Raw genomic sequence first — 144,179 nt, 5'->3', positions numbered from 1 at the left:
TCAAGATGCATTAAATTGCAGGAGTCCTCTTACAAACTGACCTCTAGGTGGTACAAGACCCCCTGGGTATTGCATAAAATGTGTAACTAAATCTCACCAGTTTGTTGGAGGTGTCATAAAGACCCGGGAACATATTTACATTTGTGGTGGGAGTGTGAGAAAATCTCCCCCTTCTGGGCCGAGATAGAATTTGTCCTCAACACTATTACTCAGTCCTCTATTGCCATTTCCCCTCGTGTAGTGTTCCTAAATCTGTGGCCAACATTCCCTGGGGGGGGCCCCCGGGGAGTTATGGTTACATCTCTTCGCAGCGGCCAAATCCCTAATCCCGTTGTTTTGAAAGACCGAGATTGTGCCACCAATAAGTCATTGGCTTAGGAAAGGCGCCCAACTGGCGAGAATGGAGGAGCTCTCGCATCTTGAGTACCACTCTCATGCCAAGTACCGTAAGATTTGGGCACCCTGGGTTGAATTCTGCAAAAATGGCTCCTTTCAACACCTATGGGGTGCAGACTAGGATGATGGTTATTCTAGTAGGGGACTAGTTCCTAAACCTTCACACTAGGCCTGATGTTATTGGAGGCCTCCCTCCTTGCACGTTTCTTTTCCCTCCTTTTCGATCCCCTCCCCTTCTACCCCCTCGACGTTGGTGCAAGTGGTGTGAACATAAACCAGGATGCTCATACTTTCTTATGGTTCTGTTTGTATGATATGTTCTGTTTCATTTTGATATAACTTAATGTACATGCGAGTCCTCTTATTGTGAATTCTAACAATTACTCGTTTACTATATGTACTGTGGCGCTTATGCATATTGTCATTCGCATTCTGCCTTTCTGTAAAACTTCAATAAAATGTTATTTTGCAAAAAAAAAAAAAAAAAACATCAATTCTGACAATGATTTTGATTTATTTTTTACGGCGTTCACTCTGGGCTATAAATGACCATTAGATTTTATTCTACGGGTCGGTACGATTACGGCGATACCATATGTATATAGGTTTTGTTATGTTTTGCAGCGTTCGCACAATAAAATAACTTATTTAGAAAATAAATTATTTTTTGTGTTACCATATTCTGAGAGCCGTAACTTTTTTATTTTTCAGTCAAAAAAAGGTGTGTAAGGGCTTATTTTTTGCGGGACGGGTTGTAGTTTTTATTGGTACTATTTTGGCGTACATGCGACTTTTTGATTACTTTTTATTATATATTTTGGGAGGGGTGGTGACCAAAAAATTGTGATTCTGGCATTGTTTTTCGTTTATTTTTTTTGCGGTGTTCACCGTGAGGGAAAAATAATATACTAGTTTTATAGTTGGGGTCGTTATGAACGCGGTGATACCAAATATGTGTACTTTTTTTTTACGTGTTCATTTTTTTCCTATAATAAAATACTTACTATAGGAAAAAAAACAGTTCTTGTTTATGTCACTTATAACTTTTATTTTTACACTTTTTCTAAAACATTTTTATTCTTATTTTTTTTTACTTTTTTTACTTGTCCCACTGGGGGACACTTAGACTTGCAGCTCTGATCGCTGCTGGAATACATTACACTACCTACGTAATGTAATGCATTCCAACTGTCATTGTGACGTAACAGTCACACTGACAGGAAGCCTACGACGACCACCCTCCGGCTGGTCCTCATAGGCTTCTGTACATGGCAGCCCGGAAGCCACTGTCTGGCGTCCGGTTGCCATGGGTACCATCACCAGCCCCCGTGATTTCACGTGGGGGCTGCCGATCGGCGCTAAACACCTTAATTGTGGCGATCAAAATCGAACGCCGCAATTAAGGGGTTAACTGTCAAAATCAGCGGCGATGGGCCGCTGATCGGCAACGGGGAATGCAGGGCAGACACCCTGCACAGTTAACCGCCGCTGCGGTGTAGCGCCGCGCGGCGGTTAACTGTCAAATCACAGAAGTAACTGCACGTCAAGGTGCGCAAACGTACTGCACACATCGACGTGCAGTTATGTCAAGGTGCGGGAAGGGGTTAATGTTCTGACCTCTTTTTTCATCTATATAATTCACTGTATTAATTTAGATAAATATAATTGTGCTCCCACAATATAGGAATTTCAGTAATTTCACTGAAGTGACAATAGAGTAAAAAATACCTTTTATTGTAACTCACTAAAAACAGGGGTAAATCACCACTGTGAAAAGCCCCACCGTGTGTATTAAAAAAAACGTATTAAATATTAAACACTGTTAAGTTTCATGAACATAGCACAGTGTGTTTGCAGATATGCATTTGGGATTAGTATTGGGCACAACAATAGTTTGAATCCCAGATGCACACCAGAGTCCGAGATAGACACACCGGAAGCTCCCAGTGCTGGGTATAACACAATGCTATCGTTCCCTATGCAAAAAATCCCTTAATCAAAAAGACCCTACGCGTTTCAAATACTTATCCTCAGGGGTCTGTGTCTTGGTCACTCTGGCCCGATTGCCAGCGGTATATATTTTCAGCAGCAGTCTGCTGTACATCACGGAAAGATGCTCGCATTGATGTCCGCGGCATACTTCGTAACGGGGCTATGAGTTGCTTTAAACACCTAACTCCACCCCCTGTTCTCGGCAGCGCTCCCCGAACCAGCCAATCACATGCGTCCCCCGAATTCGTGACGCCTGTCCATGTGACTCCCGGCCGTCAGCTGACAACCCGGAACCCGGGGGTGGAGTTAGGTGTTTAAAGCAACTCATAGCCCCGTTACGAAGTATGCCGCGGACATCAATGCGAGCATCCTTCCGTGATGTACAGCAGAATATCTGCTGCTGAAAATATATACCGCTGGCAATCGGGCCAGAGTGACCAAGACACAGACCCCTGAGGATAAGTATTTGAAACGCGTAGGGTCTTTTTGATTAAGGGATTTTTTGCATAGGGAACGATAGCATTGTGTTATACCCAGCACTGGGAGCTTCCGGTGTGTCTATCTCGGACTCTGGTGTGCATCTGGGATTCAAACTATTGTTGTGCCCAATACTAATGCTGATCCCAAATGCATATCTGCAAACACACTGTGCTATGTTCATGAAACTTAACAGTGTTTAATATTTAATACGTTTTTTTTAATACACACGGTGGGGCTTTTCACAGTGGTGATTTACCCCTGTTTTTAGTGAGTTACAATAAAAGGTATTTTTTACTCTATTATCACTTCAGTGAAATCTCTTTTTTCATCTATATACAAAAAAAATGTGGGTTTGCTTTGCTTTCTTTGCACTTTTTTTTTACTGCATTTTTAACCCATGTGGAGTTTAATTTAAGTCGCCTTTACTTGTTACCTTAAGGAATGAATCTTTTTATATAATTACCCAAAGTAGATTTTAAGTACTCCCATTAAGCATTTGTAATTGTTATTTGATATGGTGTGGGTGGGAGGGGATAATGGTAGATTAAGTAGACCATAGGCCCTGGGCTGTTACCCAAGCTTGGGCCCCCTTCTCCCCTGCCGCGCCTATAGTAAACACCACTTTTCTGTCCAAGCATTGACAAATGGGTGTTACCATTCCCTTTGTGTCCCTACATACTCCAATCATCACTGACAGCATCACACTGTGTAGGGACACATCCTCCTGACAATTAGTCTTGTCTATTAGTCCTGGACTACACAGACTTTTTGTGGAATACGTCAGGAGACGTGACAGCTACTCTATAAATCCAGTGACTCACAGGTGACCTCTTCTCCAATGGAAGTAGTTCTCTTTTCTTTTCTTCTCCATCTGACACAAACCGTTTGTTAGGAAAACTCTAGCTTCTGGGCGGTTCTTCTTTTGCTTTGAGCCTCTCTCTCTTCTCTGTGCTTCTGCCAATTTTCTGTGGCCTTATATTTATACCTGTCTCTTCCCACCTGTCTTTACTTGTGAATCTTTCGATTTCCTGATCAAGCTCCTGACTGCTCCTGCATTTCTGAACCTCTTGTATACTGACCTCGGCTTGTCACTCGTTAACCCTCTGCCTACCAATTTGGATTATCCGCTCCAACTGGTTTTGACCGTGGCTTGTCTGATCACCGCTACTCCATTTCTGGACTTTCAGTTAACCTACTGGCTGTCTGGTTTCCAGCTCAGGTTTGCCTGCACTGCACCTCTTTTCAAAAACTGCACTCTGCAAGGACAACCTGGGTTCTAAGCAGCAAAGTCCAACTCACCTTGCGGTCAGCTCTGGCAAACACCTTAGAGTAGCCTTAGATTCAGACCCCTAAGCAAATCCAGACCCCCAGGCCCACACATTAACTCAGACTAATAAATTCAAACCCCAGACCCTTGAATACACACAGACCCCCAGACCTTCTAATCTATTGCCGTCCCCAGACCAGACCCCATAAACAAATAGACCCCAGAAGAAGCACCCAAAATACAGACCCTAGACAAGACCCCTTAAATACTGAGCCCCAGACCTGACCCCCTAAACTAATACCCGAGGACAGACCCCAAACCTCCAAATTCAATAAAGACCCACTAAACTAATAAAGAACCCCAGACCAGACCCCCAACCCCTTGAACCAATAGAGATCCAAGACCAGACCCCCTACGCTATTAATGAACCCAGACCTGACTCTAAACTAATACAAACCCCAGACCCCTAAACCAATACAAACCCCAGAGCCCTAAATGAATACAGACCCCCACACCGCCTAAACACAAACCCCCTAAATAAACCCCCCCAAACTAATAGACCCCATACCATACCCCTAAATACATAATCTGAACACAAAACGGGTATGTATATATGGCAAGAAAAAATACCATGAAATAACGGTGTATATTATAAATATACGTTTTTATTAGAAGTAATTACACCACAAAGCAGAATTCAAAACATTTAAAAAGCATAAACATGCTACAAGAAATCTCTTGTGGGGGGTTAGCCACCCTGATAAGTAGCAAAAGAAATGCAAGCCCCCACAATACCTCCTAATCCCCTAAATATGCAATCCTAATGTAAATGCATGCAAATGTTGCATCAAACCAACATGTTACCGTGATATATAAAGAGGGGAGAAGGGGACTGAATGCCCCATGCGTATCGCCACAAATGTGGCTTCCTCATGGGTTAACTAAATACATACTCACCCTCCATCTTCAGGTGCCCACAGGCTCACCTCTTTTGTAACCTCTCCCTGATAGTGGGAGTACAGGCATGCCAGCTAAAGAAACAGAAATAAAGGGGGATTAGATGACCGGCAGAAGAGGAAGCGCAGTGCAGAGAACTGCTTGGTTTCCTGGCACCCTCAGGGGGTTGACAAAGGGAAAAGGAAAGAAACCGAACTAAAATAAAAAAGTGCAGCAGACCCGAGAAGCAGGTTGTGTCTGCCTCCTACGGACACTAGGCTAAAACGGATTAGCTCATTGTCTGTGAGGAGCATAAGCCCTGTCTGGGTAGAGCCAACACTATTTTCTACCTAGTGTCAGCATCTTAGTGGCAAGAGCTATACCCATGGTGCTATGTTCCCCAATCATATTAACGAGAAAGTTTTTTCCCCCTATTTTGTTAGAGAACATTCACCATTGACCATATAGTCCTTCTCCTCAATGTAAAATTGGCATTGTGACAAGTACAGTAGCTCTTTAGTGTGATGACAAATCAGAAGAGCATCCTAGATCTCAGCTTCCTGGATAATAAGCATGACTTAATAGAAAGGGGAAGTCCTAAAGATGAGAGTATGTAATACTAGAGAATCATAGCTATAGGTCTTTGGCTGAGGGAAAGAGCACTAGTGGGTTTTGTCAGCTGCGGGCCAACTCCAGCTGCTGCGGCAATCTCCCATCTTGGCGGGCAGTGTGTCAGCCTGTCCAGAGCCATGGAATTACCATGAATACGGGATGCTACGGTTCTCCTCTGCTCATGCTGCATGGCTTAAACTACAGGTTCAGGATCCAGCGAGTGACATCATTCCTCCTGGACCTTCAAGGTACCCAGACCTTGACTCGTGATTCTGATTACTGAATCAGACATTACCTGCATGTTACTGACCTGCATCTGTTTGCATGGTGCCACTGAAGTCTGTACTCGCTACGCTGTGCTACTCTGCTTCACCATCTCTGAGCAGCCCCCTACGCTATGCTACTCTGCTTCACCGCCTTCAAGTTGTCATCCAAGTTCCAACTACTTTAGCCGGAGACCGGCATCCAGGTATGCTCTGGATAGTCTATATGATCCAATACTTGGTTTATTATATCAGCCTTGCCATCGGTTATCCCACTTAAAAAAAATAAAACAAAGAATTGATAAGTTAGTCCTTATATTGAATGCAATCAGTTTTATTACGTGAGAAGTCATGGTTTGCACAAAGCTTTACAGGTAACTTCCTCTTCAACAGTGTCCCTGGCTGAAGCGATCGCTGAAAAAAGTGTAAAGGTGAATCCTCACTTTAAGTGATCCCTCTCTAACAGTGACCACAATGTTACTGTACAATTAGCAAGTGTCACCCCCTAGTGGTCACATATAGATCCTCCATGTTTGTAAAACAAGGCTCCTGAACTTACACAATAGGGGAGAACGATTGGCAAGTGTAAGGTACATAGCCTGTCTGACCCATTTTTCCCCCAAATGTTCCAAAAACTCCTTTATTTCTATTTTTCCATACAAACAATAAAAACAAGCATTGTACATCCAAGTTAAAGTGACATGATTAACTCCATATCCTCGCCTCCTCCTTCGAGAAGATCGTAGACGAGAAAAAAAAAAAAAAGGAGAGGAAGTAACGCATTCACCAATTCTAGACCAGTGGTTTCACAGCTTCTTGAACTTTTCATCCTAATTCCTCCTGGAATACCATATTTTCTCATACATTTTTATACACCTCAATAATCTATAAAATTAATTAACATTTAGGACCTTATTGGAGAAACAGACTCATTATTAATAGTCGAGGCAGACACAGAATCTTAATAATAGTGCCTCAGGTTTCGACTGGGCAATTAAAGCCAGTTGCAGCCCATAAAATCCCACTTACTGTGTTTGGAGTCAAGATCTATTTGCATATTTACTCCCGATCAAACTATACAAAAAATTTTCAATAGAACTCCAAGCTAGGACATTGCAATACATAAAAAAGAATGCATCCATTTGGGAACACTGTTGACAGCTATGGTCCTTTTGTCTGCCAATCTTACAAAGGAATCTGGGAGAGTAATATATCCTATGAAGGATATTAAATTGAACAAGTCTGTGATTAGCATTAACGGATACTTTGGGAATATTTTTCAGAATCCCACCCTATTCATTATCTCCAAGGTCAGGAATGTATTTTTGCTAAAGTGGGAGGCTTTTATTCCTGAGTTTAACAGTGTGTATTTTTAAAAAAACGCATTCTAATATTTCGATAGAATTCTTTTTCTCCCTTTAAACCTGGCTAACAATTGAAAAAACTTCCAGCTATCCACTATAAAAGTCTTCTTTTCTCAAGAGCTAAGATACGCATGGTGAATTTGATGGTAATAAAAACTATAATTGCGGACTGATGTGCTGTAGAGATCTATATAGCGTGCCACAAACTCTGCACTGATAGTCTCAGGATCAGTATTAAGCTGCTTTCTGCCTACATCTACCCGAAGGAGCTTTTTGTTGCCTTGATTTCTTTATATAAAATACATCTCAAGTAATCCTTAGCACAATCCCTGTCTGCAGCAATGCTGTTAAGTGTTGAAATGGAAAAATATTTCTAGGGCTTTATGAATCCTCACATTCTCTCTCAGTTGGGAAAGCCAATATGGATTAATTATGATTATTTTATAGTTAAAGAGGCTCTGTCACCAGATTTTGCAACCCCTATCTGCTATTGCAGCAGATCGGCGCTGCAATGTAGATTACAGTAACGTTTTTATTTTTAAAAAACGAGCATTTTTGGCCAAGTTATGACCATTTTCGTATTTATGCAAATGAGGCTTGCAAAAGTACAACTGGGCGTGTTGAAAAGTAAAAGTACAACTGGGCGTGTATTATGTGCGTACATCGGGGCGTGTTTACTACTTTTACTAGCTGGGCGTTGTGTATAGAAGTGTCATCCACTTCTCTTCACAACGCCCAGCTTCTGGCAGTGCAGACACAGCCGTGTTCTCCAGAGATCACGCTGTGTCGTCACTCACAGGTCCTGCATCGTGTCAGACGAGCGAGGACACATCGGCACCAGAGGCTACAGATGATTCTGCAGCAGCATCGGTGTTTGCAGGTAAATCGATGTAGCTACTTACCTGCAAATGCTGATGCTGCTGCAGAATCAACTGTAGCCTCTGGTGCCGACACGATGCAGGACCTGTGAGTGACGTCACAGATCTGCACTGCCAGAAGCTGGGCGTTCTGAAGAGAAGTGGATGATACTTCTCATCAGAACGCCCAGCTAGTAAAAGTAGTAAACACGCCCCGATGTACGCACATAATACACGCCCAGTTGTACTTTTACTTTTCAACACGCCCAGTTGTACTTTTACAAGCCTCATTTGCATAAATACGAAAATGGTCATAACTTGGGCAAAAATGCTCGTTTTTTTAAAATAAAAACGTTACTGTAATCTACATTGCAGCGCCTATCTGCTGCAATAGCAGATAGGGGTTGCAAAATCTGGTGACAGAGCCTCTTTAAAGCTGGAGTTAGAATCAGCTTTTATAATAGTTAAGAGATTATCATCGGATACTCACACTTCATATCGAACATTAAGTAAGAAATAAATAAACGATTGCAAAAGGCGAATACTATTATAGAGTCTTGTGGGATTATACCAAGAGAATATATTTTTATTTTGGTTCTAAATCCTCCAAATTTCAATCAACCCCATTTTGTCTAAAACGGTTTCCAAACGGGCCAGTCTCAAGTCAGTTTAACCCGGTCTGCTGCCTGGCTCATTGTACAATTAAAATCCCCTGTAATCAAAACTGAAACATCTCCCAGCTCAGTCAAGATTTCAAATAGGATGTTCATAACTTTTCTGAAGTACAGGGGGGGAACATATACAAAAGCTAAGACACATCTAGTCGTGTCCAATACCCCATATGAATAAAAATATATCATCCTGCAGAGTTCGCTTTACTTCTAATGTGCTTGTATTTAACCTTATGGCGAACAATGCCACTTATACCCCTTAAATATGTCGTTTGAGAAGAGTGGAAATCGTGGCTGGACCATCTTTTTTTAATTAGTCCCCTTTTCGCCCCAGTCAAACGTGTTTTTATCAAACAGAATGGCTGGAAGGTGCCTTTTTTTTTTTCCATCATCACATACCAAGAACCATAACTATCATTTTTCCGTTGACATAGCCATATCATAGCTTGTTTTTTGTGTGACGAGTTGTAGTTTTTAATTGTACCATTTAATGTACCATATATTGTAATGGGAAAATGAGCACACATTTTTGTGGGGTAGAGTGGAAAAAGAAAAAAAATTGTGATTCTTCCATTGTTTATTTGGGGTGTCGTTTTCACGTATTTCACTGTGTGGTAAAAAACAACATGTTGCCTTAATTCTGCGGGTCAATAAAATTACGGCGATACCAAATTTATATAATTGTTTTATGATGTACTACTTTTACAAATAAACTATATACATAGTTAACCTTGGTTGAACTTGATGGACATGTCTTTTTTCAACCGTACTAACTATGTAAGCTAGACAGGAGAAAAAAACCCTGCTGAATATATAGAGTCAAACCGCACTTACTAAATATAACACCAAAAGAGAAAACCTAGTGTGAGACCTAATTGGCAAAGTCAAACTTTATTAATTCATCCAAATATCATAAAAAGTTACTAAAAACAGAGACATTACAGACATACCATAGAAGGTGGGTGAGGCAGGATTAAGCAATTCAAGTGTATACAAATACTGTATAATACACAGTCGCTACAAATAGTTATTGCATTGTGGCTAAAGTGGAAGTGCATATAATCATTAGTCATTAAACCAAATTGAGGCATAGGGACATTATGTAAAGTGCTAATTTAATACATTCAAATGCATTGCAGTTATAAATATATGAGAACATGTAAAGACAGATGCAAAAAGTATGATGTATACATAAGATCCTGCATTCACCCACACCTGACGCGTGTTTCGCCAACAGCTTTGTCTGGGGGTGGTTGGTACTTCAGACCTACAGACATAACAAACAAAGAGAAGAGAAAGCTCTATCAATGAACCAGTCAGAATTCTATATCAAGAGAAAATGCTCAAAGTGGTGCCCAATACTCAACTAACAAATATTTCAAGACAAAAAATAAAAAATAAGAAGTTGTGCCTAAATCATAAGCACTCAGACTGAATCGATATTTTAGAAAAAAATATACATTATACAATTTCTACATCATTCTGCACTTAATACCCCATATTGACAAGGTGAACACAGAATGTTACTGTAACATCCGTGGTCGCTGACCACAAACTCCTTCCATCCAGTCGACGCCTTACTTTCAAGAGATGTCTGCACATACGGCCGTCCTGTTCCACAGTGACCACAAGGGAGCGCTCGCGAGCTCAGTCCATACTTAAGAAGCCAAAGTGCATGCAGGTGGGAGATTGAGCTGATTGCTCCCAGAGTACCCTGGGCTATAAGAAGGGCCCAGCCCCTTCCTCCCATGCCTGAGCATTGTTGTCATACCCAAAGTTTGTCTATGAAAATGGTCTCCTAGTGTTTTCCACTTCCCAGTGTTCCTGTACCTGTATCCTGTGCTATCCTGGTCAAGTGCCGTGCTGAGCTGTATTCCACGCCTGTTCTGCTACTCCACGCCTGACGTCTATCTGCTGCCTAGTCTCAGCCGAGCATGCCTTGCTACTGTCCAAGCAGCCACAGGTACACTATGCGAACTATAGACTGTGACCTGTGCCCTTTTGGCCAGCTGCCATACTGTCAAGGCGGTACGGCCCAGTGGGTCCACGAACCCAACGTGACATAACGCTCAGGCCATGGACCCCGCTGGTCGATGCAAGACCAAGATGACGTCACAAGAGATGTGGACGGATATGCTAGACCTCCGGTCTCGACAGGACCAACTCTTCCAGGCCTTGAACATTATCGCACGTCGGCAGGAGACGCTAGCTGTTGTTCCTCCTATACCTCCTGGCAGTGTTGATCCTCAGACTACACCTCCTGGCAGTGTTGATCCCCGTTTTTCTTTGCCACTTCCTGACCGCTATGATGGAGACGCAGGGACCGGTCATGGATTTTTTAACCAGTGCCAGATCCACTTCAGCCTGTATGCAAGGGCATTTTCGTCTGATGGCGCAAGGGTCGTTTTCATCATCTCTCTCCTCACTGGCAAGGCCCTTGTATGGGCAAATCCTATCTGGAAGAGACAAGGACCAGAGACCCGTGACTTCCAGGGGTTCCTCTGGACATTTCGCATGGTGTTTGAGGAGCCTGGACGAGTCTCGTCTGCAGCGGCTTCCTTGCTGAACCTACGCTAAGGTGACACCTCCGTGGGAGAGTACCCCATCCACTTCCGCACCCTGGCGGGAGAACTGCTGTGGAACAATGAGGCCCTGGTAGCTACATTCTGGCAGGGAAAGTCTCCTAAGATTAAGGACGAACTTGCCGCTCGAGATCTACCTTCTACCCTGGATAACCTCATCCTTCTGGCCACCCGGATTGATATAAGGATCCGAAAATGGATCCAAGAAGCTCGTCGGGAGGGAGGCCTCCCTAGTCAGGTCTACCTTGCAGCGACCTCTGCTGTCCTCTGATGCCGACCCTCCTAAGGAGTCTGTGAGGATGCACCAGTGTAAGCTTTCTACCCAGGAGAGACAACGCAGACGCACTTCGGGACGGTCTATATTGCAGGCCTCGGTGGCCATCTTATGCACCTGTGTCCCCAAAAATCCCAAAGCCTAGGGTTGGTAGGAGAGACAACCTTGGGTAAAGAGGGACTTCCATCTAAATAATCCATCCCCATGACCATAGTGTCCGGGGAGAAAACGCATCGTGTCTGCGTATCTGGACTCTGGATCCGCTGCTAATTTCATTTGTAGAGCCCTGGTGGATCGTCTCCATTTGCCCACTACCCCTCTGGAGAGGCCGTTGGTGGTTGCATCTGTGAATGGACTACCTCTGCCAGACCCAGTTATTGCGGTGACCAAGCCGCTGAGACTCCAAGTAGGAGCTCTCCACTCCGAGCTCCTCTCGTTCTTTGTCTTGTCCAAAGCCGTTAACTACGTGCTGCTGGGCCTGCCTTGGTGCAGACTACATGCCCCAGTCCTGGACTAGAACTCTGGAGAGGTTCTCCAGTGGGGCCCCGGGTAACAACTGTTGCCTGGTACAGATTCGTTCGGCTCAGCCACCTGTGTCTCAGTCATTGGCAGGATTACCTGGTCATTATGCTGCATTTTCGGACGTCTTCAGCAAGAGGGAGGCGAAGACGCTGCCCCCACACCGGGTGTATGAATGTCCTATCGAGCTGATTCCTGGTGCATCCCTTCCCCGTGGTAGGATATATCCTCTCTCCTTGCCGGAGACTCTGTCCATGTCCGTCTATGTTAAAGAGAACTTGGGAGCGGGGCTTCATACGGAAGTCTTCCTCCCCGGCAGGAGCCGGGTTCTTCTTCGTCAAGAAAAAGGATGGTTCCCTGCGTCCTTGTATCGACTACCGGGGTCTCAACCAGATCACGGTGAAAAATAAATATCCGTTGGCATTAATCTCAGAACCGTTTGATCGTAGACGTAGTGCCAAGATTTTTTCCACACTAGACCTGCGTGGGGCTTACAACCTAATCTGGATTCGCCGGGGTGACGAATGGAAGACTGCATTTAACACCCGTGACGGACACTATGAATATCTCATAATGCCCTTTGGCCTGTGTAATGCTCCCGCAGTCTTCCAGGAGTTCGTTAATGACATCTTCCATAACCTCCTCTATGTTTGTGTAGTAGTCTATCTTGATGACATCTTGATTTTTTCCTCCAGATCCTACGACTCATCAGAGACATGTGCGTCAAGTTTTGCTGCGGTTAAGGGAGAATCATCTGTACGCCAAGTTGGAGAAGTGCGTGTTTGAGAAAGATGCTCTACCCTTCCTGGGCTGCATCGTCTCGAATCGAGGTCTCGAGATGGATCCTGAATAGGTAAAGTCCGTCCTGGGATGGCCACGCCCTCAAGGCTTGAGGGCCATACAGCGCTTTCTGGGATTCGCCAATTTTTACAGATAGAAGTTTGGGATGAACTATCTCTAACCTCACCAAGAAGGGCATGAATGCCAAGGTGTGGACTCCTGAGGCAGAGTCCGCATTCAAAAGCCTGAAGAGTGCCTTCACGTCAGCCTCTATCCTCCATGATCCAGATGTTTCTCTACAATTCTCGTTGGAGGTGGACGCCTTCTCTGTAGGTGCTGGTGCACTCCTCTTCCAGAGAGGTTCCAAGGGCAAGTCAATGGTATGTGGATAATTCTCTAAGCTCTTCTCTTTCGCAGAACGCAACTACTCGATTGGGGATCGGGAGTTACTGGCCATCAAATTGGCACTGGAGGAGCAGAGACATCTACTAGAAGGCGCAGCTCATCCCATCCTAATTTTTACGGACCCCAAGAATCTCCTCTATCTCCAGACGGCCCAACGGCTAAACCCTCGTCAGGCCAGGTGGTCGCTGTTCTTTACCAGGTCCCAGTTGGGGGCTCAATTATCGCTCGGCTGACAAGAATGTGAGGGCCGATGCCTTGTCCAGATCTTTTGAGACAGAGGACACATGGAGATTCCATAGAATATTATTCACCCGTCTTGCATTGTCTCGGTGAACCCCTTGCAAGTTGGGGACATTCCTGCAGGGAGGACCTTTGTGCGCCTGGCTGACAGAAGGCGAATCCTCTGCTGGGGACACTGCTCTAGACTGGCAGGTCACGCGGGGTCCCGTAAAACCCGAGACCTGATTGCCTGTCATTTCTGGTGGCCCACGCTGCCCGAAGACATTATGGACTTTGTTTCTTCCTGCTCAGTGTGTGCACCTAACAAGGTCGCTCACTCCAGACCTGCTGGTCTGCTCCGGACATTGCCTGTGCCCGATACTCTCTGGCAGCATATAGCTATGAACTTTGTTACGGACCTGCCTCCCTCTGCGGGATGCAGTACTGTCTGTGTGGTGGTAGACCGATTTTCGAAGATGGCCCACTTCGTTCCGCTGACTGGTCCTCCGTCTGCTCCTCAACTGACCACCCTTCCCCTCCAACACATCTTCCGCATGCACGGCTTGCCACGGCATATTGTGTCTGATCGGGGGTTCAGTTCACCTGGAAGTTCCTGAGAGCCCTCTGCAGACTCCTAGGTATAAAGCGGGACTTTTCCTTGGCCTACCATCCTCAGTCCAATGGTCAGGTCGAGAGGATCAATCAGATCTTGGAGAACAACCTACGCCACTTCATCTCCAAGCAGCATGATGACTAGGTGCAGCTGCTTCCGTGGGCTGAGTTCTCATATAATAATCACACCAGCGAGTCCACAAGGAATACACCGTTTTTCATTGTCTACGGCCAACACCCACGAATTCCTCTCCCGGTGCACGATACATCCGAGGTACCAGCGGCTGACTCTGCTTTTAGAGACTTCCTGCAGACTCGATCCTCCATCCTACTGGCAGTCGGCCAAATGAAATGGAAGGCTGACATTAGGAGAAGAGAACCTCCTCAATTTCTCCCTGGCACGAAGGTCTGGCTGTCCTCTAGGAATATCCGAATAAGGGTGCCATCATACAGATTTGCTCCCAGGTTCCTTTGACCCTTCGAGATCCGACAGCAGATCAACCCTGGTCGCCTACATGCTTCGGCTGCCTCCTACCCTCAAGATCCCCAACTCCTTACATGTCTCCCTCCTGAAGCCGGTGGTTCTGAACCGCTATACCAAGACTCCTAGCATTGTAGTTGCCTCCAGCGGTCCTTCAGACACCTTTGGAGGTTAAGGAGATCCTGGACATTAAAAAAGTAAGAGGAAGAACCTTTTATATAGTAGATTGGAAGGGGTTTGGTCCAGAAGAGAGGTCCTGGGAGCCAGAAGAGAATCTCAATGCTCCTACCCTCATTAAGAGGTTTCTCTCTCGTTCTGGTCCCAAGAGGAGGGGGCGTAAGAGGGGGGATACTGTAACGTCCGTGGTCGCTGACCACGAATTCATTCCTTCCATCCAGTCAACGCCCTTCTCTCCAGAGAGGTCTGCACATACGGCCGTCCTGTTCCACAGTGACCACCAGGGTGCGCTCGCAAGCTCAGTCTAGACTTAAGAAGCCAAAGCGCACGCAGGTGTTAGATTGAGCTGATTGCTCCCAGAGCACACTGGGCTATAAGAAGGGCCCAGCCCCTTCCTCCCATGCCTGAGCATTGTTGTCATACCCAAAGTTTGTCTATGCAAATGGTCACCTAGGGTTTTCCAGTTCCCAGTACCTGTATCCTCTGCTATCCTGGTCAAGTGCCGTGCTGAGCTGTATTCCACGCCTGACGTTTACCTGCTGCCTAGTCTCAGCCGAGCCTGCCTTGCTACTGTCCGAGCTGCCACAGGTACACTATACGAACAATAGACTGTGACCTGTGCCCTTTTGGCCAGCTGCCATACTGTCAAGGCGGTACGGCCCAGTGGGTCCACGAACCCAACGTGACATAACGCTCAGGCCATGGACCCCGCTGGTCGATGCAAGACCAAGATGACGTCACAAGAGATGTGGACGAACTATAGACTGACCTGCGCCCTGTTGGCCAGCTGCCATACCGTCAAGGCGGTATGGCCCAATGGGTCCACGACCCCAACGTGACAGTTACCAACCTTTGCTAATTTATTAAAAAGGAAAAACTAAAATATTGCTTTGCTATAAGTATTCAGACCCTTTACTCAGTACTTAGCTGGAGCACCTTTGGCAGTGATAGCCTCTAGTCTTCTTGGGTATGATGCCACAAGGTTTTCACACCTGGATTTGGGGATTGTTTACCATTTTTTCTCTGCAGATCCTCAAGCTTTGTTAGATTGGATGGTGACGGTTGGTGGACAGCAATTTTAAAGGTCTATCCAGAGATGTTCAATTGAGTTCAAGTCAGGGCTCTGGCTGGGCTACTGAAGAACATTCACCTAGATGTCCCTAAGTCACTCCTGTGTTGCCTTGGCTCTGTGCTTAGGGTCATTGTCTTGTTGGAATGTGAATCTTTTGCCCAGTCTGAGGCCCAGAGCACTCTGGATCAGGTTTTCATTAAGAATATTTCTGTACTTTGCTCCATTTATCGTTCCCTCAACCCTCACTAGTCTCCCTGTCACAGGTGCTGAAAAAAAAACCCCACATGATGCTGCAACCACCATGCTTCTCCGTAGGGATGGTATTCGGCAGGTGATTAGCAGTGCCTGGTTTCCTCCAGACATGATGCTTAGAATGGAGGCTAAAAAAGATCAATCTTTGGTTTCATCAGACAACAGAATCCTGTTTCTCACAGTCAGAGACCTTTAGGTGCTTTTTTTGCAAACTCCAGGCGGGCTTTCATGTGTCTTTTACTAAGGAGAGGCTTCTATCTGGCCACTCTGCCATAAAGCCCAGATTGGTGGATGCATTGTCAGATGTGAGACCTTATATAGACAGGGGTGCGTCTTTCCAAATCATGTCCAATCGAATGAATTTACCACAGGTGGACTCCAATCAAGGTGTAGAAACGTTTCAAATATGATCTAGAGAAATGGGAAGCCCCAGAGTTTTTCATTTCTAATAAATTTGCAAAAATGTTAAAAATTCTGTTTTCACTTTGTCATTATGGGGTATTGAGTGCAACATGATGGGGAAAAACTTGTCATTTTTTATTATTTTAGCGCAAGGCCTCAACATAACATGTGAAAAAAGTGAAAGGGTCTGAAGACTTTCCGAATGCACCATACACGTATCTCTTCTCAAAAGATAAATATAGCAATTCATAGATACATACGTATCCACCGAATAATAATGATAATTCATATAGTCAAGGTATGAAGGATAGGTATTTATATAATAATTCATATAGATAACATTATACAATATATGTATATATAGGTCAGACTAAACATGTATACATCGACTAGTATTGGCTAATATCCAAATGGCTCAGGTAAATAAGAGCATATGGATCAAGATTTCTCGCAAAAGTAGCTCAAAATGTAATAGAAAAAGCAAATGGACCTCCCAATATTTGACGAAGGGAATATAATTCCCAGCCACTGACATGGTCACGCTACATAGTGGAGATAATGGTAAATTTACAATGTCACAGACAGAGATGAATTCAGGGGAGCAGCCCCAGTAGAATGACATGCAGTGGACAAAATATGGTGGCAGTCTTGTGACTGAGCAATTCGTGGTTAGGAGTAGAAGCCTCTCTCCAAATTTAGGCTAGATTGGGTCACACACGTGGGTAGATGAATATCTTCTCAGATGGGAGGGCAACGTGTTTTATGGAATGGCAGTTGCCAATTTTACTCACAAATCCCACGATCACAATGCAGGCGACATAACACAGTCATTTTGACTTTAACTATCCAAACAACCAGCAGGATAGGGAGAGATAGAGGCAGTTTAATCTTTTATCCACCACGGCTCACTGTTCCACTGTAATCCAAGATCAGGGCTCGACCATCCAAACGACATCAGCAGGGGTGTCATTGTCCAGAATTGCTTACTTTTCCACTGCGATCCAGAGTCCGGGTCCAATCACTAACAGGACATCCAGATAGAAATATAAAACATGCAGCATGGGCTATAAAATAGCAGGATTCAGCCGACATCCACCTCGTGGCTAAAGCATCCCATGTCACCAACATGTTTCATCCTGGGCGGACTTCATCAGGGTGCATATAAACCTCACAACGCTAAAAAAATTAATACGAGATTAAAGCGACCCTCTAGACCGCACAAATAATTAACTAGCGAGAGTAGAATGATTTTTAACTTACCTAGTGTCCATCCCGTTGGTTCTTCTCTCCGTTGCCTCGTTCTCAGTCCGTTATCTTCCATCCAACATGACCGCTGCTGTCTGAGACTTGCACAGGAAGCGTAGTCGGCATGTCTGAGACACGCCGCCTCCTCCTTCACTGCCCTCTGAAGTGTCATAATTAATAACCTCCTGTTGCAAAATAGTAGTGGGCACAACCTACGGAACAACCTCCCTTTTATAATGAAAAGGCAACTCCATAAAAGATATATATACACAAAAGAAGCAGAGTACAAAGCCAAGTATATATTAAAGATAACAAATATTTATTAAATACACATAAGAACAAACATATTAAAAAGTTACACAAATGGAGACTATATAAAGTAAACACAGGTAAGTAGGTTAGCCAAGTGTGTAATAGATATGTTGTAATCCTTATATGAGGAATATATGAACGGGGCAGTGTATTGTCTTATATACCGTTAGTTCCCTATGTGTAGACAATGCAATTGTGGACATAAGTGTCCAGAGGGTAAATTCTACAACAGGGAAACTATATTGTCATTGGTAAAACAGACAAACCTTACCCATCTCAGTGGTCTTGGAGGCCTGGATACCGGATGTTGAACCCCGATGCGCGTTTCGCGATGTCCGCTTCCTCAAGTGGTTCAACATCAGGCATGTGCCCCTCCCACACAAACCATAACAAAGCTCGTTCCCAGAGCGAAATCCGGCGCCATTTTCATGTGGACCGGAAGCCGCTGCCGGACAGTAAGATGACGACTTTCGGCCGTGGCTTCCGTCCATATGGTCAAGGAAGCGAAGGCGCAAGGAATAGGAGTAGAGGCGACGGCGGCAGAAGTTAATTTATGTTTGTGTATGTGATGTGTGTATTATGTTCGTGTTATACTGTCTGCTGAGCACTGTATCTAATCCTCCTACACTGTGCAGTCGCTCAGAAAATGGCAGCACACAGTGTAGGTGGTTTGAAGATTCAAACTCCTCCTTCTCCTGGCACTAGCCAGAAGAAGGGAGGGGGGATTGTGTGATGACACTAGAGAGAGCGTGTCCACCCCAAATTTGCAACATAAGTCAATGAGGTTGCTTTACCACATTGACCATGCTGCAATTTTGGGAACTACTCCCTCTAGAGGCCAGCACATGGAAATGTTATAAATTAGAATCTAATTTATAATATTTCCTGACTTCAAAAAATTAAAACAATGTGTAATCACTTAAATAATAATTGTAATAAAACAAAACAAAAAAAAAATTCTAGTGACACATTCCCTTTAATAGGAAGCAAATGTCAGCCCATGTAGTGTACAGATCACCCTTTGTGCCCCATTATTTGCTACAAGGTTAATAAAAGGCAAAATGTTGTGAGGATTAATAGGAGACACGTATCAGCTCTTAGACTTGAGCTTGACAATCTCTGTACCCAGTAGCCTGCTTTAGGTGTTAAAAGGGGCAATAACATCCTTCCTGGGGACTCAAACATTCCTGACTTGACAGAAATGTGGCCAGAGAAGGAACACGTGGAGTTTCCATCTAGCATTCCTCCGATATCCAAACGGCAAATTCAGAATATAGCTAGACACCAAAGTACGGTTCATGCAAGTTATTGCGACTCTTTCCACTGATACTCTCCATGTGGGGCTCCATGTAATGGGTGTGTGTGTGTGAGGCAACACTATTTCGCTCTCATTCATAGCGCATAAGCAATAGAATAAAGGTAACCCATGAAGATGGTAATGTCTATGCTGAAGGTGCAGTATTCAGAACAGTCAGCAGAGGGCAGTGGTAAACTGGTTAAAAGCGCTGGAATAGCAGAGAAGACATGAAGAGGAAGTTGTGTGCACCAGTAATGGCAGGAATACGGTACTGGTGCGGTCAGAGCCAATCTGGCAGTAAGGAGAGTAGGAACTTGCTGCAGAGAGCAAAAGAAAACAGACACAGTCGAGAGTGTGTCGAGGGGATTGCGCTAAGTAGCAACCGACATAAGAATACACAAAAGGAAGCCCGAGTCATTCTGCTATAGCACGCTCCAACACGCTAAGCCACACTTGTTAGAGTGGAACATGTCCCCCCACCCTGTAGCAAAAGGTTCTTTACTGATCCCCAATCCCTTGTGGTTTCCAGAAACCAAATCAGGCATCGCTTGACATCCAGATAGAGTTTTGGGTATACTCACAAAATGAAGGGAGCGTTATTTCTTGGTTTTGTTAACGCTAGAGACAACTTTTGGAGAAAAGGGAAGAGACTTCATTATCACTTTGTCTTTAAGGATAAAGTTATAATGAAGGTATGTCGAGAATGCCCGGAGCTCAATCACCCTCCTGGCAGTAGGGATGGCCAAAAGGAAGGTCAGCTGAGCATCTTTATAGTAATTGAGTCAATTGATTCAAAAGGGGGCTCCGCTAGTCCAACATCGAGAAAAGAACTAAGGGAAGAGATCTAGACCTCTATAGTTTTGGGGCTAAGGTTGCATTCTAACCCCGCCTGAAGAAAGTCAGACAAGAGAACTATTTAGCTTCCCTAAGAGATCTAGTTGGACTCCTGCAAACTTAACAAAAGTGTCCCGGACCCTCTTCTAGATGTCAGAAGTCACCTGCTTTCTACTGGACAAGAGCGTATAGATGACTTAGTCAGCTAAGCGCCTCTTTTTTAAGGATTACCCCGTTGTTTCTTGGATTTCAGATGGAGTTGACTGACCTGGGGGAGAAAGTTCAGGCCCTATGATAATAGATCCCCTCTCTCTAAGAATCCAGGATTAATTCACGGATATCCTCCTCAGTGAAGCGAACCATAGTCCGGGTCAAAAAAAAAATAAAAAATTACAGCAGCTTTTTCTCTAATTTTCGTAAACACCCTGGGTATTAAAACACAGGGAGGAATGACATAAGCCTTCTCCTTACCGTGTCGATACCTAGAAGGCTGATCGTTTGGATCGAGAGAAAAAAAAATGAGTGACCTTTTTATTGGTTTTGGATGCAATGGAAGCCTCCATTGCCTGGTGATCAAACGGAGTATCTGCTCATTTAGGAACCACTTACTTAATAGGTTGCTGCTTAGGAAGTCTGCAACTTGGTTACCCCTCCCCTGGATATGGACTGCAATTATTTAGGGTAGATGAGCCTTGGTTAGTAAGATATGTGTTGATACCGTTATCAATAATGAAGCCCTTGTGCCACTCCCGGGCTGTCACAGTCCAGTCACCTGACCTCACATCAGTGACGTGAGATCAGGTGACTGGGCCACTACCGTCACAGCACGCATCGACCTCACTGACCACCGCTGCGTCATTCTCGGCTTGGCGCCCACCTCACTTACATTTAGGAGCAGGGCAGACAGAGCCAAGCATGGCGGCGGTCTGAGTGAGGCCGGTGCGTGCCGGCCTGGGACCAGTCCAGTCACCTGACATGAGGTCAGGTGACTGGACTGGTCCACTCCCGGGCCGGCACGCACTTACCTCCTCCCTCAGACCACCACTTCCTCATTCACTAGTAGTGTTTGACAGTACTTCGTTCCACTTGCCCTCCTCCTCCTCCTGAAATTGACCTAAAATTTAGAAACGTTGCTGAGGCCTAAATGTAGAAATGTAGCTCTAGTGTAGACATAAGACCTGTCCTAAACGCATGAAGGGAGGTCAGGTGACAAAGGTGTTTTCCCATCAAGGACATTTATGATCTATCCACAGGATATGTCAAATGTCCGATAGGTGCGGGTCCCAGATCTACCTCTGTGTTGTGGCTGAAGCTTGTGAATTCCAACCGCTGTTTCCGTAAGTCCAATAGAACTGAATGGTAGTTACGGAAACAGAGTAACTTGCATGTTACGCTGTTTTCCTAATTGCCCTTCACTACTATGAGAATTACAGAAATGGCGTAGCTCAGCGAGCTACGCTGTTTTCTTCTTTATCGTCGGAAATCAGCCGGAACACAGAGGTAGAACAGGGTCTAGGGGGCCCCGTTCCAGAGATAGGTGCGGGTCCCAGAGGTGGACTCCACATCTGACATTTATGACATATCCAGTGGATATGTCATAAATGTCCCTGATGGGAAAACCTCTTTAAGTAAGTCAGTAGAACTTACTGCTGCGAGCAGTAATTTTTAAAACTTACCAAAAAGTCGACCGCTCCAGACTGACCGACGCAGTAGCATCATCATCAATACCGGCTAACATCACACGCCTCACCAAAGAGAAGCAGTTCCAGTCATCACATTAGGGGTGAGTTAATTAAATGTTTGACCAAATATAGCAGGCTAATTTCTAAGTTGATAATTTTGGATGGCCTGCGAATGACATTATAAATATCCAAATGGCCTTTGGCAGGAGAAGAAAAAAAAAAAAAAAAAAAGGATTCCCCACCCCTGGTCTAGAATCTAACTGGAGCTGCTTGTAATGGAACTGGGCCCAGTTCACAGCAGGAATGCAGGATTTCATAAGGCCTAGGATTGTGATTACATACAGCAAGCGACAAACTAAAAAGTGTGTTCACACCAATAATATTCAATGGTCAAAAATAATTATACTTTATTTGAGCACAAGCTATATATCGGACACACAATAAAAAAAAACTTCTAAAAACTAACTCAAGCACAAGAGTCAAACAATATTGTGACCCTAATGTATCAACAACACAATCTATGGGAATAACCAGACAAAAGTTATAAGAATAAATGTTTAATAAACTACCCACTCTTCTCGGCTAAAATAGCATCCTTATATACATGCACGGCATGAAACAGCTACAATTAAAGTGCAAAGGAAAACAAAAAGAAAAAACAAATATACAATGTGACAAATAGATAATTAGCGTGATCTATAAAACCATAGATCTTACCCCAATTGGTTGAAAGATGATCATCCATACATGATGCAAGAAGAGGGGGAAGAAAAGTTTGTCTGGTAAGGAGAGGCGCAAGAGCGGAAGCCCCACGCGTATTGCTAAACCACAGTTCAGATTCTTTAGGAGTCATGAGGCCTAGCATTGACATGGCGTCCCAGAAAGTCGGTTACTGGATATAGGAAGAGGTCCATGACTGTCCATTAGAAGGTAGATCTTTACCAGAGAAAGAAGTGTCATCTATTTAGATGGAGCTCACAGGAGTCCCAGAAAGATATGTTTTGGAGGGGATTAGACTTGATCTTTTGTAATTCCCATTCAGCCCCTGATCATTCAGGATAGATAGGATCTGGAGATGATTTTCTAAAAGATATTCTGACTCCGCTATGATCAGGAAATCGTCAGAGGGCAGACTAGAGAGGATATCCCTGGCTCTGATGGAGGCCTTGCCAAAATCAATTTGGCGAACACCCTAGGGACTTGCGATATTTCAAATGGGAGGGATAGGTATTAAAAAGTGATAAATTGCTGTTCAGGAAGACTGCGATGCTTAAAGAGGTTAGAGTGTTTAAATTTTGCAGTAGGGTTTAAATGAATAAACGAACAGGTACTCACCCTTTAAAACACCCTCCGCTCCAGCTCTGACACGTTTTCCGCCGCTCCAGTCCTCGAAACTCCCGCAGAAGTCACCTCGTCTTGTTCATGGCAGCATCACCGCTGAGGCAAGGGATTGTCTGCAGCAGTAGCACGTGATCGCTGCCGGGGCTTCTGGGACAAGAGCGGCGGCAAATGGGGTGTGAAAGCTGGAACGTAGGGAGTTTCGAAGGGTGAGTACCTATTAGTTTATTATCTTATAACTTCATGCAAAATTTGAAAACTCCTGGATAAACCCTTTAAAAGTATTTCTAGCAGGATGGATGAATAGGGACATGATAAATAATGAGTAAATCTATAGACGCCATAAAGCAATCCCAAAACAGAAGGTTTATTGTAGATGTGAGGGTCCCTAAAAAGAAATTTGTAAGACAAAAACTTGTTTTGATGCTTAAAAGTTATTATTCAAAAGGAGTCTTTTTAACACAAAAACTACACTGAAATGTATTATGGCTACAGCCAAATGAGGTAACATACTATTTATGTACAAGGAGAATTTCTTGTTACAACTGTCCACGGCGATAAATCCATAAGGTACGGTTCATTTTGCCATGTGCAAATCTCCCTAAAAACGGTCAAAATCTGGCTGCTTTATGCTTGGTAAAGAACACAGCATTATGCCTCGTTTACACGAGCGTGATATACGTCCGTGCGACGCGCGTGCTTTTCACGTGTGTCGTACGGACCTATGTAAGTCTATGGGGGCATGCTGACAGTCCGTGAGTTTTGCTCAGCGTGAGTCCGCTGAAAAAAAATCACGACATGTCCTATATTTGTGCGCTGTTCACGCATCACGCACCCATTGAAGTCAATGGGTGCGTAAAAATCACGCAGGTCACATGGAAGCTCTTCCGTGCGAATAGCGTGATTCGCGCAACAGCTGTCAAACTCTGAATGTAAACAGAAAAGCACCACGTGCTTTTCTGTTTACAAACATCCAAACGGAGTGTCATAATGATGGCGGCTGTGCGAAAATCACGCAGCCGCACATCATATGCTGCTGACACATGGAGCTGTTAAGTGCCATTTGCGCACGCAAAACGCACGCGCTCGTGTAAACCAGGCCTTAGTATGTGAGGATAATTGGTTAACAACAAAAGAAGAAAGCATAAAAAAAAAAAGTCTATACAGAGGGCTAGCCAGTATTCAACCTCGTTGACTGCATTGACTTCCCACAGTAGTGACAAATACCTACACATTACAGATATTACACAATATAGTGCCTAAACAGTGGTGTAGGCAAAAAATGATATTGTAGTCACCATAAAAAAAAATAATTTGTTGAATCCATTGGAGGACAGCACCATTGGTATAATGCTCCTTCCACTATCCCATTCCGTGTCATCTAACAAGCACCCTTCTGTATTTGGATGTCAGATGTGACAGGAATGCGATACGCAACCTAATTAATGGTCAGCAGTCTTGGCCCAATGGTGTGGTGACTGGTGGCCTTTTTACTGGGGGACTCTATCCACTCACCAGGAGTTATTTTATATTTTCCTGATTCTATTATTTATCGATTGTCCACTTTTGCTGTATTTCCTACTTGGCAGATGTAGTGTCGCCCAGGCAGGCTATACCCTTTCCCACAGATACTGGATAATTCAGTTTGTACATAGCAGTAGAAGAAACACAAAATATGACCACGGTCCTGAGAGAAAATTCAACCAAACAGTCAGAACGACAGGTCCCGGGCCTGGAACCAAAAAATAAGAGGGGTGGAACTATGTCCCACAATGATTCAACAAGAAATAGATTTTACGGTGAGTACAAAAATCTTGTTTTCTCGTTAATGATTAGGGTACCTAATTAGCACCATGGGACATCCCTAAAAGGTCCCAGAAGGTGGGAAAAATAATGAATGTACAGACATGTGACTCTCCAAGCACACAGCTGCCTACAACGCTCTGTGACACAGACTGACATGAGCAGAAGCTAAAGAATGAATTTGGTAAAACTTAGTGTGCACAGAAGCCCAGACTTGAAAACCTGAGCAAATGGAGGTTGAAGCTGGACCGCCCAGGAGGCACGAACAAGCCCTTATAGAATGGGCAGTAACCTAAAGGGTTTTAAGAAACTTTATCCCTGGACTGACAGGTTTTCAAATTACTGGCCGGATACAACACGCAATGGTGGCCCTGGATGTATTTCCCTTCAGGAATTAAAAACACAAAAGACACGAATCGGAGCGGCAAAAAAACCCAAAAGCTATTCCTTGCAGCCAGATAGATTCACGCTGCTCTTACCAAATCAAGGACAATGTAAAAGCCTGCTGACTCAGATGAGATGGGGAGAAAAAAAAAAAAGGGAGATTGATGTTTTCATTAATATGGAAGGAAGAGACTACTATTGGTAGGAATGACGGAACAGGTCGGCAAACACCACCTTATCCTTATTAACCCCTTAAGGACGCAGCCTTGTTTTAGCCTTAAGGCTCAGAGCCCATTTTTGAAATCTGACATATTTCACTTTATGTGGTAATAACTTCAGAATGCTTAAACCTATCCAAGCGATTCTGAGATTGTTTTCTCGTGAGACATTGGGCTTTATGTTAGTGGTAAAATTTGGTCGATATATTCCGTGTTTATTTGTGAAAAATTGCAAAATGTAGAAAAAAAAATTGAATTTTTCTGAATTTAAATGCTTCTGCTTGTAAAACAGATGGTTATACCACCCAAATAGTTACTAGTTCACATTTCCCATATGTCTACTTTAGATTGGCATTGTTTTTTGAACATTTTTTTTTTCTTGGACGTTACAAGGCTTAGAACATAAACAACAATTTCTAATATTAAGAAAATTTTCGAAAGCCATTTTTTTTTATGGTACCTGTTCTGAAGTGGCTTTGAGGGGCCCATGTATTAGAAACCCCCATTTTAAAAACTAGACCCCTCAAAGTATTCAAAACAGCATTTAGAAAGTTTTTTAACCCTTTATGCATTTCACAGGAATTAACGCAAAGTGGAGGTGAAATTTGCAAATTTCATTTTTCTTGCTGAATTTCAATGTTATTCCATTTTTTTCTGTAACACAGAAGGTTTTACCAGAGAAACACTACTAAATATGTATTGTCCAGATTCTGCAGTTTTTAGAAATGTCCCACATGTGGCCCTAGTGTGCTACTGGACTAAAACACAAGCCCCAGAAGCAACTAGTGTATTTTGGGGCCTCTTTTTTTTTTTTTTTATTAGAATATATTTTAGGCAGCATGTCAGGTTTGAAGAAGTGTTGAGGTGCCAAAACAGTAGGAATCCCCAAAAAGTGACCCCATTTTGGAAACTACACCCCTCAAGGAATTCATTTGTGGTTGTGGTTACCATTTTGACCTCACAGTTTTTACACATCACGTTTTTGAATTGGGCTGTGAAAAAAGTAATTTTTCCAAATAACATGTCATTTTTCATAAAAATTTCTTATTTTCACAGGGAACAAAATACCCCATTTTGTTACCCAATTTCTCCTGAGTTCAGTAATGACCCCATTTGTTTGGGCCCATGGGAGGGCTCAGAAGGAAAGGAGCGCTATGTGTTCTTTGGAGTCCAGATTTTGCTGGATTGGTTTTCGGGTGCCATGTCGAATTTGCAGAGCCCCAGAGGATTCCAAGCAATGGAAACCCACCAGAAATGACCCCATTTTGGAAACTACACCCCTCAAGGAATTAATTTATGGGTGTTGTGACCATTTAGACCCCACAGTTTTTCTCACAGAATTTATTTGAATTGGGCTGGGAATTAAAGAAAATGAAATTTTCCCAATAAGATGTAGTTTTGGCTCAAAATGTCTTATTTTCACAAGAAATAAAATACCACATTTTGTTGCCCAATTTCTCCTGAGTTCAGCAATACCCCATTTGTGGTGATAAACTGCCGTTTGGGCCCATGGGAGGGCTCAGAAGGAAAGGACCACCATTTGGCCTACTGGGGATTTTCTGGTGCAAAGTCATGTATGCAGAAGCCCCTGAGGTACCAGTGCAGTTGAAATCCCCGAGAAGTGACCCAGTTTTAATAACTACACCCCTTAAGGCATTCATCTAGAGGTGTAGTGAGCATTTTGACTGGAGACATTCACCCCATAAACTGTAATGTGGGTTCTCCTGGGTATGGCAATCCCCTCAATGTGGCTATTATCAGCTGCCTGGGCACACAGCAGGGCTCAGAAGGGAAAGATGAGGGGGATAGGCTGTGGGGAGTGCAGCAGGGTAATTAAAACTTGGGTAAATTAATAATCAAGGGATGTATGATACATTTTAAAACACTTTCATACAGAGCCCTGGTTTTTCGGGACACGTGTCACATTGATATATTGTGTCCTTCCTTATCCCCCTTTTATAGCAGACTTTGCACCTCTTTTCACTTTTTTCCTTCTTGCCAGTTTGGGGAACTTCTCCTGGACATTGTTGCCCTGGTACGATGCGTGTGGCCTCTCTTCCAGAAGTACTGGGTGTCCCCCTTCTTGGTCCCTAAAGATTAGGTTCTTGATAACCACCTACTGAAATTCCAGGAAAGTTCCCCTCTGGCCTGTACATCGACGTAGCACGCACACATTGTACAATGCCCTCTGTATGATGTGCACGGCCAGTTTCTTATACCACACACTATTTCCGCATGGTGCTGTAGGGCTACAGGACTTGATCGGACAAGTCCACCCCTCCCATGTACCTTTTGTAGTCCAGGATGCAGTCTGGTTTGGGGGTCTCTGTACTGGTACCTCGTACAGGTACATGGGTACTGGTGTGGCCATGTATTGTCAATACAAGGACATCCATCGTCCTTGACACACAATATGTTGCAGCTAGAATGTGCCCGGCTCTCACCCCTTCTGAGTGTTTGCCCAATCAGTGTCTTAGGGAGGCCTCTCAGATTTCTTCTAGCAGTGCCGCATGCCGCAGTACTTCTGGAAGCGAGGCGGTAGAGGTGGTAACCCTGGTCCAGCAGTGGGTGCACCAAATCCCACACAATTTTTGCATTAACTCCCAGTTATGGGGCGCATTCTGCTGTCCTTCCCTTCATATATCCTAAATTTATAGGTATACCCTGATGCACTCTCGCACAGCTTATACATCTTCCAGCCATACCTTGCCCTCTTGCTCGGTACTGGCGGAATTGAAGCCTCCCTTTAAAATGTACCAAAGGACTCATCAATAGAAATACACTTCTCAGGGGTGTATGGTTGGGAAAACAGGGCACTGAAATGGTCTAATAGGGGTCTCAGTTTATACAAACCGTCAAAACTGGGGTCATCTCGGGGTGGGCACTGCCCATTATCAGTATAATGTAAGCAGCAAAACTATTGCCTCATTTATTTATTTTTTAGACTCCAGTTCTGAAGTTGCTTTGAGGAGCCTATATATTAGAAACCCCTATCAAACACCCCATTTTAGAAACTAGACCCCTCAAACTTTCTAAATGCTGTTGTGAATACTTTATTAACCCTTTAGGTGTTTCACAGGAATTTAGAGCAAAGTAGAGGTGAAATTTACATTTTTCTTTTTTTGGTCAGAAAATCCTTTTTATCCAATTTTTTTCTGTAAAACAGACGGTTCTACCAGAGAAACACAACTCAATACTTATTGTCCAGCTTCTTCAGTTTTGAGAAATATCCCACATGTGGCCCAAGTGTGATAATGAAATGAAGCACCGTCCTCCAAAGCAAAGGACCACCTAGAGGATTTTGAGGCCTCCTTTTTATTAGGCACCATGTCCGGTTTGAAGAGGACATGATGCCAAAACAGTGGAAAGCCCCCAAAAGTGACCCTATTTTGGAAACTAGACCCCTTGAGGAATACATTGTAGTTTTCTTGGGGTGCATGAGAGTTTGTGATCAGTTTTTATTCTATTTTTAAGAGGCGTGGTGACTAAAAAACAAACAGCAATTCTACTATTGTTTTTTATTCTTTTGTTTTTACAGCGTGCACCGTGCGCTATAAATGACATTCACTTTATTCTGCGGGACGATACGATAACGGCGATACCAGATGTTTATAGGTTTTTTTTATGTCTTATGGCGTTTGCACAATAAAATACTTTTTGTAAAAAATCTTTTACTTTTTGTGTTGCCTTATTCTAAGAGGCATAACTTTATTTTTCCATCAAGAAAGCCGTGCGAGGACTTGTTTTTTGCGTAACAAACTGTAGTTCGATCAGTGCTATTTTTAGGTACATGCGACTTTTTGATCTCTTTTTATTCCATATTTGGGAATTGACGTGACCAAACAATTGTGATTCTGGTATGGTTTATTATTTTTTTTATGGCGTTCAACGTGCGGAATAAATAACAATTATGTAGTTAGGACGTTACGGATGCGGCGATACCAATTATGTATAGTTTATTTATTTTTTTATTAATAATTAAGGACTGATAAGGGAAAAAGGGGGATTTTTACTTTTATCACTTTTAAAACTTTTATTTTCACACAACTTTTTTTTACTTTGTTCCAGTAGGGAACTTGAGGGCAGGAGGCCCTAATCGCTATTCTAATACACTGCACTACAGGTGTAGTGCAGTGTATTAGAGTGGTCAGCTACTCGCTGACAGCAAGCATTGTGGGTCCTGACTTTGTCAGGACCCACTAGGCTTCCGTCGATGTCATAGCCGGAGTCCATTGTTAGGACTCTGGTTGCCATAGTAGCCATCGCCGCCCGCTATCATGTAGCGGGCCGTCGATGGCTGTTTAACCCCTAAGAAGCCGCGATCGCTATTGAATGTGGCTTCTAAAGGGATAATCGGCGTGGACCTCAGCAATCGGTCCCTGCACACTGAGCTGTGACAGCCTGTCGGAAACAGCAGGTATCACAGCTCAAACACGCGCCTGCGAAAGATGGCGCCGTGTTAACTCAGGTCAGTACTATTACTGAGCTGAGTGCGAACGATGCGCTCAGCACAACGTAATAGTACTGACCTGAGCGGGAAAGGATTAATGACCAAAAATTGTGACTTGCAGGACAAAGCAACAAGTTCCGAAACCCGTGTGACGGAGGTGACAGACAGCATAAAAGCTACCTTCTAGGAATGGAGATGCAGCAAAATGTCTCTCAAAAGATTGAAAAGAAACCACCTGAAGACCCTCAAGGACCAAATTAAGATTCCAAGGCTCAATGGGATGTCTGAAACGGAGACCGCATGGAGCCAGCCCTGCAAAAAAGTCTTCACCTGAGGACGAAAAGCCAAAATTCTCTGAAAAAGATTGGACAAAGCAGAGACCTGACGTTTTCGGGAAGATAAGCCAAGTCCCAGTCCAAGGCCTGATAGCAGGAAGGACAGAACTCTAGGTGTGGAAAATTTCATAGGATGGAAATGATTGTGTTCACACCAGCGTAAATAAGCCTTCCACGTATGGTGGTACACCTTGGCCAATTGAGGTTTTATAGCCTTCAACATGTTGATCCCAGGCCCTCATAACCTCCGCTTTAACTTCCAGATCATTAAACACATCTGATGTAAAGTGGGGTGTAATGGAGGACCTTGGTAAAAAGGGTCGGATCGAGTTGGAATACGCCAAGGAGCATCGGCAAGTAGATTGACCAGATCGGCGTACCAGGCCCGGCAAGGTCAGGCCAGCGCCACCAGGGCTGCAGGATCGCCTTTTCTCGTTTCCTAAGGACTCTGGGTAAAGGAAGAAAACAGGTACTGGAGGGAGAACTCATTGCGTGGAACGATCAGGGAGTCGGCAAAGGAGGGCCACTTCTGCCTGAAGGTTCTTGATCTAGAATTCCAGGAGATGGACCCTTGCAGACCTGGTGTTGAAGTTAATTCCCAGAAACTCCATGTTTTCAGATGGTACCAGGGAGACTTTTTCCTCGATGATCCAGCCAAATCTTTTCACCGTGTCCAGGGTGAAGTGTAGACTGAAAATTGTCCTATTTGGAGGAACCTTCACCAAGAGGTCCATCGAGGTAAGACAACAGAGCCTCCCCTGGCACACGGAGAAGCACCATGAGTCGTAGGGACCTTGGCGAAGACCCAAAAGAGCCATGGCGAGATCAAAGGGGAGAGCAACAAATAAAATATTGAGAAACGAAGGAAGCAAGCACTGGTGTGTCCCTGTGATAGTGCATCGTGAATGTTCATTCAAAATCTCGGAATGTGAATGAAGCAGCCCAACCTTCAGTTACAGGATTGGACAGACTGATCAGTCCTTTTTTGGTATTGTAAAGAGATTCGTATAGAACCCCTCTGCCTGAGAACCGGTGATGATGACCTTCTGTAGTAAATCAAACAGCCTAGAAAAAAACCAGCAGCACAATCCAGTGCGCGAGGAGTCGTCGACAGAAAAAACCTTCCTGGTGGATAGTTCGAGAACTCTATCCTGTAACCTCAAAGATACTAGGGTGCAGCTCTTTATGCCAGACCGAGCAAGCCTTACTTACCCACGTGGATGCAAAGGTTGGGCGCAAAGCAGAAGCGGTCAAAAAACGCAGACTTGGCCTGGGAGTCCAACTTCATGTCAAGAGGGTCACGGAGTCTGACAGTGGAATGGTGGTGTTCTTAGAAAGCCGTGACATAGGTGGATCCACGGAAAGAGATAAAGCTGTCCTGAGAAGGAAACATGGAATTAATGCATTATAAGTAATGAACTAAAAATCTGAAGAGATTAGAAAACCGTCCAAAAGGCGACCAATCAACTATAAAGCAAATGGCAAGGAGCTGTGTCCCCCAATGGACTGGAGAAGAAAATAACTTTACGGTGAGTACTCAAAAAATCCCCTTTTCTTATTCGTCTCAATGTAGGACACAGATCGTAGGACCCCCTAAAGCTCTCCCCAGGGGTATAAACTGAAAACAAAAAGGGATGTAGGTCAGCTACTCCACAGATGCCCACAAGACCACGAAAGATCAGAAAAGCACTGTACGTAAAACTGCATTATCCAGGTAGAGGTAAATACGGGGAACAAGACAGGGACGTCAGTTCAGAAGGCCTCTGGAAAGAGGTCCCCGCTATGAGGAACACCACCTTCCAGATGAGACTGCGTAATTAGATCTCCTGTAGGGTTTAAAATGGAGCAAATAGTAGAGCCTCCAGAGCCAAGGTCCAGTCCAATATAGGAGTGGGAGACCGATAGGGAGGAGCCGCATAAGCAACCCTTTGCAGGAAAGCCCAAAGGAAAAAAAAATAAAACTAACATGAAAAAAAAAAAAAAAAGAAGACTGCCTGGTGCACAAGTAGGATCGTCTGCCTCCTACGGACATGAAGCGAAGACTCATTAGCTCATTGTCTATAGGATGGGCCAACACTGTCAAGACTCCTAGTGGCAACAGCATATATCCTCAGCCTGTGTCCCCCATTGATACGAACAAGAAACCGTAACCAGCACAGTAACAGCCATAAGGAATAGCTTAGATCCTTGTGGACACCACACAGAATTAACCATAAAGCTGTGCCAGTCACATAGCAGTGACTATTCAAGTGCGCCAAACACAACGCTTCTAAGATACACTCTTTGCAGATATCTAGATGGTAAAGAGTCGTAAAGGCAATAAAGAAAACTACCTCTAGTATAGGTGGCACAAGAGACCTTTTTCTCCCTTGTTAGAGGAGAGCTATTTTACCTAACATACAGACCCCTCTTCTCTATGGACCAATGCTGCCCTCTACTCTTCCTACAGGAACAGACATGCTACAAATCAGCAGCAAACTGAATGAAGCCATCTTTTCCTATGCCAGTTGCTGAAGTCAGCGATCAGCACTGGAGAATTCTATTTGGCAGAAGCAATAAATTGCTGATCTCTTCTATCAGATGTGAGTAGCTCTGAGAAAGCACCATTAGTCAAACGGAAATTTGTTTACCATTATATGGGGGAACAAGAAACTCCAAACAATCTGTGTCAATAACATTTAAAAGTAACATTTCACTATTACTTGAGGCCCCATGCACACGACCGTAAAAACGCCCGTAATCACGGGCCCATAGACTTCTATTGGCCACGGGTACCTCTCCGTATGCTTACGGGAAGGTGCCCGTGCCGTTGAAAAATATAGAACATGTCCTATTTCAGGCCGTAATTACGGCACGGGCAGGCCCATAGAAGTCTATGGGGCTCCCGTAATTATGGGTGACTACGTGTGTGCACCCGTAATTACGGGAGCGTTGCTAGGCGACGTTAGTGTATAGTCACTGTCCAGGGTGCTGAAAGAGTTAAACGATCGGCAGTAACTGTTTCAGCACCCTGGACAGTGACTTCCGATCACAATATAGATAAAGCTGTAAAAAAAAAAAAAAAAAAAAAAAAAAAGGACGTTCACACTTACCCAGAACTCCGCTTCTTCCTCCAGTCCGGCCTCCTGGGATGAGGTTACAGCCCATGTGACCGCTGCAGCCAATCACAGGCCAATCACTGGCTGCAGCGGTCACATGGACTGCGCGTCATCCAGGGAGGTCGGACTGGATGTCGAGAGGGACGCGTCACCAAAACAACGGCTGGGTAAGCATGAATTTCTTTAACTTTTATTACGGAAAGGGCTGTCCATTCTCTCTATCCTGCACTGATAGAGAGAAGGGCTGCCAATTACTGCAGTGTAATTTTGCAGCGAAAACGTGCCCGTAAATACGGGTGACACCGGACGTATTTACGGGCACGGGTCCATAAATACTGGTGCAATACGGGTCGAATATGTGTGACCAAGGACCCGTATTTACGCCAGTATTTACAGGTGGACAAAAATACGGTCGTGTGCATGGGGCCTTAGAGATGGTAAATAATTGGTGAGCACAGTGGTAACTTGTACTAACAAAAATGAAAGAGATCCTGGGTAGTTGGTGGGCGCAATACACAATACTAGCTAGTTGCCGTTAGGCAAAAAAGCCCTGTTTTCCAACTACCATAAAAGATTGATAATAAATAAATAAAGTAAATTCTTTAATGTGCTATATATAGCAATATGACAGACCACATGAAAATTAAAATTGTCACTGCTTGATTGCCGGGTAAACGTATGCGAGACAGCTGCCCATGCACTAGTGTAACACACCTATGAACCAACGTGACACGACCGCTATCTTAGCCGTCAGTGATTGAGGTGTGTGCTTTAGTTTAGCCAGCAAAAGCAGGAATTAAAAATTGAGGAGCCCCCCCGACATGTTTCGTTACTGCTGTAACGTCCTCATTTCCCCTGAGGACGTTACAGCAGTAACGAAACATGTCAGGGGGGCTCCTCAATTTTTAATTCCTGCTTTTGCTGGCTAAACTAAAGCACACACCTCAATCACTGACGGCTAAGATAGCGGTCGTGTCACGTTGGTTCATAGGTGTGTTACACTAGTGCATGGGCAGCTGTCTCGCATACGTTTACCCGGCAATCAAGCAGTGACAATTTTAATTTTCATGTGGTCTGTCATATTGCTATATATAGCACATTAAAGAATTTACTTTATTTATTTATTATCTATCTTTTATGGTAGTTGGAAAACAGGGCTTTTTTGCCTAACGGCAACTAGCTAGTACAGTGGTAACTTGTAGCACTGACGTCCTCGTTCCAACTAAGTTAACATCTTCATGGCGTTAGTACATTCTTCCATGTGCCTTTCCGGTTACACAATAAAAAACAATACTAGTAGATCAATTGGCCCTAGTGTGCATGTAGAATTAACCCCTTAACGACATGCCACGTATATGTACGTGGCAGCTGTTAAGGGGAAGTATGGAGCGTGACCACGGCATTTAAATAGTTAGAATCAGGGAGGGTCCCCTCAGACGTGCCAATGCCCCCCCACGTTGCGATAGCGGGGTGCCGATAGTCATCATGGCAGCCTGGTGGTTTAATGAAGGCCCCCAGGTCTGCCATCTTAGTCTCCTTTGAATCTGGCAGGGCTTCAAAGGAGTACAGATATCCTGAAATACAGTAGTATTGCAATTCGGGCTGGGCGATCAAATTAATTTGATTCATTCGCCCTCAAGGGCTCTCACGATTCTGTTTAACAGAATCGTAGAATCGATTCTTTAGTGGCGCAGTCGTGCCATGCTACAGGAGGACGCTCCGCCCCGCCACTGCCTGGTCCGCCCCATTCTGTCTCTGCTTCCCCATGGAACTACTGTTCTGTAGTGAACAAAACGATAGTGAGGAACAGCAGCTCCGTAGGGAAGCAGAGACTCCTAATACATAGCCACACCACCCTTTAGATACAGCCCCACTGTAGATAGCGCTCCCTTGCAGATCGCACCACCCTCCCTTGTACATCACACCCCAACCCCTCCTTATAGATTGTGCCACTGTAGATCGCACCCCCCTTGCAGAACGCACCGCTGTAGCTCCCACTAAGAGATGAATTCACGGCCAAAGCGTCGGCAACCTCTGTCCGGGGATTCAGCTCCTAGTGGCAGCTACAGCGGCGCGATCTACAAGTAAGGGGGGATGGTGCTGCGATCTACCTGCAAGGGTGCTATCTACAAGGGAGCGGGTGGTGCTGCAATCTACAAGATAGGGTACGCTCTACACAGGGATGAGGGTGCTATCTGCAAGAGGTCATGGCACTGTCTACATGGGCACTGTGGCATTATATCAGGGGGGGGGGTGGCACTGTATCACCAGGTCACTAAATGTGGGCACTATCTACCCTGACAAATGAAATCCATCCATTAATTTTTTTTATGGCCATGAAAGACCGACTGGAAATGGATGACAATTTGGAGACACTGACGCAAAATGGAGATGAAAAACTGACCATTGATCAGTTTTTAATGGCCATTTTTTTTCAGTCATGTGATTGTAGCCTAAATGACTGATGCCAGGAGTCCCATTCACATGCACCGTGATCGGGCCACGAAATCCAGCTGACACACGGACAGTTTTTCACGGGGCGTCTGAATCCAGCAATGTCGGAGACCGGCTGAGGTGGTGACGGGCAGAGGGGGATGTTAGTGCATGCAGCGCATCATTGATTATAGATTGTTAACCTGTTCCCTGCCGGGGAACACAGAAGTTATAATCAATTAGAGATTTACTTTTCCAATTGTATTTATGATAATATAAAGTATCTGCAGAAGTTAAAAGTTGTGAAGTTACATACAATAATTATAGCAATATATGTTCGAGTTATTTATATAAAGAAAATTTATTAAATGATCTCTTGGTATTACTGTTAAAAATAAAAAAAAATAAGAAAATCGAGATTCAAATCGAAAAATCGCCTAAAGTGTTAATTTTTGGGCAAAATTGCCCAGCCGCAGTATATCATGCAAGCGATCCAACAATCGCTGGTTCAAGTACACCAGGGAAACGAATTTAAAAAAAGTAAAACCGTTAGTTTTTTTAAATTATTAACAAAAGGGAAAAAAAAAAACACCTTTATTATTTTTTCCCTAAAGCAACGATAAAAAGTTTATATAACTGGTATCGCCGCATCCATAAAAGTCTGAACTATCACAATATAGCGTGGTTTAACGCACGCTGTGAGACACGTAAAAAAATAGAGAGCTAGAGCTATATATATATCTCTCTGTCACACAAGAAAATGGCGTCAGCACACCGCGAACACGAATGCCAACTAAGCCACTAAATATACTTACAATAGGGAGGTTATTAGCACACATTTTCATCAAATTGTGTGAGCCCACCTGCCACGACGAGAGATTATATATATATATATATATATATATATATATATATATATATTAAAAAAACACGCACATTTCTGGTCACCTTAGCACTGCAAAAAAATGGGGGAGAAAAAAAAAAAAAAAGTGATCAAAGTCACATGTACCCCAAAATGGTATCGGTAAAACAGCTTGCTCCGCAAAAAGTGATGGAAAAATAAAAAAAAAGTTATGGCTCCCAGAATATGTTTTTGTTGATACGTGGCAATCGTATCAACCTGTAGAATAAAGGTCAACACGTAGTTTTAAGCGGCTGATGGATGCCGTAAAAACAAACACACCCCCCCCTCCAAAAAAATGTTGTAATCACTGTTTTGTGCCCATTTTACCCCACAAATATATATTTTTTCAGCTTCCCAGTACATTATGCAGTACAATAAATGGTGCCATGAAAAATTACAACTTGTCCCGCAAAAAACTAGCCCTATGTCTATGAAAAAATAAAAATGTTATGACTTCTGGAATGCGGGGAGGAAAAAACGAAAATGAAAAAACCAAGATTGGCCGTGTCCTTAAGGGGTTAAATTGTGTGCAGAATGGGGACAAATTGTAGTAAATATAGGAGCAATCCCACTAAAATAAGCTGGAAAAATTAGACAATTCAGAAGTTATTACACTTTAATTTCCATATATAGAAGAAATCTATATACAATCAGTGTGCATTTAAACAGTATATAAAGTCAATCAAATTACTGGAAATCATACTGGCTGCATAGCACATTTGACATTATTGCCCATTTCTTAAAAAAGGGAAAACACATGGATTAACAATAAACATTTTGGCTGGTTTGGACAATAGAGCTGCTTGTCTGACAAGTTGCCTGGTTTTAAAACAATATGTTAAACTACTTCAGGCTGTATAAAATTTCTCAGAGAATTAAATTTTATCCATAGATTTAAATCACAACACTGACATTGTCTTACAATTTAAAAACATAATAAACCTATAAAGTGTACTATAAACTGGAACACTACATGACATACAAATGGAATTAGTGTTCCCTTTCCCCTTATTCTTTTTACATTCTGAACATTTATTCCATCAAAAGTACTAAAAAAAATAAAATATGTAATGAATATACATATATCCGTACTTTATGAGAAGGCCTGAGTTGGTGGGGAAAGGAACAGTCAAAGAAAGCCTGAGGAAGGAAGAAATGTCCATTTAATTAATTTACAATAATTTACAGCAGTTTTTGTATAAAAAAAAAATATTACAATTGATCACAAAAAAAAAAAAATGGTTATTTTACACTTTTAGGTACAGGTTTTAAATATTCAAGCATACGATGAGAAGCGGCAAGGTGGTTGCAGTGTACAATGTAAACAAATAGCTTTGGAAAGTGAACAAAGTCCTTGAGAGCATTTCCCAGACAATAAAAGACTCTCCAATTACTTGCTATGATCATAGGTCAACAACGTGGAAATTCATCGTTCAAAGATATTTTTTAATATTTTTCTTTAATAAAATTCCGTCAAAATGGGCAGTGCTGAGGTCTCCAAAATAGTAAACATCATTAAGTTCATTGAAAAAAAAAAACAACAAATAAAATAATAAAAATGCCACATTTGCAGCACAGTGCAGCATATACCTTAAATACAAAAATATTCTCTGATCTGGTGTGATACTAGACCTTGCATTCAGGAAAGTAGTAATGTCTGCACTCGGCAGATCCAGTTCATTTCTTTCAAGTCATGTAAGGCAATCACTGTGATAATTTTACGGAATATGGCTAAAGTCCAGGACCGTTGTCCTTTTGTTATGTTTTGCGGCCACTCCATAAATGTTCAGGAGTACTTTTATGATCCGAAGAACATTCAAAAGGTGATCTACGACCTAAAGGTGATTTAGAGTCATACGGAGACCTCTGGTCCAATGGAGATCTTGGCCCACTGCTAGAAGCTCTATGGTCCATCTGCCAGTCTGAATGGTACCTGTAATCCCTGGAAGATTTGTGATGGCTGTAGTCAGAACTGGATCGGTGATCTGAATGTAAACGGTGGTCAGAATGGGATCGGTGATCTGAAAGAGACCTATCCTTTAAATTTCCTTCCATGTTTGACCTATGATCTCTGCTTCTGTGGTCATCTAATTTTCTGTGTTTGCCTTCACTGTGGTACCTGAAAAAACAACACATACATTAGTCTTGCTATATCATAGATTGGCATCTAAAATATATTTAGTTTTTAAGTAAATCCAGTACCAAGTAAGTACACAAGGTAGAAAATATAAAGAACATAAGTAAATAAACCAATGTAAAATCCTTTTCTCGTCCAGTTCATTGGGGGACACAGACGTGGATATTTGCTGTGCCACTAGGAGTCTTCATACTAGGAATTGAAAATTGTGGCCCCTCCTATATACACTGAGCTAATTCAGTCTATCCGTAAGCAGTAGAAGCAGAAACAAGATAAGTAAAGGTATGTCAAAACTATAGAGGGAAATCTCTCCAACTTAAAACCATAAAAAAACCTTGAATAAACAAATGGATGGGAGCAGTGTCCCCAATGAACTGGAGAAAATGATTTTTACGGTGAATACTGAAAAAATCCAGTTTCTCGTTTGTTACATTGGGAATCCCGGACCGTGGGACGTCCTAAAGTAGTTCCTAGAAGTGGGAAGAGAAGAAAGGACACGGTCGCCTGTACCACATATGCCAGCGATACCTTCTGTCCAAGGTTAGCGTCTGCAGAAGCAAAAGGCATGCATACCTGATAGAACTTGGCAAAAGTGTACAAGGAAGACCATCTAGCTGCCTTGCACATCCCAAGAGCAGAAGATTGATTGCGCACAGCCCAGGAAGCCGCAACCACTCTGGTAGAAAAGGAAGTAACTTACCCAAACCCGGTGAGTCTCGCGAATAGACATCGGGATCCATCGAGCGATAGTCGGGGTGAACAAACAAGAAATCTGATCTCCAGAAGGAAGCAGTCACAGAAATGTCCACACCTTGTGGACTTACAACACCCAGGCTATGAAGAGAACGCTTCCTCGGATGACTGGAAGATGGACAAATGAACGGCAGAATGATGTCCTCGTTACGTTGAAAGGCCAAGACAACCTTAGACAAAAAAAGGGTGATTCAAGTTGATCCAAGTAGTCCAGAGAACATTTCAACAGGGAGAGGATCGCCCATTAAAGAGGGCGAGTGTGGAATTGTGCGAATGGAATGGCTTCGGTCGAAGCAACCATGGTTCCGAGGACCCTCCTGCAAAGGCACTAAGAGGTTGGCGAAGCCACCCGAGACAAGCAGATCCCTTCCAGAAGGACAGATAACCTTTCCTGGGGAAGGAACATCTCGCTGACTGAGTGTCGAAGGTCACGTCCAAGAATACAATCTGCTGGACTGGGAAAATACAAGTTTTGGAGCAGTTGACAAAACAACCAAACTGGTACAAGGTGTCCAGAGTGCTTGCGAGCGCAGTCACATTATCCTCTCTGGTAGGTCACTTGATCAAGTTGTCATCTACATACGGGATGGCCGACACCCCCTGGTCTGAAGGAGAGCCATTACCACAGACAGGATTTTTATGAAAACACTCGGGGCTGTCCCAATTCCAAACTGAAGAGCCACAAACTGGTAACGATGAGGAGGCACTGCAAAGCGCAGGAAGCGCTCGTGGGACTGGGAAATAGGCGTCCTTTATGTACACTGTAGAAAGAAACTTCCCTTGTTCTAAAGAAGCGATAACTAAAATCTGAGGGATTTCATGCATACCTTGACATACTCGTTGAGATGCTTGAGGTGTAGGATGGGTCGAATCAAGCCATCATTGTTGGCACGACAAAAAGTTTGGATCAAAAACCCCGAAAATTTGGGTCGAGGGCACATGAATAATGACTCCTTGAAGGAGCAGAGTCGACTGCTTTTAAAGGGGCGGCCGCCTTGGAGACAGACTGAGGAACAGTGGACTGGAAAAAATGCTTTGGAGGAAGACTGGTAAATTCGATTTTGTATCCCGATGATACAACTTCCTAAAGTCAGGCGTCCACAGTGTGGGATAGCCAAGTGTCCTTGAAGTACAGAAGTCTGTAGCCCACCGAAACTGAGTGGGGGCGCACCTTCAGGCAGAGTTAGGCCTCCCAACCACGACGGACTTCGGTCGGAGGCGACAGTAGGGGCGAGCCTTAAATGAAGGTTTGACCTTCTGGGCCTGATGGGACCGGTTGTCTGAAAGATGGAATGCTATAGAAGCTACAAAAAGGACCAAAAACGAGAACCTGCCTTCTTGACAGGGGCCATTTGTTGTCCCGTTTTCTGGGGATGGGAGTGTTCTTGCCACCAGTTGCGTCAGAGATGATTTTGTTCAGTCTGGTCCCAAAAAGACAGGAACCTGAAAAAGAAAGCTTAGCTGGGGACCTCTTGGAAGCTGTATCTGCAGACCAACATCACAGGCCGTCCTGTGGATAGCAATGATAGGGGCTAAAGCACGAGCCACCAGATGAGCTGCGTGAAGAGATGCCTTGCACAGAAACTTGGACGCATTAGAGAGGTGACGGGACAGATCAACCAATTCCTCCTGAGTTGCCCCAGAAAGGAGGCCACTAACTTCGCAGGCCCATTCAGTGGTAGCTCTGCTGACCAACGTAAAAAAAAAATAATTAGAATGTAAGGCGCAGCCAGTAGCCTCAAAGGCAGACTTGGCAAAGGACTCCATGCGGCAATCCAGAGTATCCTTAAACGAAGATGCTTACGAGTTTTGACCAGGCGGTAAAGCGGAGGGTCCACTGCTGGAGACTTATCCTACTTGGATAAAACATCTTCCTGAAGAGTAAACATAACATCTAACTGGCTAAAGTACGTAAACTTCTTGTCCGGGTGTTTCCATTCCTTGGAAACTATGCCGTCAAGCTCAGAAAAGACCTTCTGGGACCTTTTGATGTTGAAGGAAGGAAACCGAATCAGGTGAAGAAGGTGGTATTGCATCAGTAAACTGTAAAGTGTCACGGACTGCCTTAATGAGCACTTCAACAGAAGTGGACAGTTTGGAAGACTTCTTGTCATCCGATTCCAAATCGGAATCAGAAACGTTCCCCCTCTGATAAGGCCCGCTCAGGGGGGGGGGGGGCAGGAGGTACTGGAAGGTGTTAAGGCAGCAGAGGCCGGGAAAACTGAAGTTAGTCGGGTGGACCTGGCCCGTTGTAAAACTCACCCCCTCTAGGTCTTCATCCTCCATTTTCCAGATGAGTGACCAGCAATAAGCACCCTCTCAGTGAATCACTCTGATAAGGGGGGACACTCGTGGGAGAGCGCGTGAGGGGTGCTCCTTAGGCTTGTCTTGATAGGAAGGGGACAACGTTGAATTTGTAAAATTACATTGTGCACCCGCATTGGAGAGGACAATAGGTAGACTTCTTTTAACCGCATTCCCCAACTAAAATGGGAAAAAATATTTAAAAAATAGTAAAGATTCTGCTGCAGTAACTGGCGTGTCTGCCTCTTACAAACACTAAGCCAAGACTGAATTAGCTCATTGTTTGTAAATTTGTCATTGTACAGGCCGCATTTGCGGTCGGGGCTCCTTAACCCCTAAACGACATGTGACGTAGGCTATGTGGCAGCCGTTAAGGGTAAGTATGGCGCTCCATACTTAGCGGGTGACGGCTGTGTAATACATTACTTTGATTTCGCCCGTTTAATACCTTAAATGCTGCGGTCAATCGCGTCCGTGGCATTTAAATAGTTAGAATCAGTGGGCGGCCCTCTCGGACGTGCCATGGCCTCCCCACGATGTGATCGCAAGGTGCCGATGGCCGTCATGGCAGCCTGGGGGCCTAAAGAAGGCCCCCAGGTCTGCTATGTTTGTACTCCTTTGAAGCCCTGAATCTGGCAGGGCTTCAAAGGAGACTGTAATTATAGCGATATACTGCAATACATTAGTATCGCAGTATATTATGCAAGCGATCCAACGATCACTGGTTTAAGTCCCCTAGGGGGACTAATAAAAAAATAAAAAAAAGTAAAAGAAAAGTTACTTTTTTTTAAATGTTCCAAAAAAATATATTAGAAAAATGTAAAGTTAAAAAAACAACAACCTTTTACCGATTTTTCCCTAAAGCAATGTTAAAAAAAAAAAAGTCAACATAACGGGTATCGCCACGTCCGTAAAAGTCCAAACTATCACAATACAGCATTGTGTAACCGGCCCAGTTATAAAAAAAATAAATAAAACTAAAATCAATTTTATATATATATACATATATATACACATACACACATATATATACACGTACGTCTCTTTTTTCTTTGTCACCTTAGCTTTTCTTTTTTTTTTAAAAAGATCAGTCGCATGTACCCCAAAATGGTATCGGTAAAAACTATAGCATGCCACGCAAAAAAAAAAGGCCACACACAGCTCAATTGACGGAAAAATAAAAAGTTATGGCTCTTAGAATATGGTAAAACTTAAAAAAAAAAAAAAAATTTGCCATCACGGTAATCTTAACTCGTAGAATAAGGTGAATATGCAGTTTATTCCGTGTGATGGATGCCGTAAAATTTCACCCCACCAATTTTTTTCAGCTTCCCAGTACATTATGCGGTACAATAAATGGTTCCATGAAAAACTACAACTTGTCCCGCACAAAACATACCCTCATACGGCTACGTCAATGAAAAAAAAAAGTTATGGCTTTCGGAAGGCCTTGGAGGAAAAAACGAAAATACAAAAACTCAAATTGGCCATGTCCTTAAGGGGATAAAGCCAATGCACATCTTGTATGTGCACAGTCCGTGATTGCAGACAGTCCGCGGATGACACACCTCCGGCCACCCGTGTCGGAATCACGGACCGCGTACGGTCGTGTGCATGAGGCCTTAGTGGCAAGAGCATTTACCCACGGTCTGTCCCCCACAATTGAACTAACAAGAAATTATTTATTTCCCGTTGCTAATATAATATCCAACATAGTCCGCAACAATGTAGAAAGATTGCAATTATTTGCGTCAGTCCCAGTCCTCAATTGGCCTCACAATCTAATTTCCTTCTCAAACTCATGGGACAATTTCATAGGAAGCCAATTAACGATCAGTATTTTTTTTGGGAGTGGGGGTACAAACCAGTGGAAACCCACGCAGACGCATGGAGAACATACAAACTACACTCAGATGGTGTCCTTGGTCAGATTTGAACCTAGTGCTCCAAGTCAACAGTCCTAATCAACGAGCCACCATGGCAAAATAATATTTCTTCAAAACAAAACCTACTTGTGCCTCCGAATTGAAAACTTTTGGCGTCTGTGAAATTCCTGGATAGCACACCTCATTAATTGGTGACACTGAATGATTTGGTCTGAACACTGACCTGTCCTGCTTGTAATGATGATCCCAGTCTCGATTGTCTTTACCATTGCTGAAGTTGGAATATGGTCTTTTTCTGGGATCGCTCTTCTTATAAGAATCACTGTGGTGTCTGTCCTTGTGATGGTGATCATGATATTGTGACAGATGTCTGTCGGAGGAATAACTGTCTCTGCTGCTATCATCATGGTTGGTGTTATCCTTTAACCTTTCGACATCTGAAAAGAAAAAAAGTCTTGTGTACAGTCACCAGACTTCAATAACAATGACCCTATTTGTTGGGGTAGAACCTTTATCAGCAAAAATACCATTTGGGGGGGATGTCTGTACTCAGAAATTCTGAACTCAAAATGTATCATGTACCTGGGGTTTCTAAAAGTTCAATGCTATGAGAAGGAAAGAGGAATGTGTTAGGAAACTGGGAGATGCCCCAAGGATATATGACAATACAATACAGTGGTAAAAATCTCACCCACAAATATAACTAAAATAAGATATTGACAGATGTCTCATTAACTTTTTTATATTTTACCTGGATGTCGAATGATTGTGTTCATGCTGCTGCTGACATTCTGATCATTGTGCTGTTGGGAGGGGAAGGAAAAAAACAAAATCAATGAACTGACCTGAACCAGCAGCCAATAGATTCCTGTTTGGCTTCTCAATAAACACGATTATGAATAAAGTTTTAATCATGTATGATTACCTGAGATTCCTGACGCTTCTTTATGGCATGTTTGTACAGTTTGTGCAGTTTACGGGCATCAAATTCAGTAAACTTGGATACAAAAATCCACAAGTTTCTAAATAGAAATTAAATACAGGGTTACATTCAATTAAACTACAAAAAAAAAAAAACTATTAGAGAATTAAGTATTCTACACAGCTGCCATGATATAATGCATCATTCATATAGAAGAAATGCCCTGCACACTGTGGACTAGTGTATTAAGGAAAATTGGCCTATTATACCTCTTAAAGAGGATTTCCATATAGAAACTAAATGAGCGAGACAGGGAGAGAGCGAGACAGGGAGAGAGCGAGACAGGGAGAGAGCGAGACAGGGAGAGAGCGAGACAGGGAGAGAGCGAGACAGGGAGAGAGCGAGACAGGGAGAGAGCGAGACAGGGAGAGAGCGAGACAGGGCGAGAGCGAGACAGGGCGAGAGCGAGACAGGGCGAGAGCGAGACAGGGCGAGAGCGAGACAGGGCGAGAGCGAGACAGGGCGAGAGCGAGACAGGGCGAGAGCGAGACAGGGCGAGAGCGAGACAGGGCGAGAGCGAGACAGGGCGAGAGCGAGACAGGGCGAGAGCGAGACAGGGCGAGAGCGAGACAGGGCGAGAGCGAGACAGGGCGAGAGCGAGACAGGGCGAGAGCGAGACAGGGCGAGAGCGAGACAGGGCGAGAGCGAGACAGGGCGAGAGCGAGACAGGGCGAGAGCGAGACAGGGCGAGAGCGAGACAGGGCGAGAGCGAGACAGGGCGAGAGCGAGACAGGGCGAGAGCGAGACAGGGCGAGAGCGAGACAGGGCGAGAGCGAGACAGGGCGAGAGCGAGACAGGGCGAGAGCGAGACAGGGCGAGAGCGAGACAGGGCGAGAGCGAGACAGGGCGAGAGCGAGACAGGGCGAGAGCGAGACAGGGCGAGAGCGAGACAGGGCGAGAGCGAGACAGGGCGAGAGCGAGACAGGGCGAGAGCGAGACAGGGCGAGAGCGAGACAGGGCGAGAGCGAGACAGGGCGAGAGCGAGACAGGGCGAGAGCGAGACAGGGCGAGAGCGAGACAGGGCGAGAGCGAGACAGGGCGAGAGCGAGACAGGGCGAGAGCGAGACAGGGCGAGAGCGAGACAGGGCGAGAGCGAGACAGGGCGAGAGCGAGACAGGGCGAGAGCGAGACAGGGCGAGAGCGAGACAGGGCGAGAGCGAGACAGGGCGAGAGCGAGACAGGGCGAGAGCGAGACAGGGCGAGAGCGAGACAGGGCGAGAGCGAGACAGGGCGAGAGCGAGACAGGGCGAGAGCGAGACAGGGCGAGAGCGAGACAGGGCGAGAGCGAGACAGGGCGAGAGCGAGACAGGGCGAGAGCGAGACAGGGCGAGAGCGAGACAGGGCGAGAGCGAGACAGGGCGAGAGCGAGACAGGGCGAGAGCGAGACAGGGCGAGAGCGAGACAGGGCGAGAGCGAGACAGGGCGAGAGCGAGACAGGGCGAGAGCGAGACAGGGCGAGAGCGAGACAGGGCGAGAGCGAGACAGGGCGAGAGCGAGACAGGGCGAGAGCGAGACAGGGCGAGAGCGAGACAGGGCGAGAGCGAGACAGGGCGAGAGCGAGACAGGGCGAGAGCGAGACAGGGCGAGAGCGAGACAGGGCGAGAGCGAGACAGGGCGAGAGCGAGACAGGGCGAGCGAGACAGTGAGAGAAAGAGCGAGACAGTGAGAGAAAGAGCGAGACAGTGAGAGAAAGAGCGAGACAGTGAGAGAAAGAGCGAGACAGTGAGAGAAAGAGCGAGACAGTGAGAGAAAGACACAGAGGGAGACTCTCTTAACTGCTTTACACTTGGCTAGAGGACCCCCCCCCCCTCTAATAACTAGGAATTCCCTAACAAGATATATGAAAATAGGTTTTCTAAAAACAGACAACACTTTTAAAGAGGCTCTGTCAGCAGATTATAAATGCTTTATCTCCTACATAATCTAATTGGCGCTGTAATGTAGATAACAGCAGTGATTTTTATTTTGAAAAACGATCATTTTTGAGCAAGTTATGAACAATTTTGTATTTATGTAAATGAGGCTTGCAAAAGTACAACTGGGCGTGTTGAAAAGTAAAAGTACAACTGGGCGTGTATTATGTGCGTACATCGGGGCGATTTTACTTCTTTTACTAGCTGGGCGTTCTGACGAGAAGTATCATCCACTTCTCTTCAGAACGCCCAGCTTCTGGCAGATCACGCTGTGACGTCACTTCCCCAGGTCCTGCATCGTGTCAGACGAGCGAGGACACATCGGCACCAGAGGCTTCAGTTGATTCATCGGCGTTAGCGGGTAAGTCGATGTAGCTACTTACCTGCAAACGCCGATGCTGCTGCAGAATCATCTGTAGCCTCTGGTGCCGATGTGTCCTCGCTCGTCTGACACGATGCAGGACCTGTGAGTGACGACACAGCGTGATCTCTCGAGAACACGGCTGTGTCTGCACTGCCAGAAGCTGGGCGTTCTGAAGAGAAGTGGATGATACTTCTCGTCAGAACGCCCAGCTAGTAAAAGTAGTAAACACGCCCCGATGTACGCACATAATACACGCCCAGTTGTACTTTTACTTTTCAACACGCCCAGTTGTACTTTTGCAAGCCTCATTTGCATAAATACAAAAATGGTCATAACTTGGCCAAAAATGCTCGTTTTTTAAAAATAAAAACGTTACTGTAATCTACATTGCAGCGCCGATCTGCTGCAATAGCAGATAGGGGTTGCAAAATCTGGTGACAGAGCCTCTTTAATACCCAACTGGGTGTGTTTTTACTTTTGACCAAGTGGGTGTTATAAAGAAGTGTATGAGGCTGACCAATCAGTGACCAATCAGCGTCATACACTTCTCATTGTTCCAGCCCAGCATGATCCACAGCACAGTGAGATTGTGCAGTGAAAGAAGCTGGGCTGGAACAATGAGAAATGTAGGACACTGATTGGTCAGTGTCAGACACTTCTTTACAACACTCACTTGGTCAAAAGTAAAAACACGCCCAGTTGGGCATTAAGAAACTAATCTAAAATTGTTCATAACTTGCTCAAAAATGATCGTTTTTCAAAATAAAAATCACTGCTGTTATCTACATTACAGCGCCAATCAGATTATGTAGGAGATAGGGCACTTATAATCTGGGGACAGAGCCTCTTTAAGCCGGCAATAGACATGAGAGCTAACCATTAGACAAACAATGAAACGTTTTAATAACTGGGATGTCCATGATGGAAGCAGATGAAACAATAGGACTGCAAAGCTGCCTGATCCCATTTCAGTGTCAAAATCCAGGTCATGATATCTTTACCTAAACTTCTACACTAAAAATAAGGGCACATTAACATAAAATTATTTCCCTATAAATCCTTGTGTGATAACTTTAAGGGTATCTTCACACGATAACCTAAAAACGGCTGTAAAATACAGAGCGGTTTTCAAGGGAAAACAGTCTCCGATTTTCAGCTGTTTAAGCAAGAAGCGGTTTTTTTTACGGCCGTTTTTGGAGCTGTTTTTCTATTGACCCAATGAAAAATGGCTCCAAAAAAGGCTCAAGAAGTGACATGCACTTCTCTTTACGGGGTGTATTTTTACGCGACGTTTTTTCAAACAGCTGCGTAAAAAAAAAACGCTCCGTTGGAATGAAATGCCGTTGTTTTTATTGAAATTACTGGGCAGATGTCTGGAGGCGTTCAGCTTCCGTATCTTCAAACGGCTGAAAATAAGTCGTGTACCCTTACTGTAACCTAACAAATCAGAGGGATCGGTACTAGCGTTATATACCAGAATTTGGACTTCGATACCGATACTTCGTGTAGCATTGCGATTTTTGATACCAAAACGATACTTTGCCAAAACAGTGAAAGCACTTCCTTTTTCTGATGTGAGACATGCGGTTATAAATTTTGAACCTCCATGTTCATCACAGTAATAGTAATTTACCACATCATGTGCCTCAGTCATAATGGGTAACAGTAGGTTAATGTGTGAGTTACATGACTGGGTTAACTACTATTAATGTGAGGCACATGGTGGTTTAAAATTAATAACACCATGTGCCTCACAATAAAACGTGGTCCCCCATCATTTGTGTATTTTTTAAATTAAAATTCTTTTTTTCTTTTTAACTTTAATTTACAGGCATATATCTGTATGCCAGTACATTAGCCTGTGTATTGATAGTACACAGGCAGTTGTTAGGGCATACAACGGACCCTGGGCTATCTGTCCATATATGGTATGTCCCTCGATCGCGTCACAAGGATTCCCTGTGAAGCGGTCAAACGGGTTTCCCCCTGCTCATTTTCCTTTTGAACGCAACACTCAGCTTTGATCGTGGCATTCAAAGGGATAAGTGCGGAGATCAGAGGTTTCTTGGCTCTCTTACGGTAGAGCGGGACATCGACTGTGTATAACATCCATTGCCCCGATCCTCACTTGTTGTGCGATGGCCTTCAGAATGATGTGATGCGGCCAGCACTGAAAAGAAGATGGCAGGCACTGTGCAGTGCGCACGCCATGTTCTCTGTCTTCAGGACCGGTGCCGCCGCTCATTAGCGCGGCGCCTACATCACACTATGCTAGTGACTACATTCATGTGTTACAATACTAAACTGTGCGGCCGCACAGCTTAGTATCTGAATACATGAATCCATGGTATTGAACTGTATGAGGATGCACGACATCGAAATTGTATTGATATTTTGATGCATCGTGCAACATAAAAATTCTGTATCTGCCAATTAGAAAAAATAAATAAAATATATATAAAACATTACAAAAAAAACAAACATTCTACTTACTTCCTCCACTGTTTTATTAGTTCTGGGTTTGCATATTCTTTCAAGCATTCGGTTATGTGATCCCCAATTTTAATCAAGCACTGTCTAGTGTGCTCAAGCTGTTCACGCTCAGAGAGCCCTTTTTCTGGTCGATCCAGCTGTTTTAATGCAGCCTTCACTGGTCTCATTCTCTCTTTACACTGTAAGACAATCACATTTCTAGTTATAATTTAATGATATACTTTATTTCCAAAGCTACAAAACTGCCCGTAGAGAAGATGATCTACCACTTGAGAAACCGCTGCTCAATTGTCAAAGTTATATAATACTAGAACAGTATGAAGCCCAACCAAACCCTAACAGTCTTCCTGCTTAGCCAGTCAGCAACACAGAGATCATCAGAAGGGGTGAGAAAGGGTGAGATACTGCTTCTGTATTAAATTACTACAAAAACATACAGAACACCAAAGTAATAGCTTATTAGCTGAAATCATGGATGGACAAGCACTTTATTATTCAGTTAGCATATAAGCACTTTCATGTATGTCAATACAAAACAACCCAAATATAAAAGGAGTCAGAGGCAAATTTATAGGTGCATTGGCTACATTAATTATTAAAAGGTCAGTAACCAATTTTCTATGGTGAACTAGATACTCAAAAATGCAGACCATATAAAAATTAAATGACCGCTTAACAGATTGCATTGTAGTTGGCATTTGCTTAAAAGGGATTTTCCACGATTGTGGGCAAAAAAAAAATAAAAAAAAATGTCTTTTTTTTTACCTAGAAACAGCACACTGGTCTGGTATTGTAGCTCAGCCCAATTCACTTGATTTGGAACGAGTGACAATCGTAGACAGTCCATGGAGAGGTGTGGTACAAAACATGAACAGGATTTTTGAGTACTTACCGTAAAATCCTTTTTCGTCCAGTCCATTGGGGATTGGTATATGCTGTTGCCACTATTAAGCATGACTCTAAAAAGAAATCGTATCGTCCCCTCCTACAGGCACGGAGCTAGTCAGTCATTTCATAACAAAAGAGGATGGGAGTAGTGTGCGGTGATAAATACAGGCCTAAGTATCACCCGCTTCGTTAAGCATCATGCTGTCAGCCTTGCCGCTTCAACAGCCACGCCGTTAAAGGTAGTGACTGTAAATTTGGGTGGAATAGAAGCACCTAAAAGAGCAGATCCTGCCAAAGAGGTAAATGCTATGGAACACCGGCAAGTAGAGCCACCACATCAGCATACCAACAAAAGCGCAAATAGTCTGGAGCGACGAAGATAAGTGGAAAACCTTCGGCCTTGATCCTCCTGTGGAGCTTGGGAAGATGAATAGGGACACACATGTAAATCAGACTATAGCAATCGAATGGGGTCACCAGGATGACTATCGCATACGCTTCGGTATCCTAAGACCGGGAAACAAAGAAGGGAACTAGTTGAGATGCCAGCAAGTACACGTCCAGTGTCTAACATGAAACAAATTAGTTTGTACACCTCGTGATGAAGGGCCCGCTCCTCTGGGTTGGAATGCTAATAACCGAGATAATACGCGTCCCAGTTGTTGAATGTGGACTGCTGAGAGAGCAGGATTGTGAATCTCCGTCCACTCCAGAATCTTGGATGCTTCCACCAGTGCTGCTGGACTGTGTCCCGTCTTTGTGATTGAGGTAGGTGACATTGTCTATCTGGACTCTGATGCCGGCCAGGTCAGTAGTCCAGTGACTGAGACAGAGGACTACTGCCCTCCGTTCCAGAATGTTGATGGAAACACTGACTACCTGGCTGGACCAGAGACCTTGAGCTGAGATTCCAGAAGGCACATCCACATCCTCGACCACAAAGGCTGGCATCCGTGGAGAGGACCTGCCAGCAGTGAGTGGGAGAAAGAAGCAGCCCTAAGGAATCACCTGGGAGGAGAGCCACCACAGTAGAGACCGTCGAGGAAAGTAGCGCTCCAGAGATCAGTTCCACCTCTGAAGCAGGTGAGTGTGAAACTGGGCAAAGGGAATGGCCTTGATGGAAACCACCATGGTGCCCAGAATCTTCATACAAAAGCAAAGAGGCTTGGGAGTGCACAGTCACAAAGCACAGACCCCCTACTGCAGGGTGGACAGTTTCTCAGGAGTCAGGGACACCCGAGCAAAATCTGCGTTGAACATCGTTCCCCAGGAAAATAAGCATCCGACAAGGACTTGGACTAGTTAAAAATCCATCCGAAGCGAGCCCGGGGTGTGTGATTTGTAGACTGGCTAGATTGTTGTCCCCTATCTGGACCATGTCCACGTCCTGGGAGAACTAAAATCCACCAGGTTTAATAAAGCGCCATTACCACAGAAAGAATCTTTGTGAAAAAAATGCAGGGCCGTTGACAGGCCTAATGGGAGGGGCCACAAATTGGTAGTGCTGAGGGAGAACTGCAAAGCGCAGTAAGGGCAAATGGGGACTTGAGCTATGTGTCCGTGATGTTCAATGAGGCGGGGAAGTCCCCCTTTTTCCATTGAGGCAATTACGATGCCAAAAATGACAGAAATTGACATTTGAAGTTCAGGATGGGACAAACTGACATGTTCCTTTTGGCAAAGACAAAAAGATTTGAGCAAATCTTTTAATTCTTTGTTGAGGAGCTGGGACAATGACTCCTTGACTCAAGAGTGAGTCTATTGCTTGAAAGAATTGCTTGGAGTCTTGGTTGAACCTGCAGAGATCTGACCCGTTTAGGAGTCTTGGCATGGGAAGATGATGTGGATTCCCCCAAGAGGTTGGCCTGAAATGGGTACCAAGACACCCATCATTGCCCGGGAAATGTTAGAGAAGTGATCAACCAACTTGGAGAGGAAATTAGGCCATTGCGGTTTGGCTTTAGCACTAGACGAGGGCAAATCTGGGGGTGGCTGCATGGCTGGGCCACAGGGTGGGTGTCCACTGATGCTTGGCTTAAAGGCTGGCATGCATCGTAGAGGAGTAAGTTAACCACATGAGAATTTTTGATCGCATGTGGAACAAGCAATGTGAATTACATAAGGTACCTGTCGGGAGGATTCTTTTCTGCTGTCTGACATTGGCAATATACGGGTCACCACATTCATTACTGGGGAGAAAACTAGTGACTAGGAGTCCCCTCAATGTACTGCAAGAGGCAGGGCTGTAACTTACTTAAAAGGGTTTAAGAGCTGCATAAGGTTAGAGTGTTCTAGATATAGTCCCCCTACTGTAATTTACTGATTTAGTGTCTGAGAAGGGTTTAGAAATGAGGTGAACCAAAGGCAGATCCTACCAGTTTAAAGAGTGTACACAGTGATCCTAGCGCCAATAGCAGCATCTCCTTTTGTAAGACGTCCAGTGATGCCGTGTCCCCGCTTGTCTATGAGATGCAGAGAGCCATAGAAGATAATCCTCTCCCTCTACCAAGACACGAATGGCTGCTCAGTGGTCACCTGACCGTTGAGACACCTGACGGTCGCTGGCTAGGAGCAGATTGCTGAAAAATGGCAGCTCGCATAAGAAAATGGCGGCCAGGAGACGTTGGACATAGGGGACCGTGTACTCACCTAAGATACCCGGGAGAAGATCCTGTGGGAAGCTTGTAGCGGTGCTTTTATTATAAATGTTGACGGGCGCGGAAGTGCCGAGAGGGCAAGGTGCTCCAGAGGAGATGTGGCAGAAATGTACCAGGCACAAGGAGGAGCCCAGTTAGGGAGAAAGGGGGGGGGGGAATAGAGGACTGTAAAGAGGTAATACTCACCTTTCATGAAGTTCACTCCATTGCCCATAAATGCAGAAATAGCAGGGAAGTCCCTTCGGTGCACCAACTGCAGTCAGGTGGGACACTGGGGGGGGGGGATGTAAGGATGACTTTTGCTTGGTGGGTGACAGGAACTTGAGTTCTTGTCTTCAGCATGGCAACGGGACAATAGTGTGTGGAAACACTGATCACCCGCCATGCTTTGGAGAAGGTAGGGGGAAAGGGTCGCTCCTGTTTCACCGCTGTAAGAAATAAAGAAAGAAAACAAAAACAAAAAAAACACAAAGACAGCCTGCCGTACTAGCTCAGTGCCTGTGGGAGATATCAATTCTCTATTCTTAACTCCACGTCTCCTAGTGGCAACAGTATATACCCACTGTGTGTCCCCCAATGAGACCGAGAAAAATATTTTTTTCTAATCCTGAACAAACTCATTAATAATTGTGCTCCACTGAAATCGTAATGGGCGCATCATAAATATGGATAAATTAGAATTTGAGTAAAGGGGAAACAAACTTACAACGCTGAATGTCTTTTGATCAAGTTCTTCTGCTTCTTCAGAAATTGGAACTGGATCACTACTTGCAGTTATGTGTACAGGGGTTTCAGCGGAAATAATTTTTTTTGCCTTCTCTTTTTCTGGTTTCACATCATTCACCTATCCAGCAAAAAATACGTCGCAAATAGACAATGTTAATTTGTAGTGTGTTAAATAACAAATTTGAATATACCATTCACGAAGAGCAGGAAATGTGATTTACCTTTTCTTCTTTGATTTCCTTTTCTTTCTCGGGCTCTTTTGTTTTTGCTTCTTTTTTGTCCTTTTCATCTTTCTTTTCTTCACGATCTTTCCTTTCTTTCTTTACCTCTTTTTTGCTTTCCTTTATTTCCTTTTTGTCTTCAGGCTCCTTTTTTAAAGTGGCTTCTGGCTCAATCTGCTCCTCATTTTCTTTCTCTGCTTTAATTTTTTTACTGTTTGTTTTCACAGAAGCATCTTCTTCCTGCAAGAACAACACGGTAACTTTCAAGTGCATTGTATATTCAATTACATAGTGTATTTATGCAATAAACGACCTGACACTGGTTTTACTTAACATTGTACGTGACAAGAATTAAATTCTAAACTTTGGGGAGAAATCAGAAGGAACAGACCGAAAAGCAAAAACAGCAGCAACCACAAATCAACCTAAATGATTTTTTTGTGTGCGTTTTGAAGCTAGCCCGCTTACTCATCAAGAATAAGAGAGTTCTCCAAATATACACCAAAAAAATAAAATAAATACTCCCCCGGCATGTAAACACCTGTACATTGCACAGACTGTATATGTTCCGGTTGCAGCCATGTCACATACTGCATAGTTTGCAAAATAACTGCTCTAAAAGAAAGTAAAACTGGCTGTCTAGTGTCACCTACACTTGCAAGAAAAATAATGGATTTTGAATACTCGTCAGAAAATCCTTTCCTCGTCCAGTTCATTGGGAGACACAGACCGTGGATATATGCTGTTGCCACCAGGAGGCTAGACACTAACACATGACAAATTGTCCCCTTCTATAGGATATACCCTGCCTACACAAGCAGTAGAAGCAGAAACAAGGTAAGAAAGGGTATGTCAAAACAAGAGGAGAATCCCTTGAACGGACAACCAAAACAAAAAAAACAACTAGAAAACACAACGGTTGAGAGCGGTGTCCCCCAATGAACTCGATGAGAGACTGATTTTACGGAGAGTCCTTTTTTCTCGTTCGTTACTTTGGGGGAGGGGGCGTCCTAAAGCACAGGGGTGGGAACAGAACACAGGACATGTTTACCTATTTCACAAAAGCCTGCAACATCTTGCGGTCAATGGAAGCATCTGCAGAAGCAAAGGAGTACAGCTGATAGAACTTGACAAGAATTGTGAAAGGAAGACCATGTAGCAGTCTTGCCCACCTGAAGAGCGGCAGCTTGATTGCACACAGCCCAGGAAACCCCAACCACTATAGTAGTGTGGGCCGTGACCCAAAAAGAGGGTACCGCACCCCAAACCTGGTAAGCCTCGCAAATAGTCAACCGAATCCACCAAGCAAGACCCTCAAGGAGGATAATAAGGAATAAGGAAGCAGTAACAGAAATGTAAGTCTGCAAGGCGTGGACAAGATCCAGGTTGTGAAAAGAAAGTTCCCTCGGGGTGACTTGGAGACGGACAACAGAACGATGTCTACATGCAGGTGAAAGGCCAAGACGACCTTAGGCAATAAAAAAAAAAGAAAGAGGAATATGCTCCTTATTCTGATGGAGACAGGAATTGAGAGCGGCATAACAAATCTGACAGTTCAGAGTCCCTACGGACGGAAGTCACTGCCACCAGGTAAACCACCTTCCATGAGAGAAGGCAATGGGACATCTAATGCAAAAGTTTGAATGGAGAAGATTGCAGAGCCACTAAAACCAATTTGAGATCCCATGAAGGAAACGGAGGACGATAAGGACCTGCGTAACCTCCTGTAGAAAGGGCTCAACAGTGGACTTGCGGGCCACTGAACAAATTTATAGTTTTTTTACCGCTCAGACGGTTGTGGATGTAAAGTCTGAACTGTCCATCAAGGGTTTGACCTTCCCCCAGCAAGTATGCAGAAAGAACGATCCAAATTTCCACCGGTGTGTGTATCTCGCTGGTACTTGTGGTTCCACACAGAAATGCAACTGCTTGCTGTGTATATCCTCATACTTGATGTTCTAAATCTCCAGGAAGGGCGAAAAAGGAGATCGTGCACTACTTTTGGGAAACTACAAATTCCACGAGTTTATTCCATACTTACAAAAACAGATATAGATAAAAGAATAAGAGAAGCTCTTGTAACATGTCAAATAATGCAACCCGACCCTGGGTTTCACCCTTCCGGCTTCCTCTGGGGCATCAAGTACCATTATACACAGGAAGCAGCTGCATTTGTGTGTGGAACCACAAGTACCAGCGAGATACACACACCGGTGGAAATTTGGATCGTTCTTTCTGCATGCTAGCTGGGGGAAGGCCAAACCCTTGATGGACACTTCAGACTTTACATCCAAAACCGTCTGAGCGGTAAAAAAACTATCAATTTGTCTCTGTTTTTTGTGGTGTTGCGGTTATCACCTCTATTTTTACCTGCTCCGGTTGTTTATCTCCTTGTTGAGATATTTCAGTGAGTAGAGAGCGGAGTTGTATATCTGCGAGACTGAACAAGATGGAAGGTGCCGACACCTGTCCCTTTAGGACACTAAGGACCAAACGCTGACCTAGGCCACCCTGGAGAAAAGAAAAGACTACAGAAAGAAGAAAAAAAAAAAAATCTCAAAAGTAGGAAAATTGTGATCCAATAAAAGTAGGTCTTCCAGGTACGATGATAAACGCAGGCTGAGGAAGACTTCCAAGCCCTGAGCATATGGATAATGACCCTCTCCGACAAACCGCGTGCCCTCAGAAAAGCAGCCTCAATAGCCACGCCATTAAACGTAGCGACCTTAAATTCTGGTGAGAGGTCCCTGGGAGAGGAAATCGGAATGGAGAGGAAAGAGCCACAGGACGCAGTTAGCAGGGAAACTACGTCGGCGTCCCGACAATACGTAGTCTAGCGCTACCAGGATGACTGGAATCCCCCTTGGTTTGAGCCAACTGATGAAGCAGGGAACCCTGTGATTGAACCTGGATACCATAAGGTCCACATCCGGCCTGCGTCATCTGGTGCAAATCTGGTTAGAGTGAATTAACTTTTTGTCCGGGTGTTTCAACTCCTGGAAACTATGCCATCAACTCAGAATGGATGGAAAGACCTTCTGGGACCGTGAAGGTACCACATCAGTGACCTATAAATTGTCACGGACTGCCTTTATGAGCACTTCAACAGAAGTGGACAGTTTGGAAAAGTGCTTGGCATCCGGATCCAAATCAGAACATTCCCGCTCAGATAGGGCCCCCCTAGGGGAGAAGGAGACAACGGAAAGAGGGAGAAAAGTAAGGAAAGAGAGCTATGGCCGGTCCTAATTCGTTCCTGGAGTGTACGTGCGGTTCTCGATGCAAAAGACCGGTCCCAGTGTCCCCGGAGGCATCTGTCCGAATGAAGGAGATAGAGCAGGGAAGATAGGTCACACCCCTAAACCGCTAAGATTGGGCGTCGGCGGTCATGTGTAGCCAATTGGAGGGCTGAGACTGACTCCCCACATGAGGGGATGGTGAAAAGTGCACTGGAGAACTATTGTGTTTGTGGGCAGGGTATATCATGTAGGAGGGGCTATTTCTTAATTTCTTAGGCATCATGCATACGGTCGTAACACGGCTCGTGATTACGGGCACAGACGGCTGAGGAGTGTCATCCGCAGGCCTTCCGCAATCACGGACCGTGCACATACAAGATGTGCATTGACTATGTAGCCCGGACCGCAAACGCGGTCCGTAATATTACTTGTCCTATTTTTTTGCGGTACGAGTTCCTGGCCAATGCACGGACCATGGAAACGTTCCACGGTTGTGTTCATTGGCCCATAGAATAGAATGTGTCCTATACTACGGGCAATGGCAAATAGTATGCGGACCGTAATGCACGGTCGTGTGCATGAAGCCTTAGTGTCAAACCTTCTAGTTGCAACAGCATATAAACACACACAGCCTGTGTCCCACTATGTAACAAACGAGAAAATAAATAAAGTCAGTTGAAGGAGAAGGCGTTGATTTAGTGACCTTTAAGGTGTCATGGACTGGAAAGGAAAGAAGGAGAGGATCCAGCGATGTATAATAGATGTGGGGAAACTCGGTTTCCACTTTTATTAGATGTGAACAATAAATAGCGAATACAAGAAGAGTAACAAGGTGGTTAGAATGGCAAATAGGGAGAAGCCTACGCGTTTCGAGCACGATCTGTGCTCTTATTCATGGCTAATTCCTGGAATTATATACATCGTCTCCTTCTTTCCTTTGCATTGCCTGCCGTGTGCCGTCGCGGAGATCCGAATACAAGAACGTGGAGCTGGAGGTTTCCTCCTACCCTCTCTTTCCCCTCTACAATTTGTGTGTGTCACGGACTGCCCTAATAAGCACCTCAACAGATGTGGAAAGATCCCTTGTCAACTAAATGCGAATCAGAAAGCTTCCCCTCTGACAAGACCTCTCTAGGAAAAGAGGAAGCACTGTATCGTACGTCCAGTGGGGACGTGAAACCGAAGATGTCGGTGAAAGTGAATTTAGACCTGGCCCGCATTTGGGGTCTGCCAAATGAGGAAGACAAGGACGTAGAACGGGAGGATGCAAAGAAAAATTTGCCATTATGTCCATAATGAACTGAGTAATGTTCGCTAGGTTATCAACAGTGACATGTCAGAAGTTTTGATTGGTGGGGGTCTGAGCACTGAGACCCCCACCAATCGCTCAAACGAAACGGCAGAAGCGCTCAGCCACTTCGTTTCTGTTCGGCTTTTCCCGGAAAGCCGATGTATCGGAGTACTGGCTCATAGACTTTCTATTGAGCCCGTTCTACGATACATTGATTTCCGGAAAAAGCCGAACAGACATGAAGCGGCTGAGCGCTCACACGAGCGCTTCTGCTGCATTGAGCGATTGGTGGGGATCTCAGTGCTCAGACCCCACCAATCAAAACTTCTGACATGTCACTATGACATGTCAGAAGTTTGGTTAAAGGGTAACTAAACGTTTGAAATTTTATGAAAATATTCTTTATGCCATGACGGTTTTGTTAAAGTTTTTCACACTTGCTGGTGTGTATAACACACTATGCATAATTTACAATAAGAATACAGTATGATGTGACAGTAGTATCCACTAACTGAAGCTATAACACAAGATTAGTATCCATTTGTTAAACTTGCCTTATCTTCATCACCCTCCTCTTCCTCCTCCTCTGACTTTTCTGAAGTTGGAGGGGAGGATTCACTTTTGACTTCTTCAATTTTAACAGGTTTCACTGTTTTACTCTTCTTTCCTCTGGTTTTTCTCCGTTTTGCATTACCCTTAGTATAAAAAAAAATTAAAAATTAAAAAAAAAAGCTGCACTGAAAACAAACACTTTTCTAAATCCACACAACCTACGGAACCACAACCACCAAATTATATACGTTCTCATAAGATAAGAAAAACCAAAAAACAGAAAAGAAGATTTCTGATAAACCGCTTACTCCTGAAAGTCGTTGTGCTTGTTTTTTAGCAAGGTCCTTGCACAGCAGTTTAATGAGAAAGTCTGCTCTGGTCTGTAGTTGCTTAGCTTGGGGCTTTTTATCTGGATCATCAGGCAATATCTAAAACAGAATAAAAATATCAACATTAGGGCTTATTTACACGAACGTATTTGACGTCCGTGATACGCGCGTGAAAATCACGCACGTCACACGGACCTATGCAAGTCAATGGGGCCATTCAGACATACCGTGTTTTTCACGCAGCGTGTCCGCTGCGTGAAACTCACTGCATGTCGTGTACTTGAGCGTTTTTTGCACATCACGCACCCATTGAAGTCAATGGGTGCGTGAAAATCACGGAAAGCACACGGACGCACAATGATTCGCGCAACAGTTGTTAAAGAAATAAAGAAATGGAGAAAATGAAAACCACCTCCTTCATTTCATTTTGCATACGACAAAACCACGTGACATAAGGATGTCATTCGCGCAAAAATAACGCAGACACGCACCAAACACTGATGACACACGGAACTGCAACGCACGCAAAACGCACACGCTCTTGTGAATAAGGCCTAAAACTAACATCTGTTGAGCAGGTTAGTCACCAATCTGTTATATTGTTAAAAAATTTTGCCGCCACAGTGAACACCACAAATTTTACAAATATAATTATCAATACGTCACCATCTACATTGACAATATTTTGTTTCCAACATCCATGATGTGGGTTTGAACCATTTGTATATGTGTATTTTGTCAATTATTTTATCAAAGTGTAAAGAGAAAGCGTATTTCGCATAGTTTTTCCCAGCAGCGCTCAATGGCCGCGGGCAAAAAATGCGGCAAATGGCATGCAGGCAGATCAAAATCTGCCTCAAAATTCCAGACGGAATTTTGAGGCAGAATTTTCTGCCTGCAAAAAACTCAGTGTGAACAGGGCCGAAAATGTATTTAAAAATAAATAAATAAATACTAGAAATAAACATATTGTACCAGACATAAAAAAAGAATGGCAAGCAAGAACCCATAGTAAGTTTTATGGCAAACAATTGTAAACATTTGAAACCCAGATCTTAGTATTGGAAATGAGTCAACAGCAGTAAGCCAAAAATATTGAATTATCTAAAATTCCCCAATATAATTAGATTGCGACTGCTGAAAGTTAAAGTTGGGAGACTGTGGGGAAATCTAAGGTTCAGATGTGGCGCTGCAAAATTTTGTAGCGGCTTTGCAGCGGAGTTCACGCTATGCAATGCAAAGTGCGAAATCCGCAGTTAAAATCTGCGACAGAACAGAACTGACATGTGAAGTTCAAAATCTGCAGTATGTCCTGAATTCCACACAGATTTTTTTTCAGCTACATGTAGATGGGGTTCTGAAAACCATATTGACATGTAATTGTACTGTAAATTGCTGTGGACATTCAATGCGGAATCCGCACTAAAAATTTGCAGCGTTTGAATTCACCCAAATCCTGTAAAATGCCATAAATGACTGTTTATGGTTCATCACTTGACACCACCACCAATAAAAAGAAATACTGTATTTTTCAGACTATACAACATAGTTTTTAACAAGAATAAATCTCGCTAAAAAGTCACTGCGTCTTAGTCGGCTGCGCCGGGCCCCCTGACTGTTTCCTTACTTAACCCCTTCCCAACCCATGATGTGCCAGCACTTCATGTTGCGGGGAGGAAATTATGTGTGGAGCGGAGCGGGCTCACGCGCTGAGACCGCTCCATACACTGCAGATGACAGCGGTGTTTTACAGCTGACACACTGCTCTAAAGGCCAGGAGCAGCGATCGTGCAGTTCCTGGCCGTTTAACTAGTTAAATGCCGCTGACAATAGCGACCGCAGCATTGATAGGGGTTTTCCCATGAAGGACATTTATGACATATCCACAGGATGTCATAAATGTCAGATCCATACGGGTTCCACCTCTGGGACCCGCACCTATCTCTAGAACAGGGCCCCCTAAACCCCGTTCTATCTTACTCGGCTCCGCTGTTTACCAGCCACTTCCTGTTAGGCGGTCGGGAGTTACAGAAACAGCAGAGCGCTCGCTGAGCTACGCTGCTCCCGGAATTCGGTAGCTACAAAAACCGCATACCTGGTCGAATTACGGAAATAGAGTAACTCTCTGAGCTACGCCGTTTCCGTAACTCCCATAGAACTGAACGCTGCTTCTGTAACAGTTATTCACTACTATGGGGGTTACAGAAACAGCATAGCTCAGCAAGTTACGCTGTTTCCGTAACTTATCCATGTATTGCAGTGTATTGTATCTAGCGATCGCTGGTTCAAGTCTCCTAGGAGAACTAGTAAAATGTGCAAAAAAAAAAGTTAAGATAAATTTAAGAGTGTTAAAAAAAAAAAAAAAAAAAAAAAAAAAAAAAAAAGAGTTCAAAAATAAAAGAAAACTTTCACATTTTCCCCCAAGCACAATGTAAAAACTAAAAAAATGTGGTATCGCTGCGTAAAAGTCTGAACTATTACAATATAGCATTATTTGACTAGCACGGTGAACGGCGTAAAAAAAAATAAAACTTAAAACCCTAGAATCGTTGTTTTTTGGTCACCTTAGTACTAAAAAAAAGTACTAAAATATAAAAGTGATAAAAAAAAATAATAAATAAATAAATAAATCGAATGTACCAAAAAACAGTGCCAATAAAAACTTCAGCTCGTCCTGCAAAAAATAAGCCCTCAACGCTCAATTGATGAAAAAATATAAAAAAATCAGGGCTCTCAGAATGTGGTGAAACAGAACAATTTTTTTTAATGAATAGTTTTTTTCTTTGTAGAAGTAGTAAAACGTGAACGGTTTTCCTATTTTCTGTTGTCTAAGGCCTCATGCACACGACCGTATTTTTTCCCACCCGTAAATACTGGCGTAAATACGGGTCCGGTGTCACACGTATTCCACCCGTTTTGCACCAGTATTTACGAACCCGTGCTCGTAAATATGGGTCCGGTGTCACACGTATTCCACCCGTATTTACGAGCACGTTTTTGGCGGAAAATAGCACTGCACTAATCGGCAGCCCCTTCTCTCTATCAGTGCAGGATAGAGAGAAGGGACAGCCTTTTCTGTAATAAAAGTTAAAGAAATTCATACTTACCCGGCCGTTGTCTTGGTGACGCGTCCCTCTCTTCACATCCAGCCCGACATCCCTGGATGACGCGGCAGTCCATGTGACCGCTGCAGCCTGTGATTGACCTGTGATTGGCTGCAGCGGTCACATGGCCTGAAACGTCATCCAGGACGTCGGGCCGGATGTCGAGAGGGACGCGTCACCAAGGCAACGGGCGGGAGACCGGACTGGAGGAAGCAGGAAGTTGTCGGTAAGTATGAACGTCTTATTTTTTACAGGTTTATACTGATCGGTAGTCACTGTCCAGGGTGCTGAAAGAGTTACTGCCGATCAGTTAACTCTTTCAGCTCCCTGGACAGTGACTATTTACTGACGTCGCTTAGCAACGCTGCCGTAATGACGGGTGCACACATGTAGCCACCCGTCATTACGAGAGCTCCATAGACTTCTATGGACTGTCCGTGCCGTTATTACGGCCTGAAATAGGACATGTTCTATCTTTTTCAACGGCACGGGCACCTTCCCGTGAGAAAACGGGAAGGCACCCGTCGCCAATAGAAGTCTATGAGCCCGTTATTAGGGGTCGTAATTACGACCCCTAATAACGGGAGTTTTTACGGTCGTGTGCATGAGGCCTAAAACCTGGAAGCGTGTTATAGTCTGGAAAATACGGTCGTTTTTCCGCTGTCACTCTCTGTCATTGGTTCCTGCTAATAAAATAGTGTTAGGGAATTGAAGATTACAGTTCATGTGTATTTCAGCCCAAAATGAATGAAATCTATAGGGAGCAATCTGTTTCACCTTTTGCGTTAAGTTGAGGTCAGGATCCATTTTAATCATTTCCCAGCTGCCGTAACCATATTCATAGATACCAATTAAAAGGTTTGAGTCATCTTCTTTGCTCCAGTCAATATCAAAGTGTGCTGCTTTTGTGTGGCATGAAATAACGTATCTAGAAATGAGGAAGAAATAAAAAACAACTCATGAAGTAGATGGAGGGGATATCCATAAAAAATAAAGTCGAAGAACAGAACACCACATTTAAACAAAGCTTCCTGGAGATGTAAATGGACATCAAAACAGGGATCAATTCATGTGAGAAGTAAAGTCTACTCAAACGTTAATATTCAGATTCCAGTACAGGGGCTATGAGGCCCAGAGGTCTGTGCTTGAACACACATCTCATCCGCAGATCAAATATTCAGCTTTCCCTTGGCTAAACGCCAAGTATGGAAATGTAAATAAGAAAGTGTTCACCTCTGTAGACACGAGTGCATTTTATGATCACATCCAGTATGATCACTCCGGAATCGGTACATGCCACAAACACGCACACTGTGCAAAATGTCACACACCTTTTTCTATCTTCAGGATCTGAAGGAATAGACTTATGCAATGGAAGCAGCTCTTCTTCATGAGAACTGACGAGCTTTGCATTAACTTGTACTCCTGAGATACGGAACGTTGGTCCTTTCATTTTTCCTCTCCTTCCCCCTAGGATGAAAGAAAATTGAATAAAGAGCACTTTTTATTATAGCAAATCCATACCGTTTGTTGACTACAATTTGTGGAAAATGTACATTACCAGCAGAGACATCTCAATTACTTAACCCTTTCATGACCAAGGGTCATAGATGCTCTTGTTCAGGTAAAATTTTCCATTTCTGATATGCACTTCTTTAAACGATAATTTCTTTGCAACCGCTTTGAATATCACAACAATTTTTACTTTGTCTCTTACAAGACTTACGAGGCTTTCATTTTCTAGATTAATTTAATTAATTCAATGTTTTAAATTTTTATTATGAGCAAACAAGTCACTAAAAATGTGAAAAACACTTTTTTTGTAATTTTTATCTATATATATATATATATATATATATATATATATATATATATATATATAGATAGATATATAGATATATATATATATATAGATAGATATATATATATCTATCTATCTATGTACACACAGACGCACACACACACACACACACACACACACACACACACACACACGCGCACACACGCACACTGTACAGCTCTGTAACAATTAGTCTTCTTTCCTCTCCGTCACCCTGGATCGCTGTGAGGGGAGAGTGAAGAGAGCTATATACACACACACACTCGACAGTGAAAAAAATGGCAGTCAACAACGGATCACCTGTCAGTTTTTCATGGCTGTTTTGCATTAATGTGTCTTAAAACTTGAATCCATTTCCCGGTCGTCTGACATTTGCCATCCGTTTTTTTGTCCAAACCCCCTGAAAACAGCACAGTGCCGATGCAGATAGTGATGCAATACCACTGTAGACAGTGCCACATATAGTGCCAGTGCCCACATAGACAGCACCCATGTAGATAGCGCCACACTACACTGAGCTCCTGATGTCTCTGTCCATATATGGACAGGGACGTCAGGGGTGAACTCTAAAAGCGGAATCCCCTGCCAGAGCGGGGATTCTGCTCCAGGAGTAGCCCCTGGCGTCACTGTCGGCCGGGGATTCCACTCCTAGGGAGCCACTAACGTCACTGTCCAAATGGACAGTGACATCCGGGGCTCTATCTAGAAGCGGAATCCCTGGCCAGTGCAATCTGACACCGGGGAATCCGCCCTTAGAGGGAGTTCAGGTGGCGCTATCTACAGTGGGGGATGCGATGCTATCTACAGCGGGGGGTTGCTATCTGCAGGTGGGTGGCACTATCTACAGTGGGGATGGAGAGACGGCGGGGGATTCCTCGGCCAGAGCACTGGCCGGGGTTTCCAATGCTGGAGGGAGCTTAGTCGGTGCCATCTACAGAGGGTTTTGAGCTACCTACAGGGGGTCGTGAGGGGGGGGGGGGAGGTGTATTCCGGGGCTCTCAAAGCCCCGGCCGACACGACAGTGCAGCGCTGCTCACACTGAAGCAGCACTGCACTCATTAAACATGTTACAGGCTGCAGACGTCTATATACATGACAACTGCATGGGGCATCGGCAGTTGGAACGTATATTGCTGTATGGCAGTCGTGAAGGCGTTAAAAATCAGCTGACAATCACTACATGAGCTCTACTATAACATCAAAGTAAAAATAACAAAATATATGTAAATAAAAAAACTTGTGGAACAGAAGGGTTTGTTTATAGATTAGTAAACTGCATTGACTCAAGTGTCTATGTCATGACCCGTATCTTTTTACAAGCAGAAGTATTTCAGCTAATAGACATGAATTGCCGTAATTCCAATTTCCTAAATTATAAGCAAAGTTTCACACCAAAATCCTTTACTTTAAACATCTTTTGCAGTTGACACACCTGTCCTTTCATTGCCAGAAGAATCTTTTAGAGCTTTGATACAGCCATTGTGCACCAGTTCTCCAAGTCTACGAAGGTCAGTTTCGGATTTATCCACCAAATCTGCATCACGTGCTATAGCATCTAACCTAGAATATACAGAATTTTATGCAAAAATGCATATCAATTTTTTAAATTATCTAAAAAATTGTACAGTAAATTACATCGACTGATTAAAATGTATAGCACATTTCAAGTAGGAATTAATGAGTGGGTCTCAGCTGCAATACAACACACAGTCCATGGACAAGAGTGATGATGTTTCTGGAGGAGAAGGGGGACACAGACCTTTTCCTAATCTCATACAAGCCCTTTAAAGAGGCTCTGGCACCACATTATAAGTTCCCTATAATTGTACATGATGTGATCGGCGCTGTAATGTAGATTACAGCAGTGTTTTTTTTTTAGAAAAACAATCATTTTTGACGGAGTTATGACCTATATTAGCTTTATGCTAATGAGTTTCTCAATGGACAACTTGGCGTGTTTTACTATATGGCCAAGTGGGCGTTGTACAGAGGAGTGTATGATGCTGACCAATCAGCGTCATACACTTCTCTCCATTCATTTATACAGCACATAGCGATATCGCTATGTGCAGACACATAAACACACTATAACGTTACTGCAGTGTCCTGACAGGGACTATACATTACCTCCAGCCAGGACGTGATGTGTATTCAGAATCCTGACTACTTCTATGCACTTCTCTGTGATTTACAGCATAGCAGGCGTAGTCTCGCGAGATTACGCTGTAAACTGTCATTTACAGTGAGATCTCGCTCTACTGTGCTGTAGCCTCACACAGACGCTACAGAAGTGTCAGGATTATGAATACACATCCAGTCCTGGCTGCAGGTAATGTATATTCATTGTCAGGACACTGTAGTAACGTTATAGTGTGTTTATGTGGCTGCACATAGCGATATAGCTATATCGCTATGTGCTGTATAAATGAATGGGGAGAAGCGTATGACGCTGATTGATCACTGATTGGTCAGTGTCGTACACTTCTCTCCACAACGCCAAAAAGTAAAACACGCCCAGTTGTCCATTGTGAAACTCATTAGCATAAAGCTAATATAGGTCATAACTCCGTCAAAACTGATTGTTTTTCTAAATAAAAAACAGCTGTAATCTACATTACAGCGCCGATCACATCATGTACAATATAGGCCATTTATAATGTGGTGACAGAGCCTCTTTAAGATGACCACAAACATGAGATAAACCTGATAATTGTTTGACCAAGATCTATCCCCCAGACCACACCATAAACATGACTTTTCAGGTCGGTCAAATGTCAGGTATGTTTGTGCTACGATTGGAACTTATCGACGAAAAAATAGTAAACAGGTTGAAATCTAGGCTGTACATTCACAAAAAGCCCCACCTACCCAACAGCAGACTTAGAGACCCTGTCACCAGTTTACAAAATTCCTGATCACCTAACTAATCTAATAGGCTATTTGCTGCTGATAACTAGTGTGATTTGTTTTAAAAAAAACAAAAACATTATTTTAAAAGTTAATGTTCATTTTTATACATATGCTAGTTTGGCTCTAATAGCCAAATAGGAGGGTACATTTTATTTTCACCTTGGGCAGTGTATAGACAACTGTATGACGCTGTACAATCAGTGCCATACAGGTCTCCTCTTCACAGCCCAGCAGGATCTCAGCTTCAATCGCGAGACCATGCTATGTGGTCACTTCCGGCCGCAGATCCTTCACCATAGCGACTAAGCGGTACTCCAAGAAGACTGTCCCTACATCGCCTCCAGCCGTGATGGACGACTCATCCATAGCAGTGCAGCTGAAGAGGAGACCTGTATGATGCTGATTGGACAGCGTAATACAGTTGTCTTTACACCGCCCAGAGTGAAAAAATTTGCATATGTATAAAAATGAACATACCGTTTAAAGTAATTAACATTTTTTAAAAACAAATCACACTTTAGTTATCAGCAGCAGAGCGCCTATTAGATTATTTTGATCAGGAATTAATGAACATGTGACAGATCCTTTTTGAGGCGATATTACACAGCTCAATGTGGGCCGTATAAACGAGCGACGATCAACAAGACAGCTTGTTGATCGGCGCTTGTTCGCTCCTTCGTCTGGGGACGAGCACTCGTTATGCCGATAGCTGGTCCCCATACATTTTTTTTTTCATGTTGGCAGCGCATCTCCCCGTTTACACAGGGGGATGTGCTTCAAACAATAATAGTTTCAGCACTTAAAGCTATGCAATCAGCCAATGAACGAGCGTTTGCTCGTTCATCGGCTGGATCGTTGCCCTGTTTACACAGGGTAATTTTCGTGAACGAGTGTTCCCTGAACGCACGTTTGCCCGATAATTGACCGATGTAAAAGGGTCTTTAAGATAGTCTGCGGACCTCGGAGTTAACTCTGCCAACCAAAATCTCATATCTCTGGCCAGCTTTAGGGTATGTGCACACTGGGCAGATTAGCTGTGGGTTTTCAATGTCAATTTATGCTGCGGAATCGTAGTACCTTTGTTGCGGCTTTTCCCCTTCGAGTTCAATGGGGAAGTAAAAGCTGCAACAAATATCAAATGTCACGATTTTTGCAGCTGTGAAAAGCTGCAAATTCGCTGCAAAAAGATTGCAAATAAAAAAAACAAAAAACACCTTTTCTTGTTTAAATTTAATAAAAATAAAAAAAAAGTCTATACTTACTTCCCTGGAGTTGTCATAGTGACCGCTCCTTGTTGTCTCGGCTGTTCTCCGTGCTGCTGGCCTCCTGGGTTGACTTTTCTTTCCATGTGACTGCTGCAGCGTCATCACAGGAGGCCCGGCTGAACGGAGACCAGAGGGATGCGTCGTTATGGCAACGACAGTAAAGGAAAATATGGTCTTTTTTTCCTGCTCTGTCTGTAGCGGCGATTCCGGCAGAAAATCTGCACCGCAATTTGGTGCGGTCTTTCAGTCAGAATTCCCTGCGGGTTCTAGATCGGATACACTGTGTACTTTTACGCAGGGTAACCTTTGTGAAGATACCCTAAGTACCAAGGCAAAACTGGAGTCAAACTGTCACTATCCAGTTAAAGGCCCAATAAAGTTAATGGGAATAAGCCATTACCTTTCCAGAGGTCCACCAAATTTTTTGTAACTTTTAATAAACCTAAAGAAAACAAAATAGACAGAGATTAGAAAACAACTGAGCAATGCAATACTGTAATACTTTCAAGATAGAATAAAAATGATCTAAAATATTTGCCAAAACAGGAAAGGAATTTACCATGATAAACGTTCCTAGTATTATTGTTTTTTTACCATTAGCCCGTTGGTGACCGCCCCATACTGTTTTTACAGAGGCCACTAACGGGCTTTATTCCGATGCAATAGACTTTTTATGGCGATGCATCAGAATAAATAAACAGAACAGGGATCCGTTAAATCTTCCTGCTCTCAGCTGCCAGAGGTAGCTGAGGGCAACCCTGCTCTAACGGGTGAGATCTATATCAGTATCGATCTCCTCCGTTTATCCCCTCAGATGCGGCGCTCAATAGCGAGCGCTGCATTGGAGTGGTTTTGGAGAGAGGGAGGGAGCTCCCTCTCATCCCACCGGTACCCGGCGATAAGATCGCCGGGTGTCGTGTCTTTTGTCAGCTGGGGGCCTAATAAAGGCCCCCTGGTCTGCCTGTAGTGTATGCCTGCTAGGTCATGCCAGAGGCATGGCCTAGCAGATGCCTGTCCGCTTTACACGGACAGGCACTAATATACTGCAATACAGAAGTATTGAAGTGTATTATAAATGCGATCGGAGGATCGCATAGCGAAGTCCCCTAGTGGGACTAGTAAAAACTTTAAAAAAAAAAGTTTAATAAAAGGTGAAAAACAAAATTAAAAACCCACTTTTTCCCCTTACAAACTGCTTTATTATTAAAAAACAAAATAATGTAAAAAAGTTACACATATTTGGTATCAACGCATCCGTAACGATCACAACTATAAACTTATTACATCATTTAACCTGCACGGTGAACGTAGTAAAAAATCAACAATGCAAAAATGGCTGTTTTCTTTGAAGGGACAGTGTCATTATTTATAAAAATATTATGTTGACTTTAATTTTTCAGTTTTTTTTTATTGACACTTTCTTACTGTACTGTGGGCTGCCATGTTTTATTTCATCTGTGTATGTGTCTCTTAACGACACATACAAAGATGGAATACGGCAGAACAGGGCATAGGGGACAATGAACGGGAGCCGTTCATTGCTTCTGCTATCTGGCTCTGTACTGCGCATACGCAGTTCAGTCACAAAGCAGAGAAGCCGGTTTGTAGGGAGATAGCAAGTGCCATTATGAAGAACGGCAACGTGTGTCTGTCTGTCCCTCTATCTCTCAGACCCCCGCTCTCGTCTAAAATTGTTCATAACTTGGTCAAAAACGATGGTTTTTCAAAATAAAAACCACTGTTATCTACATTACAGCGCCGATCAGATTATGTAGGAGATAAGGCACTTATGTGGTGACAGAGCCTCTTTAATGTCTAAAATAGGCTGGTCGTTAAGGGGTTAAACGCTTTAGAACTAAGCCATTTTGGAGCTTCAGGATTTAGCTAGTTTTGAAATCTGGTAGTGTGTGTGCGCGTGTGTGTATGTGTGTGTGTATATATATATATTACATTTGAGGGGTTAAACAGCGAGGAACAGCACGATCACGGTTCCTGGCCGTTAGTCCTGGGTGTCAGCTGTAAAACACAGCTGACACCCGCTGAGTATGGAGCGCGCTATGAGGTACCAGGCACGTCATTTTGCAGGAAGGTGTTAATCAGGCTATTTCTCTTGAGTTCAGAAACAATGCAAAAGTGTCCATAATCTACCCTGGAAGTAAAGGGGCACCACAAGGATTATTCCTTATGTTTTGCAGGCCCACTTAGGTTTACACAGATCAAATATTAAAAGGCAATTTTTACCCTCTATAACAGGGGCACCTTATTTGTATGTCGTGCAAGAAAAAAATAAAACAAAGTACTCACGTGTGCCATGCAAATATAAAAAAGTCATAAGACAATTGGTTACCACGTATTTCGCATACATTAAAACAGAAATGTGCATGGCCCCATAGAAATAAATGTGTCAGTGTGCTATCCGTTAGAAAAACAGATAGCACACTAAAGAAAATAACTGAAGTGGACAAGAGAGTCTTAAGTCCCAGTGCACACAGTGATTTTTGGCAGATTTTGACACGGAAACATTACAGGAGTTGAAATGGACGATTGTCTTTTTCTTTATTAATGCAATCAGTCGACCATCTTATAGCCGGTTGAAATCTGCTGTCTATGACTGTCTAGATTATGACTAACATTTACACACATGCTGTATAGATAGAAGAATCATACCTGCGTATCTCGGCATCACTAAAGCCTTTAATGGTTTCCCTTGGTATGGTCCTTGGGCGACCTCGTTTCTTGGGTCGTTTTCTATCAGAGCCTGAATCACTGTCATCCGAACCAGAATATCTCCTATTCCGACTCCGTCTGCCTTCGCTTCCATTAAAGCTTGCCTAAAATTCAGACATATTTCTTAAACAAGCAAACTAGCCTACTGAACAGAAATATGAAGCACGCGAACTTACACCAAGGAGGGAGATATTATAACAAACCAAAACTAAAAAAGCAAATTGCTTTTTTAAATCAGACACTCACCTGCTTTGCACAGTTCCGCATCCTGGGAAGCAAATAAATTTCTTGAAGCTCCTTTTGTCTTTCCTCTTCCTCCATTCTTCTTCGCTGGTCTGAAGGAATAATGTCTTCCCATGATTTTGCATTTCGATCCGGTTCCACAATATTATCCTCTTCCATTGCTGTAAAGTTGGCAACCTTATAAATAAATAATGGAGTCTGTTACATGGAACAACTTGGTTTAAAAAAACAAAAAAAATCTGATGTGTAAGGGAGAGGTGTTTTATCAAGCAAGCACATTGTGATACAAACTAGCTCCAAAGTTAGAAGAGATGCCCCCATGGTCAGATACCCTTTGATGGAGCATTTGCGCCTCATTATATGGTGATAATTAAACTGGATTCATGAAAAATACCTTAAACTGTGAAAGCAATTCATCCCCCACAGTCAACGGTCCACCTTCATTTTCACGGGTCTCTGCTCTGTTCAATATTTCATCAATATCCATTTCCTTATTATAACATAAGATACTGGTTTAACATTTTAAACGGAAAAGGTTTACAATATATAATATTTGTATTTAATCGTACAAAAACCTGAGGTTCCTCTTCTTCGCCTTCTGGCTCCTTGAAAAGTTCTTCAGCGCCAAACTTTAGAATAGCAGCAAGCTCTTCTTTATTAAATGGTGTAGAGCTTAAATGGGAGAAAAAAAAAACACAAAACACTATTTGGACTCCAATAAATCATTTGTATGGTAGATAACGGAGAGGGAGCTTACAATGATTTATAGACTTCACTCCAACACGATCATACCTAGATGGTGTAGATCCAGTGTGTAGAACAGTCTTGCCAGTGGTGTCCATTCGTTGAATTACTAGGTGATCCAGCACCATCTTCTTCTTTGCTCTTTCAATAATATCTTCCTCAACAGAGTTTTTGGTGACAAGGCGATATATATTTACCTACACAAGGCAGATTTAATACGTTTGTAAGTGTATTACTCAAATGTATATACCGAGAACTTAGAGGTCCTCCGGTGTAAATAAAGCTTAATTACTACATAAATGGAAAGCTCTCCAACTTTCTACTAGGCATTGGGAGGAATTTATCAACCTCTCTACGCCAGTCGCAAAAGGGCCCGAGCCGCAGTTTACGCTGCAAATTACAACTTTTGACCTTTTTCCGCCACCCTTGCCGCTTTTGTGAGAAAGGGATGTGGCTTATCAAAAAGAAGCGGGCCACCGCAGTTTGACAAATTTATTATAATTTCCCTCGAAAATTGGCGCAATTTAAAGTGGAAATCTACACCATCTCCTAGCTTGCACGTACATGTCGTACATAGTGAGGAATCAAAATACACAGTCGCACATTTATCAAAAGTGGCATTATTATAGCCAATGTGTAAGGTAACGCTAGACTTTGACAGATTTGATATATATATATATATATATATATATATGTCATAGCATACACCACTACCATTAACTTTCACACTGGCTAACATTACTCCACTTTGAGTAGAGATGCAGAATTTTTTTCAAACTTTCCTATATAAAAAATAAAATATCGTATTTCATAAATGTATCTAAATCCAAGCAGTAAGCGGCACGCGCGCGCGCGCACGCACACACACACACACACACACACACACACACACACACACACACACACTTTTCACTCCACTTTTACTAACAGACATGAATGGTGCAAATGGTTAACAAGCACATCACAGCAGATTAGACACTATTTTGGAGTAATATGGGGAAAAAAAATATGCTGCAAACACATTGATAAATGTAGGCAATAGCAGATTAGAAAGCTGCATAACTATTTATACAGTGGTTAGGAATGATTATTCGAAAACTCCAAAACCCCTTTTATTCCTAGAAAGAGCCTAATCATAGTTTTGGGTAGCATGACTTTAATAGCCATAACCAGAAATCCTTCAAAATTTTTGGGGTTTTAGCTATCTATTTATTCTGGCTAATCAAAACCAGACTGCGAGAACACAGCTTCAGGCCCCATGCACACTACCGTAAAAAAAACCTCCATAATTGTGGACCGCAATACGGCCGCAATTACAGACCCACTCTGTTCTATTGGCTGCGGACACCTTTCTGTATCACTACGGAAGGGTGTCCATGCTGTAGAACCGTGCCGGGAATTATGGAGCATGTCCTACTTCTTTTGCGGGCCGTGCTCCCATACTTTGTATGGGAGCACAGCATGAAAATGCGGCCCGCGGGTGTTGGCGGCGACCCTGCCCGCAATCGCGGCCCGTGATTACAGACACGGCCGTGTACATGAGGCCTAACCCCTTCCTGCCGCAGCCAATTTTAATATTTTCCTCCCCGCCTTCCAAAAGCCATAACTTTTATTTTTTCATCAACATAGCCATGTGGAGGGCTTGTTTTTTGCAGGACTAGTTTTTTCACGCCACCATGATGGTCAAATGAGCAAAAAAAAAATTTTTTAATGTCATCGTTTTTTTTCACTACTGAAAACTGTATTTTACACTTTTCATTATAATAAAGTATATTGTCAGTATTACAGGCTTAGCAGAGGCAGACAGAAGGCAGTGCTGGGGGGTCTTTATTAGCCCCACCCCCGGGCTGCCATGACAACCATTGGCACCCCACGATTGCATCGCGAGGGGGGCCAATGAGCTGTCGGAGGGGGCCACCCCCCTTTTTAACGACTCAGAAGCTGCGGTCATGATGGACCGCAGCATTTAAGGGGCTAAATGGCCTGGAACAGCGCGATTGCTGTTCCTGGCCATTAGTCCTGTGTGTCAGCTGTAATACACAGCTGACACCCAGAGCGTTCGTCCCGTGTGTCAGCTGTAATACACAGCTGACACCCAGATCGTATGAAGCGGGCTGAGCGCGCAAGCCCGCTCCATGCATCACCTCCTGCACTATGACGTACCTGGCACATAATTTTGCAGGAAAGGGTTAAGGCCACATAAACACGGTAGTATCTTGAATTAGTGTTTGTAAGCCAAAACCAGGAGAAGCACCTACAAAGAGGAACACTATAATGGAAAGATTTGTACTTCTGTGTTTGGATCAACTCCTCGTTTTGGGCTTCCAAAAACTGAAGCAAAAGACTGACCAAAATACTGCCATGTGTAAGTAGCCTAAGGGTATACTGATGCATTTGTTTTCCAGACTACATCAGGAATGCTTCTATCTTGCATCAATATAGTACAGGATGTTATCAGGTGCCCTGACGTTTACACAAGAAGCAGAGGTTGTTCATTATTAGGCCACTACATACATCCTTATGATATTTATCATTATGTTTTCAATAGTTTTGCCATCACAATTATGACTATTTTTAGGTTCTCATGCCTGTTGTGTACTACATTGCACATCTCCATGGAAAATAAATTTGTGTGTTTTTGAGAATAAGTGCTTCTGCTTACTGAAAGTACTTGGCATCGCATAAGATCTTCCAATGTGGGGAAAAAAAAACGTTCAGAGTTTAAAGTTACCGGACTGAATACTGCAGTTATTGCACTTCATCCCCATGATAGCAATTCTAGTCTATGTTTAGGTGTTCAGTCTTGTCATGGGGACATTGTGTGGATCGAAGTCTCCATTCATGCCCTAGTAATAGCAGTTATGTGTATATGAGTGCACATTGACAAGTCTAAAAATGTGTACAGAAAAATAAAAATACATTACTTGTTTTTTTTGTCCTATTCGATGAGCTCTGGCTTGGGCTTGAAGGTCATTTTGTGGATTCCAGTCCGAATCAAAAATGACTACTGTATCAGCTGAAGCAAGGTTTATTCCAAGACCACCAGCACGGGTAGAGAGAAGAAAGCAAAAGTCCTGTACAAGAGGAAGAAAAACCATTTGGTCACTTGTAGTAATTCAAGCAGCATGGGACTAAAACACGGCTACATGACAAATGGGGTTGGATAGGAGTTTTCAAGCCTGCAAAAAGCTTTTTATTCTGCTGCTTTTTTTTTCCACCAAAATCAAATACATTAAAACTTCATACAGAAATATTTTTTATGATTAATTCTCACCTCCGATCCTTCTGCATTAAAATGGTCAAGTGCTTGCTTTCTTATTTCTCCTTTGATGGATCCATCTAATCTCTAAAAATAATGTCAAAGTTTCAGTAACTGCAAAATATATATGTAAAATAAACCGGTTTTCTAAACTTACATCCAAGAAACCAAGATACAAACTTACCTGAAAAGGAAACTGCCGTGCCTTTAAATACTCTGCAAGGATGTTCAGCATCCGAACCATTTGAGAAAATATCAAGACTCGGTTACCACGTTCTCTCAGACGTACTAACAACTTGTCCAGAAGAATTAGTTTACCGCTGCTCCGAATTAAGTGCTTAACAAAAAAAATTTGGACAAAGGTAAATTAGTTACAACACAATAAGATCCACAATCTCCATCCATGTCCAAACATTAACATCATCTGTTTCATATTTTATTAGCAGAACAAAGGATATTCAAACCAGCTGCTAAAAAGCCATGTTTCAGATGCGAGAGGGGGGGGGGGGGGGGGTAACAAAAAAAAACAAAAAACGATTCCTCTGCTCATACTCCTTTGCACCGCCTTACAAAGAGCCGCAACGGAGGCCTCGGGTGCAGTGTTGGTGACAAGTCATCAATACAGACCCCCAGCTTCTATGCAAAATGGCAGATGATCATCACGCCTGCTTTAATAGAACAGAAATCTGGTATAACCTTCTTATGGCTGCACCTGCAAGGCTGCCTGTCCAGCTCACAAGAAAGAGGGCCATTTAAAAACAAGTCGAGGGTTATGTTTTTGTTTTTTTTTAAACATGGTATAGAACTTTTATTATCAGTAACAATTCTTACATGTAGATAAATGTTTTCTAGTAAATAGTTTTAAATGAAGGGTTGGTATTGCGGCTCACCTGTAAGGCTTCTTGTCTGTTATAGAATTCATTATCTTCAGGTGGCTTAATGAGGTAGCAATGGTTACAACACTTTTTAAGCTCCATCATGACGTTTAAAAATCCTGAGGTACTGCCTTTCGAACCTTTGCTCAAGGCCTTGTAATTCCGTGTTAGGATCCACCTAGGGAAAGCTCAGTAATGAATATAGATCTAAAAGCTCATGTACCGTAAACAACCACACTCAGGATCATAATTACACGTATGTCAAATATGGCGTTAATGCTATAAAATGAGGGCAACCCATCATATTGTCACATGGTGGCGTAGGAGAGTCCATAAAATAAATAAATTGCACCATACTCCATCAAAAGCACTGTATTCAGTGCTTTTACGAGAAAAGGAGTACTGAGATATGGCACCCTATACACAATAGTATTGCCGGTGATACATATTGTGCACCTCATTACCGGCTGAAATTCTAGTTGCACTGTTTATAAGGTCTTTTATAATCTGTTAAGAGTTGCTTGAAAAAGCTATGGCAAATACTTACTTATAGTACTGTTTCTGCAGAGCACTCATCTCAACCCTCAAAATTTGTTCTACTTTAGCTGGTAAAGATTTTTCCACATCTTTCTTTACTCTTCTTAGAAGGAATGGCTCAAGTTCTCTGTGAAGACTGGCATAGCCATATTCTCTGCCTTTACCGTGTTCCTCTTCAAAGACTTCCCAAGAGGAGAACCTATTATAAATACATACAAAAAATATATTTTCAATTTAGTTTGCTCTATTACAGCTCTCAAAAATATGCAGAAGCTTTAAGATATAAGGTGGTCTTCTGGTTTCAGGACAAGCAGTTTTTAAAAAATATGTGCAAAGGTCGATTTTCCAGTGAAGCAGTAACTTACAAAAATATTTAAGACAACAACTTACTTCTCTGGCATAATAAAGTGAAGCAAAGACCATAATTCTTTAAGGGAATTCTGCAAAGGAGTTCCAGTGATGAGAAGACGATGATTTGACTTAAAGTCTATCAGGGTCTTGTAAAGCAGGGAATCATCGTTTTTTAGCCGATGAGCTTCATCGACTCCTACGAAAGCCCAATTCACACCACCTAGAAAAGACTGGAGGCAACAAATTGTTAATGTGTATTAAAGAGACTGTCACTAGTTTACTAATTCCCTATCTCCTAACTAATCTAATAGGCGTTGTTATGCTGATAACTACAGTGCGATTTTTCAAAAACATTTATTATTTGCAAAGTTATGAGCATTTTTCTAAATATGCTAATGTAGCTCTACTAGCCGAATAGGAGGTGACTTTCTTTTCAGTCTGGGCGGTGTTATGTTTTCTGTGTGACGCTGTCCAATCCTCATACAGCTTCTCCCCCTCCCCTGCCCAGCAACACAGCGTGATCATATAGTATACAGCTTCCATTCTCGACTGTGTATTCAACTGGTGATACCTCCTGTCGTGTCACAGCTAGAACTGCAACACTCCTGGTGGCATATTAAAGATTAGAATCTCCTCTTTCGTATACCACTAGCCGAGACCCCCCTTCCCTCTATAATGTGTCTCACACTGTGCTTAGTCAGTGGAAAAAAGGAGAGCGAAATGGCGCTACTCTAAGGTGATAACGTACTTCAAAATAATTGATATGTACAAGTGAATCTGGATTGACTGATGTTGCGCGGGATCGTCGGCACAACGCAACACACTAAGCAAGCCTCCGGAGCAGACCCACGGTGTATAGTTCCAAGGTTGGAGTTTCTGCCGTGGTCTAATAGGATGAGGAACGTAGAAAAGATAATCCTTGTATCGGGCGCTCTTGTGTGGATGGTTCAATCAGTCCACAGGACCATCGGATGGTATTAAAATCAGTTTATTTGGTGAACATGACGAAGACTCGGTGCGAGGTTGAAACGCGTTGCAGCATCTGTATTTTAACCCCTTCCCCCTGCTTGCATTCTGGTCCCTAATGTCCAAGCCATTTTTTACATTTTTCCATTGTCACATTCGAAGAGCTGTAACTTTTTTATTTTTGCGTCGGCATAGCTGTATAAGGTCTTGTTTTTTGCGGGACGACTTGCAGTTTTTATTGGTACCATTTGAGAGTAGATGCGACTTTTTGATCACTTTTTATCACTTTTTTTAAGTCAGGATTAACAGAAAACAGCAATTTTTCCATTGTTTTTTATTTTATTTTTTACGGCGTTCACAGTGCGTGTTAAATAATGTAACAGTTTTATTGTCGGGGTCGTTACGGACGCGGCGATACCAAATATGTGTAACTTTTTTGCTTTATTGTAGTTTTTTTTAATAGTAAAGCATTTTGTAAGGGGAAAAGCTGGGTTTTTCATTTTTTTTTGTTTCACTTTTTTTTTTTTATTAACTTTATTAAACTTTTTAACTTTTACTAGTCCCACTAGGGGACTTCCCTATCCTCCGATCGCTATTATAATACACTGCAATACTTTTGTATTGCAGTGTATTACTGCCTGTCCGTTTAAAACGGACAGGCATCTGCTAGGTCATGCCTGCGGCATGATCTAGCAGGCATTCGCTCCAGGCAGACCTGGGGGTCTTTATTAGACCCCCGGCTGCCATTAGAGACACAGACACTCGGCGATTTTATCGCCGGGTGTCAGTGAGATGAGAGGGAGCTCCCTCCCTCTCTCCAAAACCACTCAGATGTGGTGCTCGCTATTGCGCACCGCATCTGAAGGGTTAAACGGGTGAGATCGATACTAATATCGATCTCACCCGGCAGAGCAGGGACGCCCCCAGCCCTCAGCTACGTCTGGCAGCTGAGAGCAGGGAGATTTCACGGCTCCCTGCTCTGTTTACTTTATTCTACAGCAGCGACGTAGAATAGCGGCGCTCTAGAATAAAGCCCACTAATGACCGCCGTAAAAAGACGTATCGGCGGTCATTAAGGGGTTAAACCTTTTAACATGTTCACCAAATAAATAGATTTTAAATACCATCCGATGGTCCTGTGGACTGAACCGCCCACACAAGAGCGCCTTATACAAGGAGTATCTTTTCTACGTTCCTTGTGTCTTACACTGTGTGAAGCAGCTTCATGCTGATAGGACAGCGTCAGAGGCTGTGAGGTAGCTCCACCTCAGGAGAATCCTTGCGGTTACCTCCCACTTGTCTAGTATAGCTTCATTTGCATATTTAGAAAAAAAGCTCATAGGACGCAGCCTGTTTTGGCCTTGTGGCACAGCCTATTTTTTCAAATCTGGCATGTGTCATTTTATGTGGCAATAACTTGGGAATGCTTTTACCTATCCAAGCGATTCGGAGATTGTTTTCTCGTGACATATTGTACTTTATGATAGTGGAAAAATTTGGTCGATAAATTCAATATTTATTAGTGAAAAACACCAAAATTTAGAGAAAACGTGCAAAAATTAGCATTTTTCTAAACTTAAATGTATCTGCTTGCAAAACAGATAGTAATACCACGAAAAATAGTCACTAGTTAACATTTCCCATAGGTCTACTTTATGTTTGCATCGTTTTTTGAACGTCCCTTTATTTTTCTAGGACGTTACAAGGCTTAGAACTTTAGCAGCAATTTCTCACATTTTCAAGAAAATTTCAAAAGGCTATTTTTACAGGTACCAGTTTAGTTCTGAAGTGGTTTTGAGGGCCTTATATATTAGAATCTCCCAATAAATTACCCCATTTTAAAATCTGCACCCCTCAAAGTATTCAAAACCGCATTCAGAAAGTTTCTTAACCCTTTAGGCGTTTCACAGGAAATGAAGCAAAGTAGAGGGGAAATATACAAATTTATTTTTTTTGTCGAAATTCATTTGTAATACATTTTTTTCTGTACCACAGAAGGTTTTACCAGAGAAATGCAACTCAATATTTATTGCCCAGATACTGCAGTTTTTAGAAATATCCCACATGTGGCCCTAGTATGCTACTGGACTGAAACACAGGCCTCAGAAGCAAAGGAGCACCTACAGGATTTTGAGGTCTGTTTTTTTTATAGATATTTTAGGCACCATGTCAGCTTTGAAGAGGTCTTGTGGTGCCAAAACAGTGGAAACTCTCCAAAAGTTACCCCATTTTTCAAAACTACACTCCTCAAGGGATTTATCTAGGGCTATAGTTAGGAATTTATCTAGGGGTCTAGTTAGCATTTTGACCCCACAGGTATTTTGCTAGATTTATTGGAGTTAGGCTTTATTCAGACGAACGGGAATTACGTCCGTGCAACTCGCGTGATTTGCACAAGCGTTGCACGGACCTATATTAGTCTATGGGGCAGTGCAGACATGTCTGTGATTTTTACTCAGCGTGAGTCCGCTGAAAAAAAGTCACGACATGTCCGTTCTTTGGGCGTTTTGCGCGAACCACGCACCCATTGAAGTTAATGGGTGCGTGAAAACAACGCATGCCGCACGGAAGCACTTCCGTGCGAACTGCGTGATTCGTGCAACAGCAGTGAAAAGGATGAATGAAAACAGAAAAGCACCACGTGCTTTTCTGTTTACAAACATCCAAACGGAGTGTCATTATGATGGCGGCTGCGCGAAAAGAACGCAGCCTCGCATCATATGCTGCAGCCAGACGGAGCTGTTAAGTGGCTTTTGCGCACGTAAACCGCCGCGTTTTTGCGCGCGCAAAAACGCCACGCTCGTGTGAACCCAGCCTTAGTCTGTGAAAATGAAAATCTGAAAATGCAGCCCAACATTTGTAAAGCATCTTCTCCCGATTACGGAAATACCCCATATGTAGTAATAAACTGCTGATTGGACCCACAGCAGGGCTCAGAAGGGAAGGAGCGCCATTCCGATTCTGGAGCGCAGATTTTGCTGGATTGGTTTTCAGTGCCATGTCGCGTTTGCAACGTCCTGGAGGAACCAAAACAGTGGAAACACCCCAAAAGTGACCCCATTTTGGAAACTACACCCCTCAAGGAATTTTTCTAGGGGTAAAGTGAGCATTTATACCACACAGGTTTTTTTGCAGAATTTAGTGGACTTAGGTTGTGAAAATGAATATCAACATTTTTGTCCAATAAAATGTTTAATTTTTTCATTTTCACAAGGGATAAAGGAGAAAAAGCCGCCCAACATTTGGAACGCAATCTCTCCCGAGTATGACAATACCCCACATGTGGTAATATATTTTTTTTTTAATAGAAATTAATTAACCTTTGCAGGACTGATCCTTTTTTGCTTTTCCATTTTAGTTTTTCACTCCCCACCTTCCAAACACCATAACTTTTTTATTTTTCCATCAATAGCGCGGTGTGTGGGCTTATTTTTTCGCGGGAAGAGTTGTAGTTTCTATTGACACCATTTAAAGTACCATATAATGTAGTTGGAGACCGAAAATAAAATTCTTTGCGGGGTGAAATTGGAAAAAAACGATTCCTCCATTGTTTTTTGGGTTTCGTTTTTACCGCTTTCACCGTGCGGTAAAAACGTCAACTTAACTTTATTCTGTGGGTAAATAGGATTACGGTGATACCAAATGTATATAGTTTTTTTTATAGATTTTACTACTTTTACAAAGAAAAAACAATTTGTTAAAAAAATAATAATATTGTTTTGTATCACATTCTGAGAGCCATAACTTTTTTATTTGTTGGTCGAGTTGAGCGGCGTGAGGGCTTATTTTTTGGCGGGACGAGCTGTAATTTTTATTGGTACAGACAACTTTTTGATCACTTTTTATTACATTTTATTTAGAGCTTTGGTGACCAAAAAACAGTGATTTTGGCGGTTTAAATTATTTATTTCTTACGGCGTTCATCATGCTCTAAAAATTAGTTTTACTTTATTCTCTGGGTCGATACGATTACGGCGATACCGTGTGTATATAGTTTTTTTTTTAGGTTTTGCAGCGTTTGCACAATAAAATCACTTGTTTATAAAATACATTTTCGGTCACCAAATTCTGAGAGATAACTTTTATTTTTCAGTCAAAAAAGCTGTGTAAGGGCTTGTTTTTTGCAGGACGGGTTGTAGTTTTTATTGGTACTATTGTGGGGTACATGCAACTTTTTATTCTATATTTTGGGAGTGGTGGTGACCCAAAAAATAATGATTCTGGTATTGTTTTTCATTTATTTTTATTTTTTTGCAGCGTTCACCGTGCGGGAAAAATAACAGTTTGGGTCGTTACGAACGCGGTGATAAAATAAGTGTACTTTTTTTTTTTTTAACGTTTTCATTTTTTCCCTATAATAAAAGACTTACACCTTTGTAAAACATGTTTATAAACTTTACATTTTTTTTTTTTTTACCTTTTACATTCTTATTTTACCTGCAGCTCTGATCACTGCTAGAAGACGTTACACTACCTAGTAGTGTAATGTATTCCAACTGTCAGTGTGACGTCACAGTCACTGACAGTAAGTCTACGAGCCAGCGGCCAGAGGCTGGTCCTCATAGGCTTCCATACAGAGCAGACCCGGAGGCTGTTCGGCCTCGGGATGCCATCACAAGCATCAGCAACCCCCACAATTGCATGGGGGCTGCTAACGTGATACAAACCCCCTAAATGCGGTGATCGCAATCCAGTGCCGCATTTAACAGGTTACTTGATGAAAACAGAGGCGATGAGCCGCTGATCGGCAACAGTGGAGTGTCAGCTGTCGGGGACAGCTGACCTCCCGGTTCCCGATGCACACGGTCACCGACAGTGTGCATCGGGAACGACACAGTGACATCCCGTCACTCTGACAGGAAGTCTATCAGGAGGCTGGTCCTGATAGGCTTCCGTACAGGGCAGACACGGAGGCCATTACTCAGCCTACGGTCGCCATGCTAGCCATCTGCAAACCTCACGATTTCATTGTGAGGTCTGCCGATGTGCTAGAAACCTCTAAAACGTGGCGATTGCAATCGATCGCCGTATTTAAAGGGAATGTGTCGCTAGAATTTTATTTTTATTTTTTTCAGTTAAAGTTAGTATATAAGTGATTACACATTGTTTTCATTTTTTCACAAGTCAGGAAATATTATAAATTAAATTCAAATTTATAACATTTCCATGTGCTGGTCACTAGAGGGAGCAATTCCCAAAATTGCAGCATTGGCATGTGGTAAAGCAACCTCATTGCTTTATGCTGCAAATTTGGGGTAGACACACTCGCTCTAGTGTCCTCAGACAATCCCCCCTCCCTTATCCTGGGCTAGTGCCAGGAGAAGGAGGGTGTTGAATTTTCAAACCTCCTACACTGTGTGTCGCCATTTTCTGAGCGAATGCACAGTGTAGGAGGATTAGATACAGTGGTAATCAGACAGTATAACACAAACATACACGAACAGAATAAACACATCACATACACAAACATAACTTGCCTGCTCCTGCCGCCTCCGCTCCTACACCTTGCGTCTTCGCTGCCATGAACATATGGCCGGAAGCCGCGACTGGAAGTCATCTTACTGTCCATCCGCGGCTTCCGGTCCACATGAAAATGGCGCCAGATGTCGCTCTACCAAAGACCTTCCTTTTGGACTGTGTGGGAGCGGCATGCGCCATTCCCACACAGACGGCGTACGCTATAGTGAATGGAACGGCTCCCGTTCGCATTCTCTATGGGGATGTATGTGCCGTATTCCATCTCTGTATGTGTCGTTAATCGACACAGATGAAAAAAAAATGGCAGCCTCCATAGAGAAGTAAAAGTAAGAAAAAAAGTACAACACAAGAACACAAATAACTAAAATTGACTTTAATACCATACTAAAAGCAATATTATATATAAAAATTTTTTTTTTTCGTGACACAACCCCTTAAAGGGGTTAATTGCTGAAATCAGCCGCTGATCAGCAACAGTGGAGTGTCAGCTATCGGGAACAGCTGGCCTTCCCGATGCACACTGTCGCCGACATTGTGCATCGGGAACCGCGCAGTAACTGTACGTCCTTGTGCACTAAGACACTGGCCACTAGGACGTACAGTTGAGTCGTGGTGCGCCTAAAGCTTAAAATAATAAACGTTTTGGGACACAATTTTCACTAGCATTATCAGTGTGACCGCACCTATTAGATTAGCTAGGAGATTGGGCATTACTAAACTAGTGACAGATCCTCTTTAATACCTAATGAACAAAACATTCAAAGACGGCTTCCGATATGGCTAAAAAATTGCAGGGATATCACCCCTTTTAGCAATCAGAGAAGATGTGTGTCACATTTAGGGGGGGGGGGGGGGGGGTCTTTTTTATTCCTACTCCAGGGGTGAGAAGGTGAGCAGTTGGACATCTCATCACCCGCTGCACCTAAGCAGACCATTTGGCGACTCCATGACTCGGATGATTACCGTCATCTGGATCGCAGAGATCTCTGATTTCTCTTCAGTTCTGGTAATTATGTGAAGATATGTGCATGTAGACAGATATGTAACACGTATGAACACTGCACATCTTGTACTTTTATTTTGAGGCGGTATTGTGCGCATCAAACTCTTCTAGGAATAGACTTCGGGTATGTTCACACAGCCTATTTTTACGGCCCAAAAAACGGCCGAAAAACCGGAAGCAGAACGACTCAAAACATCTGCCCATTGATTTCAACGGGAAAACGGCGTTCTGTTCCGACGGAGCCTTTTTGCGGCTTTTTTTTAAGCGTAAAAAAACGGCCGCGAAAAAGAAGTGCAGGACACTTCTTGGGACGTTTTTGGAGCAGTTTTCCATAGACTATTGAAAAAAGCTCCAAAAACGGCCGTAACATATGCCGCGAAAATTGAGAGTGGCACAAAAACGTCTGAAAATCAGGAGCTGTTTTCCCTTGAAAACAGCTCCGTATTTTGAGATGTTTTTGACTCTGCGTGTGAACATACCCTTATAGCTACAAACATGACTTTTTATGCATTTATTTTTTTTACACAATAGTACACTTTGAAGAAAATTGCATGACGGCGCGCACGAATGTATAGTGCGGTGAGGCATTTATACAATGTGTAAGGGGTCTATTGATTTTTTTTTTTATAAATTTAGATTTTATTTGTGCAAGTCAAATGTTTGCGTCAATGCACCTAGAAATTTGCTGCCGGCACCATTGTGGTATTTTTTTCTATTGATTTTTTTTTTTGTTCTTTAACCCCTTCCCGCTTTTGGGCGTGACTGTAGGGCCAGATACACGGGCGTACAGTCAGGCCCTGTAGATAAAGCGAGCAAAGGAGCTGTGCGTGCTTTAACTTCAGCGGCTGTCAGCTGTTATACACAGCTGACATCCCGCTGCAATGGCGGTTATCACCGATCGCAGCCATTTAACCCCTTCAATGCGGCAGTCAATGGCGTCCGCCGCATTGAAGTGGTTGACAGATGGAGGGAGCTCCCTCTGTACCCCCCCGCGATGGATCGCGGGTGGCGATGGTTTCTATGGCAACCAGGAAGCCGTTGCTAGGCTTCCTGGTTGCCCAGGTACGGAAGCCTATTAGGTTCTGCCCGAGGCAGGACCTAATACGCTAACTGTCAGCTGAAGAATGACAGTTACAATACACTGCACTACATAAGTAGTGCAGTGTATTGTACCGGGGATCAGAAGACCAGATCTTCAAGTCCCCAGGTAAGTGTAAAAGAAAAAGTGAAAAAAGTAAAAAAAAAAAAAAAAGTGAAAGAAAAATAAATAAAAGTTTTAACTAATAAAAACAATAATCGCCCTGTTTCCCTGATCAACTCCTTTATTACTAGAAAAAAAATGAACATGAAAAAAAACTATACATAATAGGTATCGCCGCGTTCCGAACGGCCTGATCTATAAAAAGGTCACATTATTTTTTATCAAAAAGTTGCAAGTAATGCAAAATGGTACCAATGTAAACTACAGTTTGTCACGCATAAAACAAGCCCTCCCACAGCGATATCAACAAAAAAATAAAAAAACTTATGGCTGTCAGAAAATGGCGACACAAACATTTTTTTTTTTTTTTTTTTAGAAAAGAGTATTTTTATTGTGGGAACGTAGTGAAACGTAAAAAAAAGATATAAATTTGGTGTCGCTGTAATCGTATCGCCCCGCAGAATAAAGTTAACATGTTGTTTATACTGCATGGAGAACACTAAAAAAAAAACAAAAAAAAAGCGTGCTAGCATTGCTGTTTTTTGCTTTCCTCAGCTCCCAAAAAAATTGAATAAATAGTGATAAAATAAAAAAAGAAATAAATAATAATAAAAAAAAAAAATCACATGTACCCCAAAAAACGCGCCCTCACACAGCTCCGTCACCGGAAAAATAACACGTTATGACTCTCAAAACGCAATGATGCTAAATGACGGGCCAGACAAATTCTTTAGGTCCAGTAGAATTTCACTAAATACCCACATCGTCATTTGCTGGACCCCACAGGTGGACCCTGTAGATGCAGCGGAGATAAGGAAACTTTAGGGCCTTGTGCTGCTTATAGGGCTAGTGAAGAAGTCAAAGATTCGGCAATACTGGAGTGCAGATATTTTGTATAAAACCCAATAAACCCGGCCTGTGCATAAAGGATTGGTTCAAAGCGTAGCACACCAATCCATGGATTATTCATTCACCCCATTATTACATCATCCTATTATGACCTGTTGCACTCCGCCCAGCTTACATATGCCCTGATGTCCTCCGCCCAGCTTACATATACCCTGATGTACTCCGCCCAGCTCACATATACCCTGATGTACTCCGCACATATTACATATACCCTGATGTCCTCCGCCCAGCTCACATATAGCCTGATGTACTCCTCACAGATTACATATACCCTGATGTACTCCTCACATGTTACATATACCCTGATGTACTCCTCACAGCTTACATATGCCCTGATGTCCTCCGCCCAGCTTACATATACCCTGATGTCCTCCGCCCAGCTTACATATACCCTGATGTACTCCTCACAGCTTACATATACCCTGATGTACTCCGCACAGATTACATATACCCTGATGTACTCCTCACATGTTACATATACCCTGATGTACTCCTCACAGCTTACATATGCCCTGATGTCCTCCGCCCAGCTTACATATACCCTGATGTCCTCCGCCCAGCTTACATATACCCTGATGTACTCCTCACAGCTTACATATACCCTGATGTACTTCGCACAGCTTACATATACCCTGATGTACTCCGCACAGCTTACATATACCCTGATGTACTCCGCACAGCTTACATATACCCTGATGTACTCCGCACAGTTTACATATACCCTGATGTACTCCTCACAGCTTACATATACCATGATGTACTCCGCACATATTACATATACCCTGATGTACTCCGCACAGTTTACATATACCCTGATGTACTCCGCACAGTTTACATATACCCTGATGTACTCCGCACAGTTTACATATACCCTGATGTACTCCGCACAGTTTACATATACCCTGATGTACTCCGCCCAGCTTACATATGCCCTGATGTCCTCCGCCCAGCTTACATATGCCCGGATGTCCTCCGCCCAGCTTACATATGCCCCACATTAGAAGTTGAAATACCACTAAAACACGAAGCAAAATTTGCGCTTCAAAAGCCAAATGGTGGTCCAACTGAGCCTGGCCGTGTACCCAAACCGCAATTTATGACCACATATGGGGTATTACTGTATTCTGGAGAACCCGCTTAACAATTTATGGGATGTGTGTCTACGGTGGTACAAGCTGGGCACAACACATTGGCCACTGAAATGGCATATCTGTGGAAAACAGCAATTTTCAATCTGCTACATCTATTGTTTACTCATTTTTGCAAAACACTTGTGCGCTCAAAATGCTCACTACACCCCTAGATAAATTCTTTGAGGGATCTAGTTTCCAAAATGGGGTAATTTTTCGGGGGTACCACTGTACTGATACTATAGCTCAATGCAACATGGGGTCAAAAAACTAATCTTGTAAAATCTCCACTCCAAATACTAAATGGCGCTCCTTCCCTTTAGAGCCTTGCTGTGTGTCCAAATAGCAGTTTATGACCACATGTGGGGTATTTCCCTACTCTGAAGAGAATGCTTTACAAATGTTACGGTGCTTTTTCTCTTTTATTTGTTGAGAAAATGAAATTTTTTTAACTAATGCTACGTCTTATTGGAAAATAATGTAATTTTTCATTTTCACTGTCCATTTGTAATAAAATAATGTGTTAAGACACTTTCTAAATGCTGTTTTGAATACTTTAAAGGAACAGTGTCACGAAAAAAATTTTTTTTACATCAGTTTGATGTTAGTGTTTTATTAAAAACGTTTATATTTATTTGTGTGTTTGTGTTTTACTATTTTTTATTTTTTCACTTTTTCTTCCCTATGGGGGCTGCCATTTTTTTTTCCATTTCTGTATGTGTCGATTAACGACACATAGAGACATGGAATACGGCAGCTACAGTCCCATAGTGAATGCGAACGTGGCCCGTTCCATTCACTCTGCAGTACGCCGTCTGTGTGGGAACGGCGTATGCGCCGCTCCCACACAGTCCAAGTTGAACTGTGCGCCGTCCGGCGCCATTTTCCTGTAGACCGGAAGTCGCGGCCGGACAGTAAGATTACTACTTCCGGTCGCGGCTTCCGAACTTGTGCACATGGAGCGGCGGTAGCAGACGGAGCGGACGGACCGGAGGGAGCGGCGGCGACTGGAGCAGGTAAGTTATTTCTGTGTCTGTAAGTGTTTTACTGTGTGTTTACTAGTGTATGTAAACCTACTACACTGTGTGTTAGCTCTAAAAATGGCGACACACCGTGTAGGAGGTTTGACCGTTCAATCCCCTCGTTTCTCCCGGCACTAGCCAGGATAAAGGAGGGGGGATTCTAAGAGCTCACTAGAGCGAGTGAGTTTTCTCAAATTTTGCAGCATAAAGCAATGTTGCTTTACCACATGCAATGCTGCAATTTTGGGAATTGCTCCATCTAGTGACCAGCACTGGGAAATATTATAAATTAGAATCTAATTAATAATATTTCCTGACTCGTGAAAAAAATTAAAAAAAATTAGAACAATGTTTAATCACCTATACACTAACTGTTTAACTAAAAAAAAAATACATTTTTTTCTAGCGTCACATTCCCTTTAAGGGGTGCAGTTTTTAAAATGGGGCGATTTGTGGGGGTTCCTAATATATAAGGCTCTCAAAGCCACTTCAGAACTAAACTGGTACCTGTAAAAATAGCCTTTTGAAATTTTCTTGAAAATATGAGAAATTGCTGCTAAACTTATAAGCCTTGTAACGTCCTAGAAAAATAAAAGGATGTTCAAAAAATGATGCCAAACTAAAGTAGACATATGGGTGATGTTTACTAGTCACTATTTTGTGTGGTATCACTATCTGTCTTACAAGCAGACACATTTGAATTTAGAAAAATGCTAATTTTTGCAAATTTTCTCAAAATTTTGGTGTTTTTCACAAATAAATATTGAATTTATCAACCAAATTTTTTCACTAACAAAGTACAATATGTCACGAGAAAATCTCAGAATCGCTCGGATAGGTAAAAGAATTCTGGAGTTACCACCACATAAAGTGACACGTCAGATTTAAAAAATGAGGCTGTGTCATATGGTCCAAAAGTGGCTGCGTCCTTAAGGGGTTAAGTAGTCTTTCCCTGTTTTAGTAGAAATGTGCTTACTATGCCAACCAAATATAGTGAACAATGCTGAAAGGGGTATTCCAGTTCAAATAAATTAATGGCCTATCCTTAGTATAGGTCATCAATATCGGATCACTGGGGGTTTTGAAGGGAATGGGAGAAGACGAATACTGTGAACAACCGCTACAAGTGTTTCGGCGATTCACAGTACGAGCAGCGACCATGACCAAGAGGAAGCAGTGCTCACATGAGCACCGCATGCAGCCCTTTTCAAAACAGCTGGTCGGCGGGGGTACCGAATCTCGGACCTCCAACAGTCAGATATTGATGGCCTATCCGGAGGATAGGCCACCAATTTCTTATAACTGGAAAACACCTTTAGGATTAGAAGACTGTTTAAAGACAATAATAGGTCTCTTAATTCGGATGCATAGCACTTTAGTTAAAGGGGTTGTCCAGGATTAGAGAGACATTGATGATTTCTTCCAAAAACAATGCCACACTTGTACTGCAGCTCAGTCCCATTCACTTCAATGGAACAGAGCTGCAATACCAGATACAACCATGGACAGGGTCCCACATGCAGTAAAACGTTCTATACTCATCACGATATGAGACAAGTCCGTTCTCAAACTGTAAATGCGGTCATCGGCAAGTGAAAACATGTGAGAAAACAGCAGTTCAGGGAGCGGGTTGCAATATAGCCTGCACAGAGCCTTGACCCAGTGAACAACTATGAGACGATTATGTGAACCAGGCCTCACCACCGATCAGTGCCAAAGCGATGTAATGCTCTTGGATTTGTATGGAAGTGAATTCCCAGTTGTGTTACAAACTCTTTGAAAGACTTCCAGAAAAGTGTAGGTTATTTCAGTAGCAAACGGGAATGAATTCCACATTACGCTCAAGTGGATGTGATCTTCGGGTGTTTACATCTATTTGGTGCTGCAGTGTATTGACAGTCAGAATGCGGCAGATGGTAAGATGACATTAAAAGGTCAAACATCTGTTATGATAGCAGAACATGGACAGATGGCAATAATATACAAATAGAATTACCAAAAAAAATAAAAAATGAATCCCTCTTTCAAAATGGCTAAATGGCCATATAGTGCAAAAATACTTGGGCTAGGAATAGCTCAGCTGCTTGGTGGACTACTAGTTGCATCCAAATACTCTACACTGCGATTTTGTAATGATCATACTTTTAATCGGTTTATCTCTCAGTATCCTTTACTTAAGGGTACCAAGAAAACTGTAATCAAACCTACACAATATTGTGCCAATGTAAAGACTCAAAACAAGGCAAGAGTATGATACGTTCAGTCTGATATCAGAACAGATGCATTGTTTACCACTCTTCATATTGATGGATTATGTCAAATCTTGAAAAAGTGTAAAAACTTTTGTCAGCACATAAAACTTACTTTGTCCTTAAGGAGGATTTCATATGTAGTTAAAACAACATTGAACTTTATTCTCTTTGTTTGTAGGTGCATCCACTCGTGTGTCCGGATCTGAAACAATGAGAGCTGGTTAAGGCAATATGTAGCATTTCTCAGTGTAAATAACAGAAAAAGTCAAAACTCAGTTGAGAAGATTGTGCCTCTTCGCTCTACCGCTATGACTGTCATCTTGGCTACAGTAAGGAGTAAGCCAAGATCAGACAACACACTCCAATCTTAATAGCAGGTTCAGAAAGCAAGTTAAAGGGCTTGTCCGGGATAATAAATAAATGGTCTATTTTTTCCCCTTAAAGCGGCAGCATTTTTGTTACATCTGGTATTACAGTCTTGTTGAATTTACCTGAAGCTGTAATACCATACACAGCCCGTGGACAAGAGTGAGGCTGCTTCGAGGGGAGCAGACAAGCAAGAACCCTGAAATAACATGGTGTGTTTTGCAGCGTTTTTTTTGTCTAGGTAAACTCCCATGTCTCTCAATGGGAGTTCATCAATCTGAACCAAAAACCGCATGCTAAAAATGCAACAAAAATGCACCATGTGAACCCAGCCTTAAAAGCAATCCAATTATTTAAGTGTTTTTCAGATCTAAGTGAATTGCTTAAAAGAACGGTTCATTTATTAGTTATTATAGATTTTCTTGCATGGATTGTAGAAACAATGTGAAAATGAAGCTAAAGTTATAAAAGCCTGTTTCATGTCGATGTATAGTTCATTTTTCTTGCAAGAACTAATGTATAAAAATGAATCCACAATACAAAATATCACATGTAACTTACCATATTTCTACTGTTAATGTCCCCCAAGTATACCACAGCATTCATTAAGGGAGCCCAAATCTGAATTTCCCTTTGCCAGGAGGTTAAAGTAGACAGTGGAACCACAATGAGAAATGGTCCATAAAGCTGATGTTCATGAAACAAATAATTCAAGAAAGAAATGGTCTGAATTGTTTTTCCCAATCCCATTTCATCGGCCAGAATACAACTATTTCCTCTGGAGAAAGAAAAACAATTGAAATAGTTCTGTTAGACTGCACAAAAATTATCAACTCAGTTACTTTTTAAGGGTCATCGACTTTGTGCTTACCAAGAATTCTAATGTACAATTACAAATCAGTCAAAAGCAAAACAATGAAGAGGAAAGAGGCCATACAGCACAAGAGTGAAGCAGTTAGCGCTAAAACTTAAAGGGATATCCATCTCTAGAAGATACTAAAACACTATTTATTTTTAAACTGTATTCTTTAGATATTTGTCCATCTCACTCCTGGGTCCCCCTCTGTTTGTTACTCGCTGTCTAGTGTTACGGCCGCCACTGATATCCTGCAGCAGGGGCCGTGCAGGGGCAGAGTATTCTACGATTCCTCTATTGTAGAGGATGGCCAGGATCTCAGGAGCGCCTCTGCTGGCGCATGCCACCTCTTTGAGGCTTTATAGATGTTCATGCGAGTGACGCGATGACATCAGCACAGCTGGCCTGAACGGTCAATCAACAGGAGGAGTACCGCCCACCAGAGAAGTGAACCAGGAAGCGGCAGCCATGAGATGGAGGTAAAAGGGGAGATGGGAAAACCCTTAAAGAAGTGGTAATTTGCATCCAAGAAACATTTAAGCAAATAAGATTTCTAGAGTTCCAAAAGAACGATCAAACTAAGCAGCGGGTCTTACTTGCACCATGAGTGCGCCAGCCAGTTTAAGCCATTCAACTGATAGTCTCGTAACTCCAGGGTATCATTCCCTCCAATGTAGGACGGCTGCTTCTTCAGAGCTACAAACCTTGGCCTCAGTTTTAAGACCTACGACAAATATTAAAACAGGCATTACAATCCACCTTACAAAGCTCACGGTAAATCATAGGAATACTAAGTAGACTTAGAACATCTCTGATTTAGCCTCGTTTTCCTAAAACTATATAGAGGTCATACTAGTGATCTCATCAAAAATGCGAGAGAAAAATACTGCATTATACACTCAAAATATAGAATTTCTACATAATACATTTTCACCTAGTTATTTTATCAGTACATATGTAGCTTTATTACAGAAGTGTATTGGCCCTCATTTATTAGACTTAATTAACAAATCTCTTGTAAGAGGTAAAAAAAAAGCGCGCCTACATTGCATTCTTTTTTAGTTTGTGCTGACTAGAGAGAAGTCTGGGCAGGACTACACTTTAGAACACTTCAGGTGACGAGCTTTTATAGCTGAACAAAGTTAAAAAACAGTAATTTTTTGATTTCTGATGATATTTCATTGTTTTATCCCTAACAACTCTTATCCACCTATACATGCAAACATATATGGAAATATAGTTCTATAGTTAAGGGTAAAAAAATGCAAACATCACTTAGCTAAGTGTCTGCTCATCACAGGCAACCCAATTCAGTTTGGAGCCTGATTTTGCCAGGGAAGCCGTAGCCAGCCAGACACTACCCCTGCGGTGGCAATGTAGCATTACAGGTGGACTTTCAGATGAACAGATGTTCATGTAATACATAGAAAGATCAAGTCAGCCAAAGAAGGAGCCACTCTGGGTCATAGAGGGGGGTTCCGAGACGTTTTTTTAAGCATATTTCTGGAGGTATTTTTGTTGTTTTTTTTGCAGGCGCCATCTAATCACAGTTCTCAGATCAGCCTAATTTCTAGCTTGGAGGCAGACTGTTACAGCAGGAACTCTACCCCAATGAAAGACCAAGCAAGGCAAGTCCTGTTCCTTTAGTTAAAGAGGATCTGTCACCTTTCCGGACAGGTTTGTTTTAGGAAATAATTGTATTCTCCATTAACCCTTTTCCGCCCCATGACGAAACTGTACGCTGAGCCCGCTGCATACGCTGCAGGTGTCAGTTGTGTATCACGCCTCAGATGCTGCGATCGTGATTGACCACAGCATTTGAGGGGTTAAACAGCCAGGAACAGCACGATCTCTGTTCCTGACAGTCTCGGGCGCCAGCTGTAAAAAAACACAGCGGACACCCGCAGCGTATGGAGCACACTCAGCACGTGAGTGCGTTCCATACATTCCCCCGCACTACGATGCACCACACGTCGTTTAGCGGGAAGCGGTTAAAAATTTGTTTATTTTCTGGCCTATTAGAGAGGCACATTATTATAAAGTGTGGTGAATGTAATCTTCTTACCGGTGGCTGTATTTGAGTTATCCAGTCCCTTCTATCCCAGTTTCTCTATTCACTACTATCACAGCCTCGATGTGAGTCTTCTAGGAATGAATGGAGAATGAACGTACCTTTACCACAATTTACATAATGTGCATTTCCAACGGTCAGAAAATAAATGTTCTTGTGGGAGTTCTTTGAATAAATTAGACCTGTCAGGAGAGATAACAGATCCTCTAAGTTCTAGCTACCTCCATTAAAATTGAGCCCATTATCCTTCTGCCATATTTCTCGCTTTAGAAGGTCTAAGGCCCAATTCACACGACTAATGGTTTTGCGGCCCTAAAAAAAACACGGATTTGTAGCGGTCCATTTGTCTGCAAAAAACCTTCCGTATATTCACAGGTCCGTAACCAAAAAAAGTTGATGTTACCAGTTTGTCAAGCCACAAATCTGAACCGTAAAATTACGAGTCCTGAGACTTTGCGGCCCTGATCCCATACAGATCCGTGAACATCACGGTCGTGCGCATGGCTCCATAGAAATGGAAATTTGTGCATTACACATATTTGCGGAAAGCACAGACAGAAAACTAGTCATGTGCATGAGACCTACGTCTTGCACATTGACGGATAAGTACTAGGTGATTGCCCCGATTTTACATTCTACATTAGATGACAATCTAACAATATTCTCCATAACACTTACCTTACATTCCCTAAAAGGAATGGTCTTGGACTGATTCCTACTGAAGTATTCATCAATGCGGGCCTGAAATTTTTTACCAATAAGTGCACCATCTTCCCAACTGCACTCTGAATATGGAAGCCCCTGCCACTTGCAAAAATAATCTGGGTATCCTGCAGCAGATTTCTGATTGGAATGAGCTGAAAATAAATAAATAAAACAAATCAAAAAATACATACATAATATATATATATATATATATATATATATATAGAACTGTACTATTATTTATGCTCACAAAGTGCTTATTCAGACGGGCAGCGCAAAGACGTGAACACTGTTCGAGCGTAGAACAGACTGAACAATAAAGTCAATTGGTCAATTCACATATTAGATTTTCTGCACAGTCCAACGTGAAAAACAATCTGACAGCACACGGATGCCACCCGAGTGTGGTTCGTTTTTCACAGGTGGGTTGCTAGGAGACGCTAAAAAGAAAGCCGTAACATACGTAAGACTAATGAAAACTGATGCCATCCGAACGTAAAAAAAAAACCTGAACGTAAAGCACTTGGACAATGCTGATTCAACTCGGGTGGAAAATCCAGTTTTTTTTTTTTACTGACGGCACACTTCAAATGGACCAATTCACACTAATGTGAAAAAAAAAAAAGTCACAGCATACACCATCCGAGTCCGATTTGCGGAGGAGGCTTGCCCATTGAAGTCAATGAGGACGCTAAAAAAAAAAAACACAGGCAGCTTACAGAAACCCTCCGTATTTTACAAATCCATTAATAAGTGATGCTGAAAAAAATCAACTTTTGCTTCACGACAAAGTACTGACCGTGGCAAAAGCAGCAGCTGAACAAAGCACCGGAGAAAAAAACTGGGTGGGTGAGTAACAAAAAAATAGAATTCTTTTGAGTACTTAGCGTAAAATCATCATTGGCATGCTTGCAAAAGGCTAATTGCTAGCCGAAATGTTGCATGTTGGACTAAACAACTTACTTTTCACTAGTCTCTGTATTGCCAACCTTGCATCAGAACTCGCTAAAAATGCGTGGGTGAGTCGGACCAGGCCCACCAGGTGACGTGCACCGGAATGACTTATTCAAGTGTAAACTTGATTTTTCTTGATCACGACTAGGTACACATTTCCCAGTGAGTAAAGGAGGGCCATTACAACTGCTAGAACTTTTGCTAACACTTGTGGGGCCTGTCGCCAATACAAACTATAAGTGTCCTTAACAGATGGCTTAACCAAGCGAATGTGCACCGAAGAAAATCCCCTTGTTCCAATGATGCAATTACTGACTTCAAGGAATCCATACAGAAGAAATTAAGTCTGACATATTTGTTGAGGCATTTGAGGTCCAAAACTGGCCGGAGATTAGCTACCTTTATGGGTAACACACAAAAGTTTGAGTAGAAACCTTTTAGAGAAAAGCAGAAATTGGATCCAGCGCTGATGGCTATAAAAAGGAAACTTTTTCCAAGTTTTATTGGACGTTTTAAAAGTAGAAAACAGCAAACAGAAATGTTTCCCTGGAACGCAGTAAATCACGCCCGACGGGCTGACTTTGATGATTCATCACGTCTGTGTGGTGTACTAAGTCAGCTAAACACAAACGAAATCATTTAGGATAATATATCTAACTAAGGAATGTTACATATAACATGACACGCACTTGTACTTGCGGACCTCTGTGATTTGAAAACACGTAACATCGTAATATAGTGTTTTGGTGTGCGCTCCAGAAGATTTCCTCTCTGGAACGCAATCAACACTTCATGCTTATCCGCATATAAAGCTCCAGCCACACATGTCAGATCTTCATTACCAGCCATGAGTAAGGACGCAGGAGGCGTCTGAAACGCGTAGGCACGATTTTGGCATGATTTCCTGATCACCCCTTTTACGGAGGAAAATACCTGCTGTTTTCTACTTTTAAAACGTCCAATAAAACTTGGAAAAAGTTTCCTTTTTATATCCATCAGCGCTGGATCCAATTTCTGCTTTTCTCTCTCCACTTATACCTTGTGCCGACACGAGGATCCGAGCGTTGCAAACAGCATAGGTCTGCATTAAGGTGAGCTGGAGGATTCCTCCTATTTTTCTCTAGAAACCTTTTAAGCAGTCCTGATGAGCAACTGGTACGATCACTCCTAGAGTAAGAAGAGAGCGAACTGCGAGACAAAAAAGGTGGAAGACTTGGATGGGGTTGAAGGTGGAACCGTGGGTGGAAAATAAGCTAACTCCATTTTGTATCCTGTGGATACTACATCACATACCCATGCATTTAGTTTAGGGAAAAGCCAGACGTCCTGAAACAGAATATGTCGACCCCCCCCCCCTTCCCCAACCCAGTCTAATATGGGCGAGGAATGACTTTCAAGCAGTGATGGACTTGTTGGAGGTGGCCTTGGAGCGGAGGTTCATGGTTTAAATTACGGCTTCTTCGTCTGTTCCAGAGTATTCTGTTTCTGGTAAGTCGGCGATGGACTCAAGAAGCGCCAACTGCAGCATTATTGAGTCTTTTTTTGGGTGGGTTGAGCGGCCGGAACTTTATTGTTGCAAGTGAGAGCGCTTACTGCCTGTTGCCTCAGAGATAATCTTGTTAAGGCAGGCCCCAAAAAGGCAAGATCTTGTTTAGGTAAAATCTGTCAGGGAATTTTTGGAGGCAGCTTCCGCTAACCAGCATTGAGAGAGACTTCGGAAACCGACACGGTCTCCGAAAAACCTGTGATGGATCTGACAATGACGAAAAGAAAGTAGGAGGGACTACTGCCCGGTTAGAGGCTGCCCCCTGAGAAAAAAAGTGTTCTCAGCCAACGAGTGCCACCAGAAGGAGCACGCTTGAGAGAAGGGTCCTCCCACTGTTGAAACCACACTCCGGGCCTTGTTGAGGCCGAAGCTGGGAACTACAAAAAGGAGACTGGACTGGTTCGTGAGATCCCGCCGAGCGCCGCAAGAAGCGCAGCCGGGACGGCTGCTTGCTGTCGAAGTGCCCTGCCTGGGGAAGTGGCCAAGTGGATTGACAGGTGGCTCATGCGGCACACTAAGGACGTGGACTATGGCTACACTGGATCGAGATGGTAGATGAGAGAAGCCGCTGTAGGAGAACCGCCCATTAGAAGACTGGAAGGTTGGGGAGGGAATTTGTTGGTACATTTTTAATACTTGCTCATAGTGTTCCATAATCACCTTTTCCCATTGTAGTGTAGAATAACCAGATCCAAGAGTTCCAGCTGCATCATTTCCTTAGTGTATCTCTCATTGGGAACAGAGAAACACTGGTAGTCGCAGGTATGTCTGCTTCATACAGACGCTAAACTAAAAATGTATTAGCTCAGCACCTGCAGGAGGAATATAGCTGGTAGGAGGAGCTAACACTTTCCCTCCGTGTCCGCCTCCTAGTGGCAGCATCTATACCCTTTTACATGCGGATTTAGTGATAAACATTGACTATAGCAAAGTATATGTGCACCTGCGATTTTCAGCATTTTTTTTTTACTGCTTTTCCGCTGTGTAAACGCTGTAAAAACCGCAACAAAAATCGGTTGTGGAATTTATGCTCCTCATTGAAGTCTATGGGCCAAACACGCAGCATCTTCGCACAGAACCCGCAGCACAAATGGACATGCTGCAGAATTTAAAGACGCACTGCAAAACACTTTCTGTACAACTTTTCTGCGTTTTTTTTTTAAGAACAGCGTGGGCATGAAGTTTTCTTAATCTTATTCACTTTACGGCTATTGTAAATATGGCAGAATTTCCGCACAGAATTCCGTTGCGGAAATTACGCAGCGTTTACGCTATGTGGGAATCCAGGTTTAGGCCCCATACACACGACCGTAAAAATTATCCATAATTGCAGACCGTAATGCGGTCACATTCAGTTCTATTGGCCAGGGACACCTTACCGTGTCGCTACGGATGGGTGTCCGTGCCATATAACTGTGCTGGGAATGATAGAGTATGTCCATTTTTTCGTGTTTTACGGGCCGCGCTCCCATACTTTTTTTGGCTGCAAGGCCCGAAAATGTCGACAGCCGGCCGTCGCAAGCCATGGTTACGGGCACGGTCGGTCGTGTGCATGGGGCCTTAGAGTTTACAATCTAAGAACACGGTGTTGGTTTAAAGATAAATAAAAAACACAACTACTAGTGTAAAAATGTGAAGGTATATTGTTTATGTACAGCCTAACTTCACTTAGGCTGGATTCACGCGAGCATGTTCGGTCCGTAAAGGACAGAACGTATTTTGGCCGCAAGTCCCGGAGCGAACCCACTGCAGGGAGCCGGGCTCCTAGCATCATAGTTATGTACGATGCTAGGAGTCCCTGCCTCTCCGTGGAACTACTGTCCCGTACTGAAAACATGATTACAGTACTGGACAGTTGTCCTGCAGCGAGGCAGGGACTCCTAGCATCGTACATAACTATGATGTTAGGAGCCCGGCTCCCTGCACTGTGTTCAGTCTGGGACTTGCGGCCGAAATACGTTCCGTCCTTTACGGACCGAACATGCTCGTGTGAATCCAGCCTTAAAAAGCCAGTTTTTCTGAAAGCTTCCTGTATCATTGACAACATACTTTCTGGACGTAATCAACACAATGGGGGAAATTTATTAAAAATAGTGCAAAGAAAAAGTGGAGCAGTTCCCCATAGCAACCAGATTCCACCTTTTATTTTGCAGAGGTCCTTTGAAAAATGAAAGTAGAAACCTGATCGGTTGCCATGGGAAACGACTCAACTCTTCCTTTGAACCAGTTTTGATCAATTTCCCCCAATATCTCTGCTCACCAGTATGTTGGAAGTTGAAATATCTCCTATGCAAACTCACCAGCGACTCAAGTTGGTGGGTTGTCATGGCCAGCACAGGCGGTGTCATGCACACCCCATTAGGCCCTATACTTAGAATAACGGGTATCACTTTTGCCAGAATGATTCCTTTTTAAAGGTTATGTACACCTTTAAAAACGTGTGTTTTTTTTATTTTTATAAAAACGTGTCCGTTTGGATTGGTGTAACTTTGTAATCACATTTTATTTAAAATGTGTACTTTTTGAAAAGCAGCTGCCGTATTCAAGACTCACCTATGATTCTTTCCACAATCTGATACTGTTTATGGAGGTCATCAGTAAGTTCCTGCTGACAGTTGTAATACTCTATATCTTCTGGAGAAGCTGCTTTCAACCTGCAAAACATTAAGGGAAAAGAAGTTTAACTTTGTTGCTATTTCTCTGAAAAAATCTGGCATAACCAAATTAAAACTGTAAGAAGCCTATAAGTTATAAGCTCGCTAAAACGATGTGTAGTACCATTTCCTTCCTGCACATGGCAGGGGGCACTCAAGCAGGGAGTTTCTATCAGTGTTTCACTTAAAGCGTTAGAAGCTCAACCAGTATTATTGAAGTGGTAAACACGGCCATTACCATCTTTTTTTTTCCTGCTCTTTCTTCTTGTAATTTTCCAGTTTCTTCATTCCTTTCACATTTTGTTGCTTTAAAGTTTCTTCTGTTTCCCAAGTATTATGGATACTGGACCAACCTTTCCATTTAATTAAATACTGTGTCTCTCCAGCTTCCTTGGTCTTGTCGCAGTCAGCATTGGGATCACCATCAGCCTCAATAGCATAAATAGTTGTGGTTCCACCAGTAGCTGCCAATGGATAAAAAGCAATTACATACTGCAAAGTAAAAGCCAAACTCTCACACTTCGCACACAGACGTTAAAAAAAAACCTTAAAGAGGCTCTGTCACCACATTATAAGTGCCCTATCTCCTACATAAGGAGATCGGCGCTATAATGTAGGGGACAGCAGTGCTTTTTATTAAAAAAACAATCTATTTTCACCACTTTATTAGCGATTTTAGATTTATGCTAATGAGTTGCTTAATGCCCAAGTGGGCGTATTTTCACTTTAGACCAAGTGGGCGTTGTACAGAGGAGTGTATGACGCTGACCAATCAGCATCATGCACTCCTCTCCATTCATTTACACAGCGCATAGGGATCCTGCTAGATCCTTATGTGCTGTCTTATACTTATACATTAACGATACTGAAGTGTTTAGACAGTGAATAGACATTCCACGGGATGTCTATTCACAATCTCTGCACTTCGTTACTCTGTCTGTGGTAGTTCCAGCAGAGGACGCGTAATCTCGCGAGATTACGCTGTAGTTGACAGGTTACAACGAGATTACGCTTCCTCTGCTGTAACTACCACAGACAGAGTAACGAAGTGCAGAGATTGTGAATAGACATCCCGTGGAATGTCTATTCACTGTCTAAACACTTCAGTATTGTTAATGTGTAAGTATAAGACAGCACATTAGGTAAATCTCCATCAACCTGTTCCTTCCTCAGCCAATTTTCATCTTTACTCCCAGGAGTCGTGAGTGTAAGTGTGCCAGCATAAGAAAATGTATCGTTTGTGTATCTATCTATACCTTCACAGGTTTTCAAATATACTCATATTGCCCAGTATTGTCCCCTGATGAACCAACTAAGTTGGGGAAGCGCATTGGGACGGAAAGTATCAATGTTATTGGCTACAATAATTGGGGGGGGGGGGGGGGGATATTTAACTTTTTCATCCCTGGAGTATATCCACAGGTGGCGCATGGTACCACGCCACCTAGAGACACATTTGTTCTGGATACTCCAGCTGAACATTGTGGATTGCTTATTGAATCAGCCCTGGTGGTGTCAGGGGTCTTTGTATATCAATGGACATACCTGGAGTACTTCAATCCTATAATTAATGGTTGTGTGTTGTGAAGAGTTTCTATTCTGTGATACCATTTCTTTTTTGGAGGAGCCCACGTATTGAATTCAGTGATAAGAATGTGTAAGCTTAGTCACATCTTACAGGCCAGGCTTGTGCGGCTGCTGGAAAGCCCTTCAGTTTGACAAGAATTGCCCATCTTACATAGTCGTTACAGAATTATATCGCCTGCTAGAAAAGGTATTAAAAAGGGCCAGAATAATTCATGTAGATATGAACGACTTGTAGATTTTATCGGGATTCTACAATACTATCAAACGAATGCTAAACATCACATTAACCATTTCTGAAAGAAAAAATAGACAAAACCATGTAGCAGTTAATTTTCATAAGGCTGCTGCATAAAAGGAAAGTACACATACTGGTTCAGCACTCCACTATGGTGACATAGAGAGCCTGCCCAGCCAAGGCACAAATGCCAGCTTCAATACTTTGCAGGCCCCTCACCTGCTTTACTGCATTAGGATAACCTCAAGGGGGACTCGGACAAATTTACCGCAATATGTGGGGATCAACACTCAAGGGATAAACTTCATGTGCGGCGAAGGCTCTATTTCTGACACCTTGACTTTGCAGAGCCAGTATTTTGTTAGTCAGTGTATGACATTCACTTGTGACCATTGTTTGCTAGTCCTGGAAGCTATTTAACAACTTAATAGGGTTTTCACATCAGTGTCAGGAGTGTTTGAATCTGCATGTACCGACACATTTACACTGCAGTGGTATTAGATTGTGCCCATTCCAACCATGTAATATATGGTCACAGCAGTTCTGTGACTGACAGACGTTGGTATCCATTGTGGGATAACAACTGATGGGAAGATTGCCAATGTAAGGGCACCAACTAACAGTTTCTCAGCTTCCTAGACCCTCGAAAGTATGAATTGGGGAAGGGAGTGGATCATAGTGGTTAAACTGCATCGTCCACAGTACCCATGAGGTCTTGCAGTGCTGAAATATTCAGGCTTCTGTTTTGTGCAGTTTGTAAAAAAAATATAAAAAAAAAACCTGACTCAAAACTTAACCCTTAACTATTTCTATTTCCACAAGTTTATCGATTGGCAGAATATTTCCCACATGAGGAAATGCAATACAAGCATTGCTTATAGGAAAGAAAATAGTGTCGCAGGTTAAAGCGTGACTATATTACAGACCCATATGCATTCTGTGCCACCATGCAGGGTACATGCATGAGCTCTTAGGGGCTTTAAACATCTCAGATAGTACATGTCATTTCCTGATTAATGGTGGTCCAAATGCCAACATTCCCACTGATACACTGAATGAAGGGGCCACTCCTTTGGCCCGTTCTGCCTGTTTTACAGGTGAAAAGTGTGAAGGAAGAACTGCTGTGCAGGGAACGGCAACATTGCTTCATTCACAGCCGGCTGCAGCTCCGTGCACAGCCGGTGGCAGGGAGTACCACTGTGCAGGGAAACACTTTGAAGGCGATGTAATGCGAAACCAGCAACGAGGCCGCTTTATTCTCAGGATTGGTGGAGGTCCTGGCAGCTGAACACCCACTAATCAGAAATGTATGGCATGCCCTGGCTATACGCCATCAGTTTCAGGAATAGGAAATCCTCTTTCACATATTTTGCAAAAATGTTAAAAAATAATCATTTCAAATCAGAAAATATCTGTGCACGTATGTTTAAAGTGTCCCCTCCAGTTAGTTATACTCTCCCACCCAAAGTAGCATCGGGCATAGAGAGACGCTCCTGAATGCTAGACTGTACTGTTGGCATGGCAATTGACAACGCAGGGGAGTATCGTGCACAGGTCCAATCAATTCAAATTGGACCCGTGTACGATACGCTCAAGGCACCGTAATGTTGCCACGTCAACAGTATCGCCCAGTGTGCCGGAGCGACTTTCTACACCCGATGTTATTTCTGTTAGGAGAGTATAACTGGAGGGACACGAACATTAGAACGGTCTTATTAGGTTTAAAGGTTTATATAAAACTTAAAAAAATGGCAAAAACCATACAGAAGTCAATGAACAGCCGAAGAGGATATACAAGGTCAATAAATGCATTCAACAAACTACCAATAACAAAAATACAGAATCAAACATGGACATTGCATTCTATCGAGTACAAATGATATTAGTCTATCAAACAAATTTTCACTAAGACAGCGATGGCCAAATTAATGCAGATGTTAGGAGCCAGTTAGACTGGATTCACACAGGACGGAAGTGCTGCGGATTCGGTGTGTGGAATTTACGGAAGGAAAATCTGCAGCGTATTAGTCCCAGCCCTGTGGATGAGATTTGAACAAATCTCATCCACATGCTCAGTATGTTCATTGCAGATTTCACGCTTTTCAATGTAGAAGGGATGAAATTTGCAGCAAAATCCACACATAAAACACTTTTCCTGTAGAAACACTGCGGAAAAATCTGCAGCATTTATGTCCTGTGTGATTCCAGCTCACACTGAGGTTTTTTTTGAGATTTTTAACCTGCCTGCACTTTCTTTGCCGCGTTTTTCTGCTTCGGCCATTGAGCGCAAAAACACCACGAAAACCACCTGCGCCTCCCATTCATGTCAATGAGGAGTCAGAGACGGAAACGCAGGAAGAAATAGCATAACGCTTTTTTTTCCCCCACAAGCGGTTTTTTTCTGCTCGCAGCAAAAGACGCCTCCTGAAATCAATGGGAGGCGATTTCGGCTGGTTTTTGGCACGGTTTCCAAGTCGAATACAGCGCCAAAAAAACTCTGAACTAGCCCTTGGACCTCTACAGGAGTAGTAAGCCAGACAATAAGTAATCTCATCCATAGAAAAAGGCAAAAGCCAGGCTAAATTCACACTTGAAACCAATGGGATTTTTAATAGCATATGTTCGGTTAGTCATCTGTTTTTTTGACGGCGATAAAAATGCAGCGAACAGGACTTTTACTCCGTTCAAAGAAAACAGACGTCTAACCGATGGGTAATTGTTATCATTGGTGTCAATGTAAAACGGATACAACAGATTGTAATTAGTTTGCATCCGTTATTTTGATTTCAATGGGATTTTTAACCTTATTCTGATGTAGAAACAGAGCAGAGTGACGGATTATACAACGGAAGTGTGAATTTAGCGTGGCCACCAGCAGATTTCTAGATACACTGGCTACTAGGCTCCTGGGATTTGTACAGTCCTGTAAAAAGAAAGCACAAACAGGCAGATTTCATTATTTCGGAAAGCCGCATACAAAACTTACCTCCTTTGCGACCAAACCTAGAATCCATTACTCTTTCTATGGTTTCAAACTCATCTTCTTCTGGTTGTGGGACATCTTCCCCACAGACTTCCAACAAGTCATCAGAGTCCGTTTTCATTTCCTCGTCTTCTTTGTAGCTGACATTTACTGTGGCCTGCCGCCTAGATCCTCTCTTATCAAAGTCATCATCAGAGGAATCTGCACCCCTTTTCTGCTGACTGGTATTTTTTTTTCCATTTTTAGCTTTAGACCTGAAAAAGAAAGGAAATTATTTGGTAAAGTAACATTAAACAATATAATGCGCAGATCCAATATACTACATTTATGTCAAATAAGGTGAAGTTCAACTAAAACACCCACTTCTGTTTTTGGACATTTATGGACCTAGTTTTTTTTTTATGTGGTGGACCCTGTGCAGTTCTACTGAACCGGACTTAGATCGGCGTAGTACTCCATGGTGACGCATTTCTAGTTTAAATTGGTTTTCCCCATCTCTGAAATGTATAGCATGTTCACAGGATATGCAATAAATGTCTGATAAATGCGTGTCCCACCACTGGGATCCACATCGCTCTAAAATGGGGTTATCTGACCACCGTTCTACCTTTCGCCGCTGGGTTCCCACTTTTCAATCACTATTGGGGAAAGAGCAATAGATAATTCATACAAACTATTGGGATAACTTATATAATATTGCACATTGCTCATTCCCCAATAGTGATTGATTATACGCAAATTTGATACTATTTGCCCTATTCACTTTACACTTGGTTGGTGATCTGTCATGTACATTATATTTAGACGCGATGCATAGATATTGTACCACGGCATTGCTATATAGAAGAGATGTAATATCCCTGTACCGATGGTCCTTCTGGTCATTTTTAATATTGATGAAATTAAAATGTTATTTTTTTTTATATAGTAGGGTTATAGACTCGGTTTCTCTTTATTGGTAGTATATATTTATGAGAGAACAGCCATGTTACCTTAGGAATTTACATCATAGAATAATGCACATGTATGCCTTTTGTATAGGTGGGATCACCGTAGTACACACCAGTACTGTAGTTTTTATTTGTGTTATTTTTGGGTATATACGACTTTTAGATCACTTTATATTCCAATTTTTGTAAAGCTAAGGTGACCAAAAAAACAAAACAGAGATGATGGCATTCTTTATTTTTTTACGGCATTCACCCTGGGAATTGAATAACCCTTTATTAGAATAGTTTAGAATTTTACAAATTTGGCAATACCAATTATGTTAATTTTTTTACACTACTTTTAAGGGGGTTCTTTTATTATACCCAGTCTAGAAGACTACAGAGTGGTTTAATATGTTGACATTTAGAACATGGGTGGGAAATTACACATAGATAGATTCCATAACATTACTAATAGAACATGGAAGCTATGGGAAATTAAAACGCACAGATGCCATGTCAGCAGACACATTCTACAACTACAACTCCACTACGTCAACTTACTTGCTTTAAAGAGGATGCTGCTCTGTCTGATGGCAGCAAAAGGCAGTGACCGACGCTGATTTCCGCATGCTCACTTCAGCGAATGTTCCATATTTTAGGAGAATGTAGTACTTATTCTGGCAGCGTGCGTCCGATGCTGCAAGCTTGAATCCCAGTATATTCAAAACTCGCTTCCCTCGCGCCCTCCACCCATGTTTGACACATCCCTCCCTTTGCACAGCAATATGGAGAAAAGTGTCAATCAGCAGCTGGATATAAACATGGATATATGAATATACTTGGACTCATGCTTGCAGCGCCGAACGCGCACTGCGAATATAACTGCTACATTTTCCTAAACTGCTTAACATTACCTAATAAGTGAGGGAACGATGAAATCACTTATTTTTGTAACTCAGACAGGGAAGCATAAATATGCAATAGATCCACTTTAAATGGCACTATATATTCTGCCGACAATTCAACAGGGGAAAGGTGAGGGTTTCATTTCTTGCTAGTGTCTCAACCAAAACTGGAATAAGCCATCTTAATGGAATGAGTCTGATGATACAAGTACATTAGGTACTTGCTTCATATGGAATTCTCTGATAAATGAAGCTTCTCTAAAAGTCAAAAGACAATTACATATATGCTGATATATGGTTACTGAAAGGAATTAAGTAACTTTGCTACTTCTAAATACCACAATAAATATTAAAGAGGCTCTGTCACCACATTATAAGTGCCCTATCTCCTATATAAGAAGATCGGCGCTGTAATGTAGGTAACAGTGATGCTTTTAATTTAGTAAAAATATCTATTTTAAACCACTTTATTAGCGATATTTAGCTTTATGCTAATGAGTTTCTTAATGCCCAACTGGGCGTGTTTTTACTTTCGACCAAGTGGGCGTTGTACAGAGGAGTGTATGATGCTGACCAATCGGCATCATGCACTCCTCTCCATTCATTTACACAGCAGCATCGCGTTCTTACTAGAACACGATGTGCAGCCACATACACGGACATTAACGTTAATCAAGTGTCCTGATAATGAATATACATGACCTCCAGCCTGGAGGTCATGTGTATTCAGAATCCTGACACTTCTGAATATTTTCTGTGAGATTCCAGCAAGCCACGAGTAATCTCGCGAGATTACGATTTAAACGAGGTTTCCCTTGCTGGAAATCTCACAGAAAAGATTCAGAAGTGTCAGGATTCTGAATACACATGACGTCCAGGCTGGAGGTCATGTATATTCATTATCAGGACACTTGATTAACGTTAATGTCCGTGTATGTGGCTGCACATCGTGTTCTAGTAAGAACGCGATGCTGCTGTGTAAATGAATGAAGAGGAGTGCATGACGCTGATTGGATAGCGTCCTACACTCCCCTGTACAACGCCAACTTGGTCGAAAGTAAATCATGCCCACTTGGGCATTAAGAAACTCATTAGCATAAAGCTAAAAATCGCTAATAAAAGTGGTTTAAAATAGATTGTTTTTCTAAATAAAAAGCATCACTGTTACCTGCATTACAGCGCCCATCTCCTCATGTAGGAGACAGGGCACTTATAATGTGGTGACAGAGCCTCTTTAAGCTTGCATTCAAAATATAAAGGCAACCCATAGGTGATACAGTTGATGTTATCAGTACACGACCCATGAGAACTGGTGAATCAAAGCATTCAATAACGGACATTAAATTAAAAAGCAGGAATATTTAAACATCTATCCAAAAGAAAAAAAGTCTGCTCCATCCATGTGCTGATGTATTTTCATTTGGATGAAAGTGATTTACGTAAAAGATTGTTTACATTTCTTAATTTCAGATGTAGTTAATGTCTGCATGGCAGCCAAGGAGGTGACTACTTGTGCAGAAATCATGTGCTGTTAATAGAAGACCAACATTAGGTTCTAGCCCTTACCTGTTTTGAGATTTCTTGTTTTTTACTTTATGGCTCGGTTCATAATCAGATTCGCTGTCCCTATTGCTGCTTTTCTGTCTATCCCCCCCTGTGTCGGAATCTGAACTGGAACTGGCCGATGAGGAGTCATTACCAGAACCTGAGATGGACATCTGCCAATCTTCACTGGACATATTGAGAGGGTGGAAATGATGAAAAGTTACAACATGCATGCTTGCCTCACAAACAAAACCCTAAAACAAGGGACCGGCATTCCAATAATTACCCGCCCACCCTTTAAACGTCTTATTCTTTCACTTGAAACCAAACTCCATGAACACAATTAAATTCCAGATACCTATAGATTATAATTTTGTTTGGAGCTATTCAAAACTAAAACCAACATCATTTTACTTTTCTATCACAAAGAATTGCACATAAGGGGCTCACATACTATATACCTAAAAGAAGAACGAGACATACACTGCAAGTACCTGCTACAAAATTATCCATAGTAATCCACAATTGGTGGTTAGGACTAGCAGAACAAGGACTGGGACGGAGAAGTTGCAAAACCAGAGAAATACATAAACCAGAAACTTCAGACTAGTACCAGAGTAAAAAACAAAAACCAATAAAGCAAATAACATCAAATTCCACTGCCACCTTCTAAATCAGCCCATAACGGTGGAGAGATTAATCCTAGCAACATAAGATAAATTGACATTTTACTAACCGGGACAGTCCGTACACACTTAAGGTGGTGAATTGGACAGGATAAACAAGTGATGAATTTGGAAGTGGACGAACACTTTGGAAAGAGCAATGAAAATAACACCAGCACCAAGAAGCATTGAGATGACAGACAAGGCATCGCAACACATTTACTTTAGCAGCGGCAGCTCATCGTAGAACGTAAAACTTACTCTTTGGGTTTTTTCTTTTTATGATCACTCGAAGAACCCTCGTCTGAGTCATCATCATCACTGCTGGAAGATGAATCCTGGAAAACACACAAAAAAGGAGAGCTCACTGTATAGTTCAACTTATCTTCACATCATACGATTCTTTTATGCATTAAAAATAGGTAAGGTTGAAGCCCCTTACATTTTTGGGAATGCTTATATTATCACATTGTTGTTAAAACATGCAAGAGAGTCCTAACTATAGCTGCTTTGTGTGACTGGACACCTATATGGCTATGCTGGTAAAGTGGGTCTGTCTCTACCACCTCCTGCAACCCTGAAGCTGGGGGTACAGGATGACAATGGCTGCAACAGCAGCCAAAAGTATTATGTTCTGTCCATCAGCCTTGCTGAATAATAGACTAGCAGGCTCCTAGGTGGTGTGCACAGAAGTATCCCCATATATGTAAACCATCGCACTACATAAAGGAAAGGAGGATGAAGAATTGCAGGACCATTTGGATGAATCACCGATTATAAATTATTAAAAAGGTTGTGCATTGCACTTCATTCTCCCCCATTTCCCTTGTTCTCGTGCTATCAGCTGAAGAAGGGCAATTCAGAGCAACCACTGCACAAAAGTCAATAGAGCTGCAGTTTGCAACCAGTTTCTGTGACATGACACAATGAAGAAATGTCAGGCTGTTCCATTAAGACTTTAAGCACACAGCCGTATCACAGCTCCTTAACACCCCCAAGTTTTACGAAGCCGTAATAATGTATGAAGTCTTACTGAACCCCTACAAGCCTCAGTTAATTTAAAAAAGATGCATATAGAGGGGTTTTTTTTTCTGTTAAATTCTGAAATAAAATCTGACAGAAAAAAATAAATAAAAAAATCGTACCATGTTCCCTGCGGTGGCACACAGTATCTACAGATGCATAGTACTGAGTTGCGGGCAATCCGTGTGCTGCCATTAGGTATTTTGCACCTGGGTTTATAAAGATTAAAAACCTTAAAGGGGTTGTCCACCTTCTGACAACTGATGACCTATCCACTGGATAGGTCATCAGTATGTCATCGGTGCGGGTCCGATACCCGGACCCCGCTCCAGTGGCCTGCGGGCACTGGATGTTGTGGCATATAATGCTATGTACGGAGCCCGGAAGCAGTTGGCCCCGTACATAGCATAGCGGCCGTGCTTCAGAACTGCAGGTCCGCTCCTATTCACTTGAATAGGAGCAGAGTTGCAGTACTGCAGCTCGGCCGCTATTCCGTGGCCGGAGCAAAGTGCTTCCGGCATAGACGTCGGGTGCACGGAGGCACCGGACCAGCTGATCTATGCAGGGCCCGAGTGTTGGACCCCTACAGATCATGTACTGATGACCTGTCTGGTGGATAGGTAATCAGTTGTCAGCATGCTGGAAAACCCCTTTAACCCCTTAGTGACCAGCCCATTTTAGGCCCTAATGACCAAGCTATTTTATTCGTTTTTCTATAGTCGCATTCAAAGAGCTATAACGTTTTTATTTTTTCGTCTACATAGCTGTAGGAGGACTTGTTTTTTGCGGGATTAGTTGTGCTTTTTAATAGCACCATTTTTGGGTACATATAATTTTGATATTAACTTTTATTAACCTTTTGGGGGGGGGGGGGGGGGGGGGGGATTATAAAAAAAACTGAAATTCCGCCATTGTTCTATGCGTTTTTAAATTGACGCCGTTTACTATGCGACGTAAATAACATGTTACCTTTATTCTATGGGTCGGTACGATTACGGCGATACCACATATGTGGAGGTTTTTTTATGTTTTACGACTTTTGCACAATAAAAACACTTTTGAACTAAAATTATTTGTTTTTGCATCGTCGCTTTCCAAGAGCCGTAATTTTTTTATTTTTCCATCAATGTAGTGATTTTTTGGGCTTGTTTTCTGCGGGACAAGACGTAGTTTTGAATGGTACTGTTTTGGGGTGCATGGGACTTATTGATTCATTTTTATTATGACTTTTTTGGGGGGCAATGGAAAAAAAATGCAATTTCGCCATGTTTTTTTGCGTTTTTTTTTACGGTGTTCACTTTGCGGTTTAAATTACATATTAACTTTATTAATGGAGTCATTACGGTCGCGGCGATACCACATATGTGTACTTTTTTTTTTTTTTTTTACACTTTTACTAAATAAAACCACTTTTTATGGGAAAAAATGGATTTATTTTTTACTGTACTTTTTATTAATAATCTTTATTTCACTTTGATGACTGATTTTATTAGTCCCACTAGGGGACTTTACTGTGCGATGTTCCGATCGCTGCTATAATGCTCTGGTATACTTCGTATACCAGAGCATTATTGCCTGTCAGTGTAAATCTGACAGGCAATCTGTTAGGACAAGCCTCCGGCGCGTCCTAACAGGCATATGTCCAGGGCAGACCTGGGGGCTTTTATCAGTCCCCCGGCTGCCATGACACCCCATCGGAGACCCGCGATTGCATTCGCGGGCCGCCGATGGGTGACAGAGGGAGCGCACTCCCTCTGTAAACAAAGTTAAATGCCGCGGTCGCTATTGACGGCGGCATTTAACGGGTTAAACGGCCGCGATCGAAGTAAACTTCGATCACGGGCGTTGGAGCAGGAGCTCAGCTGTCATCAGACAGCAGAGCCCCGGCTCCTGCCTGCACGGGAGACCCGTGCAGGACTTAGACTAGGCTGACGTGAAAAGGCGTCAGCCTAGCCTAAAGCCCATTAGTGAATCACGTAAAAAGGCGTATTAGTGGTCACTAAGGGGTTAAGGGTAGGAACACACACGGCGTAAACACTGCGGATTTTCCGCAACGTATTCATTGTGGAAATTTCAACAAATCTCGTCCTCACAGCGTGGAAAAAAGCAGCTGAAAAAAACGCACATAAATTGACCTGCGGTGTGGTTTCTTTAGCCGCAGCACATCAACATAATGCTGCGGAATCGCTGCTCTTTTGTTGCGGGTTTTCCTCATTGAAATCAATGTGGTGATTAACGCCTCAACATAGTAGTGTGTGTTGCGACATTTGGGGCGGAATATCAGCGATTCTGCCGCAAAAACTGCAGGTAATACTTACCCAGAGTTCCCTGCTTCTCCAGTCCAGCTTCCTGGGATGACGTTTCATCCCACGTGACTACTGCAGCCAATCACAGGGTGCAGCGGTCACACGGCCTGAAACGTCATCCCAGGAGGCCATACCACGCACAAAATAGTGGCATGTCAAAAGTTTTGATCGTTGGGGGTCCGAACACTGAGACCCACACAGGTCGTTAAAACGAAGCAGCAGAAGTGTTCAGGCGAGCGCTGAGCCACTTGATTTCTGATCGCCTTTTCTCGGAAAGCCAATGTAACAGTGTACGAACTTAATAGAAAGTCTATGGGCCTGTACACCGCTACCGTGGCTTTCCAAAAAAAGTAGATCAGAAACAAAGTGGCTCTGCGCTCACCCGAGCGCTTCTGCCGCTTTGTTTTAGCGATCGGTGGGGGTCTCAGTGCACGGACCCCCACCGATCAAAATTTCTGACATGTCGTTGAAAGTTTAGTTAGACTTTAAAAATAAATGATCTATATCAAACTATTATATAATGTACATGCCTCGTCTGAGCCGCTGTTTGAAGACGCTGGTGGCCTCTGCTGCAACTGCTGCTGTTGTTGAAGTTGCTGTTTTCTCAACATAGCAGATCTCTGTACAGCTAGGATGCTGGGATTAGATTTCCAGAACTATAGAAGAAACATGGAAAAGATGTCAACATAAATATATAACCTATGGTATTATTCAAACTTGTGTGCCACAGTGTTTTAGGAAGAAGGGCGTTACACTGGAAGGAGACTAGTAAAGTCTTTCTATTCTACATTGCAATATTACCTCTGCTCCATCCATCCTCGGTGGCTTGGATTGAACAGCTTTCTTTTCTTTCGAGGTGTCAGACTCCGATTCGGATTGGCTCCCTGATTCTGATCCACTATCAGAATCGCTGCTTCCAGACTGACTACTGCTTCCATTACTGCTGCTCCCTGAACTGGAACCAGACCCTGAACCAGATTCATCATCTGATCGGCTGTTAATAATGGAAAGGGAATGCAATATTTAGCCTAAATACGTCTTTTGTTTAATAGAGACATGGCATTAACACACATCTATTTTATCATTTTTATACATCGAGTAACGCATGCATCACAGCACAGAACTCGTGGACAGGCAACATTGTTCATGTTTATAAAGTAGATTTAAAAAAAAAAAACAAAAAAAAACGCCCAACCAAAGTCAGACATTGCCACGTATATCATACAGCGCTCCAGAAAGACGTCCTGTTTAGCTATCACTGGATTGGTCAGCAAGCAGCAAAAGAAACAACTGCTTGACAATAACAAGCTCACCATCACGTATACGTTATAATTATATCCATAAGGGGAGAGAAAACATGGACCACACATCCACTTGCTATACTTGATCTATTACGGCTCAGCAAAATTAAAAATGTATGAATATGAAGTTCTTAGTTTACATTTTGATCAAACTGCCCACTTGCCACTTCACGGCGACCTCTTTTAGGTGGGTCGCTACTCTATCAAGTGCAGTATCGCATGGCAACCAGTGCCACTGCAACACAGAACCTGCACAGGGAGCAACACAAAAGACTAAGAACTTTATATTAGTACATTTTTTTAATTTCGCTGAGCCGCAATAGATCAAGTATAGCAAGTGGATGTGTGTTCCAGGTTTTCGTCCTTACCTTGCTGACATTATAATTATAAAATGATAAAATATAGATCACGTAGAGGATAGTTACTGGTTAATTTTTTATATCGGCATTGCCTGCATTTCAGCGCTACGGCATTAGGGCACAGATGTAGCTATATTGTCAAATAGGAGTTGGAGGTTAGTCACAGTGACTTTAGAGTATAAACAAAGCCTCAACAAGACAGCGCAAGGAATGTTTATAAATTACAATCGGGTCTCCAATGAGAAAACAACGATTTATGCAATTACTGCGTACACACTGCCAAATGGGACTCCATAAGGGAAATAGAAAAAAAATAAAGTCTTAGGCCTCATGCACACGAACCTGTTTTTGAGGCCACAATTCACCTGCAAGTTTGCGGGTGAATTGCGGTTCCATTCATATCTATGGGCACATGAACATGACAGTGGCTACCACGATCCGTGCATTGCCCACGAGCCTGGACCGCAAGAAGATAAAACATGCCCTACATGGGATGCATTTTGCGGTCCGGGTTCATTGAAATGAATGTACACGGCCATGTGCACGGCCCGGGATTCGCAGGCAGCCCGCGGATCACACTCTGCAGCCATCCGAGCCGAAAATCACGGGCCGTGCACACCACTATGGTCTTGTGCATGAGGCCTTAATGCTTTTATATGACTTAAAGACCGAAGTGTGATATTTCCTACCACATCCATTCTGTGAATATGCCACAAACGTCTAAATTGGAAATACCCCTTTAATCCACCCACTGGTTGTTGATCGGTATACTGCCGCGAAATGTGGAAAAAACTTCAGTGATTGTGCTTGACCGCCGCCATGTGACAAGTCTCCACTATAGAGGACATGCCACAATGCAGCTTTCTAAACACAGAGCAGTAGGGTACCGTGGAGTCCAGTGGTGGGGGGACGGCAGACGATTGGTAAGTATGTGAGGTTCATTATTTTACTCTTTCAGGCTAGCTTTTTTTATGCCTCGGGAAAACATTCTTTGCATATGCATTACTGTCCTTACTACCTATACTTCTGGGGAGATCACTGCAGAAATGAACTTGCAAATCTCACCTTGAATTTCCACTGCTATTGCTTTCCTCATCACTCTGCCCGTTCATTGTCAAATGTTCACAGAATTAAAACAAATACATACAAATTCAGGAAGAGGAGCTGGTTGTTAATACTTCAACATTAAGATTCTTGTCCTTAAAAAAAAAAAATACGAAAATGTAGCCTGAAAAGAGAAGAAAAATAAATATTAAAATAAGTAAATTACCAAGTTACGTAAATAGCAATGTACAGCAAAGGGATCATGACTTCAATTGTTGTAGGAAAGCGATACTTAACTCCGATGATAGCCAGGACGCGATGTCTGTTCACAATCCCGACACTTCGGTAACGTTTGTGTGGGACTTATTGACAGCAAGCATGATCTCGCGAGATCACGCTGTAAATGACAGCACAATCTCGTGTGTGGGTAAGTCACACACAAACATTACGGAAGTGTCGGGATTGTGAATAGACATCTCATCCTGGCTGGGGGCAATGTCTATTCATTCTCAAGACAGTATGTCCCCACCTTACAGAGGTCGCCTTGTCGTGGTAGGTGGACAAACACTTTTTGATCAAAATGTGCACTAAGAACCTCCCTATTTGTAAGTAGATTTAGCTTTAGTGCATATTTATTTAGATTTAGTGGCTTAGGTGGCATTAGTGTTCACAGTGTGCTGTCGCCATTTCTTTGTCTGCTATTCACTCTCAAGACACTTCAGTAAAGTTAATGTGTGAGTAAGTGACAGCACATCGTGATCTCGCGAGATCACTGTGTGCCGAGTACACGAATGGAGAGAAGTGTATGATGCGGATTGGTCACTGATTGGTCAGCGTCATACACTTCTTTTTACAACGCCCACTTGGTCAATAGTAAAACACATTACAGCACCAATCACATTATGTAGGAGATAGGGCACTTATAATGTGGTGACAGAGCCCCCTTAACTGGTTCCTGACCGCTGGCTGTGTTTTTACGGCCAGCGGTCAGGGTCCTTAAACCGCCAGCCATAGACTTTTTACGGCTCGGGTTTTAACTTACTGCCCGAGCGATCGGGCAGCTGAATGTCGGGTCTCCGGCTGTCAGTGACTGCCGGGGACCGAGGAGACGATAGAAGTAGCTTTCGCTGCTTCTGTCTTCTCCGTTAATTGAGCGCTGTGTATATGAATAGAGGCAGCGGCCGCGCCGCTGTCTCTATTGCTCCCGGTGTTCATGTGACTGGTCACATGATCGCCGGGTGCCGTTAGTGACAGACTGCTGCTGGGTCTTACTAGACCCAGCATAGCCCTATTAGTGACAATAGTCACTATGAGAGGACTGATTTCCCCTGTAACTGGGGCTGCTGTGCCGCTCCAGTTACAGTGGAAAAGCATGGTGTAAAAGAAAGAAAAAAAATATATAAAGTTCCCCAAAGGTCTTCTCTGACCTTTGAGGGACAGACCATAGTAATAGAAAAATAAAAGTAAAGTAAAGTGCAAAAAAAATTAAAATAATAAATACACATAAAATACCCACCCCAAAAAAACTTTCCCCTCCCGCCAATCATTGTCGTTACGCAAGCGCTGACCCAATTACCCTAATATAGACATGTAATATATTAAAATTTACGGTAGACAATGACTATCACAAATAAAAGGTCTATTTTAGGGTAAAACTATATTACAAAAAAAAAAAAAAATAGCTCAAACGCAAAAAAAGCTTATTTTTTTTAAACTTTAAGAATAAAAATTCTAAAATAGCAAAAAGCATGTGTATAAAAACGATAAAAAAAAGAAACCTGCATTGTCTACGGAAAAAACAATCGCAAAAATCACGTCGTTAGCTCAACAAATAAAAAAAAGTAATAGCCATTTAACTAACACGTGCTAAAAAGGGCTAACCCTGCCGATTTTTCAAGGGGCTGCAGCGCTAGTACAAGTGCTGCTTACCCTTCATTCCTATCCCTGCTCGTATTGTGAATCGCCGACACACTTGTAGCATCGGTTCACAGCATTAGAGCCTTCTCCCACTCACTCCAACAGCCCCGTCTAAACAACCGATGGGGGGGGGGGTACACCAAGAGTCGGACCCCGACCAATCAGATATTGATGGTCTATCCGGAGGATTAGCCCTAATCTTTTTGGGACTGGACAACCCCCTTTAATACATATTGTGCAGCAATACATTTAGAACTTGGGGACTGCATGATTCGCATACAGCACATCCCAGGACACAGTATGTGTATATGAGGTTCTATGGACAGGCTGCTTTTACATTTTGCGAAGCCCCATTAGTATAGAAAATGACCTCATATGGTTCTTTTTTAAAGGGTCGCTATAGTTTTATTTTTTTTAAAGAATCAAACTCTGCATTGATAGATCTATAACTTCCTAATCGAGTAGAACAGTTTTTTTACTCGGCAACCAGTATATTCACCTCTCTATCCCCCGTTGCTATGTTTCGTTACCCCAGTATACAAATCCTGCAGGGACCGTTGCCATGTAAAATCTGTATACCTCACTTCTGTGCTGTGTATAGCGATTTCTTTCTGTCTTACCATGTCTGACCATGCCAGTCGCAATGAATTGTGGGGTGGGAAGGGCAGCTGCGTCAGTACACGACGTACTGGCAAATGCTACAGTGCGATTCCCGCCCCCTCAGCCAAGCAGCAAAACGGATTCTGAAGGCATAGACATGGGGAAACGTGCCAAAAAAAAAAAAAAACAGGCTTAAAAGGTAAAATAACTGGTCAGCACATATAGCGGTAACATTTTCTTTTTGAAATGAGGTACACTTTAAATTATACAGCCAATATGTCATTACTAAGAGGGTAAAATATCGGTACAAAAAAAGACAGCATAAGTGCTCTGATGGTATGAAAATATTGACCCCCCCCCCCACATACACAGTGATGCCATGTCTAAAATAACCAGTTATTATTGATAAATGCACAATACCAAACAAGGATATATAAAAATAGATTGTGCCACCGTTTTCTCATTATTTTTTTTTAGTAGGCAAGTATTTTTACCAACCAGCATGCAATAGATCTGTCAGGATGAACATGGTGGCAGATCTACGTGTCTGTATGTTCCCTAAATGCAATCTACAAGTCCCGATAAGAAGTGTATAAAAGACAATGATGCAGATGAATAGGAGCGAGAGAAATAAAAACTGGATGAGATGCCAAAAGCAACCAGTTACAACTTTCATTCTTCCGCAGGAGCTTGGAAAGTGAAAGCAGAGAACGGATTGGGTATTACGGCAACGGCTTCATTTGTCACGATCTGACTGATGAGCGGATACTTTTCAGTAAGAAGACTGATAGTTTTAGGTACATATTGTAAGGTATTGGCAATAATCTGAATTATTCTCCCCAATTCACACAAATATAGTATGTGCATTCTCATACAATATCCGATTAAATAGCGACATAATACTGGAGTGAGAAAGATAGAAAATCTCTATTATGTTACAATGGATAGGACAAGCAACAAGCCTTCATCGGAAACGATTTTAACTAGATTTCGTTTAAGGCCCGGTTTACATCCGCGTCGCAGATTCCGTCATATTTGTCAGACAAAATAGCACAACATACAGCAATATTTTGCCTGGCAAAATGACGGAAACCAAACAGAACCCATTCAAACCAATGGAATCCTTTGGGCATCATTGGCGACCATCATTTGACAGATCCGGTGCTTACGTTATTCTGCTTTCATGACAGAACAGAATAATGGAAGATTAGCGCAGATGGGAACATCTGAATGGAGACTATTGCACATTGTCATGTATATCAGGCACAGTGTTATGTTACTGGGGCATTATTAGAGCTACCAACATGACAGACCGTGCATGACATGCAAATACACAACATCTATTTCCAGATTCAAAACAGCTAAAACTTATGTGATAGTAAGAACAGCTCTTTCGGGGTTTCACAGATATATTTATAAATCATCTTCAGTTCTCTGAAGTAACAGAAAGAACGGGTACTGAAAATAACAGAAAAAAAACAAACCAGTTGCTTAGAGTACATAAGGGTATGTTCACACGGCTGAAAATACGGAGCTGTTTTTGTAGCAACTCGTGTTTTTCGCGGCGTATTTTACAGGCGTTATTGGAGCTGTTTTTCAATGGAGTCAATGAAAAACGTCTCCAAAAACATCTCAAGAAGTGACCTGCACTTCTTTTTCGCGGGCATCTTTTTACGCGCCGTCTTTTGACAGCGACGCGTAAAATAACACCTCGTGGGTACAGAACACCGTAAAACCCATTGAAAGCAATGGGCAGATGTTTGTAGGCGTAATGGAGCCGTTTTTCCAGGCGTAAAACACTCAAATTACGTCTGAAAACGTATGAACATACCCTAAAGGGGCACTCTCCATTAGGCTTGGCCATAGACATGCCATCGGTGAATCCCATCAATCATCTAACGCCTATCGGGGGAAAGAGATTGGACTTTACTATCAGAATGATATGTTTATAATGAAAGCTCTCATCAAGGGTCGGACAAATCCCAACTTTTTGCGATTACCAGGCCAAAGAAAATTGTCAAATTGGCTCCTAAAGTCTACAGTCCACCCCACACGTGACTATGGGATGCCTGCAAACGATTCCCCTGTTGCAGACACCACTAAACGTCGGCAGATGGGTCAGAACCCGATGACCGGCAATCACCTCTAGGAACCACAACACTCACGATTGGTGGCACTACAGCCAACACACTGACAGCCCCAAGTACACATACACACAGAGGTTTTGTGCTTGGTCAGAATATAGCAGTAACTGGGTAATTTTTAATAAATCACAGCTGTCAACTTCCATTTTTACAGGATTGATGATGGATCTGACAGATACATGTCACCCCTCCTCCATATTGACTGGATCTGTCAGGATCTTTTCTACTGGGGAGTAGCGCAGCATGTTACACCTTTCTGTGCAAATGTGAACATTTGGCTGTGAGGGGACATTTCTAGTTTTATTAGTCATTGTCATCATAGATGATTACATGCAGGGCTTAGATGATGGGCACAGTTACTGTGATCCTATATTTTACACTGATCATATGAATCGCCCAATAAGGTGTCTAATACAAGAGGAGACCACAGTTTTCTAGTAGGACGTCATTAGTGTGACCCGTTATCGGGGGGGGGAAGGTTGATATATAATGACTGGCACAGGAGAGATCACGGTCACGATCATGTCCGACACTGGCTGTTTACACAGAACATCGCTGTATTCGCAGGAACTGCCCAGGACACGGCGCATGTATTGCTCAACCATGAGGCGAGCAGCCCAGGACTCCCAGGCCAGGCCCCACTACTCGAGCCGCCCGCATTCCAATGTCTTGGGAGAAGTCATTCACCAGAGGCCTAGTCACCCCCAGCCTCCGACTATCCCGTAAAGGAAGGGGGAAGCCACGCTGCCCGCACTGGAGTCGCTTCTTACCTCGCTGGGGCTGTTAGCGGCGCTGTCCACAGAAGCCTCCAGTCACTGACCGTCGTGGGTGGACATAGGCCGATACGTGCGCGCTGCCCTGCGGCCTGGGTCTCCTTCCGGCTCCGGATCTCCCTCCAATCCCCGCTCAAGGAGAGTTATCGTGTCTTTGTTTACAGGACGCCGGAGCGGGCCGGCCTCGCACTGCTGGCACCAACACCGGCGGTTTTATTATAGGATAAAGAAGCGAGGTGATGGTTGAGGTTACGGCTGGCGATAAGTCTCTGCTCTTCCACCTTCGCCTTATCTCCTGGCAGCCGCCATGACGCCGCCGAGCTCCTCCGAAACTCACGATGGATGGAAACCCCAGGCGTGACGTCACGGGAGCGCTGCAGGGCGCGTAGCTCCGGCCGTAGAATCACACGAAAACCGCTGACTCCGCCTCTCACTCGGCGACAGCGTGTTCTCGTCATCCAGGGGCGTGGTCAGAGCAATTCTACGTGCGCGGGGAGCGAGAGATGGGTGGAGTTAGCGAAGGGGGCGTGTACCCTTAGGTCGAATCCTAGACAGTCCCCGCTTGGCGTGACGTAAGCGACGTACTTCCGCTAGTGGCGGTCTGGTTTGTGAGGAAGTTCTGCCTGGATGGCTGCGGCTCAGCCGCTGAGACTCTGGCAGGAAGTTCGTTACCGTTAGTGCAACTGCTAGAACGTCGAGAAAATGTCTATTTTAGTCTTGTCACTGCTTGCTCTGTTGCTTGAAGCGTGCGCTATGAGACCGTGATTGTGGGTGTAATCTAAGATGGTAATGCCAGCTGGTAGTCTACATTGCAGCGTTCCATACCATCTGGGGGGTTTACAAATGGTAAATGCTCTCATCGTTAACCCCTTTAATACCGAAGGTGTTTTAAACTTTAATGACGAAGCAATTTTGTAAGTTTTTCCATCATCGCATTCAAAGTGCTATAACTCTTATTTTTGCGTCGACATAGCTGTATAAGGACTTTTTTTTGCGGACAAGTTGTATTTTATAATCGCACCATTTTGGGGTACATATTTATTGATTAACTTTTTTAGTGGGGTACTGGAAAAAAACAGAAATTTTGCCATTTTTTTTGCGTCTTAATTTTACGGCGTTTACCGTGTGGTATAAATAACATAATAATTTTATTCAGCGGGTCGTTACGATTGCAACGATACCATATTTATATGGATTTGTTTATGTTTTCCTACTTTTACACAGTAAAAACACTTTGTTTTCAAAATTATTTGATTTTGTGTCGCCATATTTTAAAGAGGCTCTGTCACCACATTATAAGTGGCCTATATTGTACATGACGTGATCGGCGCTGTAATGTAGATTACAGCAGTGTTTTTTTATTTAGAAAAAGAATCATTTTTGACGGAGTTATGACCTATATTAGATTTATGCTAATGAGTTTCTCAATGGACAACTGGGCGTGTTTTGCTACATGGCCAAGTGGGTGTTGAGAGAAGTGTCTGACGGTGACCAATCACCATCATATACTTCTCTCCATTCATTTATACAGCCGATAGCGATATAGCTATATCGCTATCTGCAGCCTCATACACACATTATAACATTACTGCAGTGTCCTGACAATGAATATACATTACCTCCAGCCAGGACGGGATGTGTATTCAGAATCCTGACCACTTCTGTAGTGTCTCTGTGATGCACAGGACAGCGAGATCTCGATGTGACTACGCCTGCTGTGCTGTAAATATCACACAGACGCTACAGAAGTGTCAGGATTCTGAATACACATGACGTCCTGGCTGGAGGTAATGTATATTCATTGTCAGGACACTGCAGTAATGTTATAGTGTGTGTATGAGGCTGCAGATAGCGATATAGCTATATCGCTATATGCTGTATAAATGAATGGAGAGAAGTGTATGATGCTGATTGGTCACTGATTGGTCAGCGTCATACACTTCTCTCCACAACGCCCACTTGGCCATATAGTAAAACACGCCCAGTTGTCCATTGACAAGCTCATTAGCATAAAGCTAATATAGGTCATAACTCCGTCAAAAATGATAGTTTTTCTAAATAAAAAAAACAGCTGTAATCTACATTACAGCGCTGATCATATTATGTACAAGATAGGGCACTTATAATGTGGTGACAGAGCCTCTTTAAGAGCCATAACTTTTTTTTATTTTTTTTGACCGATGCGGCTGTATGAGGGCTTTTTTTTTTTTTTTGCGGGACGAGTTGTAGTTTTTATTGGTACCATTTTGGAGTAGATGCGACGGTTTGATCACTTTTTATCAAATTCTTTTGAAGGCAGGATGAACAGAAAACAACAGCATTTCTGGCATTGTTTATTATTATATTTTATGCCAGTGGTCTCCGATCGTTGCCCTGAAGCCAGAGGCTCTTACTAACAGCCCGGGCTTCAGCAGCACCCCGCACAATGCGGGGAAAGTTCTTCTGAAGTGCCGACGTGAAAAGGCGGCGCTTCAGAAGAACTACCCTGAACGGCCGATGTAAAAACACTTCGCAGTTGAAGCCGAACCATGGTACCAATTAATATCCCGGTAATTAAAATCTCCTATTATCACTACAGTACCTGCCTGTGCAGCCCGCTCCATCTGTTTATATAGCTGACCTTCCATCTCCTCAGTTATATTGGGGTGGTCTATAGATTACACTAAAAGTAATTTTTTCAGTGTTTACCTCCCTTTGTAATTCCACCCACAAGGTTTCAACCTCCTCACAATCTTCACCCACTATTGTCTCTTTCACACTCGCCTTCATATCGCTTCTCACATACAGACATACACCACCGCCTTTCCTATTTGTCCTGTCTTTCCAAAACAGTGTAAAACCCTGTAGATTTACAGCCCAGTTGTGTGAAGAGTCTAGCCATGTTTTAGCTACACCAACTATATCTATATTTTCTTCCAGTACCAATGTCTCAAGCTCCCCCATTTTGCTTGCTAGACTTCTGGCATTTGTGAACATACACTTTAACTTGCCTTTCAGTTTTTCAGTATCAGAAATGTGATTATTTGACATTATTTGGGCATTTTTATTTTCATTGCTGTTTTGTAACAAAAGGATCTCCTTATCCTGTTGTCTAGTCCTCTCGCCACAGTCTGTTTCTCCCCCACCAATATAGTCTGTCCCCTCTCTAACCTAACTACCACTTTATTTGTGCCTTTTTGGGGTGGGCAGAGCCCTTAAGAATAGCATGAAAGCAAAGTAAATGTTGCCGGCATTGAAGCATAAGCAGAGAATGTACGACGCTGGCATTGAGGAGGCTGTGATCCAATAGGATGCCTCAAACCTGGAACTTCTGACAGTGACCCGGGTTTGAGGCATCCTATTGGTCCACAGCCTCCTCAATGCCTGCACAGTTCATTCTTTGATTATGCTTCAATGCCCACCTCACTTTCTTTGTGTCCTTTCAGATAACTCAGTGCTTGTGCACTGCCCACCGCAAAAATTGTCTCCCTGGAAAACCCCTTTAAACCTCGGCCTAGGTTTCAAAGGAAACTTGAAATAAAAGCTTTTAACTAGCCGACTAGCATGTACAGAATAGGCCGGAACCCAAGTTCCTTCCTCTGGCAAATACCCGTTTCAGTGCTCCAAGTACTGGAGAGTACCCCTGAACCTTCTGGACTCCACAATCCTCTGAACGTCAAATTCCACATCTCCTTCCACCTGAACTGGAGGAGGAGGTGGTTTCTTGGCGGGATTAGATGTAGAGGAAAAAATATTTTTTTCAACTAAAACAGACATCCGGACCGGTAATGACACGAGAAGAGTCGGGGGCAGACTATCAAGATTCTTTCCCCAGTGGAAACAGATCACCACAAACGAATGGATACTGAAGACAGAGGGTTACAATATCGAGTTCTCTGCTTATCCCCCCAAAAATTTGTGAACTCCCCTCCAGCGCATTGCAAAAATCTCTGATAAAGGGAATCCAGAAGTTACAAGAGATGGAAGTAGTTTTTCCAGTTCCGGTAAGAGAACTAGGGGAAGGTCACGATTTCCATCTATTTCTTGTAAAAGAAAAAAAACTGGAATCTATCGAATTATAATAAATCTGAAACCACTAAATCTGTTTGTAGTATATCATCGATTCAAGATGGAATCAATCAGATCATCCATCCCACTGTAACGTCCACAGCCGCGGACCACTGTTCTAACTTACCCGCCGCGGACATGGACGAGTGAGTGCTGGGCGGCATCTCCCTCCTGAGAGACGCCGGCATTCACTTCCGCATCACTGTACTGGCTCCCGTAGGGTGCGCGCGCACGCTCGCGCCCTGCCTTAAAGGGCCAATACACGCACATGTCAGAAATCTGTAATTAACCCATAATTCCCCTGGACTATAAAAAGGGCTCTGCCCTTTCACTCATTGCCTGAGCGTTGTGTTTACCCGTGTTAGTCTTGCAAATGGTCCCTTAGTGTTTTCCTGTTCCCAGTGTTCCTGTGCCCTGCTACCTGTATCCCGTTCTATACCTGGTTTCGTGTCCTTGAACAGTTGGAGTGGTGAGCTGCTTGCGTCCACGTCTGCTGAGTTACACCGCGCCTGGTGTCTGCTGCCAAGGTCCCATCTGAGCCGTTACTACTGTCTGAACTACCACAGGTACCCTTGTACTCGGACTATAGACTTTGTCGTGGTACCCTGTTTGGCTAGCTGCTATCCCCCTACGGCGGTACGGCCCAGTGGGTCCACAAACCCACAGATCGTGACAGTACACTCAGGCCATGGACCCCACTGGTCAACCCAAGACCCTGACGACGTTACAAGCCACGCAAGCGGATCTGCGAGACCTTCGGTCACGACAGGATCAACTCCTGGCAGTGAACGCCGTTGCACATCGGTTAGAAGCGCAAGCTGCAGTCTCCACAGCTCCTCTTCCTGTTACCCCGGCTGTTCCTCCTGCTACACCTCCTGTCATCACCAGTGCTGATCCCCGATTCTCACTACTACTACCACGTTGTTAAGACAGACGTGAGTACCTGCAGGAGAGTTCTGAACCAGTGCCAGATCCACTTCATGCTACATGCCAGAGCGTTGCCTTCTGATGGAACAAGAGACCAGTGACTTCCAGGGTTTCCTACGGACATTTCGCACAGTACTTGAGGAGCCTGGGCGAGTTTTGTCAGCAGCTGCCTACTTGTTGGCCCTTCGCCAGAGAGACACCTCCGTGGCCAAATATGCCATTCAGTTCCGCACACTGGCGGGAGAGCTGTCTTGGACGAACTTGCCGCTCGTGATCTGCCATCTACCCTGGATGACCTCATTCTTTTAGCCACCCGGCTTGACATGAGGATCCGGGAGAGCACACAAGAGGTTCGTCGGGAGAGAAGATTCCCTAGACTGGTTCCTGCTTTCCAGCAATCCCTGTCGCCCTCACCAGTGGTTCCACTAAAAAGCCTATGTAAGTGGACCTGCTCAAATTGTCGAACCAGGAGAGACAACGCAGATGCACTTCGGGACTTTGTATTGAGGCCTCGGAGGCCATTGTGTGTGTGTGTGTGTCTGTGTCCGTCCTCGTGTCCTCAAAAGCCCAGAAACTCCAATGCCTAGGATTGGTTGGGGAGACCACCCTAGGCGATACAGCGCTGGATAAAAAGCTCCCCTCAAAACTATCCATCCCCGTGAGCATAGTGTCCGGCGAGAGGATGCACCGGGTCTCTGCCTATCTGGACTCTGGATACGCAGCTAATTCTATCCAAAAAGACCTAGTGGATCTTCTCCAGTTGCCCACAGTCCCCCTGGAGACGTCTTTGGCTGTTGCCTCAGTAAATGGACTGCGTCTGCCCAATCCAGTCGTATCAGTGACCAAACCGCTGAAGCACCAAGTTGGAGCCCTCATTCGGAGCTAATTTCTTTCCTTGTCCTGCCCAAAGCTGTCAACGTTGTGCTGCTGGGCCTGCCTTGGCTTCGACTACATGCCACAGATCTGGACTAGAATTCCGGTGAGGTTCTTCAGTGGGGCTCCAAGTGTCTCAACCGCTGTCTGGGGCAGATCCATCCGGTCCAGCCTCCTCTACCTCAGTCGTTGGCAGGATTGACTCCTCACTATTCTCAGTTTGCGGATGTCTTCAGCAAGAAGGAGGCTGAGTCGCTGCCTCCACACCGGGCGTATGATTGCCCTATTGAACTGGTTCCTGATGCGTCCCTCCCTCTTGGACGGGTATACCCTCTCTCCTTGCCAGAGACTCAGTCTGTGTCTGCTTACATCAGGGAGAATTTGGAGAGGGGTTTCATACAAAAACCCTCCTCCCGGGCCGGGACCGGATTCTTCTTTGTTAAAAAGAAAGACGGATCTCTTCGACCTTGCATCGACTACCAGGGTCTCAATTAAATCACGGTCAAGAATAGATATCCGTTGCCGCTAATTTCCGAACAGTTTGACCGCATACAAGGAGCCAAGATTTTTTCCAAGCTAGACCTTACAAGCTTACAACTTAATCCGGATCTGCGGGGATGACGAATGGAAGACGGCATTCAACACCCGAGACGGGCTCTATGAATAACTGGTAATGCTCTTCGGCCTGTGTAACGCCCCCGCTGTCTTCCAAGAGTTCGTCAATGACATCTTCCGTGATCTCCTCTATGTCTGCGTTGTGGTCTATCTCGTTGACATCTTGATTTTTTTCTCCAGATCCGACGACTCCTCAGAGACATGTACGTCCAGTACTGCTTGTATTAAGGGAGGATTGCCTGTATGCCAAGCTGGATAGGTGCGTGTTTGAGAAAAATTCTCTACCCTTCCTGAGCTACATCATCTCGGATCAAGGCCTCAAGATGGATCCTGAGAAGGTAAAGTCCGTCCGGGAGTGGCCACGCCCTCAAGGCTTAAGGTCCATACAGCGTTTTTTTGGCATTCACCAACTTCTATCGGCAGTTCATTCCAAACTTCTCTTCACTGACAGCTCCGATCTCTACCCTCACCAAAAAAATGCATAAATGCCAAGATGTGAACTCCAGAGGCAGAATCTGCATTTAATAGCCTTAAAAGTGCCATCACGTCAGCCCCAACCCTCCACCATCCTAATGTATCTCGACAGTTTTCATTGGATGTGGACACCTCCTCTGTTGGTGCAGGCACACTTCTGTTCCAGAGAGGTCCTATAGGGAGGGCAGTCGTAATTGGCTATTATTCTAAACTTTTTTTTCCCCCGCAGAATGCAATTACTCGATTGGGGTTCGAGAGTTACTGTCTGTCAAATTGGCCCTGGAGGAGTGGAGACATCTACTAGAGGGCGCAGCTCACCCCATCCTGATATTTACCGACCAGAAGAAACTCACCTATTTCCAGTCGGCCCAACGGCTGAACCTCCGTCAAGCCAGGTGGTCGCTGTTCTTTTCCTGGTTCCAGTTTGAGCTCCACTACCGCCCTGCCAACAAATATGTGAGGGCTCATGCTCTGTCCAGGTCGTTTAAGACAGGACACCATGGAGTCTCCGCAAAATATCATTGATCCATCCTGCATTATTTCTGTCAATCCTCTGCAAGTTAGAGACATCCCTCCGGGGAGGACTTTTGTGCGCCTGGCAGACAGGGAGAATTCTTCGCTTGGGACACAGCTCAAAACTGGCGGGGCACGCGGGTGCCCGTAAGACCCGAGATCTGATTTCCCGTAATTTCTGGTGGCCTACGCTGCCCAAAGACATCATGGACTTTGTCTCGTCCTGCACGGTGTGCGCTGCTAACAAGGCTGCTCACTCTAACCCTTCTAGTCTGCTCCAACCACTGCCTGTGCCCAATGCTCCCTGGCAGCATATAGCAATGGACTTTGTCACAGACCTGTCTCCCTCTGCTGGATGCAGTACGGTCTGGGTGGTTGTGGACCGATTCTCGAAAATGGCTCATTTTGTTCCGCTGGCCGGCCTATCTTGTGCTTCTCGACTGGCCAACCTCTTTATCCAACACCTCTTTCGCCTGCATGGCTTACCCCTGCATATCGTGTCTGATCGGGGGTTTCAGTTTACCTCAAAGTTCTGGAGAGCCCTCTGGAAACTCCTTGATTTAAAGTTGGACTTTTTCCTCAGTCTATCATCCCCAGTCCAATGGTCAAGTTGAGAGGATCAACCAAATCATGAAGAACTATCTACGACGCTTCATCTCAAAGCAGCATGATAACTGGGTGCAGATTCTACCTTGCGCTGAGTTCTCTTATAACAACCACACAAGTGAGTCCACTGCTGCCACACCGTTCTTCATTGTTTACGGCCACCATCCAGGAATTCCTCTCCCAGTGTCAGCTTCGTCCCAGGTGCCCGCAGCCGACTCTGCATTCAGTGACTTCCTGCAGATCTGGCAGCAAACCCAATCCTCTAATCTTGCGGTCGACGGCATGAAGCAAAAGGCAGACACAAGGAGAACAGAGCCGCCTCACTTTCTTCCGGATGCCAAGGTCTGGCTGTCCTCTAGGAATATCGGGCTGAAGGTGCCGTCATACAAGTTTGTTCCCAGGTGCCTTGGACCCTTTGAGATCCTATAACAGATCAATCCTGTCTCCTACAAGCTTCGGCTGCCCCCCACCCTCAGGATCCCCAACTCATTTCAGGTTTCCCTCCTGAAGCCTGTGGTCCTGAACCACTACACCAACAAGACTCCTAGTCCTGCAGTTGCCCCCAGCGGTTCATCAGATTTATTCGAGGTCAAGGTGATCTTGGCCTTCAAGAGCATGAGAGGAAAAGTCTTTTATTTAGTGGATTGGAAGGGATTTTGTCCAGAAGAGAGGTCCTAGGAGCCAGAAGAGAATCTCAATGCTTCTAACCTCATTAAGAAGTTTCTCTCTCGCTCTGGCCCCAAGAAGAGGGGGCGTAAGAGGGGGGATACTGTAACGTCGACATCCATAGACCATCGTTCTAACTTACACCCTGACGGCCGCGGCCATGGACGAGTGAGTTTTGGGTGGCATCTCGCTCCTGAGAGACGCCGGCACTCACTTCCGCATCACTGTAGTGGCTCCCGTAGTGTGCGCGTACACGCTCGTGCCCGGCCTTAAAGAGCCAGTACACGCACATGTCAAAAATCTGTAATTAACCCAAAATTCTCCTGGACTATAAAAAGGGCTCTGCCCTTTCACTCATTGCCTGAGCGTTGTTGTGTTTACCCGTGTTAGTTTTGCAAATGGTCCTTTAGTGTTTTCCTGTTCCCAGTGTTCCTCTGCCCTGCTACCTGTATCCCGTTCTATACCTGGTTTCGTGTCCTTGAACAGTTGGAGTGGTGAGCTGCTTGCGTCCACGTCTGCGGATTTACACCGCGCCTGGTGTCTACTGCCAAGGTTCCATCTGAGCCTAGCCGTTACTACTGTCTGAACTACCACAAGTACCGTTGTGCTCGTACTATAGACTTTGTCGTGGTACCCTGTTTGGCCAGCTGTTACGGCCCAGTAGGTCCACAAACCCACAGATTGTAACACCCACTAATAGGTCAAAACAACTCCATGGCAAACATCGAGCTACAGGACGCCCATTACCATATCCCAGTGCATCCACAATATAAAAAAATCCTCCGATTTGCCATCCTACAAAATCAAAAGATACTACATTTCCAGTTCAATGCCCTTCCATTTGGTATATCTTCTACCCCTCGTACATTCAGGAAGATAATGGTGGAGATAGTTACATAGTATGGTTGAAAAAAGACACATGTCCATCAAGTTCAACCAAGGGATGGGAAAAGGTAAGGGAAAAATTTCTACACAGCTGATATTTTTTCGTTCTAGGAAATTATCTAAGCCTTTTTTTAAAACCATCTACTGTAGCTACTGTGACCAGCTCCTGCGGTACGCTATTCCATAAATTCACAGTTCTTACAGTAAAGAAAGCTTGTCGTCTCCGCAGATTGAACCTTTTTTTTCTCCAGACGGATGCAGTGCCCCCTTGTTTTTTGAGTTTTTTTTTTACATGGAACAGGATTTCACCATATTTTTTGCATGTGCCATTCATATATTTATACAAGTTAATTGTGTCCCCCCTTAGTCGTCTCTTTCCAAGGCTAAATGGGTTTAATTATTTTAATCTTTCCTCATAACTTAGATATTCCATGCCCCTTATTAGTTGCTCTTCTTTGTATTTTTTCCAACTCCAGGACATTGTTTGTATGTACTGGAGCCCAGAACCGTACTGCATATTTTAGATGAGGCCGCACTAATGCTTTGTAAAGTGGTAATATTATATCCCTGTCTCGCGAGTTCATGCCTCTTTTAATGCACGACAATATTTTGCTGGCCTTAGAAGCAGCTGATTGATATTGCATGCTGTTGTTTAGTTTATGATGTACAAGTACACCCAGATCCTTCTCAACAAGTGACTCTCCCAGTGTAGCTCCCCTAGGACAGGGGTCTCAAGCAGGCCGCCGGCAGGCCACATGCGGCCCCTGGGGCTGTCATCTGCGGCCCGCAGGACACAGAGCCGTTAGTATAGGCTCTGCTCCGAGACTCTGGAATTCCCTGACATCGCTGTCCACATAGCCGAAGTCCCGTGCAGAGCGCTAGTATAGGCTCTGCTCTGGGACCTGTGGAATTCCCTGACATCGCTGTCCATATATGGATAGTGCGTCAGGGTCTTCCCCAGAGAGAAGTCCCGGGAAGAGCGCTAGTATAGGCTCTGCTCCGGGACTCTGTGGAATTGCTTGACATCGGTGTCCATGTTTGGACACACGATGTCTGGGGCTTCCCTAGAGCCGGAGTCCCATGTGCAGAGTGCTAGTATTGGCTCTGCTCCGGGACTCTGTGGTATTCCCTGACATCACTGTTCATATATGGACAGTGTGTCCGGGTCTTCCCCAGAGCGGAGACCCGGGCAGAACGCTAGTATCGGCTCTGCTCCGGGACTCTGTGGAATTCCCTGACATCGGTGTCCATGTTTGGACACACGATGTCTGGGGCTTCCCCAGAGCCGGAGTCCCGGGCAGAGCGCTAATATAGGTTCTGCTCTGGGAAAGCCTCTGACATCGCTGTCCATACATCGACAATGATGTCAGGGGCTTCCCCAGAGCAGGAGTCCCAGTGATGTCAGGAGCACAGCTGGAGTCCCAGAAAGAGCCTACTAGCACTCTGCCCGGGACTCCAGCTCTGGGGTTGCCCCTGACCTCTCTGTCCATATATGGACAGTGATGTCAGGAGCAGAGCTGGAATCCCGGGCAGAGTGCTAGAAGCGGCTCTGCTCCGGGACTCCAGCTCTGGGCAAGCCGCTGACATCACTGTGGCAGCATCTGCGTAGGGCACTGTGGCAGCATCTGCGTAGGGCACTGTGGCAGCATCTATGGAGGGCACTGTGGCAGCATCTACAGAGGGCACTGTGGCAGCATCTACAGAGGGCACTGTGGCATTATCTACAGAGGGCATCTGTGTTTTGACATAGCTGCATGAATGACGTGCCCGTATACCCACGTGATCGCTGCAGCCAAGTAGCCTGTCATCTGTGCCACGTTTGCTGCGTACCGTATGTGAGTCCTTAGTTATACACCCTTAATGTTGGTACGCCTATTATTCTGCCACCACACTATTCCTCTGGGAGTTATGTGAATACATTATGGCACATGGGTGTGTGATGCACCTTCAGGGTACCTGTTTTCATATTTGGTTAGGAACCTTGACTGTATATGATGGCCATTTGTGTCCTTTCCCCTCCCCATCTCACTTTACTTCTTGTATGAGGGTTCCCACTGATTTTTTTTCAGTGTTCTTGACACTACATCTATAATATTGCATAGGAGTGTGTTCAGACACACACCGAATGCGGTTTTATGTACTATGTTAGACGCTATCGTACAGGACCAATATACCAGCCCAGTTGTATACGTAATTACTATTATTGATTCTCCATTCCTTTATTTCTTATTTTCTTATATAGAACGCTGTAAAATATAACCTAATATTCCCTATAATTTACCATTACAGCCGAGATGTACGTTGTACGCATGGACAGACATGCCCAGTAATATGCCCTTATTATCCCAGTATCTAATATGGCTGCTACTGCCTCCCAATACTTATGGCACATGCACGGACATGCGCTATATAGTCTGGATACCCTGAACTCAATAGGCTTTCCATACATGCACAGTAGCGCAGCTTATATGCCGCTATAGAGGCGAAACACTCTTTTGCTGGATACCAGAAGGTGACTACTTTTAAATTAGAATAATTAGATAATGTTGAGACACTTGTGACCACCTGCACTCTCGCTAGTGTTTAACTTATTAGCCATTTACGACGTTACTGATGTTTTTTTATGTAATATTCTAAACTTTGACTAGGAAGTCACTTGAGTGTTTAACAGCACGTATGTGTATATACACCATTAGTGTATTTCTGTACATTTTACACCTAGGTTAATGTATTTTTTATATTGATGATTGGATTTATTGTTACTGATTGACACTTTGATACAGTCGTGGACAAAATTGCTGGTACCTGTAATGTCTATGGCCACAGCCCGTCGTTCTGACTTACCCCTCGACGGCTGTGGCCATGGACATATGTGTTCTCTGCTGCGTCGTCCCCCAGTGAGGCGCCGGCACTCACTTCCTGGTATCGAGACTGTCTCCCGGAGGGCACGCGATCTTAATGGGGCCAGTGCGCGCATAATTGCAGGAAGTCTGCAATCAAGCCCAGAATGCTACTGGACTATATAAGGGGCTCTGTCCTCTTGTTCTTTGCCTGAGTGTTGTTCGTTACCCAAAGTTTGTCTTGCTAATGGTCTCCTAGTGTCTTCCAGTTTCCAAGTGTTCCCTGTTCCTGTATCTTGTTTCCCATGCTATCCTGGTCAAGTGCCATGCTGAGCTGTTGTCGTGTTGTGCGGCATTCCACGCCTGTTCTGCTACTCCACACCTTATGTCTACTTGCCGCCTGGTCCCAGCCTTGTCTGTGTAACGTCCGGGGTCGCTGACCACGAACTCCTTCCATCCAGTCGACGCCCTTCTCTCAAGAGGTGTCTGCACATATGGCCGTCCTGCTCCACAGTGACCACCAGGGTGCGCTCACGAGCTCAGTCCAGACTTGGGAAGCCAGAGCGCACGCATGTTGGTAGTTGAGCTGATTGCTTCAGAGCACCCTGGGCTATAAGAAGGTCCCAGCCCCATCCTCCCACGCCTGAGCTTTGTTGTGTATTCCTAGTCTGTCTATGTGATGGCCTCCTAGTGTGTTACCTGTTCCTAGCATTCCATACCTTCCTGGTTGAGCACTGTGCTGTGCCAAAGTCGTGTCGTGCTGTATCCACGTCTGATCTGCTTCACCTCGCCTGACGTCTGCCTGCTGCCTAGTCCCAGCCGAGCCTGTCCTGCTGCTGTCTGAGCTGCCATAGGTACCTATATGAACTATAGACTTTGACCTGCGTCCTGTTGGCCAGCTGCCTTACCGCCAAGGTGTTACAGCCCAGTGGGTCCACAGACCCTTCGTGACAGCCTGCCTTGCTTCTGTCCGAGTTGCCACAGGTCCCTTTCTGGACTATAGACTCTGTACTGTACCTGTTTGGTCAACTGCCGTCCCGCTACGCGGAACGGCCCAGTGGGTCCACACCCCGCATCGTGACTGTACGCTCAGGCCATGGACCCCACGGTGTTTCAAGAATTTGTCAATTACATTTTTCGTGATCTCCTTTATGTTTGTGTTGTGGTGTATCTCGATGACATTTTGATATTTTGTCCCCAGATTATCAGAGTAATCTCCGCCAGGTGTTGCTTAGTTTAAGAGAGAATCATCTTTATGCCAAGCTAGAGAAGTGTGTGTTTGAAAAAAAGTCTCTTCCCTTCCTGGGCTATATCCTCTCCAAACAGGGTCTCAAGATGGACCCTGAGAAGGTAAAGGCTGTCCTGGAGTGGCCACGCCCCCAAGGCTTAAGGGCCATACAACGCTTCCTGGTATTTGCCAACTTCTACCGGCTGTTCATTTCAAGCTTCTCATCTTTGACTGCTCCCATCTCTACCCTCACTAAAAAGGGCATGAATGCCAAAGTATGGACTCCAGAGGCAGAAGTCACATTTGAATCCTTAAAAAAAGCCTTCACTTTAGCCTATATTCTTCACCACCCTGATGTATCCCTACAGTTTTCTTTAGAGGTGGACGCTTCCTCTGTTGGTGCTGGTGCACTGTTGTTCCTGAGAGGATCGAAGGGCAAGACTGTGGTATCTGGCTACTATTCCAAGCTGTTTTCTTCCGCAGAGCGCAACTACTTGATTGGGGATCGGGAGTTACTGGCCATCAAGCTGGCTCTGCAGGAGTGGAGACACCTACTGGAGGGCGCAGTCCATCCTATCCTGGTCTTCACGGATCACAAGAACCAGACCTACGTACAGACGGCCCAGCGGTTGAATCCTCGTCAAGCCAGGTGGTCGTTGTTCGAACTCCACTACCGACCTGCCGATAAGAATGTGAGGGCCGATGTCTTGTCGAGGTCATTTGAGACAGAGGACACTGTGGAGTCCCCACAGAATATTATTGATCCTTCCTGCATCTTCTCTGTGAACCTTCTGCAGGTTAGAGACATCCTTCTGGGAAGGACTTTTGTGCGTCTGGCAGACAGAGAAGAATCCTTCGCTGGGGTTATAGTTCCAAGCTGGCAGGTCACGCGGGTGCTCGTAAGACCCAGGATGTAATCGCCCGCCAGTTCTGGTAGCCCAAGCTGCCCAAAGACGTCATGAACATTGTCTCCTTGTGTACGGTATGCGCAGCAAATAAAGTTGCCCACTCCAGACCAGCTGGTCTGCTCAAACCACTGCCTGTGCCCGTTGCTTCCTGGCAGCATGTTGCAATGGACTTTGTCACGGATCCCCCTCCCTCTTCGGGTTGCAGTGTGATCTGGGTGGTGGTGGATCGATTTTCTAAGATGGCTCATTTTGTTCCCTTAACTGGTCTGCCTTCTGCTGCACGATTGGCCGACCTCTTCATTAAACACATCTTCCGTCTGCCCAGCTTGCCCTTGCATATTGTCTTGTACCGAGGGGTCCAGTTCACGTCGAAGTTTTAGAGAGCACTCTGCGGTCTCTTTGATGTAAAGTTGGACTTCTCTTCGGCCTATCATCCCCAGTCCAATGGGCAAGTCGAGAGGGTTAACCAGATTATGGAGAACTATCTTTGTCACTTTGTTTCCAGACGGCATGATGACTGCGTGCAGCTGCTCCCGTGGGCAGAGCTCCTATAATAACCACACTAGTCAGTCCACTACCTCCAGTCTGTTCTTCATCGTCTACGGCCAACATCCTCGTATACCTCTTCCTGTCTCAACTATGTCCCAGGTGCCTGCAGCTGACTCTACCTTCAGGGACTTTCTGCAAATATTGGATTGGAGAGGGTTCGGTCCAGAAGAGAGGTCTTGGGAGCCAGAGGAGAACATCGATGCCCCTGTCCTCGTGAGGAAGTTTCTCTCCCGCTCTGGTCCCAAGATGAGGGTTCGTAAGAGGGGGGATACTGTAATGTTTATGCCCACGGCCCGTAGTTCTGACTTACCCCTCGACAGCCGTGGCCATCGACATGTGTGTTCCCTGCTGCATCGTCCCCCAGTGAGGCGCCGGCACTCACTTACTGGTATTGAGACTGTCTCCCGGAGGGCGCGCCTGCCCGCGCACAGTCTTAAAGGGCCAGTGCGCACATAATTGCCTGAAGTCTGCAATCAATCCCAGAATGCTACTGGACTATATAAGGGGCTCTGCCCTCTTGTTCATTACCCAAAGTTGTCTTGCTAATGGTCTCCTAGTGTCTTCCAGTTTCCAAGTGTATCCTGTTCCTGTATCCTGTTTCCCGTGCTATCCTGGTCAAGTGCCGTGCTGAGCTGTTGTGGTGTTGTGCTGCATTCCACGCCTGTTCCGCTAGTCCACGCCTGACGTCTACCTGCCGCCTGGTCCCAGCCTTGCCTGCCTTGCTACTGTCCGAGTTGCCACAGGTACCCTTTCTGGACTATAGACTCTGTACTGTACCTGTTTGGTCAGCTGCCGTCCCGCTACACGGTACGGCCTAGTGGGTCCACACCCCGCATCATGACAGTACCCTTCTGTTAAAGAAAGGAAAACCCACAATGGTCCCTGAAATAAGTTGAAACTAACAAAAGTAATTATTCATTTTAATTTACTGAAAATCAACTAATGTAAATAAGACATTGCTTTTGAATTGCGGTTCTACAAAAAATGTAAAAAAATAAAACTAATTAAACTGACCTGGACAAAAGTGATGAAACCCTTAACGTAATATTTTGTTGCAGAACCTTTTAAGGCAATCACTGCAAACGATTTCTGTAACTTTCAATGAGACTTCTGCACCTGACCACAGGTATTTTGGCCACTCCTCGTGAGGACACTGCTCCAGCTGTCTCAGGTTTGAAGGTGCCTTCTCCAGACTGCAGGTTTCAGCTCCTTCCACAGATGTTCAATAGGATTTAGATCAGGGCTCATAGAAGCCACTTCAGAATAGTCCAATGCTTTGCTCTTAGCCATTCTCGGATGTTTTTAGTTGTGTGTTTTGGGTCATTATCCTGTTGGAGGACCAATGACCTGCAACTACAACCAAGCTTTCTGACACAGGGCAGCAGATTTCGCTCCAGAATGCCAAAACATAACTGAGACGGATAATATGAATGGTAACCAAAGAGCCCTGAAAAAATTCCAAATAGATTAGAGGTACACTCCAAGGTCAAGGTACATCAGTGTCAGATCGTACCATCTGTCGCTGTCTTTTTCCATAGTAGACTTAATGGAAGACGATCAAGGAGGAAACCACTGTTGAAATCAAATCATAAAAAAGCGAAACTGGAATTTGCCAAAATGCATGTTGACAAGTCACAAAGCTTCTGGGAGAATGTTCTTTTGGACAGATGAGACAAAACTGGAGCTTTTTGGCAAGTGACATTAGCTCTAAGTTCACAGACGCAAAAATGAAGCACACAAGGAAAAGAACACTGTTCCTGTCACGGTGCAGGGTGTGGACCCACTGGGCCGTACCGCGTAGCGGGATAGCAGCTGGCCAACTAGGTTCAAAACAATGTCTATAGTACAGTAGCGGAGACACAACTTGACTTTCACTGTAGATGGCTCAGTGGATGCAGCGGAAGACACGACTTGACACTCACAGTAGATACGATAGCACGGGATACAGGGTACAGGCACGGGTAACACTGGGATTTGGAAAACACTGGGAGACCATTTGCAAGACAAACTTTAGGTATACAACAATGCTCAGGCAAGGATCAAGTGGGCAGAGCCCTTTTTATAGTCCAGCAGCATTCTGGGCTAATTATTGAATAATGACGGCTGGAAGCGTACTGGTCCTTTAAAGGGAATGTGTCGCTAGAATTATTATTTTTTTTTTAAACAGTTCGTATATAAATGATTACACATTGTTTTAAGTCAGGAAATATTATAAATTAGATTCTAATTTATAACATTTCCATCTGCTGGTCACTAGAGGGAGCAATTCCCAAAATTGCAGCACTGGCATGTGGTAAAGCAACCTCATTGCTTTATGCTGCAAAATTGGAGAAGACACACTCGCTCTAGTGTCCTCAAACAATCCCCCCTCCTTTATCCTGGCTAGTGCCAGGAGAAAGGAGGGGGTTGAATGTTCAAACCTCCTACACTGTGTGCCGCCATTTTTTGAGCGAATGCACAGTGTAGGAGGATTAGATACAGTGGTAATCACACAGTATAACACAAACATACACACACACATCACATACACAAACATAACTTACCTGCTCCTGCTGTCGCCGCCGCTGCTGCCTCCTCTCCTAGTCCTTGCATCTGAACATATGGCCGGAAGCCGCGACCGGAAGTCGTCTTGCTGTCCGGCCGCGGCTTCCGGCCCACATGAAAATGGCGCCGGATGTCGCTCTGCCGAAGACCTTCCTTTTGGTCTGTGTGGGAGCGGCACATGCGCCGTTCCCACACAGACGGCGTACGCTATAGTGAATGGAACGGCTCCCGTTCGCATTCTTTATGGGGATGTATGTGCCATATTCCATCTCTGTATGTGTGGTTAATCGACACATACAGAGATGAAAAAAAAAAATTGCAGCCCCCATAGAGAAGTAAAAGAAAGAAAAAAGTATAACACAAAAACACAAATAAAATTTATTTTAATGACATACTAAAAGCAATAACATACATTTTTTTTTTTCGTGACCGCTTTCCTATAAGGCCACGCACGGGCACGCGCGCCCTGTGGGAAACAGTCCCAGAAACCGGAAGTGAGTGCTGGCGTCTCCCTGGAGGGAATTGTCGCAGAGAACACAGATGTCCATGGCCGGGGCTGTCAGAGGGTAAGTCTGAATGACGGCCCTCGGCCATAGACGTTACAGTACCTACTGTGAAACATGCTTTTTTTTTTAAAAAAAAAAGTATTTAATTGTGCAAACGCCATAAGACATAAAAAAATATAAACATATGGTATCGTCGCAATCCTATCGACCCGCAGAATAAAGTGAATATGTCATTTATAGTGCACAACGAACGCTGTAAAAAATAAAAAAATAGGAATAAAAAACAATAGTAGAATTGCTGTTTTTTAGTCACCACGCCTCTTAAAAAATAGAATAAAAACTGATCAAAAAGTCTCATGCACCCCATGAAAACTACAATGAATTCCTCAAGGGGTCTAGATTCTGAAATGTGATCACTTCTAAGGGGTTTCCTCTGTACTGGAACCTCAGAAGCTCTGCAAATACGACATGGCGCCCAGAAACCAATCCAGCAAAATCTACATTCCAAATACCGCTCGCACCTTTCTGAGCCGTGTCGTTTGTCTAACCAGCAGTTTATGACCACATGTGGGGTATTGCCGTAAACGGGAGAAATTGCTTTTCAAATGTTGGGGATTCTTTTTCTCCTTTATTCCTTGTAAAAATTTAAAATTTTCATGTTTTATCAGAAAAGTATGTGATTTTCAATTTCACAGCCTAATTCCATAAAATGCAGCATAAAACCTGTGGGGTCTAATTGCTCACTATACCCCTCGATAAATTCCTTGAGGGGTGTAGTTTGCCAAATAGGGTCACTTTGGGGGGGTTTCTACTGTTTTAGCACCACAAGACCTCTTCAAACCTGACATGGTGCCTAAAATATAATGTAATAAAAAGGAGGCTAGGTGCTCCTTTGTCTCTGTATCCTGTGCGTCAGTCCATTAGCAAACACGGGCCACATGTGGGATATTTCTAAAAACTGCAGTATCTGGGCAATACATTTTGAATTGTGTTTCTCTGGTAAAACCTTCTGTTTTACAGAATTTTTTTTAAATAAAAAGTCTTTTCTGCCAAAAAAATGAAATTTGTAAATTTCACCTCTACATTGCTTTAAATTCCTGTGAAACGCCTAAAGGGTTAAGAAACTTTGTAAATGCTGTTTTGAATACTTTGAGGGGTCTAGCTTTTAAAATCGTGTTTTATAGGGGTTTCTACTATATAGGCCCCTCAAAGCCACTTCAGAACTGAACTGGTACCTAAAAAAAAAAAACTTGAAATTTTCTTCAAAATATGAGAAATTGCAGCTTATGTTCTAAGCCTTATAGCATCCTATAAAAATAAAATGCTCAAAAAACGATGCCAACATATAGTAGAAATGTAAACTAGTAACTATTTTGTGTGGTATTGCTATCTGTCTTACAAGCAGATACATTTAAATTCAGAAAAATGCTAATTCTTCCCAGTTTTCTCAAAATTTTGCTATTTTTCACAAATAAACACTGAATATACCGACCAAATTTTACCACTAACAAAGTCCAATGTGTCACGAGAAAACCAATCTTAGAATCGCTTGGATAGGTAAAAGCATTCCAAAGTTATTTCCACATATGACACATGTCAGATTTGAAAAATGGGCTCTGAGCCTTAAAGGGTTATTCCCATCTTAAAAAATTTAGCTAGGAAGCTCCCCCATGTAAAGTAAAGAATTTTTCTAATTACCTGTCCATCACCCAGCGATGTTGTTTTCTTGCGATTCTTGATTGAAGTCCAGGTCGGTCCCTCTTTGTTTCTTGCGCGTTGTCTAGGTTCCCGGCCACCGCGATTTACCTTAAGCGGTGGCCGCGCATGCGTAATGATATAATCTCCGTCCTGAGGAGATGATGTCATTTATCTTGTGAACGCGCATCTCGGCGCATGTGCAGTAGATGCAGGGCGAGACACCAGTCGCAAGGTATGTATGTGTATATATATGTGTGTGTGTGTTTGTGTATATATGTGTGTGTTTGTGTATATATGTGTGTTTGTGTGTATATATGTGTTTGTGTGTGTATATATATATATATATATATATGTGTGTGTTTTTGTGTATATATGTGTGTGTTTGTGTATATGTGTGTGTTTGTGTATATATGGGTTTGTTTGTGTAGATGTTTGTGTGTCTGTGTGTGTGTTTTTGTATATGTGTGTGTTTGTGTGTGTGGGGGGAACTTGTTAATGATCTCAAGGCAGCTGGGACCACAGTCACCAAGAAAACCATTGGTAACACATTACGCCGTAATGGATTAAAATCCTGCAGTGCCCGCAAGGTCGCCCTGCTCAAGAAGGCACATGTACAGGCCCATCTGAAGTTTGCAAATGAACATCTGGATGATTCTGAGAGTGATTGGGAGAAGGTGCTGTGGTCAGATGAGACTAAAATTGAGCTCTTTGGCATTAACTCAACTCGCCGTGTTTGGAGGAAGAGAAATGCTGCCTATGACCCAAAGAACACCGTCCCCACTGTCAAGCATGGAGGTGGAAACATTATGTTTTGGGGGTGTTTCTCTGCTAAGGGCACAGGACTACTTCACCGCATCAATGGGAGAATGGATGGAGCCATGTACAGTCAAATCCTGAGTGACAACCTCCTTCCCTCCACCAGGACATTAAAAATGGCTGTGCCTGGGTCTTCCAGCACGACAATGACCCGAAACATACAGCCAAGGCAACAAAGGGGTGGCTCAAAAAGAAGCACATTAAGGTCATGGAGTGGCCTAGCCAGTCTCCAGACCTTAATCCCATCGAAAACTTATGGAGGGAGCTGAAGAACCGAGTTGCCAAGCGACAGCCTCGAAATCTTAATAATTTACAGATGATCTGCAAAGAGGAGTGGGCCAAAATTCCATCTAACATGTGTGCAAACCTCATCATCGACTACAAAAAACGTCTGACTGCTGTGCTTGCCAACAAGGGTTTTGCCACCAAGTATTAAGTCTTGTTTGCCAAAGGGATCAAATACTTATTTCTCTGTGCACAATGCAAATAAATATATATAATTTTGACTGTGTTTTTTTAAATTTATTTTTATATAATCTATCTCTCACTGGTAAAATCAACCTAGCCTAAAAATTCTAGACTGTTCATGTCTTTGACAGTGGGCAAACTTACAAAATCAGCAAGGGATCAAATACTTATTTCCTTCACTGTATATACATCCCCAGAACCAAACTCATTACATATATACAGCACCAAAACCAATCTCATACGTATATACAGCACCAGAACAAAGCTCAGTGTCACGGTCACAGGGTATGTGGACCCACTAGGCCGCTCTGCCGTAGCAGAGAGGCAGCTGACCAGGTCACAGTCTATATGAAAGTCAATAGTAGATCGTAACGCTTGGGTACCTGAACTAGTCCAGATGGTGGCTGTGGCTTCAGCACGGATGGAGGCCGGTGCAGCAGGTAGCGCCAGATGTGGCGGGCAGTATTCGATATGGCAGAAGACACTGGACGTGGCAGAAGACACTGGACGTGATGGTGCAGTAGACACGACTCCAACACTGGTAGGCACAGGAACAAGAACAGTACGGGATATAGGAACAGGTAACAAGGCACTGGTAACAACTGGAACGGGAAACACTAAGGGACCATTTGCAAGACAGACTGGGATAAACTAACAATGTTCAGGCAAGGATCAGAAGGGCTGGGGCCTTCTTATAGGCCAGGAAGTCATGGGCCGTTGATGATGATGATGATTTCCCTACAGGACACAGCAGAATGGATCGGAAGTGAGCGCTGGTGTCTCCTAGGAAGGAGATGGGGACCAGCGCTCACGGATCCATGGCTGCGGGCATCGGGAGGTGAGTAAACCCGACGACCCGTGGCTATGGATGCTACAGTATCCCCCCTCTTACACCCCCTCTTCTTGGAGGAATTTTTTAATAAGAGCAGGAGCACTGAGGTTCTCTTCTGGCTCCCAGGACCTCTCCTCAGGACCAAACCCTCTCCAGTCTACCCAATAGAAGGTCCATCCTCCTACCCTTTTGCAGTCCAGGATCTCCCTCACCTCGAATACATCAGAAGAACCGCTGGGAGCAACTGTGGAACTAGAAGTCTTGCTGTAGCGGTCTGGGACCACTGGTTTCAGGAGGGACACATGGAAGGAGTTGGGGATTCTGAGGGTAGGAGGCAGTCGCAGCTTATAGGAGACAGGGTTTATCTGTTGCAGAATCTCGAAAGGACCAAGGAACCTGGGAGCAAACTTGTATGAGGGTACCTTCAAGCGAATGTTCCGAGAGGACAGCCAGACTTTAGTACCTGGAAGATACTGAGGCGGCACCAACAGAGGAAGCACCTGAGGTGCACCTGCACCAACAGAGGAAGTGTCCACCTCCAATGAGAACTGTCGAGATACGTCAGAGTGATGGAGGATCGAAGCTGAAGTGAAGGCTTTCTTGAGGCTAATGAATGTGGCCTCTGGAGTCCACACCTTGGCATTCACACCCTTCTTGGTAAGAGTAGAGATGGGAGCCGTCAGAGATGAAAAGTTTGGAATAAACTGCCGGTAGAAATTGGCGAATCCCAGGAACCGTTGTGTGGCCCTTAGGCCCTGAGGACTTGGCCATTCCAGGACAGACTTTAGTTTCTCAGGATCCATCTCAAGACCTTGATCCGAGATGACGTAGCCCAGGAAGGGCAAAGACTTCTTTTCAAAGACGCACTTCTCCAACTTGGCATATAAGCGATTCTCTCTTAGTCGCAGAAGAACTTGACGAACATGCCTCCTATGGGTCATCAGATCTGGGGAGAAAATCAGAATATCATCGAGATAAACTACAACACACATATAGAGGTGATCTCGGAAAATATCATTGACATATTCCTGAAATACTGCGGGAGCGTTACACAGTGCGAAGGGCATCACTAGGTATTCGTAGTGCCCATCGCGGGTGTTAAATGCCGTCTTCCATTCGTCACCCCGGCGAATCCGGATTAGGTTATAGGCCAAACTTTTTTCTAAGCTAGATCTGCGGGGCGCAGATCTAGCTTAGAAAAAAGTTTGGCTCCTCGTAT

General features: G+C 43.6%; 1 protein-coding gene across 1 annotated transcript; it reads right to left on the bottom strand.

The window, feature by feature from the left end:
- Nucleotides 1-37,606: 37,606 nt before the first annotated feature.
- CHD1 (chromodomain helicase DNA binding protein 1) lies at nt 37,607-121,435 on the bottom strand. The gene is made up of 37 exons (XM_075837012.1): nt 120,963-121,435; nt 115,553-115,715; nt 113,629-113,821; nt 113,358-113,483; nt 109,760-109,836; nt 108,855-109,019; nt 105,455-105,705; nt 100,885-101,110; nt 100,546-100,646; nt 95,466-95,644; nt 93,313-93,440; nt 92,422-92,638; nt 91,607-91,696; nt 77,573-77,763; nt 77,193-77,381; nt 76,661-76,823; nt 75,955-76,107; nt 75,786-75,857; nt 75,436-75,585; nt 72,560-72,708; nt 72,343-72,439; nt 72,162-72,257; nt 71,771-71,944; nt 71,465-71,628; nt 69,198-69,239; nt 66,055-66,182; nt 64,114-64,252; nt 63,560-63,710; nt 59,658-59,777; nt 59,352-59,492; nt 54,271-54,510; nt 54,030-54,167; nt 49,779-49,957; nt 44,952-45,048; nt 44,778-44,829; nt 44,250-44,463; nt 37,607-39,065 (listed from the first exon to the last, which is right to left on the bottom strand). The coding sequence occupies exons 2-37, from the start codon at nt 115,597-115,599 to the stop codon at nt 38,705-38,707; spliced, it is 5,400 nt and encodes a 1,799-aa protein (XP_075693127.1). The 5' UTR covers nt 115,600-115,715; nt 120,963-121,435; the 3' UTR covers nt 37,607-38,704.
- Between the last annotated feature and the right edge of the window lie 22,744 nt (nt 121,436-144,179).

Source organism: Rhinoderma darwinii, chromosome 1 (assembly GCF_050947455.1).
Source record: "Rhinoderma darwinii isolate aRhiDar2 chromosome 1, aRhiDar2.hap1, whole genome shotgun sequence".
Lineage (NCBI taxonomy): Eukaryota > Metazoa > Chordata > Amphibia > Anura > Rhinodermatidae > Rhinoderma > Rhinoderma darwinii.
Note: the sequence above shows the minus strand (reverse complement) of the source record. Positions and strands in the feature narration are given on the sequence as shown.

Bases quoted from the DNA above. Each gene is read 5' to 3' on its own strand.
- CHD1 (XM_075837012.1), bottom strand. From the start codon at position 115,599: ATGAACGGGCAGAGTGATGAGGAAAGCAATAGCAGTGGAAATTCAAG. The intron at 109,020-109,759 runs GTAAGTTTTACG...CAATATGTCCAG, and splicing joins AAAAAGAAAAAACCCAAAGA to TGAAGATTGGCAGATGTCCA. The intron at 44,830-44,951 runs GTAATCATACAT...CCCTCCCAACAG, and splicing joins AGAAGCGTCAGGAATCTCAG to CACAATGATCAGAATGTCAG.